General features: G+C 41.5%; 1 protein-coding gene across 1 annotated transcript; it reads right to left on the reverse strand.

Moving 5' to 3' along the window:
• Window positions 1-10391: 10391 nt before the first annotated feature.
• On the reverse strand, window positions 10392-98876 carry LOC119562592. The gene is made up of 5 exons (XM_037875815.1): window positions 98519-98876; window positions 12875-13494; window positions 12693-12807; window positions 12263-12636; window positions 10392-10850 (listed from the first exon to the last, which is right to left on the reverse strand). Exons 1-5 carry the CDS (start codon window positions 98874-98876, stop codon window positions 10392-10394), a joined length of 1926 nt encoding a protein of 641 aa, XP_037731743.1.
• Window positions 98877-144179: the final 45303 nt, after the last annotated feature.

The following is a 144179-nucleotide window of genomic DNA, read 5'->3' on the forward strand; positions in this document are numbered from 1 at the left end:
GCAACAGCTTTGCATCTGTCCTATCTAAACAACAGACCACCAAAACAAAAATAACACCCACACCCCAGCACACAAAACAAAACAATGACACGCAAGCAACAGACGAACATTAACAAAGAAAACTAACATCATACCAAGACCTCTCTACAGACACCCCCACACCAACTCAATTTACAAACACCACACCACCCCCACAAACTTCACCCGCTCACCAAACAACTGATGTTATCAGCATGGATCTCGACCCCCCTTCCACCTCAAAGGACATGGCAAGCGAAAGGACCCAAGATCTGAAACTATGTATTTTCTCTAAGGACAAAAACAAGACACTAACAACCAACTTAAAAGCCACCAAAATTAACCAACCAAAAAATCTTATCAAAAACAAGCACATTAACATAAGCGACTCAGAAAGTATGTGACACTTTTAGCAGCAGTAAGTAAAAAACAGGTACTTAATCAACTAATCCCTTACCAACAACAAACTACTGGCTCTTAAAATGACTATGAAGATTATACAATGGAATATGAATGGATATATCAACAACTACTGCGAACTTCAAACAATCATTAAAAAACACACACCACTTATAATATCTTTACAAGAAACACATATAAAATTTACCAGTCACATTCCCATACCCATTAACTATATACTTATTTCAAAAAACACCTCATCTTCCCAAGGTGGCGTAGGTCTCCTAGCCCACAAATCACTGCAAGCTCGAGAAATAACCCTAAGCGACGATTTTGACGCGGTATGCATGGAACTGAACTCCAAACTTAAATTCAGAATTATCTCAGCCTACATCGCACCTAACAAATCTTTCTCACTGCAAAACCTTCAGGCCGTACTAGACACCTCACACGTACCCATCTTGATCACTGGCGACTTTAACGGTTGGCACATAAACTGGGGCTCAAATCAAAACAACAACAACAAAACAAGGGGAAAAATATTAGAGAAATTTATAACCCAATCAAACTATATTTTATTAAACGACATGTCTCCTACTCACTTTAGCACACACTCACAAACGTTGATCTAACTTTCAGCAGCCCAATGCTACAAATCGACTGCACATGGCAAACAGAAGATAATCTGTTTGGCAGCGACCACTTCCCCATAATTATTACCCTTTTCACCTCCAACACATCGAACCGCCAAGTCACTCCACGTAGGCCTACATTTCTAACCAACAAAGCAAACTGACAAGAATTTTGCAAGCTAACTGAAGAATACTCCGCACAAAGACAACCAAGCACTAACATAAACAAGGAAGCTGCAACAATTCACAAAATCATCCTCTCCAGCGCCCACAAGGCAATACCCCAAACACACCCGATAAGAAAGACCCAAAATGTACCATGGTGGAACAATAACCTTAGCAAATTGAGAATAGACAAAATGAAGAAATGGATCGATCTAAAAAGAAACATAACTACAGAAAACATCCTGAAGTACAAAAAAGCAAATGCACTATTTAGACTAACACTAAAACAAGATAAAAAACAAAGTATAAAGAACTTCACTTCCCAAATCTCACCCGAAACACCCCCAAAAACAATCTGGAGCAACATCCGACGATTTTGCGGACTCAACCCTCAAAAAAACATACACTGCATATTTAACCCAACCACAAACCAAAACACCACCCACAAACTAGAAATCGCAGACTTATTTTGCAAAAATTTTTCAGAAATTTCATCCGATACAAATTTTACCACCACATTCATACACCAAAAGCAAACATCACTTAATAACACACACCCTGTCATACATTCCCAGCAAAAGAGCAATAGAAATAGAAAAGCCCATAACACCAATAGAATTCTCAGCAGCACTAAACACACTAAAAGGAAATACACCCGGACTGGACAGAATTAACTATACAATGATAAACAAGGAAGAACGCTAAAGGGACCAAGGGCAAATGGAGATATGCAAGCAGCAAAGCGAGATTGAAATGCGCCACCTACCGGCGGTAGACAGATCGATAGGTATTGACGAGACAAATACATTTGAGTTAAAATTTTTTATCTAGCATAAAAATTGTGGGCGCCACAGGCTTGGGCGTTAGAGTGGGCGTGTCATATTCGCATAACAAGCTTGCGCTGCGTACAAGGCTACGGAATCTAAATCTGAAGTTCCAATACTCTATCTTTGATAGTTTCCGAGATATCCGCGTTCATACCAACGATTTTTTGAAGTTTCGATTCAATCAATAGGTATTGATGAGAACAATTCATTTCAGTTTAAATTTTTACTCTTGCATCAAAACTGTAGGAGCCACAGTTTTGGGCGGTTTGTGGGCGTTAGAGTGGGCGTGGCACTCTACTGAAACAAACTTGCGCTGCGTAAGAAGCTCAGGAATCTGCACGCCAAATCTCAATAGCCTAGCTCTTATAGTTTCCAAGATCTCAGCGTTCATCCGGACAGACAGACAGACGGAAAGACGGACAGACGGACTGACGGACAGACGGACATGGCTAGATCGACTCGGCTAGTGATCCTGATCAAGAATATATATACTTTATGGGGTCGGAAACGCATGCCTATCAAAAATACTGGATAAAATTATAGCAAAACGACTGTGGTGGTTTGTACTAAACGACAAACTTATCCAAAACAGCCAAACTGGTTTCAGAAAAGGTAAATCAGCTATGGACAGTCTACTGCTATTTGACCATCTATTAGCAAGAGCTATCTCAAGAAGAAACCACGCATCCATCATATCCCTAGATTTCGCAAAAGCTTTCGACAGAATTGGAATCGCCTCCATACTCAATCAACTCGCCAGTTGGAAAACAGGACCAAAAATAACAAACTACATAAAAAACTATATGACAAACAGAAAAATACTGGTTCGTATCCGACCTCTCTTCCTTTCAGCCCATCCAAAACGGCTTACCTCAAGGCTCTCCACTTTCCGTGATCCTTTTTGTGAAAGCATACAACCAACTAGCGGACGACCTTAACTTGATACTAAAACTAAAAACAGAAAAAATATCAACATAAGCCTTAACCCCATCATAACCACCATACTAGACTGGGCCGAATACTCTGACGCCAAGCTCTCGACCACAAAATGTAAACACCTGCACGTCTGCAGAAAGCACAACTGCAACTGCACTTTATCCACGGGTAACATACAAATACAAAACGAAACATCACTAAAAATACTTGGCGTACATTTCAATAACAAATACAGGTGGAAAACGCACACTGAACTACTTTCACACAGCCTCAAACAATCAATTAACATAATAAAATGCCTCTCAAGCCCAAAATTCAACTGCAACACGTCTACACTCATAAACGTCACAAAAGCAACCATCACCGCAAAAGCAGACTACGGCCTTCCAATCAACGGATATTGCCCACAAACAACATTACGAAAAGTAAAATCACTGATAAACACTGCCTTCAGAACTGCTCTTGGCGCATTCAGGATGACACCTATCGACAACATCCTGTACGAAGCACGCGCAGACCCGCTAGAAGATAGACGTGACCTCCTAACAACAAAAATTTTAAAATCTCTGATTAACGCCAAAAACTTCCCAATAATAAAAATTCTTAAATCATACCGACCACCAAAACGACCACAATACAAATCAACAATAGACCGCATAATAGAAAACTAGAAAGCGCACGACCTCCCCCTCAAACAAGTTACTCAGCGTGCACAGATCGCACCACCCTGGAACACTGATATGCTAAAAATCGACACAACGCTATGTACATACAACAAAAAAAACACAACACAAATTTTTTGGAAACTATTCACAGAAATTAAGACAAAAGACAATCACAAATTCACCTACATTTACACAGATGGATAGCACACAAACACAATTACCAGCCTCGCAATCACAAACGAAACAGATAGCATAAAACTAGGCCTTCTACAACACTACTCGTCAGTGTTTTTCGCTGAGCTGCTAGCGATTGTAGAGGGGCTCGAAATATTAAAGAACAAAAGAGGCAAATTTTGCATATGCTCTGACTCTCTCTCTGCCATCGACGCAATAAAATACGCCCATACAAGATTTTCAAACAAATTTTGCTATTACAGAAAATACAAATATCTGTATTATTTGAAAAAAAAATGAAAAAAAGAAAAAGAGAGAGAAAAAACTGTTCCTTTAGCTTTCTATTAAAATGAGTTCAAAATAATGTTTTTTTTTAGTATTAAGGATTATGTATTATAATATATTTTATATGCCATCTTCAACATCAACCGTATCATTCTTTGTATCCTTTTCATAGGCCTCTAATGTGCCTATAAGCTTATTAAATTCTAAGGGGTCTACGCAACATTTTTTGTGCCTTCGCAACTCATATCTGTAATCAGACTAATTATATACACAATATTGAGTTAAGAGTGGTAACGTCCATTCTATTTCTCAGTTTTGATTTTTCAATGTTTATTTGGCTAAACGCACGTTCTACTTCAGCGTGGCATGGCAAGGACAACATCTGAATCGCAAACGAAGATAATTCAGAAAATCGTTCGTTGCCCCCAGAGTCATTAAAAAGTTTTACTTCCGCCCAAAACTTTATTGTATCGTCAATGCTCTAGATATATATATATATAGATGTATATCATTATATTCTGCCGATATCTTCAACAGAAAACTCTTCCAAAATGGGGAACAATGTTGGATTTTTTTGGACATAAAATAAAGATGACACTTTCGAAGACGATTAGGATCGATAATAGAAAATCTGCTGTGATAAAAAAGCTGATTTAAAATTAAAAAAAGAGCCGGAATTCCCGCTTCCCGCTGTTCCTTAAATATGCCCGCTAGTCAGGAAAAAAAAAGCTGAAAATGATGGGAAAAAAGCTGATTTGGCAACACTGCACACACACTACATCGATCCAAACCATACCAATACCTGCCCATTTTGCAACGACATTGTATCAATAACACACTTACTTTCCACTTGCAACGCGCTAAACATCCAAAGACAACAAATATTTAATAACACCAATCCACTAGAAGCACTTTCCAATCCCACACCACCAAACATATCAAAAATTATACAATTTCTAAAAAACACAAATTAATACCACCGCATATAGGATAACTCTACCTAAGCTAAAGAATAGAAATAAATACATATAAGAAACCCTAAAAAATAATATTATATACAATTCGAGCTGAAGGCCCACGTCGCCATTGCTCAACATCATTGCTAGCTCATAATTTGAATTATTTGTTAGCTCTTTATAAATAAAAAAATAAATAAATTATAAAAAGAACTCCATACTCGGTCTGGTCATTTTCTTGAAAAAAAAAACGTATTTTTAGCCAAAAATCGGATCAACTAGCCCAGTGTGCGGTGGATGGATGCTGGCAAAGTATACATACATATGTATATGTTAGGATTTTATTTAATTTTGTTTTGTGTTTTAGTGTTGTTAAATTGCGCTTAATGACGGAAGACGATCGCCTAGCCCATTACAAAGGAACCAGTTGTGCTCCAATTGCATTGCAAGCAACCATCAATTTCGGGATTGCACAAGGGCTCACAACTGTTTCACTTGCCAAGATCGGCATCACACGTTGTTGCATCGAAACAGCAGTCCTACTACTAAGCCGATTTCATCCGACCCTCTAAGGCCAGTACGCGCCGCAATTCCACGCACGACATTGTCATATTCAGAATGTTCACTCAAAAAGAGAACTTAATTTCTGGAGGCAGTGTCGAGCGGCAGTTTTCTCCAGATGTCTAAATCTCGCGCTCTCGCACTGCCCTCTGCTCTCCCTCTCCATATCTCCCCTAAGTCTCCGCTCCGCTCTGGAGGGCTTAAGTTCATTTAGGCTTAAACAGTTATATTTTCTAAGTGTTAACGCACGTCGCGAACAGAACCCTAAAGTACCCCCGTGTCTTTGCGTGTTTTGAGACTTCATCTATTTCAGCGATCAAGCCACCTGCCCCAACACCCCTCGTTATCTTCTAAGAATGAGCAGGAGAAAGTGCACGTGCATACACACGAACCCGACTCTCACCCCCTACCCTCGAGTCCTTACTCATGTGGGATGATACAAATTTAGTTTATTGTGGGAATAGTTACAGAAGGTTTCTTAAAAACTTTAATGAACGAATTGTTTCTTGATATAATGTATATGTATGTCTTTAAAACCGACTTCTTCGCGGAACCACGCACTGGACGACTTCTTCACTTTACGACTTGCTGCTCTCTCCCGGTAGCGTCGCTTTTTTATACTACATGCTTTCTAAGAAAGACTCGATATTCTTTAATGTACTCGATATTCTTTAATGTACTCGATTAATAGTATTGGATAACAAAATAATAAACGGACTGTAGGAGAGCAATTCAAATTCAAAATAAGGTACAGGGCCTAAACCGTTGATGTCGCTGTTACTTTTACGCTGCAAGGGTGATACACTAATACTAAACTCCCCAATCCTACATTCGGCCATCCTACAATTTTATTCGCCTCTGAATAAACTCCATTTCTTCATAAACTCGGCTGCTGTAGTTGTTAAATTCGGCCCCTAATGGTTTCCTACTTTTTGTACTTCGTAGCGCCCATGTTTCATCTTCTTTGTGATCTTATAGGGTCCGAAAAATTTTGGTCTAAGCTTCATGCCTACTCCATATTGAGTGCGTTTTATACCTACAAGATCACCTAAGTTGTAATCTGTTTCAATCTTTCTTTTTTCATTAAACGTTTTCCTATTCTCCTGCTGAACCTTTTCAATATTCTCCTGAGCTGTTCTTCTTATTTCATCTCTTTCATAGTTTAGTTCATCGACTTCGATGTCGTCGAAGAGCTTTCTAATGTCGTCATCTTTTTTACGCATATTTAATCCAGTAAGGATTTTAAAGGGAGAGTATTTGGTCGTTCTGGGAGGTGTGTCATTAATGATTTGTTGATTATTCTGGCAAAGTTTGCTTAGCATGGGTATAACAATTTTATGGATCCTTTCGACCTGTCCATTACCTCTCGGCATGCCTGTTGTTATGTGTAACAATTGGATTCCATGGTCACTGCAATAGTCCCTAAAGGTACTGGACGTGAATGCGGTGCCTCTATCTGTAACGATGCGCCGAGGGTTTCCGAAAATTGCTGATTGCTTTTCCAGCCTGTCCAATACTTCCTCAGAGCCTGTTGATCGCGTTGGATATAACCAAACGAATTTGGAAAATCCGTCTACCACAGCTAAAATGTGGTTGTAATTCTTTTTGGTTTCGGTAAGAGGACCGACATGATCAATGTGGTAAGTACCCAGAGGTTCTTGGACTTTGTCAATTGGCGTCAACAATACTTTCTTTTTCCCTCTCTTTGAGTCTATTATCAAGCACTCAACGCAACTCTTGACGAACCTGTCCACTATGTCTTGAATGTTCTGAATGTAATAGCATTTTTCCACTAGCTCTCGAGTCTTCTTAGTGCCATAGTGGCCTTCGCGATGTACAATTCCAATGATTTCTCCATGCATGGATTCTGGGACGACTAGAAGCTTATTCGCAACATCTTTATAGAGAATGTTGTTTCTAACGAAAAAATCCTCGTAACTCTCTGCGTTGCTTAGAACTGTTTTCACGGCCTTAATCCACTCGTCCTTGTTCTGTGCTTCTCTTAAACGATATTTTGCACTGTGTAGTCTTTCTGCTCATAAATTCTACTGGGTGAAGTAGTGATCTTCTGGGTCCTTTTGCATGAGGATTCCACCGAATCCGAATTTACTCGCGTCCGTATGAACTTCAGTTACTGCACAAGGATCGTATAGTCTAAGAACTGTGGCAGTGGCTAAAAGGCTCTTCAGATTTTCAAAGCTAACTAAGCACTGATCGTCAAGCTGAATGTTTCTCCCGTCACGCGACTTGTCGGTCTTGCGGAGAAGATCACTTAAGGGTTTTGCTTCCAGAGCATAGCCTTTCATGAAACGACGCAAATAAGATGTTAACCCCAAAAATCGCTCAAGTGCCTTTCTGCTTTGCGGGGCTGGGTAGTTAACAACTGCCTTGACCTTGTCGTCTGTTGGAGAAATCGTTCCGTTTTCGATTAGGTATCCAAGAAATGTGATTTTTCGCTTTAAAAACTGACCTTTCTCTTACTTGATGCGCAACCCTGCTTTAGATGCGACTTCTAAGACTTCCTTCAATACCGATAGTCCTCATTCCCCATCTGCTGTTGGTATGATAATGGCGTCCATGTAGACGACGATTTTGTTGGACTGCATCAGGTCTCTTAGCACAGCACCTACATAGCGGCAAAATACTGCGGGGGAGTTGCTTATACCAAATGGGACGTGCGTGACATCATATTGTCCGTTATGTGTTACGAAGGAAGTAAACTTTCTAGACTCAAATTCGATTGGCACGTGAAAAAATCCGTTGGCTAAATCTAGGGTGGTGAAAACTTTGGAACCCTGCAAACGATCTAGCACGTCATCGATTAACGCCATCGGAAAGTTGTCCCTTTTTATCTTCAGATTGAGCCTCCTATAATCGCAACAAAAACGTTTCGATCCATCTTTCTTTGACACTAACACCACAGGTGATGCGTACTCTGAGCAACTTGGAATAACGACCCCCGCATCTAGCCATTCCTGAACTTGTTTATCAATTAGAACCCTATTCTCGTAGGATGTTCGCCTCGGATGTTGAAATATTGGTACATCATCTTACATTATTATTATCATCTCGACTGGAGACCTAATTGTCTGTTTCGGTTCGTATCCTGTGATAAGCTTTTCTACCTCCGATTTTTTGAGACTATCCAAATGACTCAAACCGATTCTGTCAACTACGCTTTGCTCCTCAATCATCTCTGTGACGCACATCGCCTTGAAAGTTTCAGCAAAATCAGCTTCGGTAGTTTTTGCAATGAAGCGAATTCCCTTTGTGCTGAACAAAATGTCGACTTTGTGGAGGATATTGTTTCCAACGATAGCTGTATACTCTAACTCATCCCGTTTGACTACGTGGAAGGTTATTGTAAAGCTAATATTGTCATCGAAAACATCTAGGTCAAAACTTCCTATGGTAATCAATTCACCTTGCCCAATGCCTTTAAGATGTTTGATCTCTTTCGTAAGCTTAAGACCTTCGAATTTACTGAACACATCTTCTCTCATGAGGCTCAGATCGCTTCCAGTATCTACCATGGCTCTAAAAGAAATATTCTGAGCGCTGAAGCTTTTGTAAATAAGGCCTGCTTTTGGGGATATATCCTCAAGGACATTCGTTGCTTCCTTATTGCCTGAAGAGAACTGCTGAGTTTCACCGCACTGTTTAGAAATGTGACCAGTTTTGTGGCATTTGTAGCAAATAGCTTCATCGACGCATTGTTTTGCAAAATGACCCTCCTTTCCGCATTTGTAGCACTTTCTTGACGAACTGTTCTGAACCTTCTTTGCTTGCTTTTGGATATTGTGCTGATATACTTTCTTTTCTTCCTTATGTATTGCATTGCCTCTAACTTTCTCATAGATATTAATCTCAACCTTTAAGTCCTTTACCGTTTTGGCTCTATACAAGCCAGATTTGTTTGATTTGCTGTCAGGGACTCCTTCAATAAAGTAAGATACCAAACTCTCTTCCTCTAGCTTAATAGGCTTGCTCAGTTCCATCAGACTGTACAAATACTCCAAGCATGTCTCTGTTGCTTTCTTCTCTCTATGCCTTAACATTTTGTGAACATCGGCTGAACACAACTGCTTTCCAAACTCCTTTTGTAGCTCAGATTTTAAGATATTCCAACCACGCACTCCTGTCAAACTTCTAATAAAAAGCTTAGCTGCTCCGCTTAAAAGTTGTTTTGCGTTGATGTATTTTTGTAGATTATCCCAACCGACTGTAACACCAACATCCTCAAATTCGATTAACCAATGGTTAATGTCTTGCTGATCTGATCCCGAAAAACTTGAAATGCTATCCTGAACGTCTCTTAAGGTAAACCTGGAACTCGTTGAGTTGACAGCATCTTGGAATACAGTAGTCTGTGAACCAACCTCGCTTGCATTATCTTCTTCATCAACATGAACAGTATCTGGCACCTCGTAATGATCTAAAAGTCTATCTTGCAATGTGCCCTTCCTACCATCCGTACTCAAGCCCAACTCGGTCAGCTTTTCTTTCAGTTAAGGTACTGTCAGCGATAAAATAGATCTTGCGTCCGTGGTTACAATAAGATGTCGTTCACAGGGTTATACTTATTTTCTAGAAAATCAATTTACATTAACAAATTTTTGTCGAAATGTGAAGAAATTAAAATTAATGGAAAGTTTTCGTTGCAGCACTGGGTAGCGCTGAGGTCTTCGTCAGCTGTTTCAACTTCAGCAAGTTGGCACTTCGTCTTGAAAGAACTTTTGTTTCTCTGCGCCCTCGTCGGCACAGCTCTTGGAATCACGTCATCTTGCAGATCTTTACCCAGCTCTTCACGGGCAATGCTTCTCTGGTTCGGTACGATCTCTCCTGGCAGGACCGCTTCTGGTGGAGTCTCTCTGTTAGACCCGATTGGAGCCGCTTCTCTGGTAGCCCTTCATGTATAGGACTGCAGGACTTCATCTGGTTGGTCTTCTCTGGTAGCCCTTCTTGTATAGGACTGCAGGACTTCGTCTGGTGAAGCTCACTCGGTAGTGCTTCTGGTGTAGTCCATCTCTTAGCAGGAGTGGCAAGTTGCAAAATTTCGACTGGCAATGCTTCTCTGGTAGCGCATCTCTGATAGCCAAGTTCCTCTGGTAGCACCTCTACTAGCCGCTTCTCTCTGGTGGCGCAACTTTGCTCGTCTCGTCGAAATTTTTGTGGTTGTCGCTTTACTTTTTGATTGTGGGTAATAGTCGTCTCTTTCTCTCTAGTGTTCATCTGGCATTGAGAATTTAGCGTCCACTAATACACGCAAAGCTTCATCGTCCGCCAATTTTCCGACGAGTGCGACTTCTCGTTGTTCACACAGGTGAAAATTTGGCAAGAATTTATTTTTATTTTTTTTTTATATCAAGTTTTATTGTGTTAGCGCATACAGGTACATTCACTTTTCTGAAACTAATTCCCGGACGAGCCCCCATTATATTTGTGGGATGATACAAATTTAGTTTATTGTGGGAATAGTTACAGAAGGTTTCTTAAAAACTTTAATGAATGAATGTTCCTTGATATAATGTATATGTATGTCTTTAAAACCGACTTCTTCGCGGAACCACGCACTGGACGACTTCTTCACTTTACGACTTGCTGCTCTCTCCCGGTAGCGTCGCTTTTTTATACTACATGCTTTCTAAGAAAGACTCGATATTCTTTAATGTACTCGATATTCTTTAATGTACTCGATTAATAGTATTGGATAACAAAATAATAAACGGACTGTAGGAGAGCAATTCAAATTCAAAATAAGGTACAGGGCCTAAACCGTTGATGTCGCTGTTACTTTTACGCTGCAAGGGTGATACACTAATACTAAACTCCCCAATCCTACACTCATGACTGCTTGTGCGTGTGAAATTTTGTGTGTGAAAAGTGTGAAATTTTGAGAGTTTTGTTAACATAAACCTTAAAGTGATCTTACTATCTAATCTTCCTATACTCACCCGTATAAATTTGTCGTGGACACAAACATTATTGTATGTCCTCAGCCCTGAAAAGTGATCCCATGAGACTTATACAAAATGAGCTTAAAAGTAATTCTTAAGCTCCTCTTTTGCTAGACACATTTCTTAAACGGAATCGTATGACGTATAACATGAACTAGAGTATAAGTCCGCAGCGGCGGTCGCGGCTGTCACGGCAGCGTCGATCTATCGAGGGACCGACAAGTAATATACAAATTTCTGTTCCGAACCCTGAATACGGTGAGCTATTCCGCCTTCCCGAAACAGGGTCGTTACAGACCTTTGTTTATTATTATAGGGTTCGGCCTAGAATATGTTATGGCTGCTTCCAGCCTACTGTCGTATTCGCCCTGTTGCTATCAGTTGTAGTTCTCGCACTACCCAGCAGTATAGATCAGCTGTTTAGCCAGTTGCATTAGTAAGCTAATTAAGCCAGAATCCGAACTATACTCTTAGGTATATATACTATACTATAGTATACTTAGTAATATACTTAGTATTTATAGTATACTTAGTACACCTTACAAAAAACACTGAAATTTGGAAACTTCACAAAATGTTGACGGCAAAGATTCGTTTCTTCCTATCTTCCCATCGTTTCCCCAAACAATTTTAATGTGAATAGAGTTTCTAAATTTTATTTGTGTACAAGTTAAAATATTTTATGACTTCCAGGTTAAAGTATATAAGCTCTAAAGAAAAGAACAACAGAGCAACAATTGATCCTAATATCCACACAAGTATTATTCCAGCAAAGTTAGACATTCCAAGCATGTTCGGACCAATATCTCCTTTATTTTTGGACATAGTTTCTTCGAGTTGTTTTTGTATCTTTAGGTTTAAGTTATTAGCTACTACACGATATTCCCAGTATTTGTCGAGTCCTGACGAATGCCAGCTATAAATCAGTGAATTGAATTGATCTAAGAGAGGCCAAAGTCTGGGAACAAAAGCAACTGTATACTGGAAATATAGATCATCCTTCATAATTATCAACTGGTCAATCGCTTGAGGCACCAAATAGTTACCGATAGCAAAGTGACCTACAATGTGATAATGAAAATTAGAGACAGTTTTCTCTGTGAGTTAAATTTGTTACCAAACGGCAGACGCTCTACTGTAAATCCAATGTGCACCCTCTTCTCCTGAGCTAATCGAAGCAACCGATCATCGCTATATATGTGAAAATTGTATAACAAATCTCGCACTAATGGCTTTTAAGGAAAGGAACATAAGAATTTATGTAAGTCGTTTGTTCGTGTTCTATGTCAAAACACTTACCTCATCCGACCCGCGTATGGCTGAGACCCATGCCTCAGAGTTGGCCGCCCACTGTAATCGGTGCAATCGCAGACGGTGGACTGTGTCGGCTGCCTCGTCCATGCTGGGTACTGTCAATATACTGGCTAAGCCACCACCATATATGCTGGTAATGATTAAATCATTTAGAAAGCAGACGAAGAGCAACAGACGAACTGTAAGTGAATTTGCTTTGCTATTTTCTGATTGCGATATAAAAAGCTTAAAAGTAGTAGAAATCCCGAATTTTGTGCAAGTCCACCATCCATCAGGGTTTTTTTGTGGTACGTACAGTTCCTGCTCACTTTTATATGCTAAAATTAGTCCGATAGCTTCTATACATAGGCATAACAGGATTGCAGCCCATAGAGGTTTTTGGAAAGGTTCTAAAGGTAGTTGCCAACTAGCTATCCGCAATGGAGCTGGAACAAGGCATGTTATTCCAGACCTCACAAGATACACGGAGAGATCTAAATATGTGTAATCTTCAGACCACGAGTACATTGCACCAATGCAGATATCGGCTTTATGTTGCATAACCATACCGAGGGCACCATCCCCAGACATATTTGGATAAACATTGCCCCAATCGTTTGCGTCTGCTATAAATATAATATTTAATAAAATGTTTATAAATTATTTATTCAATATACATTACTTAACATATACCTCACAAGCTCTTTTATAAATAAGGATTAGTACCCACCGAAACGTAGTCTGCTATTTTAAGAAAAAACATTCCTAACAATCTACTTTTTTATAATTCCAGATTCTTACACCACCTTAACCCTTCCAACGCCATCTGAAATACGTGAGAAATTTGAAAAAGAAATTAATAATAAAGTCGGAGTACCGACCGAAACTGCACAAAGAAAATTCTGACGTTCTGAAATAAAGAATAAAATGTCACTGGACATAAAATTACTTTGGTTCCCCATACCGGTAACCACATACTGAAACTTTAAAGGAAAAATTCACCCAAGCCCCAAAACTTAAAAGTTGGCGGAAAATTGTTTTTAATTTGTTTTAAAATAGCATTACTACTTATATTTAAAAGTTCAATTACATTTCCTTCCGTATTAGTTTTTTACACATCATCACGAGCAATACATACTGTACATCTCGCAACAGTTTGTTGAATCTATTTCTTTTCAAAAGTTTGGACAGTATCCCCCTTGTAGAGCATTCGACCAGGACAAGAGCGGCGAAATTACATACGCTGGATCCCGAGTAAACAACGGAGCAGAGGGAGCATCCTGCTAAAGTGCCAACTAGTCGATTTAGCGTCGCTTGTGACCGGTTGTGTTTATCTTGTGCTCTGTGATTTTTGTCAATTTGTCATTAATATCTGTTATACCTGTGCCTTGCTTTGTGACTTAGTCCATCATAACCAGCCGTGCTTGTGTTTTAAATCGTCTGTTTATGTTTAATTGTCTATTTTATTGTAGAAATTGTAACAAAACCTAACTCTGTTTTTAGCCTGTGCATTTTGTTATTGTAACTTCTGTACGCTGTGGTGCATTTGTTTCAATAGCTTTTGTTGTTGCTTCCCATAATTTTCTTGTAATCTCTCTCCCGTTTCTTGTCGTCTAAACTGTTGTCGTGTATATTTTGTTTGTGTTTCGCAAACCACGCTCAGTCGACAGCCACTCTGTTGCGCTCTCTCGCTCTCGCAGTCTCTACGCGCTCTTATACTTTTGAGTTCTTGTGAGTCTACATTTTTAGTTGTTTGATCCCAGTGTCAAATTAAGTGAGGTATTTATAATTCTTTTGATTCTTTGGTTTTATAAATAACTTTTTTTCTTAAATTTAAATACTTAAAAATGGATCTTTTTTGTTGCAAAAAAGATTGTCAGTTTGGATCGTCACCTAATGACGTTTTTATTTACTGTCGTCTCTGCAACATAGTCATACACCCAAAATGTACTGGACTTGTTGGCAGAGTAAAAGATTATATTGATCTGCGTGTTGGTTTTTCGTGGACTTGTGCCTCATGCGTGGAAATAGATCGTGATTTGGATGGCTATGTTGCGCTGACCAATGATCGTTTTATGAAACTGTTCGATAAACTCATGAGCGTAGTTGCTGATTTTAAAGATTTTAAGGCGGACCTTGATAATAAAAAAATGTCAGTAGGGTCACCTAAACGCAAAAAGAGCGCTCCTTCAAAATCTGTTCAAGTAAGAGCATCAGTTCCAAATCCCAACTTAGCTTCAAATATTTTTACCCGATCGGTAACGGCAGCAATGTCGGCATCCACTGGGGCTGGGGGACCTAAAGCTTCACTGACAGCAGTACCCATAGGTACCAAAAGCTCTGGAGGAGTCCCTGTTTCTGCTACTCAGCCTAACGTTTTAAACCCTACGCAGCTTTCTGTGCCTACAGGGGAAGTTAGCTCTATAGGAGTTCCTAGTCTCGATAATCAGACGAACGATGTTCAGATTGCTGGTTGTGGAAGAAAGAGCCTCTCGGTTGTTCCATATAGGAAGCAATTATTTGTGTCTCGTTTAACACCTGAAACCACATCTGCAGATGTTTTGGAATTTATACAACAGGAATTCCCATCTCAAAACATCACAGTGGAGGAGTTTAAATTTCCATATGTTCTTGGATATCTTCATTTAAAATATCTGCTCTTCCGGAAGTATTTAATGTAATAAATTCTAAAAGTTTTTGGCTTAATGATGAATTGGTCATTAAAGAATTTGTTCCGAATAGACGGATAACTAATAATGGGCCTTCCACGACAGTACCTGCGCCAAAAAACTGAGGAGTTTGTTTTTGGCCAATCAAAATGTTAGGGGACTTAATATGAAGCTACCTAAGCTTTATGCTGACTCCTCTGCCTTTTCGGAAGACATTCTGGCCTTTACTGTCCAAAAATTTCAATACGTATAGGGGGGGTGCGGTGCTGGCTGCCGTTACCTCTATTTTAACATCGGAAAGGATATACTTTCTTAATCCCAATGAAATAGAATTCGTTGGTGTTAAAGTTTCTTTGAAATCTTTTTCTATTAATGTAACTTGTTCTTATATTCCACCTGGATCCGATTTAACAATTTATGAGCAACATTTGTCTGCAATAAAAACTGTTTTATCTCATTTTTCCGAAAGGGATCTTTTGATTGTTTTGGGTGATTTCAATCTCCCTGACATTTCTTGGTCCTTTTCCACTGACTCACTTGTCTCTACTCCTTTATCTGACCATGACTTCGTTGACGGTCTGTTAGAATTATCATTACAGCAAGTTAGCTTAATACGGAATTCAATAAACAGACAATTAGATCTTGTATTTGCTTTAGATCCGTCTGAAGTCACGGTATCTAGAATTGACCCACTAGTTGTGCCAGAATACCGGTATCATCCCACATAAGAACTTACAATTTGTCTTCCCTGCGTTGATACCCTCTCTCCTTCTCTTTCACCAACTAAAAGTAGATGCTTTCGTAAATGTGACTTTAGTAAACTCAATAACTTGATTTCACAATATAACTGGACAAATTTATATAATTGCTTGGATATTGAAAGTGCTGCGGTGATTTATTTGCTGAGTTCTTCCAATCTACTTATAGTTCTGTTTCTTGGTCTAATTCTAGCTACCCTAATCACTTAAACAGGGCAAATTGTATTTTTTCTCCTGTAATTACCGAAAGTTCTCTCTTAAGTGATTTAGAAACTATAACGCCAACCTTTTCTCCGGGGCCAGATGGACTCCCTGGGTGTGTTCTTAAGTTTTGTGCCCGAACTATTTGTAAACCATTCTTAAACTTTTTCATTTGTCTATCTCAACATCTGTTTTTCCTACTATCTGGAAAGATTCTTTTATTATTCCACTCCACAAAAAGGGTTCGAAGGTTAATGTTCAGAACTATAGAGGAATCTCCAAATTGTCTGCAATTCCTAAAACATTTGAACGCATTAATACCTCTCAGTTGCAACATTTGTGCTCCTCTTTAATATCGCCGTGTCAACATGGTTTTGTTTGTTTTTGATCGACCACCACTAACCTGCTCGAATTGACATCTTTTGTAATAGATGGACTTAACAAAAAATTGCAGACAGACGTTATATGTATATACAGATTTTAGTAAAGCCTTTGACTCTGTAAATCACTCTCTTCTTTTATTTAAATTAGATCAGCTCGGGTTACCGAATAATCTTGTTGAGGCCAGCGCACTATGGGGAATTTGACCACTTTTCTTGGCCAAAACCCATTTTTTAAAAGTAGTTAAAATTTGGTTTTTATTATCACAATGCATCAGGATAACATCAATATCTAATGTTACTAACAGAAAAGTTTAACAGTGCGCTCCACTGTTAAGTTATCAGCTGTTAAAGCCTGTTTTTATTTCAACGAGGTGGCAGCGCTGGTAAAACGCCTATTATTCTTAATAGTTTAAATTGTCAAAAAGTGTAAAACTAAACATAGCACTGAAGTTTTTGAAATACCATCCAATCAGAGGGACTTATATCTTGTGTTTGTGTTCTTGATATTGTATTTATTGATTGTGGTGCTCGTATATTCGTGTTCTAGTTCTAACCTCAAAAAAAACAAGATCTTTAAGTTAATTTGTATTTTTAAATGGAGCTACAAAGTGATTCCAGCTGTTTCCACCTCTGAAACCTTTTTTATCTTGTAGAGTATTTAATTCTCATTGAGCTCGGTTAGTATAAAAGTGCACTTTTGCGCACTTTCTCTAAAATTTAGCTTAAAAGACCTCTACCTATTATGGTATATTTCTCTCATTTTTGTCTGGTAAATGCCAGTTTCGATGTTATCTTAAGAGAAACAGTGTGCAATTATATTTCTTATTAAAAAACGATTATTTTAAAATTATTTTACAACATCATTTCACTTACTAACCGTTGATATAAAGGCTTTTAGTATTTTTGTTAAGAATTATAGTGATAACAAAACAAAAAATTACAATTTCGTTAAGAAAATGAAAAATAAAAAACGCCAACATTTTTTTTAAATTCAGTTTGGTCTTCTATAAAAAAAAAATTAAGAAAAAAAAATTTTTATTTGATTGACAAAAAGAAAAAGAATTTTTTTTTCTTTTAAAGGCGGGACCACGCCCATATTTCTTAATTTACTTCCTTTGGATTTTATATACTTAATTCAAAAAACAAAACTTTGAAATGTTGCTTCGTTTTTAAGTTATTAATTAATGCCACAAAAAGTGGGCAAATTCCCCATAGTGCAGCGCCACCCTGTCCTCGACTTTACGTAGCACGTCCCGGTTCTAATAAAACTCGCAGGGTAACATATATCCAATTTATTATTCAATATATAACTGCTGGCTGTATGGCGTTACATATAGCCGTGAGAAAAAGAAGTAAGGGAACCGCTTTAAAAATAATCGTAGCAGACGGTGGCTAGTGCTGTACTGAATAAGCGCGGGCGAAGTAAGTGCTCGCGTACCCGACAAGTGCGTTTAAAGCTTGTGTTGAACGGTACAATTCCAGCCACTCACCTGCTGATTGGAACATTATAGCGGGCTCATTAGATCTGTCTATTGTAACAGATTTCGGCGGCGACATTCTCCCCCCGGTAAACATGGCTCTCCTGCGTCTGGGTTACCCTCAATCTTGCCGACGTTCAATACAGCCAGCTTCGTTACGGGTCGTCGTAAGATGCCGTGGGCAGTCTTGATCGTAGCGCTTCTTACTTGCTGGTCCTTAACTAAGACCACATCGGTGACTATTCCTTTCGGCCACGTGTTTCGTGGTAAGTTCTCGTCCACTATGAGGACGACGCTGCCAATCGTTAGAGGTGGCTGCTTGGCGTACCATTTTCCTCGGCGAGCTAAGTCGGGAACATATTTATTTATTTATTTATTTATTTCGCCAACAGTTGGTACCTTTACTGGCTACTTGTCTATTACTAAACTGAATACTAAGGGACGAAAGGTAATTGTAAAGGGTTTTCTTAATTAATTCCCTAGGGGAGCATGGGTCCAGCCGCATGTGAGATGGAAGTTTGTTCCAGTAGAACAAGGCTCTACACAGAGGCTCATTAAAAGCATAGTTAGCTCTATATGACGAAATAAAAAAAGGTTCAAATAACCTTAAAGACCTACCAGGTACGGAAAAGCCTATGCTACTCAGCAATGCAGGGCAGTGTATTTTGGAGGACAGCAGGTCACAAATAAAAACTAGTGCGCTAGTTGTTCTACGACCTTGTAGGGAAGAAAGGTGCACAAGACGACATTTCGCAGAGTAAGAGGGAACCGGGTCATTAAAGTTTAGAGAAAGAAGGGCAAAATATAGGAATTTTTTTTGAACACGCTCAATACGATTGATGTGTGTAGTACCAGTCGGACTCCAGACAAACGAAGCATATTCCAATCTGGACCTAATGAACGAAGAAAATAGGCTTAGTTTCGTGTACGGATCTTTAAATTGCGTGGAATTTCGTTTTACAAAACCATACATAGCGTATGCCTTTGGAATTATGTAATTTATGTGATCCATGAAAGTAAATTTGGTATCAAACATAACTCCTAGGTCCAGTGATTCATTTCTAAAGGAAAGAACATGGGAACTAATGGAATAAGAGCTAAGGACATTAATTAATCGTTTACTGTACCTAACGTAGAAACATTTTGACACGTTCAGAGTCAACTTATTACGAGAACACCAATTTCCCACTTTTACTAGGTCATTTTGAAGAAGTTCACTATCGGAGATTGAATTCACAGACCTAAATATTTTAAGATCGTCCGCAAACAACAAGAATTCAGAATTTGTTATGCAATAGCTTAAATCATTAATGAAGATGATGAATAGAAACGGACCCAATGCACTTCCCTGAGGAAGGCCAGAAGTAGCCACATACGGGTTTGAGAAAAAACCATTGCACTCCACTCTATAAATCCGCCCATCTAAATAAGATTTAAACCAATTTAATATTGATGAATGAAATCCCAATTTCTGCAATTTTGCCAGTAAAGCATTATGGGAGACTTTGTCAAATGCTTTGGCGAAGTCGGTGTAGACTACATCAACTTGATGATGACTGATAAACGAGTGGATGCAAAAAAGATTAAACGTTGCTAAGTTAGTGGTAGTTGACCTTCCAGGCATAAAACCATGTTGGTTAGGACTGATGATCCGACCAGCAAGAAAAGTTAGCTGCTTAGCTACAATTCGTTCAAACATTTTTGAGACATTACTTAGCTTTGCAATTGGCCTAAAATTTGAAACAATATTTTTGTAAGCAGACTTGAATATAGGAGAAACTGTGGCAAGTTTCCATCTATGCGCAAATACCCCAGTAGAAAGAGACTTGTTGAAGATCATTTTTAGGGGCTCACAAAGAACACCTATACACTTTTTCAAAACAAATGGAGAAAGGCCATCGCAGTCTAATTTTCCTGAGTCGTTAAAACTCTCAGCCGCCATATGACAGTCCAAATCAGTAACATCTAAGCACCCAATATTTAGCATCGTGGCAATGGCACCGAGTGAATCATCGTCATTCCACTGCGAGCTCGGTTCAAAGTTAGATGCAAAGTACTTAGCAAATAGATTAGCGACCCCAATATCAGAAGAAGCTGAAAGACTTTCATATGACATATGGGAAGGAAAGTAGGAGGTTGTACGTTTAGAATTGACAAAGTGCCAGAATGATTTAGGATTGGTAATTAGTTTACCCTCTATATCAGCAATATATTGGCTGTATAAGAATTTATTGAGGAACTCAAACTCACGCTTATGTTGTTTGTACCGATCAAAGTCAGCAGCTTCACCGCTTTCTATGTAGCGCTTATAGAATTTATTTCGGAGGTTTTTGTATTTTTTTAATCCTTGTGTGTACCATGGTAGTCTATAAGAACTTTGAACTCTAGTTTTAGCGTATCTGCCTATAATAGTAGAGAGATAAGATATAAAAACTTCATAGGTTGTATTCACATCCGCATGCGAGAGGACTTCCGCCCATATGATATTAGAAATAGCACTACGTATAGAATCTAAACTGCTAGAATTAATATAGGTAAGAGGCAAGCGAGAATTATTTGGTGAGAAAATATAACAAGTAATTAAGATTAATAGGGGCTTGTGATGAGCATCACACGCGGCTAGAGGATTATCGCTGCAGCAAAGAGTAAGGCATACAATGTACAAAAATTATTTCTAGAAGCTTATTTAAGTTATTAAAAACATGGTTAATCTGGACTAATCCCATACTAAGAAGCTCATCGATGACTAAGATTTCGTGGGGAAGATGCAGATTACTGGGAACCATTGCTGAAGACTCAAGATCATGAGCCCACACGAGCGAAGATAGGTTGAAGTCGCCCAAAACACATATATATTGGCCATCTTCCAGCTCCTGGTATAGGTGGGCAATGTTATCCACATGCGCTTTATATAAAACAAAACTTCTGCTTGGGGGTATGTATGATACTGTCAGGAAAATTGTTTTCTTAGGACCAGCGAGAGATACACAGAGTTGGTCGAGCAGAGAATAATCGTTCTGGAGACGAATAGCAATGCAACGCAGCTCACGCCGCACAGCAATTAAAACTCCGCCACCTCTGGAGCATCGTGTTTTAACGGAATCTCGATCCTTACGGAACACATGATAAAGATTTGTATCAAAGAATTCATTATCGAAGAAATCCATGTTGAGCCAGGTTTCAACAAAAATGATGACGTCATGATCACCATGAGACGTTGCCTGGAAAAGGGATTGAGCTTTCGTACGCATACCACCGATATTTTGAAAATAAATATTGAAATTTGTATTGTTAGCGCATATCCGGTCATCCATGGTCATGCTATCAATAACTGGTCCAGCATCATGGCCCGAATCCGTAAGAGGCCTCGCTGGGATTTTATCATAATTAATAAAATTATTTGTAAGAACCTTCAGTAAAGTAGTGGTACGGATACGAATAGGCTGGTGATCGGCGCTCCAAATATTAGGTGGGCAGTCAATATTAGCATTCAAAATATAACTGCACGCAGGTGAATCCACTCCTGGTAATAATGAGCGAGAACGTACTACAGCAGCCTCAGTCCATTGTTGTTGTTGATGGCGAAAGCATCTCCAGAGAGCACCTTCAGAGAGAGCACTCTGAGAGGCTCGCCAGTCAGCCAAATGTGTCGATAAAAGTTGTTGTAGAAAGTCGAACGTCAGAAAGGTAGAGACGGAGAGCGCATAATTATTAGGCGATGCAGAGTAAGAATCCAGCCGACTTTCTAGGTACTTCCGGAGAGAGACGCAAGATGATGAGAGCGCAACTCCGAGGAGCGCGCCGATATTAGAGCCAGGCGGACGGCGAAAGTCGCGCACAGCGGACAACAAAAGCTCCAGCTGATGTTGTTGATGGTGCAACGGGAGAGAGGCGCAAGATGATGAGAGCGCAACTCCGAGGAGCGCGCCGATATTAGAACCAGGTGGACTGCGAACGCCTCGCAAAGCAAACAACAAAAGCTAACTCTGATGTTGTTGATGAAGCATCAGGAGAGCAACGGAAAATGATGTGAGCGCAACTCCGAGGAGCGCGCCGTTATTCAAGCCAGGCGGACGGCGAATGTCGCCCAAAGTGGACAACAAAAGCTCCGGCTGATGTTGTCGATGGTGCGTTAGGGGAGAGTCAGAAGATGAAGAGAGCGCAGTGAGAAAGGCAAGCAGCTGACGATGTTGTTGCGAAAACGACTCCGACAAATGAGGAAAGGCTTGCAGACGATGTCCCGCAAAAGTATCGACGCCAGTGGCGTCGAACACTAGGGGTTTTTTGATGGCTGACTTGATGATGAAGTTTGTCCAGGCTCCGGCAAATTAGATAAAATTCCATCCCCTACCACAATGACCCGTTCTCTATGAATAAATCTTTTGACCTTAACTGAGTTCGGCCAGAAATCGTTTTTGAAGACTGTATCGTAAAGCTGATCGGGGATACCAAGCTTGAAATTTACAAACTTTAAAGTTGTAACGTCAACATCTTTTTTTTACAAGTTTTGCACAAGTGAGAGATCTAGCATCCACCTTAAGCTTGGTGGACACATATTTTAAAACAGCATTCGGCTCTGTATCAGTTGCAAACTTTCCGACATGCAAAAATTTCTTGGTCGGCAAAACATGAAGGTCTTCAGCATTAGGAGCCACTCCAACAACATGTTTATTGGGCTTGTTGTTGTTCCTTCTCCTCTTATTTCGAACTTGTATGAAATTTCCTCTCTCCATATCCAGAGCATGATTAGAAGGGTCAACGACCGCGGAAGCCGTAGCAGCAGCAGCCGCATATGACTGGGGGGCTGCAGCTACGTTGGTAGGCCTCGGTAGACGAGGTGTGGGATTCACATTCTGATTCAATGCATCATCTTAAGGGAGGAACGCCTCCAAGAATTTATTTTGAAGACCCTGATATAAGCGCTCCAGGGCTTTCAATTTATCATCGAATTCATCTGTTTTAGAATGCGAATCATTCGCAACCACACAGCTATCACATTGCCACAGAATATTTGGATTTAATAAGAGTTTGAGCACATCTTCCGGTAGGGCTACGCAAGAAGTATGATAGGCGCGACGGCACAAAGAAGAGCAGCCAACAGCATCCGAAGCGCGAAGCTGGGCCAATGTAACATCGGTTTTGCACTCGGGACAGCGGGGAAGTAACATAGCGAGAATTTTAAGCACGTCTGGACGCAAAGAAAGCTAGATGACGACTGACCCATCGTTTCCAGAAATGGTCGGCGAATAGTTGAGCCGATTGCCACATGCATCGAACCGAGAGATTGTTGTCGAAGATGGGCTTATATCCGCTTACTGACCCCAGTAGCAAATGATTGGGTGTGATGGCTTCGTCGTCGTTGGTGTCCAGCGATACGAATGTGAGCGGCCTTGAGTTTATTATAAATTCGATCTCCCAAAGTGCGCTTTGTAGACTCTCGCTAGTAAACTTCATCGCTGGGCAGATGGCGGACAGGACCCTTTTTATGGAGCCTATAAGGTGCTCCCATGCTCCCCCCATATGAGGCGCTGCTGGTGGGTTAAAGCTCCACTTAATTGTGTCGAACGATCTGTACACTTCGTCGAAGTCAACCCTTGGAAGCTCCTCGCAGATCACCTTCTCGGAAGCTTTAAAATTAGTGCCGTTGTCCGTAAATATTTCTCTAGGTGTCTCGCGTCGATTGAAGAAGTTGCGGATACACATAATGCATGACGAGGCGTCGAGGGAGTGAGCTATTTCTAGATGCACTGCCCTGACCGTGAGACAGGTAAAGATTACTCCCCATCGTTTCTCCTTCCTCCTGCCAACGGTCACGAGAATTGGTCCAAAGTAATCGATTCCAACGTAGGTAAATGGGCGTTGATAAGCGGCGACTCTAGCAATGGGAAGTTGGGCCATTAGCGGTGGTTTTGGGGAGGCATTATCGTTTCTGCAGCGCTGACATGCTCGTCGGGCTGACTTATATAAAACTCTTATGCGTGGTATATAATAAATGCGTGCATGGTGTGGTGCATCTGACGGTGATACCAGTTAACAATTAGGCGTGTTACGTAATGCCCGTAAGGGAGTACTATTTGCTCTTGGGGGCACAAGTTTTCAGCTCTCCCTCGGATCCGTAGCAACTGGTCATCGTCTAGAAACACATTAAGACAAATTAGTTTTAAGTTTGCGTTTAGAGCTTTACCTTTGGAGAGTAAACATATTTCTTTTCGGAACTCTGATACTTGCGCGTAGCGTATCAGTGTTGTTTGAGCGCGGCGTATCATCTCGGCGTTAATGCTCGTAATCGGAGGCGTTTTCCGCGCTGTTGCTTTCAGCTTTTCGATGTATAATATGAACATTGCTACCGCTCGATATAGCCTCCGCCAGTCGGAAAAGTGTTCTACGTTCACGATGGGGTAAAGTGGTGTAGTAGCGACGAAAAACACCTGCTTCACTTCGATGTTGGTTGGGGCTCCTAGGTCGGTACAGGTGGGCCAACGAGAGCGTTCCTGGAGAAGATACTCCGGGCCATCAAACCATATAGGCATGGAAGTGTAACTCGAAGTCTTAGTGGCGATGTCAGCAGGGTTTAAGTCTGATGGCACCCAGTGCCATTGGTCGACATTGGTGAGCTCCAACACTTCTCCTACGCGATGCATTACGTACTGCTGGAACTTGCGCGGGTCCATTCGCAGCCATTTGAGGACTGTTTTGGAGTCCGTCCAGTAGTAATGGGAGTTAACTGATAGCCTAGAATTTGTTTGAATTGACTGGCTAAGCTTGGCACCAGTGACTGCTGCCTGTAATTCCATACGGGGGATGGATAGCGGGCTTAGCGGGGCAACTTTAGTTTTGGCTGCTAGCAGGCTAAGATAAACGGAGTTGCCTTGTTGGATGCGAAGATACGAGACTGCTGCATATGCAAGTTTACTTGCGTCTACGAAGGTATGGAGCTGCACGTCATGGATGTCCTCGTTGGTTCTGAAGAAGCATCGCGGAATCTTAACCGTGGCGATTAGGGTTAATGCCTGCTTCCATCGATTCCATCTTGGGAGCAGGCTTTCTGGTATGCAGTCGTCCCAGTCGGTGGGGGTCCGCCACACTTCTTGTAATAATATTTTCAGCTCTATAGTGTAGCAGGCGATGAGGTCGAGGGGGTCGTACATTGACATAAGTACTTGGAGGAGTTCCCGCTTCGAGGGTGCATCGTTTTCAGTCCATATGTCGCGTTTCAGACGGGAGAATTTGAAGATAAACGTTAGGTCGTCCGTTTCCGGGATCCAGTATAGGCCGAGGACTTTCTCGGCGGTGGTGATTTCGACCTCGGTTGACGATGATTCTCCGCCTAGTTCGCCAAGCACAGTCTTCGAGTTCGATGCCCAGTTGCGAATATAGAACCCTCCTGCGGCGTGAATATGGCGAACTTGTGTGGCGATTTCTATCACCTCCTTATTGTCGTTGCCGCTGTAGATAAAGTCGTCGACGTAGTGGTAATTTTTCGCGGCTTGTGCGGCGGCGGGATATTGCTGTTGGAACCTGTCAGCGTTTCTGTCCCGTATGAAGTTTGCGATACATGGTGCGCAGTTTATGCCGAATGTAAGCGTTTCCATCGTGTAGACGCTTGGATGGTGTAGTTCGTCATCTTGGTCGTACCAAAGGAAGCGCTGAACATGGGCAACATCTCCGCGATGTCACCGATGATCGCCACCTTTCCGGCGCGAAATGAAATCAGCAGATCCACCAATGGTTTTAAGAGGTCGGGACCGGCGTGTATGAAGTCGTTCAGGGATTGTCCCCCTGACTGCGCCGCTGCATCCCAAACTAGACGAACCCTATTAGGTTTGTTCGGGCTTGTAATTATAAAGGTTGGTAGATACCATACCCTCGCGTGTTCTTCCAATATCTCGGCTACACTTAGCTTACGGGCATACTTCTTTTGCACGAGATTGTCGATCTCCTTTTGGGTTTGAATCTTTAGTGCTGGTTCCTTGATGAATTTCCGTTGTAGGCATTTCAGTCGTCTAAGGGCGTTTGGGTAACTATCTGGTAGAGCTGCGCTCTCACTCTTCCACAGCAGTCCAATTTTAAATCCTCAAATTTGGCTGTCGAGTTCATGATGGCTAGGGCACGGGAGTCAGCTTCAGAATGTAGGTGGGCACGTCGAGGAGTCTCTACTGCGAAGGTTTGCTTAATGGCCTCGTGTAAGGCGTTGTCGGCTTCGTAGCATCTACACTCATGGATGTTAACGTGTCCCTCTGCGTTAGATCTTTTGCTTGGAGGGATTTGCAACGTCCATCCCAGTCGAGTTTTGGAAGCAATTGGCTGGCGGCACGCTCCCTCCCGGATTCTAAGAGGTACGGCTAGATTCCAGTTATCCGCTCCAACGATTATAGTTGGTCGCACGTTGGCATATGAGGTAATTGGTAGTCCTTTAAGGTACGGGAACTTCATGGCGAGCTCCTCCATGTTGGCGGACTGTATTGGTAAGTTTAGGCTTCTGACGCTGCGAACGTCTCTCAGTTTAAATTTGGCTCCGTTCTGCGTGTTGATGACACGTAAGGTCGCTGTTTTAGAAGTTTCTTCGACACGGGTTATTTGTCGGTCCATTTCAGGCAGAGTGGGTGTGGTACGCCTGTCACCCCCAGCTGCTGGAAGATAGTTTCTTCGATCAGCGTTACTGATGATCCTTCGTCTAGAAAGGCAAATGTGTTAATTTGTTGAGTCTTATAATCGATTTTGATTGGTACGATACGGAAATTAGTTTGATCCGCATGTCTATGGGCGAGAATGTGACCGCTCTCCAGCTCGGGTGCTGTTGGCTGGCGCGGGAGTTCGGAGCGGTAGAGTGGTTCTGCATGCAGTAGGGGATGGTGACGTTCGCGACAGTTGTTTATGTTGCATGTTTTCCTTGAAAGGCACTGGCTTCGGTGCTTGTTGAGGCAATTGAGGCACAAGTGATGGGTGCGGGACACGTCCCATCTTTCTGCCGTGTTCATAGCGGAGAAGTTAGGGCAGGTTTGGATCTTGTGGTCTCCGGCATCGCATATCACGCATTTTCCTCTAAAACGAAGTGGCTCTTCACTCGCCGAATGGTAATTAAGGCGTTCGCTGCGCCCGAAGTAAAGTGGGGATGATACTTGACTAGCTGCTTCGGCGATTGTGTACATCCATTCGCTGAATACTTTCACCACCGGCACAGCGGTTTCTTTTGGGTGCATGGCCCATTGCAATTTTAGCTGCGAAGGAAGCTTTTCCACTAGTTCCTGCACAAGGAGTGGGTTGCTCATGTGGGCGACTAGCTCGCAGGCTTTCATCGTTGAATATATGTTTCTTACGCAGAGTGCGTACTCGATCAGAGGTTCTAGTTTGTCCTTTGGAGGCGGCATTTTCCGTGCATTATCAAGCATTGTCTGAAGTACATGCTCTGGCCGACCGAAACACATTTGAAGTGTCTGTATGATTTCGGGGACCATCGCTGGTAATAGTAACTTACTTTGTACTAGTTCTCGGGCCCTACCTCTTAGGCTTGACTGTAGGCGCATGAGGTTCTCCGCGTTGGTGTAGCCGGCGATCTCTTTGCTAGATTGAAAACTGCTATAAAATAATGGCCAAGCTTGGGGGTTGCCATCGAATGCTGGCAACTCCCTTGGGATCGCTTGACGAGCGGCAATCTGCGAAGGTGTTGGTATGCCAGAGGTCAGCATTATTTTGTTGGCTGCGTCTGGTCCCACTAATAAGCTCCCTGCGGCTTCGGCTTCCTTTGGTCTGATCAGCTGTTGCTTAACCGGGGACGGACCATGTGAGGTTAGGTTCGATAACCCGCATGGCGTTTGAGCGGGCTTTTCGCCTAAAGCTGAGATACCACCCACTGCCATGCTAGTGGTCGTGACCGTCGTCGACGCGGATTGTGTATTTTTGTTAATGTATTCCAGAGGGAAAGTCTGATATGACGGGTTGTATGGAAGTTTTGCTAATCCGTTTCCTTGCGTCGATGATGAGGAGGCCTGAGGTTTGTGGAATGACATCGGCATCGTTGGCACCACCTCTGTGATGACGTCGCGTATTATATTCTCGCAGTCACATTGCCAGCTGTGATCATTATCAACGCCCACGCACTCGATGTGGTACCAGGAGTGGCATTTGCTGCACTGGACCATTCGACCACAATCCTCATGTGCACATCGCTTGCAATGGTACACTCCACTTGATAAGTTGTTGTTATCCATGTTGGGAATTGATGTAGGTCGGGCAGTTCCCCGAATATTGTTATTTTCACTTGGACAGGGATAATGGACTATTAGGTCGGGCACCACGTGATCCGCGGGATTAGTTACGTAATTTATTACGATTATTTTTAAAGATTGTTGAGGCCAGCGCCACCCTGTCCTCGACTTTACGTAGCACGTCCCGGTTCTAATAAAACTCGCAGGGTAACATATATCCAATTTATTATTCAATATATAACTGCTGGCTGTATGGCGTTACATATAGCCGTGAGAAAAAGAAGTAAGGGAACCGCTTTAAAAATAATCGTAGCAGACGGTGGCTAGTGCTGTACTGAATAAGCGCGGGCGAAGTAAGTGCTCGCGTACCCGACAAGTGCGCTTAAAGCTTGTGTTGAACGGTCCAATTCCAGCCACTCATCTGCTGATTGGAACATTATAGCGGGCTCATTAGATCTGTCTATTGTAACAGATTTCGGCGGCGACAAATCTGTTAACTTGGATTTCAAGTTATTTGAATGGTAGATCTCAGAAGGTTTTATTCAAAAACGCTGTTTCCAAGATGATCAACGTGACATCTTGAGTGCCTCAGGGCAGTCATTTAGGCCCTTTGCTGTTTACTCTGTTTATAAATTATTTTCCCTCTATAGTAACTCACTCTCGTGTACTAATGTATGCTGATAATGTTAAGCTTTGTTTTTCATATAATAATATTGAGTCTGGTTTCTGCTTGCAGTCAGACATTAATAGATTCCAGGAATGGTGTCAGTACAACCTTTTGAATTTAAAATATAGGGGTTCGCCAACGATCATAAGTTACTCTCTTCAGAACATGTCCCTGGACCGAATATACTCAGTAAACGATTTAGTTGTTCTCCTAGATCCTAAACTTAAATTTGACTCCCACATAACCTCTACTGTAAATAAAGCTATGAGTGTTCTTGGTATTCTTTATAAAGCGTTGGTCTAAAGAATTTGATGATCCATACACTACCAAATTATTATTTACCTCCCTTGTCCGTCCTTATTTAGAATACTGTTCTTCCGTTTGGAGTCCTCAGTATTAAGTGCACATTGACCGTATAGAGTCCGTACAGAAACAATTTCTTCTTTTTGCCTTACGTGGTTTGAACTGGGATCAAAACGTCAGGTTGCCTTCTTACTCGAGTAGATTGCTATTAATTAATTTGCCTAGACTAGTAAGCCGTACAACTATGCTTGGTACTATTTTATGAATAATCTTATCAGAGGCGATATTGATTCTGTAGATTTGGTAAGCCGCCTTATTTTCAATGTTCCTGTTAGACTAATGCGAACTACTATCCTATCAACTTGCCACGATGTTCATTTAATTTTGGTCAGCATGAGCCCTTTCGCGTTCTTTGTAATAATTATAACCTATATAATTTAATTTGTTCCTCAACTTCTATCCCTGTATTAAAAACTAAAATCTTAGCTCATTTGCTTTAGTCTTGTTGATCTATGTTTTGTCCTGTCTTTTTTTGTTCTATGTACCTTCCTCGCGAACCGTATTTGCCCGAAATAAAAATGGGCCCGCGCGTAACAAGCACGTGCTTTGTGTCGCTTGGGCCACTTGTTTGTACTGCTCTTCAACAAATAAATTTAAATTTAAGAGATTTCGCAACACCCTACCTTGTACCGTAACTTAGAGTGAAGAACAAAGACAAAGAAACTCACTCTGATATTGAGCAACAACGAAACAAGCTGTCATATTTTACTTAAACCGCTTGGCCCCGACGATAGTTTCGCAACCTGGCAGAGTTGCCAAATCAGCTTTTTTCACGTTTTATCGAACCTAAACGTCTTCGAGAGTGTCATCTTTATTTTATGTCCAAAAGAATCCAACATTGTTCCATATTTTGGAAGAGTTTTCTGTTGAAGATATCGGCAGAATACAGCGCCAATATAATGATATACATCTAGATATATATATAGAGCATTGACGATACAATAAAGTTATGGGTGGAAGTAAAACTTTTTAATGACTCTGGGGCAACGAACGATTTTCTGAATTATCTTCGTTTGCGATTCAGATGTTGTCCTTGCCATGCCACGCTGAAGTAGAACGTGCGTTTAGCCAAGAAAACATTGTTAAATCAAAACTGATAATTTTCCCACCAATTTTCCGATCGTTCCTATGGCAGCTATATGACATAGACGTCCGATTTTGATAGAATTAAATTCGAAATTCAGAACTAATTAAAAAATGTTATTTCCAAGCGTGGGAGGTTATTTGTTAAAAAAACACCGAAGCTATAATTTGTTTCATATTATTTTCCCACCAATTTTCCGATCGTTCCTATGGCAGCTATATGATATAGTCGTCCGATTTTGATAAAATTAAGTTCAAAATTCAGAACTTATTAAAAAATGTTATTTCCAAGCGTAGGAGGTTATATGTTGAAAAACACCGAAGCTATAATTTGTTTCATATTATTTTTCCACCAATTTTCCGATCGTTCCTATGGCAGCTATATGATATAGTCGTCCGATATCGATAAAATTTAATTCGAAATTCAGAACTAATTAAAAAACGTTATTTCCAAGCTTAGGAGGTTATATGCTGAAAAACACCAAAGATATAATTTTTTTAAATTTTTTTTTCCGGTTATTCCTGTGGGAGCTATAAGATATAGTTGTCCGATCCGGCTGATTCCGACTTATATACTACCTGCAAAAGATATAAGACTTTTGGAAAAGTTTCAGCCCGATAGCTTTAGAACTGAGAGACTAGTTTGCGTAGAAACGGACGGACAGACGGTTAGACGGCCAGACGGACAGACGGACATGGCTAGATCGACTCGTCTAGTCATGCTGATCAAGAATATATATACTTTATGGGGTCGGAAACGTCTTCTTCACTGCGTTGCAAACTTCTGACTAAAATCAATATACCCTCTGCAAGGGTATAAAAACTGGTGCTCTTTGATTCCAGTCAGAAGTTTGCAACGCAGTGAAGGAGACGTTTCCGAGTCGATCTAGCCATGTCCGTCTGTCCGTCCGTTTCTACGCAAACTAGTCTCTCAGTTTTAAAGCTATCGGGTTGAAACTTTCCCAAAAGTCGTATATCTTTTGCAGGTAGTATATAAGTCTGAACCAGCTGGATCGGACTAATATATCTTATAGCTCCCATAGGAATAATCGGAAAAAAATTTAAAAAAATTATATCTTTGGTGTCATCTTACAATTACATTTTTGAATTAGTTTTGAATTTCAAATTAAATTTTATGAAAATCGGACGACTATATCATATAGCTACCATAGGAACGATAGGAAAATTGCTGGGAAAATAATATGAATCAAATTATAGCTTTGGTGTTTTTTAACATGTGACCTCCTACGCTTGGAGATAACATTTTAGAATTAGTTCTGAGTTTCGAAATTAATTTAACCAAGATCGGACGACTATATCATATAGCTGCCATAGGAACGATCGGTAAATTGGTGGGAAAATAATATGAAACAAATTATAGCTTCGGTGCTGTTTGACATATTATCTTAACTATTGGGAATATCATCATTTGTATTTTTAAGAATTTCGAATTACATTTAATAATTACAACTGCAAGGGTATACAAACTTCGGCTTGCCGAAGTTAACTTCCTATCTTGTTTTTTTTCAAATAATACAGATATTTGTATTTTCTATAATAGCAAAATTTGTTTGAAAATCTTTGCGCTTTGTTTTAGCTTTATTTGGCAAAAAAAACTTCGTTTTTACCACCCATTTCCCGCCGAAAACAGTTTTTTTTCTCAGCAAATGTTGGCAAACCTGCAACCTGGTGCCATATAAATAAGGAGGAAAAGGATAAAATGAAACGGGAGTATCCGTTTGTTCTTTGTATACACTGGCCGGCATAAGTGTTTTGACGAAACAAAAGTTAAACATACTCATAATTTGAACTTACTTCTTGTAAACTTTGGCATCAATGGAAAGGTAATTTAAATACGGTTTGAATGACTGCCCATTCAATACTTATTGAAAAGGACGAATTTGTGTGAAAATCTACTTTTTAAACTTTTTTCCTCGTCTTGAAAACTTAAATTTTTTGATGCAAAAAGTTTCTCCAAAGAAAAATTATAATAACTGCAAAAGAAATTTTTCAAAAATCATTTTGCTTATATTTTTTTTATGATTTTTTGAAAATATTTAGAAATATGCATTTGAGCCATATTTTTCTCTTTTTCATAAAAATTTTTTCGGACATTGTCACTTTCAAAAAATCATAATAAATATAAGCAAATACATATTTGATCTGATTTGATCCATATTTATATACCTTTTTGAATCCCAAAACCACATGAATTCATCATCGACCCCGGGTCCACCAATTCATATATCGACCTACACCATATTCAACCTCATTACAACAGTCCTGGACAGTTTTACTTTAAAAACAAAAACCCACCATAGCACAGTGGTCCGGCTTGTATGGGGAGGGCGGCCAAAAATACTTCTAGTTGAGGTAGGAACTTGAAACTTTGGACAAAATTTTTTTATATTTATCCTAAAATAATATGTAAAAATCAGCCAGATTGGGCAACTATATCATATAGCTGCCATATGAACAATCGGTCTGATATTCAGTTTTTATATGAAAAACTATTGTTTTTTATTTTGATGCAACAATACTTTGGAAATTTTCGTATATAACCTGGGAAACTTCAGTAAAAATCTGGATACTATAGGTTATAGCTGCCATAGGAACAATCAGTGTAAAACGAATTTTTTTTCCGGGAAATTATTTCGCTTTACAGCTCGGCTGAGGAACTTGTGAGATGGTTCCAAAGTCGCCTAGCTGGGGCAACCGAGCGGGTCGCAGGTTGCGGATAGCGGACGACCTCTCTCGAGGTCAACTGTGAATAAGCTGGTGGGATAAGTCAAACACGGTACCGTGGACGGAAACCCCAGTTAATAAACATTCCCGGACAGCCACCGGGTATTTTGCAACGAAGCAATACCGACGATGCGAGTTGTTCAGCCGCATCTAAATAGTTGCTTTACACAAACCCACTCCCAACACAACACCTACCCAACTCCCCTCCCAAACAACATCTCACTCCGGGCCGGACTACGGTGTAATACGGACCGTGCCAAGAGTCAGCCTGGCTGGGGGCCCGGATCAAAAATAGCCCAGTCTCAAACGGTGTGCTCAGGGACATGGCGACCCCCTGTTCTAACTATCGCCTTACCCGGGCATCGCGGATCTCTGCCCGGGCGGACTTTTCCCCTTCTCCGCAACTCGTGGGACCAAATTATGGAACGTATTAAGAAAACCAATAACTCAACACAAAACACAGAGACGTGTACTCTCAAAAAACCCATGGATAAGCTGAACACTGGTTCCACCATCCATACCAGCACGGTCCAGAAAGGGCTGCGCCGAAAGCAGCGGTAGGCACTGCCAAGGCGCTCGCGCCACCCGCTGGAGCTAACAAATATACATACGCAGAAAGGCGGACTGCCGCCCAGACTCTGCGCTCAAACCTTAGGAGCACCGTTGCCACACCTTCGCCTGAATGGCTAAAAAAGGTATAGTGGGCAAGGAAGGTGCTTCCTAACTACGGGCAGGATAAGCCCACTCAAGAAGGGACTCAGGCGAAAAGGCAGCGATCCCTCGATGTGATGTCCCCAGTAGACCCCGAGCCAGGATCTGGCTTCCAGCAGCGATCAAGGCGCCGGAGGACATCCTCTTCATGTTGCAAGAATGCAACCCGCACCTCCCCACGAAGGACTGGAAAGTCGTCAAGGTGGAGGAGCATGAAGGGGACCACAGACCTCAGCGACACAGAGGAGGCCGACGTCACTGTGGTGGAGGTTGAAGCTGTAGATGTCACTAAGACTTCTACAAATAAACCTTCACCACAGTAAAGCAGCGTCCGCTGCACTTCTGCTTCGCCTGACCGAAGGCGGAGCCGACCTAGTCCTTGTAGTAGGAGGCAAGGTTGCTGGACTAGGAACAAAGGAATACAAGCTTATGCTTGACCCCAATGAAAGTAAAATTCGAACCTGCATATTAGCCAAAAGACATCTTAGTATATTTCTACTTCGCAATTACAGCAACGGAGACAACACCGCAGTAAGCCTGGAGCTGCAGAGTGGCTCTATAAGGGTTCTATCGGCCTATTTGGCCTTTGAGAAGGAAAACCCCTCAGATGCGCTGGTCAGAGGACTAGCAGAGGAATGCGAAAAGCTCAAGAACGGATTGGTAATAGGCTGTGACGCCAACGCCCATCACACCCAGTGGGGTTGCCCAAACAACAACGACAGAGGTGAGTCTCTTTTTGATTTTATTCTAAATTCGAACCTATTCTTATGCAATAGGGGCAATGCCCCTACTTTCATAACTAAAGCTTGCCAAACGATCATAGAAACCGTATTGTCCCTTGATTCGCCCTTGCCGGTCAGCTTCGCCAACCCCAGACGAGCGGACTGGCACAGGTACAAAGAAGTTCTGACAAATATCCTCCCCATGGAACCGTCAGAAAGCATCACAAACCCACATGAGCTGGACGAAACAGTATACAAATTCACAGAGGCATGCAACACTGCCTTCAAAGTGGCATGCCCCACAGAGAAACCAAGAGGAAGGAAAAAACCCCCCAGGTGGACCCAACAACTATCTATCCTCAGAACCAACTGCAGATACCTGTTTAACAGAGCAAAGGCGGGAAATGAGGACACCAACTGGCTGAACTACAAGTTTGAACTAGCCTCCTACAAAAAGGCCATTAGAAGAGCAAAACGAACGGCATGGCAGACCTTCTGCTTTGACATAGAAAAAACAACTGATGCCGCAAGGCTCAGGAAAATACTCTCTAAGACAGCCGCGCCTTTGGGCTATCTTCAAAAAGCAGATGGATCATGGTCAGACTCCAGTAAAGAGTCCTTGGACCTGCTCCTAGACGCTCACTTCCCGGGGAGCCAACAAGCAGGTCATCCACCTGAAAGAGGAGCAGGAGAAGGAATCGAAATAGATCCACTCCTATCAGACCGCAACATGAAATGATCCATTCATATTTTCAAACCATACAAATCACCGGGACCGGACGGAATAACACCGGCTCACATCCAGCAAGCAGGACAAATAGCCATTAACTGGTTGAAAAAAATCTTCCAATCCATCCTGGCGGTAGGAGAACTACCAACAGCATGGCAAGAAACAAAGGTGGTTTTCATTCCCAAGGCAGGGAAGGCCACTCACACCACAGCAAAGGATTTTAGGCCAATAAGCCTAACATCATTCCTGCTTAAGAGCTTTGAAAGAATGATAAGCCTACACATAAGGGCCACCGTAAACCCGACACAAATATCAGAAGTACAACACGCTTACACCAAAGGTAAGTCAACCGAATCGGCGCTACACTTGGTGGTAAACAGCATCGAGAAATCACTCAACATCAAGGAATACACACTGATCGCCTTCCTGGATATAGAGGTAGCCTTCAATAACGTGCTTCCCACCGCTATAACAGAATCTCTCACAGAACTAGGGGTTGAGCCGCCAATGGTGAGGCTAATCCACAAATTGCTGATAAGCAGAATGGTCACCTCAACCCAGACTAGACTAGTGAACAGAGGCACCCCGCAAGGAGGTGTACTATCACCCCTCTTGTGGAATATCGCAGTAAATAAACTACTGCGGATTCTGGAGGGAGGAGGTTGTAAGGTCGTGGCATACGCAGACGACGTCGCCATCATCTTTAATGGAAAATATCCACAAACACTTTCCGATCTTATGACCGCTAAACTTAAAATGCTATCGGAATGGACGATAGCGAACGGACTCGGGGTAAATCCCTCGAAAACAGAACTTATTCTATTTACGAATAGGTACAAAATTCCACAACTTAACCCACCCATTTTAAACAATTGTAATCTCTCCTTTAGCGATCACGCCAGGTACTTGGGGTTAGTACTAGATAAACGCCTCAAATGGGGCTTAAACAACCAAGAGAGAACCAAAAAAGCGACCATTGCACTTTACTCCTGTAAAAAAGCAATCGGGCTAAGATGGGGCATGTCCCCAAGAATAGTTAACTGGATATACACAGCGGTAGTCAAGCCAATCCTACTGTACGGAGTGGCTCTGTGGTGGACCGCCTTACACAAACAATGCATACTGACTCCTCTAAACAAAGTACAGCGAATGGCGGCTTTGTGTATTAGTGGAGCCCTTCGAACCACCCCGAATGAAGCGCTGAATGCGATCTTGAACCTCCCTAGCCTGGACTTAGCAGGCATGGAAAGGGCCAAATCGGCAGCTTTTCGACTGAGGGACACAGGGCAATGGAAAGCCCAATTATATGGCCATGCTAAAATTCTCCAGCATGATAAATCGATTCCGAAAATCACGGATCTATGCAAATCTATTGAATATAGTCACACACCCTTTGAGGCCCTGATTCCTGGTAGAGAGGAATGGGAACAGGGCCGACCGGGCACGACGGACGCAATCTGTTTCTATACAGATGGCTCCAAATTAGAAGGACACGTCGTCGGAGGTGTATACTCCGAACAATTAGATATCAGGAAGTCATTCAGGCTCCCGGACCACTGTAGCGTCTTTCAGGCGGAGGTCCACGCTATTAAAGAAGCACTAACCTGTTTAAGGAACCTTATCCTCCAGAGAGGACACCTAAACATATATAGTGACAGCCAAGCGGCTATAAAGTCGATCTACTCGACAAACACCAACTCTCGTACAATAGCAGACTGTCGCAGATCTCTCCACGAGATGGCAAATCAGTTTACTATCAGCCTAATATGGGTTCCGGGTCACCGGGACATCGTAGGCAACTGCATAGCGGACGAAGTAGCCAGGCAGGGCACCACCAAGCCTCTCCTACCAGGAGAGGAAAATGTCGGTATGCCCATGGCTACTTGCAAGCTAAACATAAAAAACCAGTTCAACACACCAGCCAACACCCATTGGCAAAACGCACCACAGTGTCGCATCTCTCACCAGACATGGCCTGTGATAAACAACAAAAAAACCTCGGAGTTACTCAAGCTCAGCCGCACAGAGTGTGGCATGCTGATCCGAGCTCTTACAGGCCACTGGCTTGTTGGCGCGCATGCCGGCAGGTTAAAAGCCCCGCAAAATGATTTCTGCAGAAGCTGTAGGGATGAGGAAGAAGTGGAAACGGTAGAACACCTTCTCTGCTTCTGCCCAGCCCTATGCAGACTCAGACTGAAACACTTAGGAAGCCCCTTCATCGACGATCTTACCGAAATATCGGAGATTAATCTCAAAAGCATAAGTGCCTTTATTAAACCGGGTGGAAAACATGCTGATCAGCTTAACACAAGCTGAAACTACTAGAAACGGGACCGTAGAGAAGGAAGAAACGAGATCATGCGGTATCACAACGGACCCATTGAGGTCTAAGTGTGTCGGACTATAGTCCGACAGCCGCCCTAACCTAACCTAACCTATTTCGCTTTAAAATAATAATGACAGAAATTATAAATGTAATTAACAAAAATGAACATAAAATAAATCAATTTTTTTAATTTGTATGCTTACCCTTTAATATTTACATATATGTATGTGTAATAACAATTCGACAAATAAATGTTTAAAAAAAATCATATTTTACATAGTTTCGTCCAGTAAATCAATAGCTGATTTAAGAATCTTTGATTTTGGTTTGCATTGAAGTTTTCTTTGGCCCGCAATAAAAGGATCAGAACTTAAAAGTAATCTGTTCAATAAATCGGTATTCGTCAGGACCCTTGACATCAAGCTGATATCCCAAATTACAAGCATGTTTAAATATGGATTCCTTTAAATTAGCCGACTTTTCTTTATTTGATCCTGCTTCCCCACACCAAATCTCAAAAGCATGCAAACGTGAAATTGGCATTTATAAGTGGCTCATAAGGAAATAAAAAGCTTTTATTTTAAAGAAAAGAATATAAACAGAAAACATAACACAAAAATAACAACAAACGACAACACAAACTAACAAACGGCAACAAACAACAACACACAGCAGAAGCACGTGCTTTTTTTCAAATTGAGGTTAGGTTACCTTTTTGTATTTTGCAAGCCGCACGGCACCTTACGGCACTTGAACTAAACTTTCTTATATTCTTAAAATGCTTAAGAATATTATACAAAAAGATTTGTGAATGGCAAAGAGTGCCATCACAACTAAAACTCTAACCAAACACAGAAAAGACAAACTAAGAACGTTCACAATTATTTACTAAATACAACAATGATTTACACAAAACACAAGAACATACATACATATACTTTTTATTGTAAAAAGAAAGTTGATACTTTTCTTTAAAATATTAATCATTTCCATGGCACAAACACTTGTTTTAACTATGTTTAACAATTTTTTTGCGGAGAGCTTCCCTTGCACGTTGCTTACGCTGCAATACACAATGAATATCATGCTATCTCTTTCGATACTATTCTTGAAGCGGACAGACAGAGCAAAACAAAAAGATAAAAAAATTCAAATAGCTAGACCAATTATAAATAAGAATTGGTACATTTAAAGTCAAAATTTGGCCTTTGGTTTTTTTATTTTTGGCCTACGGGCTGGACCACTGTGCATAGCCTTTCCCGCGGAGTTAAGGGATAGAACTTAAAAAGAAAGAGGCTCATTTCACCGTATGAATTTCTTACTTTTAAGTTTCACCCCTATTTTGGTGGTCCCGTCGTTATGGACTTTTTTCCTGCAACTCTTTTCAAATCGACAACAACCTTACTATCTCCGGGGGACTTAATACATCCGATGGCCATAAATTCCCAGAGATATTTAATAGCTCCGAGGTTAAACAAACTCAATGCCAAGACAAATCGATATAGTAGATAAAGAGAAGGTCTGTAAGCAAATAATAAAAATGGGGAACAAGACTTAATGAGGATCAGTCATTCGCCATGGGGTGCACCCGTCTGGGTGGTTCCAAAAAAAGGCTGACTCTGACGGTAAGAAAAAAGGGCGAAAAGATTTCAGAAAAGTTGAACATCGACAGATTTTTCATCTCCAACACTAATAAAATCCTTGATAGCTTAGGTAGAGCAGACTATTACTTTTTTTTTGTACTTGACGAGTGGACTCCACCAAATCCAGATGAGCAACAAGGATAGATCCGTCGAGAACGGCCACTATGAATTCACTAGAATGCCTTTTGGGCTGAGAAACAACCCTGAAACTTTTCAACGAGCTATGGATAATGTTTTGGGTACTCTAATATAAGATAAATGCCTGGTCTATTAAAACGACATAATAAATTATCGATTTGTTCCAGAAGCACTCGCACGAAGATCAAATCTTTCTGGGACTTACAATCTGCTACAGGAAATTTATAAAGGAGTTTGCCCGAATCACTAAACCAATAAACAGACTGCTTAAAGGGTGAAATCAGTCATAATAGATAAAGAATTCCAAAAAGCATTCGAATACTGCAAGACACTTAAAACCAACAACCCTATTCTACAATATCTGGATTTCGAAAATCCATTTACCCAAACCACAGACGAGAGTAATTTAAATTAATATGTGATTAACTGACTGACTGGAATTGCAAAATGTCAATAGACAGAACTCTAAGCTTATTCGTTAGAGGGAGCTAAACACGATAAGGGCCCACATAACGATGTCGCAGACGGACTAAGTAGAGTCTAACCAAACGTTCACGTCAAGAATGCTACACCTGACAATTCAAGCGATATACCGATATCTAAGAGCCCACTCAACACATTCAAAGTACAAGCCATTTTGAAAGCCAGACCAAGCCATTGGCTCGTTGCTAGCACGCTACTTGAGAATAAAATGAGAAGACAAGTATCTAAGCCCCTCATTAACTTAGAGAGAGTCACTGATACTTTAACAAGAAAGGAAGATAGCTTCGGCAAGCCGAAGTTGCTATACCCTTGCATGTCGGTGCCGTGAGAGTCTTGTATGTACTGAGCCATCCAATTTTTAGAAAACTAATAGCCCATTACAGAAATTTTAAAATAATGGTATATTTCAATTTAGTATCGTATCGTCGTGCGATTTCTTAAAAAATGTTTTCGAAATTCTGAAATATAACAAGGAAAATCGTTATAGTCGAGTACCTCGACTATCAGATACCCGTTACTCAGCCAAAGGGACCAAAGAGAAATGGAGATATGCAAGCAGCAAAGCGAGATTGAAATGCGCCACCTACCGGCGGTAGACAGATTAAAGCGTTATGGGCGTTATAGTGGGCGTGGCAAATTTTTTTTGGATCAATCGATAGGTATTGACGAGACCAATACATTTCATTTTTTATCTAGCGTGAAAAGTGTGGGCGCTACAGTCTTGGGCGGCTTGGGCGGCCTGTGGGCGTTAAAGTGGGCGTGGCACATTCGCGTAACAAACTTGGCAATCTTTTTTTTGGGTCAATCGATAGGTATTGATGAGAACATTACATTTCAGTTAAAATTTTTATTCTAGCATCAAAACTGTAGGAGCCACAGTTTTGGGCGGTCTGAAATAAACTTGCGCTGCGCAGGAATCTCAGGAATCTGCATGCCTAATCCCAGTATTGTAGCTCTTATAATTTCCGAGATCTCAGCGTTCATACGGACAGACGGACAGACGGTCAGACGAACAGACGGACGGACAGACGGACATGGCTAGATCGACTCGGCTAGTGATCCTGATTAAGAATATATATACTTTATGGGGTCGGAAACGCTTCCTTCTGCCTGTTACATACTTTCCGACGAATCTAGTATACCCTTTTACTCTACGAGTATAAAAATAGTGATATTCGTAAGAGATAAAACTAATATGTCAAGAAACACTGCAGCTATAATTTAAAAAAAATTGCATTATTTTTCCGATTATTTCAATGGGAGCCATACGATGTAGTTGTCCGATCCGGCTCGTTCCAACTTATATACTACCTACAACAGAAACAAGACTTTAGGGAAGGCTTTATCCTGAAAGCCTTGTAACCGAGACACTAGTTTGCATAGAAACGGCGGACAGAAGGATTGGCGGACTGAGATTGCTAGATCGACTCGTCTAGTGATTCAGATCAAGAATATATATATTCTTTATGTGGTCGGAAACGTCTCCTTCACTGCGTTGCAAACTTCTGACTGAAATCATTATACCCTCTGTAAGGGTAGAAAAACCAATAGTATAAACAATAAAACCTTAACCGTATTTGCAGCCTACAACATTTTACGAGAAATTAGCTTACTCAAAGTATTTTGAGAGTGAAATCTACGCACCCCAACTTAAACACTTTACCTTGCAAGCAATTCAGAGCTGCGAAACCTGCCTTGCCTTAAAATATGATAGACACTAGGAACTACCTGAAATTTCAAGCGGACGTAACATAGATCCATTTGACTGGCATATAGGAAAACCTTATATTTGTGAAGTTAAATATACACGGACATTTACACAATTAATAAGAACACATCCCAAAAACGTACAGATAATGAAATAAATAAGGAAAGAAATCCCATGTCCTACCTACCGGTAGCCTAGTATTCCGGAGGAAAAATTGGAGGAATAAAATAAGCAAACATAAAGTCTTGCAAAAAATCAGTAAGTTCCTTACCACTGTCAATCAATTAACCGAACATCACCAGACTTAAAGGTACCGTCAAAAGTTTTCTTTTGGATAGACCATTGGGGAAGTCCAACGGCTTTTTTTTACAATAAGGAACCTACAAAATTCACCAGAGGTCACAGACCTAGAAGCAGTAGCATTCAAAAAAATGCAGCAGGTTGAGTAAAGGCTAGCTTCGTTATTACCTAAGAAAAGTAATGGCAGGCCAAGAAGAGGCCTAATTAATGAATTAGGCACCATAGTTCAAGCAGTCAGTGGCAACATGAGTGGCACTGACGAAGAGACAACTAACAGAGAGTTAAGGAAACTAGGAAGAAACGTTGATCCACACGCCCGGTTCCAAAACGAGACTCTTGTTAGGTTTAATGAGATATCGAAACACATCAATAAGGAGTGTTGATGAACGCATTACATCCGTTACTTAATTTTTGAATCTTATTCTCTTTTTGGTATATGAGCAGATGTAACAGTTCTGCGCAAGGTGACGGACGGAGCCACCGAAATTGTACGCGGCCTGGATGCAGCAGGGCAACCTAATAGGGACTGCTGGATTATACACTTCATCCTGTCCAAGATCGATGCTGAAACCCGTCGCAAATGGATCGAAGAAAGCCAGGATCTGGAATCTCCGTCTGTGGATGATCTACTCAAGTTTTTAGACCGACGTTGCGAGGAATTCGAGCTCAGCAAAAGTGAGGCAGACATAGACTTCAAGGTTGGCCCACAACATGGCAAGGCAAAGCGATCGTCACACGCTTTAGTATCGATGGAAGCAAACACCTGTGTGAAGTGTGCTCAAAGTTTGATGAATTGACAATCGAGCAGAGACGCACATTTGTTAAGGCAAAATCACTGTGCTTTAACTGCCTTAAGCCTGGGCATTTGTCGCGAGAGTGTGAATCCAAATTCACATGCAAGTTTTGCCATTATCGTCACCACTCTTTGCTACATGCTGATATTCTTAATTCGCAAGCCGCTGTCACTTCGACACACTCACGAGATGATAAAGGGCACATTCCAAGCGCTCCCGAAGATGCTACGGTCACCATCAGCCATATCGCACGGACACAAGTGGCTCCCACAGCTGAATCCTTGTGCCACGGTTCAACAACAGCAACACAACCACAAGGGCTACGAAAAAGTGCATTGCCAACAGCTCTAGTGTTTGTCAAAAACTCAACAGGATCGCACACTACCTGCCGGGTGCTTTTGGACAGTGGTTCGGAACTGTCGTACATCTCCGAGCGGTGCGTACAGGCACTCGGACTGGCACGCTCTCCGTCACGAATTTTGGTGACCGGAATCTCGTCAATCAAGGCTGAGACAACTAGAGGCTGCAGCACACTGGACTTGCAGTCAAGGATCTCAGATCACACAATGAAGGTACCTCCACGTTGGCAAGACACGATATCGCCGCCTCAGTACTCAAGGCATTCGCTGGCTTTAAGCTTGCGGATTCTGACTATCAGTCGTTTGCGCCAGTTGATATACTCCTGGGCAGCGACTACGTTTGGACCGTGTTCACCGGTCAAAAGATGTTCGACAACCAAGGCAACATCATCGCCATTTCGACCATATTTGGATGGGTCATAACATCTATCATTACTACCGGATGTTTATCTACAACAACAATGCATACGGCTATTGACATTGACGCATCGCTAAGGCGCTTTTGGGAGCTGGAGGATGTCAATCAGGAATTCCATGGGAAACCAGAGGACGATGAACTTGAACAGCACTTTGTGAAGACGCACACTCGGGACTCTAAGGGGCGTTACATCGTCGAGCTTCCGTTCAAAAACTCAAAGGAACAGTTTTCGGATACATTACAAGGAGGGCTAACAAGATTCAGGGGTGTAGAACGCCGCCTAAAGAAAGACCCCAATCTGCATTCACAGTACGTGCAATTTATGCGAGATTATCTTCAGTCGGGCCACATGCGAGAACTATCGCCAGAAGACATTGATAAAAAGCCGAGCTTTTACTTGCCACATCATCCTGTAATTACTCAAAAATTACGGGTCGTATTTGACGGTTCATTCAAGGACACGAACGGACGGTCCTTAAACGAAGCTCTGCACATTGGATCCAGCATTCTACAAAACCTTTTCTCGATTTGTATGCGTTTCAGAATGTTTAAGTTCGTCTTCTCGGCAGATATTGTCAAAATGTATCGACAAATCTGGGTGGCTGCCAACCATTGTGGCTATCAGCGAATGGTTTGGAGAGAAGAATAAGCGACTCCTATTAAACACTATGAACTGTCCACGGTAACATACGGCACATCCTGCGCACCATTTTTGGCAGTGAGAGTCCTGGATCAGTTAGCTCACGACCATCAACACGATTTTCCTACCGCTGCATGGATCTTGAAGGAGCAGTTTTATGTGGACGACGTACTGACGGGAGCACATACCGAGGAGGAGCTCATTCGCAATCAAAATGATATGATCCAGTTAATGAAATGTGCAGGCATGGAACTTGGTAAATGGGTTTCCAATTCATCATGTGTCGCAACCGAAGTACAAGGAAAAGGATCCAATTCTACAGCAAAGGTTCTTGGCATTCATTGCGATCCAGAAGAGGACATGTTATCCTACAAAGTTTGCCTTACAACAAATCCGGACAACACCAAACGCCAAGTGCTGTCAGATGTGGCACGCATTTTTGACCCGCTGGGTATTCTGTCGCCAGTGGTAGTGCAGTTTAAGATTCTGTCCCAAGAATTGTGGCTACTCGATCTCGGCTGGGACACGGAGCTTCCTCCGAAAATTGCGGACTGGTGGAATAAATGCCGTAACGACCTACACATCCTTCGAGATCTTCGCCTGCCACGGTTTGTCCAAAACAATGAAGATCACAGCGAACTGCATGGATTTTCAGATGCATCCATCAAGGCATATTCCGCAGTCATTTATAGCAGAGTGGTGCGAGCAGATGGCACCGTATCTTTTTCACTCATAGCAGAAAAAACCAGAGTTGCTCCGCTGAAGCAGCAGTCTCTACCGCGTCTCGAACTGTGTGGCGCTTTGCTACTGAGCCGACTGTTCTTATCAGTCAAGGCTGCACTACAACACAAGGATATTGAAGTAGATGCATGGTGTGACTCAACCATAGTCTTGGCTCGGCTTTCACATCCACCATCTAAGCTTAAAACATTTGTAGCCAATAGAACCTCAGAAATAATCGAAGCCTTACCGCGCAACGCATGGCATCATGTGAACACAAAGGAGAATCCGGTGGACTGCGCCACACGAGGAATGCTTGCTTCGGACCTTCTCCATTTCGACTTATGGTGGATGGGACCTTCATGGCTGCAAGATCCAGAAATGCTAGCGGTAAAGTTGACCTGTAAAAAGTTCTGTTCTTCCCTTTTAGAAAACCATGGAAAGGAAGAAGTGAAGACCACCGCATTAATCGCACAGGAAAGCTGCTCATTGTCACCAATCGAAGCTTTGACACAACGCGTCTCGTCCTGGACAAAGCTGGTACGCGTTGTAGCTTACCCCTTGCGCTTCATCCAAAAGACCAAGGCCATTAAATCTGCAACGCTGGCAAATGGCAAGATGCTCACCTTTGAGGAGATTCAGGCTGCTCGCATTCTTTGCCTGCAAGAGGCTCAGAAATGTTTCATGGAAGACCGCAAACTACTGACGGAAAACAAGCCACTTCACAGCCGCTCCCAATTGCTGAAGCTCTCGCCGATTATCTGCAAGGATGGCCTTCTTCGAGTTGGTGGACGACTGGACAACTCACAATTACCAGCTGATGTAAAACACCCTATACTGCTTCCGAAGTCGAACCGCATCACAAGAATGATTTTGGAACACGAGCATACGACAAATCTTCATCCAGGAGTTTCAGCACTTTTGTAATCGTTCGTCAAAAGTATTGGATCTTTGGTGCGCGTAACCTGATAAGAAATCTGGTTCACAACTGCATCAAATGTTTCCGCCAACGTAAACTCACGGAGCACCAATTCATGGCCGATCCACCAGGCATCCGTGTAACAGAAGCTTTACCCTTCCAGCACTCAGGCTGTGACTACGCTGGTTCATTTATACTAAAGGAAAGGAGAGGGCGCAATCCCCGAAAAACTTAGGGCTACATATGCCTCTTTGTTTGCCTTGTAACATCAGCCATACATTTGGAACTGGCCACCGATCTTAGTACAGACACATTCCTGGCATGTCTTTGGCGTTTCATGTCCCTTCGAGGAAAATGCTCACAGATCTTCAGCGACAACGGGACGAATTTTGTTGGGGCCAAACGGGCATTATATGAGATTCAGCAATTTTTATCTTCGCAGGAGCATCAACGCAATCTAACACAATCGCTGGCCAATGATGGAATTAAGTGGAGTTTTATACCTCCTCATTCGCCACATTGGGGAGGAAAGTGGGAGTCATCAGTACGTTCCGTCAAACTACATCTGCGTCGAGTTGTGGGAAAAACTGTTCAAACCTTTGAACAAATGCAAACTCTGATTGCTCAGTTCAGTGCAGTGGTGAACTCGCGACCGTTATGCTATACACCTGACACTGACCTTACCTACTTGTCTCCGGCCCATTTTTTAATCGGGCGCCCATTCACAACTGTTCTAGAGGGAGATCTGACTCATTTGCCGATCAATCGTCTGGACTATTGGCAGCACTTGCAATCGATGTATCAAGGGTTTTGGAAACGCTGGCACCAAGAGTATTTAACATCCCTGCAGCAACGTCAAAAGTGGAGCAACAAGGAACGCAACATCGCTGAAGACAATGTAGTCCTCGTCAAGGACTCAAATCTCCCTCCAGCAGCTTGGAAGCTCATCCTGGACCAGATGGACTTGTACGCGCTGTGAAACTTAAGACGTCTACTGGAGAGATGACCCGGCCCATCACCAAGTTAGCTGTACTGCCTAATTCTGAAACATTGTTTCAGGGCGGCCCGGGATGTTGATGAACGCATTACATCCGTTACTTCATTTTTGAATCTTATTCTCTTTTTGGTATATGAAATACTAACTTTGCCCTTTTTGTATATTTTGATGCTGCGTCACACTTTAGAGATTTTTTAGGACTTAGTGTTAAGACTACAACGGAAAGCATCGGACACACAAGAAATGTGATAAATTTAATAATTGAAATACAGTCCACTCAAACTGGGAAATAAAACGTTTTTGTTCTACACCAAGGAGCGAGAATTCATTAAAACATCTCTTAATACATACAAACGGAGATAAACTCATAAGAAACTAATTTCAGCTTTTAAACAAGAAAGGAAGTTAACTTCGGCAAGCCGAAGCTTGTGTACCCTTGCAGCTACAATTACTAAATTTAAAAACACAAAAAATGATATTCCCAATAGTATAAGATAATATGTCAAAAAACACCGAAGCTTTTGCATGTTTCATATTATTTTCCTACCAATTTTCCGATCGTTCCTATGTCAGCTATATGATATAGTTGTCCGATTTTGATAAAATTAAATTCGAAATTCAGAACTAATTAAAAAATGTTATTTCCAAGCGTTGAAGGTTATATGTTGAAAAACACAGAAGCTATAATTTGTTTCATATTATTTTTCAACCAATTTTCCGATCGTTCCTATGGCAGCTATATGATGTAGTCGTCCGATTTCGATAAAATTTAATTCAAAACTAATTAAAAAACGTTATTTCCAAGCTTAGGAGGTATATGCTTAAAAACACCAAAGATATAATAAAAAAAAAATTTTTTTTTTCCGATTATTCCTATGGGAGCTATAAGATATAGTTGTCCGATCCGGCTGATTCCGTTTTATATACTCTCTGCAAAAGATATAAGACTTTTAGGAAAGTTTCAGCCCGATAGCTTTAAAACTGAGAGACTAGTTTGCGTAGAAACGGACGGACAGACGGAAAGACGGACAGACGGACAGACGGACATGGCTAGATCGACTCGTCTAGTCATGCTGATCAAGAATATATATACTTTATGGGGTCGGAAACGTCTCATTCACTGCGTTGCAAACTTCTGACTGAAATCAATATACCCTCTGCAAGGGTATAAAAATAGAACTGATTCAATATATTAACAGAATTACCTTTAGCATTGACCTACTTTACATCCATTTGACAGACATAGAGGAAAACCCCGTATTTGCGAAGCTTGATAGCTTTCTTAACAACATACTAGTCAACTTCGAAAAGCTGAAGCACTGAACTAAAGCTTGTTTATTTGACTGTGACTTTGGTATCATTGCCCATGGGATCATGGAATAATCGAGTAACAGCTCCGAGCATGAGCTTATGATTCCAATGATCCCTTTCAAACAATTCAGATCAAGTAGCTCACAAAAACAAAGCATACAAGTCGATCAGCTCATATTACTCGAACTGCTTGAACAGCTCAGATGGTTATATGTAAAATATTTCCGGTAAGCAATAACATTATACACCGATTACTTTGATCCCCTGAAGTGGGATTAATTATTAATTTGTAATAACACTAAGTGTTGGGGCGGGGGTGGCTTGATCGCTGAAACAGTAGTAAGTCCCAAGAACGAAGGTACGAAAAGCTCGGGAGTATTTTCGGGTTGTTGTGCGATGGGCGTGGGTGTTTTTTGTGACGCATGGAAATTATAACTGCATAGGCCTAGCCTAACTTAAGCGCTCCAGAGCGGAGCGGTGACGTAGGGGAAAGTTGGAGTGGGAGAGCGGAGGGCAGTGCGAGCGAACAAGATGTAGACGTCTGGAGAAAACTGCCGCTCGACACTGCCTGCAGAAATTAAACGCCCTTCTGTCGTAAACATTGAGGTGCTTATCTGGATATTTTGTTAACTAGGTCAAATTAATTGTACATTTTTTGCTTGTTGGGAAAGATAATTAATTTCATCTTAATTCTCGTTGATCATATGTCTTTGAAATAATTAAATTATATAGCTCAGTTCGGATACTTGATCTACTCAATTCCATGAGCCCATGATCCCTTGTTTTCAAACAAGTCAAAAAGCTCATCGTAATTATTTTGAAGCTTGTCTATACGAACCGAAAATTTTTGTGAGCTGATCTACTCGAACTGTTTTCCTGAAGGGGGTCAAAGGACTCTTCGAATATACTCGTGCAGGGCTATTTTAAAAACACAAATAATCCAAACTTTACTAACAGAAAAAAAAATCAATATAGAATCAGACCACAAGATCAAATTTTTTAAGTTAAGGTTCCAAATGTATCCCTAACTAAATTGTACCGCCTTGTACGAAACGAAAATCGTAAATTTTCCCGAATTCTTTATCAACAAGGAAGAATGCTATAGTTGAGTACCTCGACTATCAGATACCCGTTACTTAGCTAAAGAGACCAATGGGAGATGGAGATATACAAGCAGCAGAGCGGGATTTTAATGCGCCACCCGTGTCTCAATATGGTTATGTGGGCGGCAGACAGACTTAAGCGTTATGAGCGTTAGAGTGGGTGTGGCAAACTTTTTTGGGTCAATCTATAGGTATTGACGAGACTAATACATTTCAGTATTTTCTCTAGCATACAAAATGTGGTCGCCACAGGCTTGGGTGGTTTGTGGACGTTAGAGTGGGCATGGCAAATTATTAAAATTTAATTATTATTTTTAGGTCAATAGATGGGTATTAACGTGACCAATACAATTTAATTAAAATTTTGTTCTATCTTTAAAACTGTGGGCACCACAGTTTTGGGCGATTTGTGGGCGTTAGAGTGGACGTGGCACCCTGCCAAAACAAAAATGCGCTGCGCAAGAAGCTCGTGAAGAAGATCTTGATTTTAACCGCTCATCTTTGCACATTAAGGCCTAAGTCCGTCGTGAAATTCAAGTTAATGATATTAATGTTGAATAATTAGAATTTACGTATGTAAAACATAGTTCACGGTATCAATAGTAGTCCTCATCCAGGACAGCTGTTGTTGTGTTACGAAGTTGTGGTAAAATTTTCCCGAGATATAAAGTCCAGGGGCCTAAAAAAACGGAACGAGTAGCCAGAGCTACAGAGGAGATCACATCAGAAGATAACAGAAAATAGGAGTTCAAGTCGACGACATGGTATCAAGTCCGAGAATAAGCAAGTGGATCCACCGTCAGAGGATCCACCGGCAGTACCGTAGAATTCAAGTTGTCAGTAGTCAACAAGTTCATAAAGAATCTCCGTTGCTCTTAAGTTCCGTCCTCAAAGTTGCCTGTAACATCAATTATCCTATTCATGTTATTATCCTACAGAAATTGTTACGAGCGCCGTTTATGGCGGACAGAGGGGAAGATAAAGAAGACACGAAAATCGTGGTCTGTTAGGTGGCGAGAGCACCAACAATTTTACAATAAAGCTCCATTCAGCTAAAATAAGAAGTCAAGCACTTAGTTGGAAGTTTTGTCGAGCACTGAAGCGACAAGCGGTGAATTTGAGTCCGCAAGCTGATCCTAGCAGAATCCAGAAGAGGGTAAGTTGCCTAAAACGAGGAGAAATATGAACCTAGATGGGAACACTTGGTACATAAACTGAGAACCCGGAAGCAAAACAAAAGCTCTAGCCAACAGTATAAAAGAAGTGAGCTTCATGAAGAAGGGAGATTATAAACTCAACTACTGTCCGTCTAATATCCACTGTCGGTCGACCCGAGAAGAATCCTCGTTTATCAAAGTCACAGTGAAGAATAATGAATCCTTGATTCGGAAGCGTAAAGTCTCGGTATAAGGATAAAAAAAATGGGATCCAAAGTGTCAAAGTTTCGCCAACGTAATCAACAATGCTTAGGTGGTAGACCACAAAGAGGAAGTAGAGAAAGTCTACAACGTGTTGTTCTTGATCGCTTTCTCCTCGTAGGTCCTGATTATCATTCGAGGACTTCAAATGAACAAGAGATCCGTACAGCGACGCCAGGACCACGGACACGAGCTCGAGAAAATCGTGGCTGTCAGAACCAATTAGCCCGAGAGGAGCCGGGAACAAAACTAAAAGCAATACCCAAAACAATGAACAACTCAAAGCAATAAAGTCTTCAACAAAAAAAGAATACGTTTATATCAACTTAAATGCCAACAACAAAGTGAACGTGCAAGTGCATCCTGAGGCATGCTAAGGCGTCACCACTAAAAAGACTACCGGTATGCCCCATTACGGTGGTCTTTCTTCATTCCCTCCACATTCCTAGCATGGGATTTTTATTTATTTGTTTTTCAGCTGTAAACGAAAAATGAAAATCTAATCTATTCGCCAGTAGTAATAATTGTCCGTCCAATTAATTGTACTAATATTCTTTTAAGTTAAAGTGCATTAATACATACATAATATATATATATATTCATTAAACGTAATTTGTTTACCATCCCCAACATTCAGAGCATCGAGATCTCATCGCCAGTAGTTTAATGAGTAAGTTTATTCGCATATAATTATTTATCTTAATATATAAATATTTGCCCCATAACGACAACATGAGACGTGTCATCAAAAATAAATATTTTTATAACTTCTTCGAAAACTATGTAAGATACATATAGACTTATCTTCTTTTAAATTATTATACCCTTGCCTAAGGTATATTGATTTCAGTCAGAAGTTTGCAACGCAGTGAAGGAGACGTTTCCGACCCCATAAAGTATATTCTTGATCAGCATGACTAGACGAGTCGATCTAGCCATGTCGGTCGGTCCGTCTGTCCGTCCGTTTCAACGCAAACTAGTCTCTCAGTTTTAAAGCTATTGGGCTGAAACTTTCCCAAAAGTCTTATATCTTTCGCAGGTAGTATATAAGTCGGATCCAGCCGGATCGGACAACTATATCTTATAGCTCCCGTAGGAAGGTTCTGTTAAGTTAAATTAGGGCGGCTGTCGGAGTATAGTCCGACACACTTAGACCTCAATGGGTCCATTGTGATACCGCGTGATCTCGTTTTTCCTTCTCTAGGGTACCGTTTCTAGTAGTTTCAGCATGTGTTAAGCTGATCAGCATGTCTTCCACCCGGAAGATTTAATATAGGCACTTATGTTTTCGAGATTAATCTCCGATATTTCGGTAAGATCGTCGATGAAGGGATCGTCCTAAGTGTTTCATTCTGAGTCTGCATAGGGCTGGGCAGAAGCAGAGAAGGTGTTCTACCGTTTCCACTTCTTCCTCATCCCTACAGCTTCTGCAGAAATCATTTTGCGGGGCTTTTAGCCTGCCGGCATGTGCGCCAACAAGCCAGTGGCCTGTAAGAGCTCGAATCAACATGCCACACTCTGTGCGGCTGAGTTTGAGTAACTCCGAGATTTTTTTGTTGTTTATCACAGTCCATGTCTGGTGAGAGATGCGACACTGTGGTGCGTTTTGCCAATGGGTGTTGGATAGTGTGTTGAAGTAGTTTTTTATATTTAGCTTGCAAGTAGCCATGGGCATACCGACATTCTCCTCTCCTGGGAGGAGTGGCTTGGTGGTGCCCTGCCTGGCTAATTCGTCCGCTATGCAGTTGCCTACGATGTCCCGGTGACCCGGAAGCCATATTAGGCTGATAGTAAACTGATTTTCCATCTCTTGGAGAGATCTGCGACAGTCTGCTATTGTACGGGAGTTGGTGTTTGTCGAGTAGATCGATTTAATAGCCGCTTGGCAGTCACTATATATGTTTAGGTGTCCTCTCTGGAGGCTAAAGTTCCCTAAACAGGTTAGTGCTTCTTTTATAGCGTGGACCTCCGCCTGAAAAACGCTACAGTGGTCCGGGATCCTGAATGACTTTTTGATATCTAATTGTTCGGAGTATACACCTCGTGCCCGGTCGGCCCTGTTCCCATTCCTCTCTTTCAGGAATCAGGGCCTCAAAGGCTGTGTGAGACTATATTCAATGGATTTGCATAGATCCGTGATCTTCGGAAACAATTTATCATGCTGGAGAATTTTAGCATGGCCATAAAATTGGGCTTTCCACTGCCCTGTGTCCCTCAGTCGAATAGCTGCCGATTTGGCCCTTTCTATGCCTGCTAAGTCCAGGCTAGGGAGGTTCAAGATCGCATTCAGCGCTTCATTCGGGGTGGTTCGAAGGGCTCCACTAATACACAAAGCCGCCATTCGCTGTACTTTGTTTAGAGGAGTCAGTATGCATTGTTTGAAGTGAGCGTCTAGGAGCAGGTCCAAGGACTCTTTACTGGAGTCTGACCATGATCCATTTGCTTTTTGAAGATATCCCAAAGGCGCGGCTGTCTTAGAGAGTATTTTCCTGAGCCTTGCGGCATCAGTTGTTTTTTCTGTGTCAGAGCAGGAGGTCTGCCATGCCGTTCGTTTTGCTCTTCTAATGGCCTTTTTGTAAGAGGCTAGTTCATACTTGTAGTTCAGCCAATTTGTTTCCTCATTTCGCGCCTTTGCTCTGTTAAACAGGCATCTGCAGTAGGCTCTGAGGATTGATAGTTGTTGGGTCCACCAGGGGGGCTTTTTCCTTCCCCTTGGTTTCTCTGTGGGGCATGCCACTTTAAAGGCAGTGTTGCATGCCTCTGTGAATTTGTATACTGTTTCGTCCAGCTCATGTGGGGTTGTGATGCTTTTTGACGGTTCCATGGGGAGGATATTTGTCAGAACTTCTTTGTACCTGTGCCAATCGGCTCGTCTGGGGTTAGCGAAGCTGACCGGCAAGGGCGAATCAAGGGACAATACAGTTTCTATGAATCAATGGTCCGAAAAGGAGTGCTCGTCAGAGACTGCCCAGTTTTTGACTACGCCTACGAGTGAATCTGATACCAAAGTTAGATCTATGATCGTTTGGCAAGCTTTAGTTATGAATGTAGGGACATTGCCCCTATTGCATAAGAATAGGTTCGAATTTAGAATAAAATCAAAAAGAGACTCACCTCTGTCGTTGTTGTTTGGGCAACCCCACTGGGTGTGATGGGCGTTGGCGTCACAGCCTATTACCAAACCTTTCTTGAGCTTTTCGCATTGCTCTGCCAGTCCTCTGACCAGCGCATCGGGGGGGTTCTGCTTTTCAAAGCCAAGTAGGCCGATAGAACCCTTATAAAGCCACTTTGCAGCTCCAGGCTTACTGCGGTGTTGTCTCCGTTGCTGTAATTGCGAAGTATAAATATACTAAGATGCCTTTTGGCTAATATGCAGGTTCGAATTTTACCTTCTTTGGGGTCAAGCATAAGCTTGTATTCCTTTGTTCCTAGTCCAGCAACCTTGCCTCCTACTACAAGGACTAGGTCGGCTCCGCCTTCGGTCAGGCGAAGCAGAAGTGCAGCGGACGCTGCTTTACTGTGGTGAAGGTTTATTTGTAGAAGTCTTAGTGACATCTACAGCTTCAACCTCCACCACAGTGACGTCGGCCTCCTCTGTGTCGCTGAGGTCTGTGGTCTCAGGTCTGAGGTCACCGCCTGGTTGACGTCCCCTTCATGCTCCTCCACCTTGACGACTTTCCAGTCCTTCGTGGGGAGGTGCGGGTTGCATTCTTGCAACATGAAGAGGATGTCCTCCGGCGCCTTGATCGCTGCTGGAAGCCAGATCCTGGCTCGGGGTCTACTGGGGACATCACATCGAGGGATCGCTGCCTTTTCGCCTGAGTCCCTTCTTGAGTGGGCTTATCCTGCCCGTAGTTAGGAAGCACCTTCCTTGCCCACTATACCTTTTTTAGCCATTCAGGCGAAGGTGTGGCAACGGTGCTCCTAAGGTTTGAGCGCAGAGTCTGGGCGGCAGTCCGCCTTTCTGCGTATGTATATTTGTTAGCTCCAGCGGGTGGCGCGAGCGCCTTGGCAGTGCCTACCGCTGCTTTCGGCGCAGATGCGCACGTGGCGGAGGCGTTTTCGGCTGGCTTTCTGCCACCCATCATCCCCAGTTTGGGATGCGGCCCTTTCTGGACCGTGCTGGTATGGATGGTGGAACCAGTGTTCAGCTTATCCATGGGTTTTTTGAGAGTACACGTCTCTGTGTTTTGTGTTGAGTTATTGGTTTTCTTAATACGTTCCATAATTTGGTCCCACGAGTTGCGGAGAAGGGGAAAAGTCCGCCCGGGCAGAGATCCGCGATGCCCGGGTAAGGCGATAGTTAGAACAGGGGGTCGCCATGTCCCTGAGCACACCGTTTGAGACTGGGCTATTTTTGATCCGGGCCCCCAGCCAGGCTGACTCTTGGCACGGTCCGTATTACACCGTAGTTCGGCCCGGAGTGAGATGTTGTTTGGGAGGGGAGATGGGTAGGTGTTGTGTTGGGAGTGGGCTTGTGTAATGCAACTATTTTGATGCGGCTGAACAGCTCGCATCGTCGGTATTGCTTCGTTGCAAAATACCCGACCCAGCTAGGCGACTTTGGAACCATCTCACAAGTTCCTCAGCCGAGTCCCATAGGAATAATCGGAAAAAAAATTTAAAAAAATTATATCTTTGGTGTTTTTTAGCATATAACCTCCTAAGCTTGGAAATAACATTTTTTAAAAAGTTTTGAATTTCGAATTAAATCTTATCGAAATCGGACGACGACATCATATAGCTGCCATAGGAACGATCGGAAAATTGGTGGAAAAATAATATGAAACAAATTATAGCTTCGGTGTTTTTCAACATATAACCTCCTACGCTTGGAACTAACATTTTTTAATTAGTTCTGAATTTCGAATTTAATTTTATCAAAATCGGACAACTATATCATATTGTTGCCATAGGAACGATCGGAAAATTGGTAGGAAAATAATATGAAACAAATTAAAGCTTCGGTGTTTTTTGACATATTATCCTATACTATTGGGAATATCATTTTTTGTGTTTTTAAATTTAATAATTATAGCTGCAAGGGTATACAAGCTTCGGCTTGCCGAAGTTAACTTCCTTTCTTGTCTCACATATTTTTAATCTGAACACTAGGAATTGCACCTACACATATATATCTTATGTCTTTGTCGGCGTTATGCACCCGTACACGAATTTCAATAACATTAGTTAATGTGAGACGAAATATAATAATGTCTTGGTAGAAGCCCATTAAAAATGGGACCGGTAAAATGGAAGAAGGGGTCAAGAACAATGACTAGGGGATCATATAGCACCGCCCGCGTCGATCTATTTGGCACACGACTTGTGTAGGGTAGGGTATGTGACCGAAACACAGCCCGATCGTGTTACGATCAAGCGACGGCTAGGCTTGTGGGGCAGTGCGGACAGAGACCGACGAACTTAACTAATTCTATCCACTTTTCTGGCACGATCAATTTATTCTCGTTATGTTGGAGAGGAAGTGGTTTCCAAAGAACCCACCCCAAATCCGGCGAGCTTAGCCGGCACCCAGCGTACCTGCTGGTTACTCCCACGGCCCAAGTCCTTCTCAGGACTAGGGCACTAATATGCCGACGTAACAAGATATCCTATATAATACTCAATAAACGAGTAATTGTTCCTTTAATCATAAGTACTCGCCTTGAATGATTCCATAAAGTTGGGAAATTAAGGCGTCACAACGTACAGAAAGTCCTGATCATAAATAAGTGCCGACGAAATCGCTGAAAGAGATCGAAAAAGACGCACAGTTTCTTCTGAAAACTTCGTCGATAAGTATTTGCTTATAATGAATCGATGGATCGACTTGAACAATTTTTAACATGTAGATGGATATTGATAATCAAAACAATATCTTATTTATTGGCGTTTGAATGAGTGTGGCACCCTGCTGAAATAAAGTTGAGCTGAGCAAGAATCTCAAAAATCTACATGCCAAGTCCCATTATTCTATCTTTTATAGTTTCCGAAATCTCATACGGACCGACGTACAGAGGGAAATGGCTAGATCAAGAATAGATATACTTCATAGAGTCGAAATATATTTATATTCCAAGGGAATATTAGATTTGTCGGAAAGTATATTACTGTGTTTATGCTATGCCTATTTCATGAAATCAATTCATGAAATGAGCAAATTCGTGTGTGCATAAACACCGTTTCATGAATTCGATAACACACGAAAGTTGACTATGAATTCAGTCCCAATTTACGAAATGCTGAGGCACAGCCTACTACTCTAAAGAGCTCTATATCAAATTTAAAAAATTTGACAGCTTTACTAATATCATTTCATGAATTTGTCTGTGTTGTATAAACGGGGGCTATTATAATTTCATGTATTGGAGAATGCATGAAATTCATAGCATAAACATAGTATATAACAGGTACAATTAAGGGTTTCCCATTTACTGTACGAGTAAGGGGTATGAAAAGGTAGAATCACAGGGCTCGATTGACGGATAGTCCCTCATTGCGTACACTTTTGATGGTTTGGATATACAGAGTGAATTCAAGTTTAGCTTATACAGCTGAAATAAATTTCAAGAGCTTAAGGAGAAGCTCCAACGCAAGTGCCGGTCGAATAACCAACTCAAGCAGCATTTGTTGCTTTAATTTGGATCATCGGACCACCTAAGGAATAACTGCAGGACGGATACCAAAAAAAAAGGTATGCCGTATTTCGAGGCCTAGGTAACGTTTAAGCGAACGTAAACGTCCATGGACTGAAAGTTGAGCACAATTTTGTTGTTTCCTGGTAACAATATTGAAAGCAATGCTCTGCTCGGCTTTGACTTCGCATCTAAGTTTCGGGATACGTTGAAAGAGAATGGATTCACATTCACTAAGGTGTCAGCGCGGCCGGGCAGCGCTGGAGGAGAGGTGGTATGAACTTGCTGTATAATATTGTTAAAGATAACATTAAAGTCTTAGGCGTCTTGAACAATTAAAGATCGTACCTGATGAGCAGATTAAGCCTTTCCGTCACCAACCAAGATAATATTCGACTGTAGAAGCAGACGCCGAAAGACAACAAGTGGATAAGTGGCTGGAGGGAGTAATAGGGATGTCCACCTCAAACTTTGCAAGTCGAGTGGTTTACGTAAAGAAGATGGATGGCACAAACAGAATATGCATCGATTTTTGTCAGCTAAGCAGGACAGGACAGGTCAGAGACAGCATCCCTGTTCCATTAATTAATGATGTTCTAGAAAAGCTGCAAACAGCAAAAGTGTATACAGTCATGGAGCTGGAAAATAGTTTCTAGCATTTACCAATTGAAGAGTTTAGTCGTCGCTATACTGCCTTCATTACAAAGGAGGGCCAGTTCTACCAATTCTACAAAGCTACATTTGGACTTGCAACTAACTCGCGTTGTTTATTCCCTTTTGCCAACAGTGGCTTTCAAATATAAGCTACGTAATAAATGGAAAAAGTTTTATTTCTTCAAGAAAGGATCAGTTTCTTGGAACACAAAGTCGAAGGCAGCTAAATCTGGCTAGGAAGCTAACCACAAGCGGTGCGGAAGTTGGCTCATCCTATAAATGTCAAGAATTTCCAATAGTTTCTTGGACCAGCAAGATTTTTTCGCAAATCTGTTCGTGCTTATGCATTAATAGCAATCCCGCGGACAAATCTTTTGAGAAAGAATGTCGAACTTAAATTCGAAGCAGAAGAGCCAGTCCATCGAGTGTATTGCAGAGAAGCGCCAACAGAAGTGTATGCTGAACGGGTTCGGTGGCATGCTGATGAAGAGATTTGAAGGTGACCATCATCCAGCCGCATATTGGACGCAAAACGCCACAATTATATTCTTGACGTTAAAGCGGCTCAAGTTTCGCTAATACTTTCTGGGGGTTGAATTCAAATGGATAACTGCAGCGTTTTCTCAGACCGTAAAAAGGAATAATATACCAAGAGAAGTCCGGGATTGGATCCTGTACCTCGAGGACCTCACGTTCCAAATTGAGCATCGCGCCAGACAGTTGATTTTTATACCCTTGCAGAGGGTATTATGATATCAGTCAGAAGTTTGCAACGCAGTGAAGGGCACGTTTCCGACCCCATAAAAGACTTCTGACTGAAATCAATATCAGTTGGTCAGTTGGTCGATATGGTGCAGGACACGTTTCGCATCACCCTGAACGGGACTCCAATAAACCAATCTGAAACAGATAAGTGCCGTGAGCTTACTCTGGACAGGCGGCTTACTTGGAAGCAGCACATTATGGCTACCTATACTTCCACAAGGCAAAAGCGTGGAAAATGGGATGGCTCCTTCGTCCAGGCAGTGGATCGTCGATCACGGCGAAAACTCGACCCTTCAAACCTATTTTAATGCAAAGTCAACATTGGGGTATACACTTCTGGGGCAGCGCCTGTAACTCGTCTATAAAAAAAATTGAGTCCTGCCAACCAAAATTTTAAGACATATGATAAACGCACATACAACACAAGAAACACACGAGATCTCAAAATAATCCTGTTTGTACATCTATCACTTAGACTGACATTTGCTACGGATAAAGACTCGTCTCTCACACAAACTTGCTCTCAAGCTTTTCACGCCTATGAACATCAGACAATAGGATACGCAACTGGTAGACTCAGGTGATGGCCCTTTATTTTTTAAACTACATGTTGATTGAGTTTAACAAAACACTCATAAATAAAAATTGTTTGCTTATCGAAAAAAAGTTTAAAGCAAATTTGAGTTTGAGTAAACCAGAAATTTATCCAAATCTTCTACTAAATACATAATAAATTATTGTCGCGTGGGTTATTTTGAGTTTCTTTGCAAAGAATAACATGCTACCCACACCATCTTGATAGTCAAATTTCGCGATGCTCTTTTTTTACTAAATTATGTTACTATGGTCAAGCTTGCCAGTACCAATTAAGTCCGAAAAATATGAATTTCGAAATTCAAGGTCGTCAATATGGTTTAATTTAATTTTTTTTAACAATATTGTCAATGCCATCTTTATCTTAAGTATTCGCGGTTCGATGCTTTTACTTAAGAACATCAATATGATCCAAGATAAATTAACAAGACATTAAGTATTATAAATGCTGAAAATGCGTATTTTTTAATTCAGAAAAAAAATTATTTTGCTTGGGACTATTTTTTTATTTATGCACGTACAATTTGCGCACCTATTTTTCCAAAAAACATTTTTGTGCGACTTTAAAAAAAAAATATGTATAAGTTATATTTTATTGTATCTATTATATTATATTATTATAATAATATACTTATATTTATTATATTTATTGTCATCGAAAAGGGATTTAATTTTTAGAGATATATTTAATATTCTATTCTATGCTATAATAATCTATACATTATTTAAGTTTTGATGCATTATTCCAAAATATTTTTCATTCAGCAGACGACTATTTGCTACCAAACAAGCCCTCTTTTCTTTTATAAGGTTTCTCGCAGCCGAAAAGCCTTCCCGGAGGACGCACTGCTGGCTGGCGTTCCAAGAATTTGTCTGCTGGCTTTAAACAGCAAGGGAAATCTGCATCTAATTATCTCCAACCATTCTAGGTATTCAAAGTTGTCAGTTAGCATGAAAGAAGAACTAACACATTCTTGGATCTCCTGTCTGATTGGATCTTCTTTAGATTCATTGATACCCTGCGAAATCAAACCAGAAAATATGGCATTCATTAATTGTCAACATTCCGCTGTTGTGGATTTTAATATTTCCTTGTACGTTATGTTAGCGTTATCTCTTGCGTCGTTGCAAAATCCTACAATGGAAAGATCTTCGTCGGCGCTGCCACCTTGCTTTCCCGAGACTTTCTGCAAACCGTTAAAGAGTCAGTGACTGATGCGTATAGTCATTAGCAGCTCTGCTGGCAATTTACTCCTCCTGGGGCACGAGCTATAATCCCATCATGATCGTCATTCTTAATCATCTCCGTTTGTTTACTAGTAGTATGGAAACGCGGATTCTGGGACAATTTGCATATTAATGGCCCCCGCCCCCTTACTAATTAGCATATTAATGACCCCGCCTCTCACTGATTAACATATTAATGACCCCCGCCTCTTCATTAATGTATGCGGGTTCTAGGAAAATTATCATAATCCAATAAATTAAGTGATTTTAATGGACTTTGAACTCATAAAAATGTCACGATCATATTCATAAAGAGTATACTAAATTGCCCCCAACCCCACACCACCATGTGACAATACTAATCACGTGACCTTTTTGCCTCATTATCAACAATTAATATTCAGCAGGTGTTGCTGTACACGGGAGAAAGGTCGCACACTTTCCCCACATCCCCATGTGACAATATTGATCATGTATCCTTTTCCTCATTATTAGCAATTAATATTCAGCAGGTGTTGCTGTGCACGTGAGAAAGGTCGCAAACCCAAAACATCTAAAGATGGTTGCCTTAGAGGAACATGTCCGATCATGTTGGGGAATAACGTTTCCTATGATTGTAAAATTAATTTAGAAATCAAAAGAACCCCAATAAAATGAATCTCACAAGTTAATAATTCTCAGATGTCGAATAAAAAAGTTTCCGCCCGAGAAGGTTTAACTGGTAAATTCTCTGAGATTCCCTCCTTTCCACAAACGGGTCGTAAACATATCAAAAAAGGGATTCAAGCAAGAGCTACCCGAACATGCGCACCTGTCTATTACCTGACCGGAATAAAAGGGACACATGCACAAGTCTGAAGGCGCACGCCCATTGACAACATCATGGGTCTCACGCCAACGACCTCACGGCTGACTGCTAGCTCTAATACGTTTCCATAATAGGGGTTGAAATCACGACCGCGCAACAACTCGCAAGTAGCCGACATATCTTAGTCAAGGAAATATTTTCCATTCTTAATTATATTTTATGTATATTTGTATATAATTAATTTTCTTACTCAATCCCTCTGTAAGAAACATGTCGGTTATTCCAAACGCAGATTTTCGCTTGGTTCCCATAGATAGATGTAAAATAGGTCTCACAATGTAATCTTTCTCAGATGTTGGATTATTTTTAAAGCATTCATTTGTTTTAACCCAAAATAATATTATAACATATTTCGAAAGCATCATTAGCTAGCATAGGAGCGTCTTTCAATTTAATTTCTGATTCAAGTTTATGATAGAGGTGTTGGGACCTGGTAATATCGGTTTTTGTTGTCAACAATTTTCCTAGTTCTAGTTTTCTAGTTCTATTCTAATTGTATACTATTTGTATGAGTAAGGCATCATTGTCTAAGATTCTGAATAAGTTTAATAAACTCTTTTATTACAATACTCATCTGGTTTTCGTGATTCATGATGGCGGATGAGCTGCTTGGACTTTGATTACTAGCTATTATTAGATGGTTACTATCTGCTTGGTAGATGTCTATTAGTTGCTTACTAGTTCTTATTAGCTGGTTACTATATGTTTAGTAGATGTATACAAGTTGTTTAGTATCTGGTTTTTATATGTTTAGTAGATGTATACAAGTTGTTTTCTAGCTGTTTAGTATCTGGTTTCTATATGTTTAGTAGATTTATACAAGTTGTTTAGTAGATGTATAAAAGTTGTTTAGTATCGGGTTTCTATATGTTTAGTATCTGTTTACTTGATGTTTACTAATTATTATTAGCTGGTTACTAGTTGTTATTAACGTCTACGAGCTTTTATAGTCTTTTGTTAAGAATCATCAAAAATTCTTGATCACTAGACGACTTTCGATGTGAAGTAAAAACTTACACTCTGATTTTCAATGTGTTTGCTATGTACATGAGAAAGAACGCAAAGCCAAAATATCTCAAGATTGATATATAAATCTTAGAGGAACATATCCGATTATGTTGGGGAAGATGTATCCTGTGATTGTAAAACTAATTAAGAAATAAATTGTTCACAAGCTGTCTAAAAACTGTTTAGAAGCTCTTTTGATAAACAATTTTGATTCATAATGACAGTTATTAAGAATATATAATAATATCATCCACTTTAACTAGTATATTGTTAAAATAAAACATTTCCATTTTTCATGTTCTTTCATCTTATGTAGGTATAATAAATGTAATCTTAACTACGATAGCTAGCCTTACATCCCATAACTATAGTTATTAGCTACAATAAAATGTCTAGAAAAAAAACGAAAAACGATTTAAAACTAACTATAATTGGGAAAGTAATTGAAATCACTCCGGCGTAATACAGTAAAAAAGAAAAAACACTGTGATTATCCCATTTTCTATCACCATAACAAATGTGTATACCCACACCTAAATGACCAATTGTATCCTTTGTCCAAAAATGTCTGTGACTTTCACTTATAAATTTGTCACCGATAATTTAAATCCCATTAAGCAAACCATCCATTGCTAACCATACCATAACCCCAGAGTCAAGTTGGTTACCTACAATAAACATAGGTGATGGTGTAAAGGATTGCTAAAATGCCTCGACGAAGGCGCAAGGGTCATAAAAAAATGGGCATAAAAAATATAATTAGGAAAGTATTTTTTATTTGCGAACCATTTATAACTGTTACCAACAACACAAACAGTTGTTACAAAGGATTTGCTTAAATGCTTCGACGCAGGTGCAAAGGTCAAGGTATTGGAAAAAATTCATGGAATATTATCCCTTCATAAAAGAGGTCATAAAATATATAATTACGAAAGGATTTTTTATTTGCGAACAAATTATAACTGGTACCAACAAAACAAATAGTTGTTACAAAGGATTGCTAAAATGCCTTGATGCAGGCGCAAAGGTCAAGGTAATGGAAAAATTCCTGGAATATTATCCCTTGACCAAAAACGAAAATTTCTTCTATTTGGATAATAAAAAAATATATTTTTATTCAACACTTTGATTTTTCCATCAAAATGCTTGATAAATCTAGTTGTTTGATATTCTCTAACTAATTGAGTAATACGTTTTCATGTGTCTATTTAATTTACCAAAAACAGTATTAGTCTTCTCTCATAAAATTGATCTTTTGGATCTCTCTAATTCCCCACCGGTGAAATATATGTTCCTCATATTTAAAAATTATGGTTTGCCAACCCCGACCAACCTCCGCAACATAGATGGGTACTTGTAATTCATATTTAAGATATTTCCATCCTTCTCTAACTAATATCCTTTTATCCATCATGTAAACAGGTTTAGAATTGTATTGCATGCTTCAACCCCTAGCCACACCCACCACTGTTACAGATTTGACTTTTCTAATGGCTGCCCCAGCTACCTAAACTGTACATTTCTTTTGATTTTCTCTTTTTCTTTCTAAGCAATGTACACAATTTTTAAACTGGTTCTGACCTCCCTCTTTAATGGCATCCTCTACTTTATTTTCGTTATATTTCTGATCTTTTCCTAACAGTAGGTTGTTAAACTTTTATCATTTTATGGGATTATTGAGCACCCGAAATTGAGCAACGAAATTATTAACTCATAACATGTAACTAGCAGAATATAGTCAAATATATCAGACTCTAAAAAGACAAGATTTACCTACAATTCAATTTACCATCAACAATCCCTGGAGAAGATTTTAGTATTTGCAGTTTAATTTTCTAATTTATTGATTTCACAGATTCCCGCTGGTAAATACCAATTTTTAACAAATGGCTTCCAACTCCATACCATTCAGACACTGGTTTAAAACCTCATAGAACTGACTCTCAAGGTATCTGTAATGCACAATATATTTCCGTCTCTTTTCTTCTAAACAATATTAAAAAATTTCAAAAACTGTTTTTGGAGTTCATTTTATTCTTAGAATTAAATTATTAAAAATCATTAAGCGAACAGAGATAATAATGTTTTTGTGATAATATCCCATGAATAATACATAATTCTTATATGTATATTTTCAAAATTATTTATTTCGGAAAATTATTCATTAATCGCATTCAAATAATATTCATAATATATCTTACAATTTTTCAGATTTATCAATAGAGTTTCCCAATTATAAATATTAAATGATATTGCATCATATCTATTTTTAAGATTAAATATTAAGAATAAAAATTCTGTACCACTCCTCTTACTTAAGGATGACCATTATAAAATTATAATTATCAACAACTAATATATTAAATACAATTAAATGTACGCATACTCATATAACAACAGTTCTCAATATCGATATGTATTGGGCTACAATCTTACTTTGCCTTTGATTTCCGGTTTCTTATGTATTCTTCTTCTCACTTTGACACAGTGTGGAATGGTTTTACTTAAGCCAATCGCATGGGATGGTGGTTTGATTTTTGGGGAGGGGGTTTGATCCTTGGATATAAAGTACCTGCTCGATTTTACGTTCTGTCTTTTCCTGGTTGATGAGATTACAAAACCTAAAACAGTACAAAATTTAAATCGAAAGACAAAAGATGACTGAAATCAATAGCCAAATCAACCACTGTGACTTTAAAATAAATGAAGATTTGTTGATTGAAATAAGAATCTTTAAGGAAATTTTAACGGTTTCCAAGGAGTTGCGACGGGAATTCGGTAGTATCTATTACGATAGAAGAGTTGGACATCCTGAAATGGCGCTTGGTGGATTTGCAGAGCGAAAACAATATCGATTCCCATCTCTTTGATATTGAAAACGTGGAAAATCGAATCACCGAGCTGATGATGGAGACAACCAAGTTACAACACCAAATTGATCTTCACGATGCGGAAATCGAAAATAATCCGCTGTCACGACTGCTACTGGAAGTTAAGGAGATAATTTTTCGTATAAGGGATTCAGTATCAGACTTAGAATGTCTTAAATTTAATGGTGAGGCAGACCAATGTGAGTTGGTCAGCGCTATGTCTCGCGAGGACGACCCTATCTTAATATTTAATCTTAAAAATAGATATGATGCAATATCATTTAATATTAATAATTGGGAAACTCTATTGATAAATCTAAAAAATTGTAAGATATATTATGAATATTATTTGAATGCGATTAATGAATAATTTTCTGAAATAAATAATTTTGAAAATATACAAATAAGAATTATGTATTATTCATGGGTTATTATCACAAAAACATTATTATCTCTGTTGGCTTAATGATTTTTAATAATTTAATTCTAAGAATAAAATGAACGCCAAAAACAGTTTTTGAAATTTTTTAATATTGATTAGAAGAAAAGAGACGGAAATATATTGTGCATTACAGATACCTTGAGAGTCAGTTCTATGAGGTTTTAAACCAGTGACTAAATGGTATGGAGTTGGAAGCCATTTGTTAAAAATTGGTATTTACCAGCGGGAATCTGTGAAATCAATAAATTAGAAAATTAAACTGCAAATACTAAAATCTTCTCCAGGGATTGTTGATGGTAAATTGAATTGTAGGTAAATCTTGTCTTTTTAGAGTTTGATATCTTTGACTATATTCTGCTAGTTACATGTTATGAGTTAATATCTGGGATTTCGGGTGCTCAATAATCCCATAAAATGATAAAAGTTTAACAACCTACTGTTAGGAAAAGATCAGAAATATAACGAAAATAAAGTAGAGGATGCCATTAAAGAGGGAGGTCAGAACCAGTTTAAAAATTGTGTACATTGCTTAGAAAGAAAAAGAGAAAATCAAAAGAAATGTACAGTTTAGGTAGCTGGGGCAGCCATTGGAAAAGTCAAATCTGTAACAGTGGTGGGTGTGGCTAGGGGTTGAAGCATGCAATACAATTCTAAACCTGTTTACATGATGGATAAAATGATATTAGTTAGAGAAGGATGGAAATATCTTAAATATGAATTACAAGTACCCATCTATGTTGCGGAGGTTGGTCGGGGTTGGCAAACCATAATTTTTAAATATGAGGAACATATATTTCACCGGTGGGGAATTAGAGAGATCCAAAAGATAAATTTTATGAGAGAAGACTAATACTGTTTTTGGTAAATTAAATAGACACATGAAAACTTATTACTCAATTAGTTAGAGAATATCAAACAACTAGATTTATCAAGCATTTTGATGGAAAAATCAAAGTATTGAATAAATATATATTTTTTTATTATCCTAATAGAAGAAATTTTCGTTTTTGGTCAAGGGATAATATTCCAGGAATTTTTTCATTACCTTGACCTTTGCGCCTGCATCAAGGCATTTTAGCAATCCTTTGTAACAACTATTTGTGTTGTTGGTACCAGTTATAATTTGTTCGCAAATAAAAAATCCTTTCGTAATTATATATTTTATGACCTCTTTTATGAAGGGATAATATTCCATGAATTTTTTCCAATACCTTGACCTTTGCACCTGCGTCGAAGCATTTAAGCAAATCCTTTGTAACAACTGTTTGTGTTGTTGGTAACAGTTATAAATGGTTCGCAAATAAAAAATACTTTCCTAATTATATTTTTTATGCCCATTTTTTTATGACCCTTGCGCCTTCGTCGAGGCATTTTAGCAATCCTTTACACCATCACCTATGTTTATTGTAGGTAACCAACTTGACTCTGGGGTTATGGTATGGTTAGCAATGGATGGTTTGCTTAATGGGATTTAAATTATCGGTGACAAATTTATAAGTGAAAGTCACAGACATTTTTGGACAAAGGATACAATTGGTCATTTAGGTGTGGGTATACACATTTGTTATGGTGATAGAAAATGGGATAATCACAGTGTTTTTTCTTTTTTACTGTATTACGCCGGAGTGATTTCAATTACTTTCCCAATTATAGTTAGTTTTAAATCGTTTTTCGTTTTTTTTCTAGACATTTTATTGTAGCTAATAACTATAGTTATGGGATGTAAGGCTAGCTATCGTAGTTAAGATTACATTTATTATACCTACATAAGATGAAAGAACATGAAAAATGGAAATGTTTTATTTTAACAATATACTAGTTAAAGTGGATGATATTATTATATATTCTTAATAACTGTCATTATGAATCAAAATTGTTTATCAAAAGAGCTTCTAAACAGTTTTTAGACAGCTTGTGAACAATTTATTTCTTAATTAGTTTTACAATCACAGGATACATCTTCCCCAACATAATCGGATATGTTCCTCTAAGATTTATATATCAATCTTGAGATATTTTGGCTTTGCGTTCTTTCTCATGTACATAGCAAACACATTGAAAATCAGAGTGTAAGTTTTTACTTCACATCGAAAGTCGTCTAGTGATCAAGAATTTTTTATCATTCTTAACAAAAGACTATAAAAGCTCGTAGACGTTAATAACAACCAGCTAATAATAATTAGTAAACATCAAGTAAACAGATACTAAACATATAGAAACCCGATACTAAACAACTTTTATACATCTACTAAACAACTTGTATAAATCTACTAAACATATAGAAACCAGATACTAAACAGCTAGAAAACAACTTGTATACATCTACTAAACATATAAAAACCAGATACTAAACAACTTGAATACATCTACTAAACATATAGTAACCAGCTAATAAAAACTAGTAAGCAACTAATAGACATCTACCAAGCAGATAGAAACCATCTAATAATAGCTAGTAATCAAAGTCCAAGCAGCTCAACCGCCATCATGAATCACGAAAACCAGATGAGTATTGTAATAAAAGAGTTTATTAAACTTATTCAGAATCTTAGACAATGATGCCTTACTCATACAAATAGTATACAAATAGAATAGAACTAGAAAAATAGTTGACAACAAAAACCGATATTACCAGGTCCCAACACCTCTATCATAAACTTGAATCAGAAATTAAATTGAAAGACGCTCCTATGCTAGCTAATGATGCTTTCGAAATATGTTATAATATTATTATGGGTTAGAACAAATGAATGCTTTAAAAATAATCCAACATCTGAGAAAGATTACATTGTGAGACCTATTTTACATCTATCTATGGGAACCAAGCGAAAATCTGCGTTTGGAATAACCGACATGATTCTTACAGAGGGATTGAGTAAAAAAATTAATTATATACAAATATACATTAAATTTAATTAATTATAAATTTTATTGAAATATGTTTACAATAATAAAATATATAAAAAAATATTGAATGATCCTACAAATTTTGTTTCTGACTGTAATTAAAACTACAGGTACAAATGAAGGGGAAGTACTTTATTCAATGTCCTTGGGTCTTGGGCATGTGACTTTGATGACGGTCAGGTAATGATAGTTCACTGCAAGTGTGTTTGGCTAACACATCTTAGAAACTTTAACTTGTGTTCTTTGATAATTCTTAATAAGAGACTATAGCAACTCATAATACTTGTTAACATTTAGTAACCATCTAAAACCAAGTACTTTACAGATACTATACAGATAGAAACCATCCAAAACCAAGTACTGTACAGGTACTATACAAAAAGTAACCATCCAAAAACAAGACTAAACAGAAAGTAACCATCAAAATACTGCTAGGTAACAACTAAATACAACGTGTTCAACGTGTCAAGTCCATGTCAATATGAGTACTACCCTAAACAATTATATATCTCTGGATAATCTTCAAAGTCAATACCTATTAAATTCTGGATAGAGCAGTGGAGATGAAGTTTCTACAGGACCCCACTTCATCTTTTCTGTACCAATCAAATTTTGTTGGGATTGGCTGAGGTTTATAAAAAAGTTTTGTTAAATTGTAAACACGAACTAGTGTTGATGCTAACTAAGAATCGTGGTGAATCTTGAACAAACCAGAAATGACCAAACTTTTAAACTGGAAATTACGAATAAAACCTGGAAAGTTCCCCATGTAACTCTGAGCGATTTTGCAAAAATTAAGATGTACGATATTATTAAAAGTTGTGTAAACCTACCAATCGCATTCCAGAGTTGGGATTTATATGTTAACCCCAAATTGGGGTATGGGAATCAACAGAGCTGAAACGTGAAATTGTCCAAGATTTGCCATAATTGGATTTACACTAAATGGAGAACTTATCACAAATAACTTATCAAACTTGAAAGTTCACATGAATTCTGAGTCATATCCATAATAATCTGAATGTCGATTTTTAGTAAGAATTAGTATGCTCACCTATATGAAATGTATACAAGATTTCAATCTAGTTACTATAATCGTGAATCAAAACCATTTTTGACCCCAAATGAATTTAAATTGAAGACCCCTATTATTGTGGTTGATCTTTCATATCAAAACGAATCAGTAAAAATTTGTCCTGTTGATGTGAGAATCTTAATAGAACTAAAGACACAAAGTCATGAAAATACCCAAGCTTACTGTCTCCTCATACATGACCGTTTAGTTGAATATAACCCACTAAACGGACTAGTACAACGAGTTGTTTAACATTAGAAAAATGTTGAAAGATATTGTATCGATTGATGTTCAAGGTTTCTTTGATAATAATAATAATTTTATTCTAAAGGAAATTGGAATTGTATTCGAAAAAGATCCAAACTTGAATAATAGTTTTTTAATAGAACCACCATATGATTTTACTTTGCTAAATACCAAATCTCGAAAAACTGCAATTTGGTTAACCAATACACACCACAAAATTTTTTGGAACGATGGAGAAAATAGATTTCCACAAACTCGAAAGTATCTAAAGACAATTACAAGCGGAAAACAATTTATTTGTAAAGGTGTGGAAAAGAAACGATTTCTAGAGAAGTTTTTTGGGAGTCGTCAGCTCATTAATATCGAGGAAATGGGCTGTCCGTCATTAAACAGGTTTAAAGCAAACCGGTTTCGCCTATTGTGAAACACACCTTAAGGGCGGGGCTTGTGCGCTAACAATGCATACATTTTTTTGACATTTGACATAAAAGTAGCTTCAAAACAATAAAATAATTTTTATACATCATTTTAAAGTTGAGACTAGATGTGTAAGGAGCTACAAGAAAATAAAATTAACCAAATGAAGTTTCATGAGGAAGTTGACCAATTTATTAAACAATTTAAAAGACAGATAATTGGTCAGCATTTTCAATTCCTTCTAAACACAAAAACTATGTTCATGAATCGAGGTGGACATGATCTCAAAACTAAGAATCATGGTGAACACTTTAAATTTTGTAATCCAGAAATGACGTCGGAAACGTGCGCCTGCTTCTTCTATGCAAATCGCCGGAATCAAAGCAGAAAATTAATTTCAATATATAATCAAACATGTTCGCAATACCAATATAAATGAATAAATGTATTATTATGCTACAAAATAAACTTCTGACTTTTTATTTCGAGTTGAAATTACAGGTACGGATAATGGAAAATATTTCCTTGACTAAGATATGTCGGCTACTTGCGAGTTGTTGCGCGGTCGTGATTTCAACCCCTATTATGGAAACGTATTAGAGCTAGCAGTCAGCCGTGAGGTCGTTGGCGTGAGGCCCTTGATGTTGTCAATGGGCGTGCGCCTTCGGACTTGTGCATGTGTCCCTTTTATTCCGGTCAGGTAATAGACAGGTGCGCATGTTCGGGTAGCTCTTGCTTGAATCCCTTTTTTAATATGTTTACGACCCGTTTGTGGAAAGGAGAGAATCTTAGAGAATTTACCAGTTAAAGCTTCTGGGGCGGAAACTTTTTTATTCGACATCTGAGAATTATTAACTTGTGAGATTCATTTTATTGGGGTTCTTTTGATTTCTAAATTAATTTTACAATCATAGGAAACGTTATTCCCCAACATGATCGGACATGTTCCTCTAAGGCAACCATCTTTAGATGTTTTGGGTTTGCGGCCTTTCTCACGTGCACAGCAACACCTGCTGAATATTAATTGCTAATAATGAGGAAAAGGATACCTGATCAATATTGTCACATGGGGATGTGGGGCAAGTGTGCGACCTTTCTCCCGTGTACAGCAACACCTGCTGAATATTAATTGTCGATAATGAGGCAAAAAGGTCACTTGATCAGTATTGTCACATGGTGGATATGATCGTGACATTTTTATGAGTTCAAAGTCCATTAAAATCACTTTATTTATTGGATTATGCTAATTTTCCCAGAACCCGCATACATTAATGAAGAGGCGGGGGTCATTATTATGTTAATCAGTGAGAGGCGGGGTCATTAATATGCTAATTAGTAAGGGGGCGGGGGCCATTAATATGCAAATTGTCCCAGAAACTGCGTTTCCATACTACTTTTATTTTTTTCATTATCCACAATCTGACCACGTAGCGTTCAAGCACTGGATAGCAGACGTACTCCAGGTATTCAATCCTACCTACGCCGATTCTGCCGTGAAATCCATCCTCATTGGAGGTGTCAGAGGTTCCTTAAGTCAAGCCCAGAGAAACGGCTGCGAGCAGTGCTGAGCAATAAGTACTGCGCGAGAAGTATGAAAACGCGGATCCCGGGGAAAATTTGCATATTTATGGCCCCCGTCCCCTTACTAATTAGCACCACCTTGTTCATGAACATAGTTTTTTGTTGAGAAGGTATTTACTGACCAATAATTTGCCCTTTAAATTGTTTATTAAATTGGTTAATTTCCTCATGAAATTTCATTTAATTAACTTTGTTTTCTTATAGCTCTTTACACATCTGGTCTAAACTTTGATATTATACACATAAAAATATTTTCTTGTTTCGGAGCTACTTTTATATAATGTCGTAATAAATGTATGCTTAGAGGACAAGTGGTTCTATTGAAAAAGTGTTATTCAAGATTGGATCTTTTTTGAATACAATTCCAATTTCCTTTAGAATAAAATTATTATTGTTATCAAAGAAGCCTTGACAACATTTTCCTAATGTTAAACAACTCGTTGTACTAGTCCGTTTAATGGGTTATATTTAACTAATCGATCATATATAAGGAGACAGTATTTTCATGACTTGGTATCCTCAGTTCTATTGAAATTGTCACATCAATAGGACCAGTTTTCACTGATTCGTTTCGATATGAAAAATCAACCACATTAATAGAGGCCTTCAATGTAAATTCATTTGGAGTCAAAAACGGTTGTGATTCACTATTATATATAGATTTAAATCTTGTATACATTTTATATTGGTGAGCATACTAATTCTAAAATCGACATTCAGAATTCAAGTGAACTTTGAAGTTTGAAATATTAAATGTGATAAGTTCTCCATTTAATGTAAATCCAATTATTGCGAATAGTTGTTTTCGCGGTTAGCCGACAATTTCACATACCAGCTGTGTTGGCTGTCATACCCCAGTTTGGGGTTAAAATATAAATTCCAACTACGAAAGGCAAGTAGTAGGTTAAGACTACTTTTAATAATATCGTACATCTTAATTTCTGCAGAATCGCTCGGAGGTACATGGGCAATTTTCTAGGTTATATTCGTCACTTCCAGTTTAAAAGTTTGGTCTTTTCTGTTTTGTTCAAACACATCTCCAAGATTCTTAGTTGGCATCAATTCATGTTTACAATTTAAGAAAACTTTTTTATAATCCTTAGCAAGTCCCAGCTAATTTTTTAATAGTAAATTCTGCTCCATCCAGAATTTAATATATTATGACCTTGAAGATTATCCAGAGATATACAATTTTTTATTGTAGTAGTCAGTAGACAAATCGCGTTCTATCAATCTTACATGCGTATATTTCGTACTTAATTTCATCCAAGGAGTGCGCCATACCATTATTCAAAAAATAAGTGGTAATTTTCGCCGTTCGCCGAATCTTTCCTAATAATTCTTTCGTGAGGAAAATCGTACAAGTCTTTATTTTGGAATTATTTATCGAATTTCGTTGTGTGGTTTAAATGTTTGAATATACGATGAATAGGTATGAAACTCTTTCTTAAAAATACTTTCATCTGAGTAAACTTTTTCTCAAACGATTAAATATTAGATCATTGTTTTATTATACTCGAAGATTCATTCCGAACAACTTAAAAAATAGTTTATTTTTCAAAGTAAGTAAGCTTTTTTTTACAATTGATCCTCTTTCTAAAGCTTTACAATTAGAAATCTTGGCTGAGGACTTAAGCAAGGTTATAAAAAATAATTCTATTAACCGAATGTGCATGCGAATCGAAACGCATTCACCACGTAAATTCACCAAATCACCGTTTTGATCAACTATGCGTATAGATAGTCTGCTTATTTCGTCACAGTTGATTGGTAAATAAATTAGTTTAAGTGGTGTTCAGGCCCACTGTCCGGCGAATCTGGACCCCGGCCCCGCTATCCAACTGCACCACTCTCTCGCTCTCCCGCTCTGTCCCCAGCTCCCCTCCGTGAAGTCTCCGCTGCGCTTTGGAGCGCGGAACTCAGCTTAGACTTAAGTAGTTCGATTTTGGCATTCATCCAAATAAACCGCGGTTGCTCCCCCGCCTACTTTACAAAGTGAACTTCTTGCGTACTACTTTTCGGTCAAGGGGCACTTCGCGTATCGTGTGTTTCTCCCCTTCAGCTCGACGCAGTTCGCCGCACCCAACGCACGCCAGCCGCAGCACCAGCATAATCCGAAGCTCAGCGCGCAACAATTCCCGCCGACGCCGCCAGTTCCCGCCGACACCGACTCCCACGCCACTCTTCCACGCCGACGGTACCCCGCTACCCCCCGGCGTACAGTGGTGTCACTGTCATTTTATACCCAGGCGAAACAATAATTTTAAACCCATGTAACGTATGATGCGGTGTATTATCTACATATGAACCGCTGATTATATTACATTCCAAACGAATTATATTAATTTTTAATATTATATGTTCACAGTCTGATCTGATCGATAGGTTTTTGTAGGATGTGGTTGCTGTACTTTTTGATGGAAACCAAACAGTTGCAAAACCGATCTTCCCTTATTAAAGTGAACTGACTCCCTCATGATACTTATTTCAACTTGAAGTGAATTATTTTAACCCTTATTATACCCGTTACTCGTAGAGTAAAAGGGTATACTAGATTCTTCGGAAAGTATGTAACAGGCAGAAGGTATAAGTAATATAAGGTAAAGTATGTAAATTCTTGATCAGGATCACTAGCCGAGTCGATCTAGCCATGTCCGTCTGTCCGTCTGTCTGTCCGGATGAACGCTGAGATCTCGGAAACTATGAGAGCTAGGAGAGATTGAGATTTGGCGTGCAGATTCCTGAGCTTCTTACGCAGCGCAAGTTTGTTTCAGTAGAGTGCCACGCCCACTCTAACGCCCACAAACCGCCCAAAAGGGTGGCTCCTTCAGTTTTGATGCTAGAATAAAAATTTTAACTGAAATGTATTGTTCTCATCAATACCTATCGATTGATTAAAAAAAAAGTTTGCCACGCCCACTTTTACGCCCACAAACCGCCCACAAAATTCAAAAAATCGTAAATATGAACGTGGATATCTCGAAAACTAAAAGGATAGAGAATTGAGATCTCAGATTAAGATTCCGTAACCTTGTGCACAGCGCAAGTTTGTCACGCAAACATGGCACGCCCACTCTAACACCCAAAAATCGCCCAAGCCTGTGGCGCCCACAATTTTCATGCTAGATACAATATTTTAACTGAACTGTATTGGTCTCGTCAATACCTATCGATTGACCCAAAAAAAATTTGCCACACCCACTCTTACGCCCATAACGCTTAAATCTGTCTTCCGCCGGTAGGTGGCGCATTTAAGTCTCGCTTTGCTGCTTGCATATCTCCATTTCCCTTTGGTCCCTTAAGCTGAGTAACGGGTATTTGATAGTCGAGGTACTCGACTATAGCGATCTCCCTTGTTTTTAAATAGTTTTTTAAACTTATAGTCTTTTAGTTTATTTTAACTGGAATTGGGGATATCATTCGATTCGTATGAGCCAGTAGGAATCCTAATAACATTGTCACCGATGTGAAAGAAATTATTTTTTTCATCAATATTTGGAATCGAATTATACAAACTAAAGTCGATGAGTGCGCACTCATATCGACCATTTGATTCGATAGGTGGAAAAAAATTTGTATTTATAATAAAACTATTTCCATTCAAAGATAATGCTTGATCTAGACATATTGAAATCTCTTTATATACTGTGGGATTGTAAGTATCTCCTTAAATAATAATAAATTGATAAAATTCTTTCCTATACCTTCCGTTATCCATTTTATTATCCTTGCTAAATCATAAGCATCGTGCCTATCCTCCCTACATTTTTGACATATTTTCACAAATGTTACATAATTCTCAACAGTATTAATGTGGGAGTGATCTTACGAGAATCACCCTAACAATTCCGATCTAGACAACGAGAACAACGAGCAGTAACACACATTCCAGAAGAAGACGACCCAAAAGAAGTAAAGGACGAGGACAACGACGATAAGACGATAACGACGAGTAGAGGCAGTATTTGACGAGATCTGATCCAAAGAAGACGTGCTTGTGTGAAAAGCAAAACGACGCGACGACGGTCTTAATTATACTCACATTGTGACATACCATTTTTAATCATTTAAATAAATACTTAAACTTCTATACTCTAATAATAATAAAAACCCCACATTTGGGGGCTCGTCCGGGAAGTATCCGAGAAAGGTGAAAGTGATTAGTGAAAACTTTGTACGGCGTGAAAGAGTGGACACATAAACTCATCGTGAAACATTCATTTTTTTAATTATGGCGTGTCTAAACGATTTAATTTCTAACAAGTTGAAAAATGCGTGAAAGGGAAGCATTTGTGCTTTGCACAAATTTGTCTTTGAAAAAGAGGGAAACAGGAATAATCGCAAACGACTTCGCGAATTTTCTGGTTTTCAATTCGACGAAAATGACGCAGTTTATAAAGCCAAAAGTGTATACGTGCAGGCAAAACTGACTGAAAGAGATTTAATTTCAATATGCCTAATTTTGAATATAAGCCACGACGTCGAAAACATGCAATTGCATATTTTACAAAATCTTCGATTTGACCAACTTCTCGGTGGCAACGAAGAGGAAGATCCAGAGGAATCTGATAAAGACAGAGATGACGACAAAGAGAATCAAAGCGACGACGAGATCGAGAGTATGGTGGCAAATTCCGCAGGAACAAATCCAACGAGTGAAAGAGAACAAAAGAATAATTCGCAACCAGTACCAATTCAATACAATGAAATGCCGCGTTTCGCTTTAAGTTTTCGCGATATAGAGGAATCTTTAAACAATTCGAAGGCACAGACGAAATCTGGACAAGTGATTTTGAAGACCAAGCTGTACTTATGGGTTGGAACAATATGCAAAAGCTAATCCTTACCAAAAAATCGCTCAAAGGTGTCGCGAAATTGTTTGTGTTGAGCGAGAAATCGTGGAGTGCTTTGAAATCGTGTTTGTTGAGCGAGTTTAGATCGAGAGTGAGCAGCAAACAAATACACAAGCAACTTGGAGAGAGAAAACGACGCGCAAACGAAAGTGTACAGCAATATTTTTATCGTATGAAAGATATTGCCTCACGGGGAAATGTTGAAGAAGACGCTCTCATCCAATACGTGATCGACGGTATTGATGAACTCTCAATTAACAAGTCTATGCTTTATGGAGCTAGAAACATGACCGAATTCAAATATAAATTGAAGGACTACCAAACGATCAGTGCAAAATCCCATTTTGGCGAAAACAGTGCTTACTAAAAGAAAGCTCAAGCAGTGCACTGTGGTTGGAAAACTGGAAAGAAAGAAATTGTTTGCTACAATTGTGGCGAGAAGGGACATCTGTCTAGTGGCTGCAACAACAAAGAGAAAGGCAGAAAGTGTTTTAAATGCAACAAATTCGGTCACATCTCCAAAAACTGCCCCCAAGGCGACAAATCAGCGAAGAGTGCAAGCCAAACGCGCGTGTTTTAAGTGAGCACAACAAAATGACGAGCAAAGTTGTTTCAATCAAAAACCAAAGTTGTATTTCTTTGTTCGACACAGGCAGTAAATATAATATTTTTCGCGAAGACATTTACGATGAGCTAGCTTTACCGAAGCTGAAGGAGTGCAGTGTATACCTTATTGGATTTGGAAAAAATCGCAATGCCAATAAGATCAAGCCTATTGGACAGTGCAAGCAAGCAGTGTAGATCGACAGCAGTGCCTACGATTTGAATTTCTTCATAGTTCCGCTTGATTGTATGGACACTCGTATGATCATCGGCGAGGAATTGTGTTTGCAAGCAGAAATATCATTCGGTCCAAGTGGTTTGCGTGTGCGAAATTTAAAAAACCTTTGCGAAGAGAACATCCCATCTAACTTGCTGAAAATTGACACGGTTATTAACAACGATGAACTTGATATAAACGAATCAGCTGGTGAGTGTGCGAAGCAAGAAGTGAGTGAACTAATAATGAATTACAAGCCGCTTAAATCGAATTCGACAAACATTGAAATGAAAATCTTTCTAAACGACAAATCGCCCATTTAATCGCGTCCGCGCAGATTCGCTTTTGCTGAAACGAACGTTATCGACGAACAGATCGAGCAATGGTTGGATAACGGTATAATCGAGGAGTCCGACTCCGAATTCACAAGCCCGGTAGTGCTTGCGAAGAAAAACGACGGATCGCAACGACTCTGCGTAGATTTCAGGCGTATAAACAAGATCATTTTCCGTTGCCCCTGATTGACGACCAGCTCTACCGCTTGCAAAAAGCGTTGGTATTCAGCACAATCGATTTGCAGAATGGCTTTTTCCATGTGCCAGTCGACGAATCTAGCAGGAAGTACACCTCATTCGTGACGCAGAGTGGGCAATACCGATTCCTAAAGATGCCTTTTGGTTTGTCAAACTCACCAGGTGTGTATCAGAGACACATAAATGCGATTTTCCGAACTCTGTCCCGTAGAGGAATCGCTCTGCCTTATATAGACGACATCGAATCTCACCGAAGTTATATCAACTTGCAGCGAATATGGTCTCGAGCTTAACCTAAAGAAATGCCATTTCCTGAAGACCCGTATCCAGTTCTTAGGTCACATTATAGAAAACAAAACTATTTCTCCGACTCCTCAGAAGATCGACGCAGTTTCGAAATTTAAGACGCCAAAGAACCTTAAGCAGCTAGAAAGTTTTCTAGGTCTCACAGGATACTTTAGAAAGTTTATCCAAAATTATGCTCTGATTTCGAAACCCTTGACTGACCTTACCAAAAATAAAGCTGAATTTGTTATTGGCCCTGATGAAGAGAACGCTATTGAATCCCTAAAGAAATACCTGACTTCCACACCTGCTTTAGCTATTTACAACCCGAAGTACGAAACCGAGGTACACACTGACGCCTCCATAGACGGGTTTGGCGCCGTGCTTTTGCAGAAATCAGCTGACGATGGCCAATTTCACCCAGTCTACTTTATGAGTAGGAAAACCACGGATGCGCAGCGTAAATATTCCAGCTACGAGTTAGAGGTGCTATCGATCATCTAGCTATAACCAAATTCAGAGTTTATCTCCTTGGCATCCCATTCAAGATTGTAACCGATTGCAATGCACTAGAGTGGCACGTTGGGTATTATTGCTTCAAGAGTACGACTACAAAGTCGAACAACGTTCAGGTACACGTATGAAGCACGTTGACGCTCTCTCCAGATACCCAATAATGACCATCGTTGACGACTCCGTAGCCCTTGCCTTTTAACAAGCTCAAGAAAAGGATGAACACTTGAAGGCTATTAGCAAAATAATCGAGGACTGACTCACCCTACGACGACTATTTTCTTAAGTCCGGAATCTTATACAAGATAGTCAACGACGCAGAACTTCTTGTTGTTCCCAGAGATATGGAAAGACAGATCATAGCCAGAGCACACGAACGAGGACATTTCGCCGTCAAAAAGACGAAGGAGATGATTTGCAATGAATATTTCATCCAAAACATTGACGACAAAATAAAGAAATTCATCGACTGCTGTATTACGTGCATTTTAAGCAACCGCAGGCGTGGCAAGCTGGAGGGCTGGCTGCATCCATTGCACAAAGAAGACTTTCCATTGCACACCTACCACATCGACATTTTAGGTCCACTAGATTCTACAAGCAAGAATTACAAACACATACTCGCCGTCATCGATTCTTTTACGAAGTTCTGCTGGCTTTATCCTACAAAGTCAACGACCGCAAGCAAAGTCATTACAAAGCTACGAGGACAAAGTACTGTGTTTGGTAACCCAGCTTGTATCATTTCGGATCGAGGTTCAGCTTTCTTAGCCCAAGATTTTTTCCAGTATTGCGACCATGAAAATATAAAGGTAGTCAAGTCTACGACAGGCCTACCACGGGTTAACGGACAAGTGGAGCGACTCAATGCCATAATTATCCCAGTTTTGTCAAAACTAATTGTGGATGATCCTACAAAATGGTACAGATACGTTGATCAAGTTCAACAAGCCATCAACTCTACTTTCTCGAGAAGCAACGCCACACCTTTTGAGCTTTTAATCGGTGTCAAAATGAGAAACAGAGATGACCAACAGCTCCGTGAGCTTATCAACAACGAAACCATAGCGCTGTTTTAGGACTCTCGAAACGATCTAAGGCTGAAAGCAAAATCACAAATTTTAAAGCTTCAAACGGAAATCAAAAAGACGGAGGTCTCAAATTAAAGCCGAAGTTTTTGGGTCCTTTACCAAATCACGAATGTCAAGCACAACAACGCCTACGATGTTCAGAAAGTCGGCAACTCAGACGGTACAAAAATTTCTTCAACCTGTGCCGAATATCTCAAGCCATGGCCCACCCACGATGACAACGACGAAACATTCGAGGCGAGTGTTTGATCAGAATGGCCGAATGTGGGAGTTATATTACGAGAATCACCCTAACAATCCTGATTTAGACAACGAGAATGACGAGCAGTAAGAAGAAGACGACCCAAAAGAAGTAAAGGACGAGGACAACGACGATAAGACGATAACGACGAGTAGAGGCAGTATTTGACGAGATCTGATCCAAAGACGACTTGCTTGTGTGAAAAGCAAAACGACGCGACGACGGTCTTAATTATACTCACATTGTGACATACCATATTTAATCATTTAAATAAATAATTAAACTTCTATACTCTAATAATAATAAAAACCCCACATTAATATGGTCCCGATATATATGCCGCATTTTTAAATCATCAAGTTAGAACTTAATAATAACAATGTTGGCATTGTCACGTAACAAATGTTTCGGGATATAACTATAGGTTTGACATAAAAAAAATCGACATTTTTATGTCGACGCATACAAAAATAAGATATTATGTTATCTTGTTTTTCACAAGCTACGTAATCGAAAATCATAATACAAATTTTTTTGGCTTCACTCGGGTCTAATACATTATCATTATGGGAGATTGTATAATATCCCATTCCTTTAATCGGCTTCATTAATTTCTCCAAGTATTCATATTTAGGTTGATGTAAACTTTTTGAAAATGTACTTAAACATTTTCGAAATTTAGTCCCTTACGACCCTCTATTAAACTTAGCGCAATATTAGTTTTACCACAATTAAAAAACCTATCAACTAGAGCCCTTATTGTATTCGGTAAGAGAGCACTATGTCGTGGCCGGAGATTTTTCTCGTTTTCATCATTAACATTTCTTACTACAATTTTAGTGCAGACTCCATATTGATTGACAAAGCCTAGTTGCGTGTCAAGGCACCAGATAGCAGTCTCGGTGAAAAAGCAGCAGCAAATTTGGAGCATCAAGGGGATACCATATGCTTGTTGTGTTGATCCCTTTGGGTTTGCAGCTGGAGTTTTGTTCAGCTTAAATGGCTGCCAGGGCATATTGGAACTGCTCGTGCGCTAGATCCAACGTGGTTTGTTTTATATTGCACAGCATTGGTCCTTTTGACATCTTCGTGCACTGGTTCAGATCCTCCGCAGTTTGTGCGAAATGTCAATCTCGATGATCACTAATCGCTAGATACTTGGTTTCTGTCTCCATTGCGATTATATGATTCTGTGTAGCTACTGGAATTGGTGTAAATTGATATACGTCGTATTCCTCTTCATCCACTAATGGTATTTTAGTATGTAATATAAGGATATCGTCCAATTCCTGGACTTCATACCTGTTAGATATCATACATAGTCTCATGTGTAACAGGTGGCCCATCTCCCCTTGGGGAGATGGGCCTGTATGTTTATTAGCTCCTTTCGTAGCTGACTTACGGAGATTAATGCTGGGCTGACTATGCCCCTTTTTAATCCGGTTATAATGTTGATGACTGCTGTCTGTGTCCTCTTAATATGCCCTGCTATTATTGTTAGCTCTGATAACACCTGTGCCATGTTCCCAGTTCGTATGGTATTTTCGAGGTCTGTGACGTGTGTTTCCATGTGTCTTACCCTGCGTTCCATTTCATCATTACTGGTTCTTATCACGTTTATTGTACTATCTAAGATCGACGTCTGATTTTTGAGCAGATGCGTGTTGTACAATTCCTTAGCCTGGATTCTGCGGATGACATCCTCCATATTCTGCGCATACTGAGAGTCTAACACTCCAAATAGTCCGTTGGCGAGATTTCCTACCAGATTCAGGGCTCCTCTCCGTTGTCGACGATTACTGAATAGCTGTTGATCATCATGTAGCTCGCTGGCCTCTTGTTCGAGCTGTATTATTGTCGGACAAGACCCGCCTCGAAGGCGCCAAGTTGATAATTCTTCGATATTTTTTTAAATGCAGAGATTTCCTGCGCTAACAACCGTAGGTCAAAATATGATATTATTGTCTATTCTGCTGACATCAGAGTTATTCTATTCTTTAATTCTATTATTAATTAGGTAATGAACCCACCTTTACGGGAGGTTCGGCCGTGATTGGGACGTCTTGGGTGGCGTTGGCAACGACCAGCAACACTATGAATTGGTACATAATCTTGGGGACCGTCTCACATTTTCCATTACTTCTTCGGATGCCCTTTGAGTGTCTAGTGGTGAAATCGCCAGCCGATGAATTGCTCTCGTGCATTCTCCTGCTGAAGTCTGGATGTTTACGACTCGGATTGCACCGTCCTTTCCTGCGTGTACTGTCACTACTCTCCCTAGTGGCCACTGCAACGGTGGTATATTGTCCTCCTTTATCACCACAAGGTCTCCTACGGGAACCGTCTTTTATTTTCTTGTCCATTTTGATCGGTTTTGTAATTCCTGCAGGTACTCGTGGCTCCATCTTTTCCAAAAATCTTGTCTGACCTTGTCTACTTGCTTCCATCTAGTCACTTGCCCCGATCGTACCTCCTTGTTATGAATGTCGGGAGATGCGGTTATTGGTCCTCCGATCAAGAAGTGGCATGGAGTCAATGTAGACAGATCGCGTGGGCTGGAAGAAATAGGAGTAAGAGGCCGTGAATTTAATATTGCCTCTATGTCGATAGCAATTGTATCTTATTCTTTATATGTCAAATCTGCCGTTGACACCGTGCGGATCAACAAATGTTTTGCTGATTTCCCTGCCGCCTCCCACAGTCCTCCAAAATGAGGTGCCCGTGGTGGAATAAAATGGAACTCCGTCCCTAGTTGCGAGCATGTTTTCGTAATTATTTCCAGCGCTTTATCCGAATATATCGTAGTTTTTAGCTCTCGTAACTTGTTTTTCGCACCGACAAAATTCGTGGCGTTGACACAATAGATACTCCTTGCGATTCCTCTCCGTCCATTGAATATTTTAAGTGCTGCCAAGAACGCTTGAGTGGTTAGATCCGATACCACTTCTAAGTGTACTGCCTTGGTGGTGAAACAACAAAAAATCGAATTTTGTAATGCACCAAGAATGGTCCACAGTAATCAACCCCACTAATATTAAACGGTCTTGCAATTCGTACCCGATCTGTTGGTAGCGGACTCATGATCTGATTTAACAACTTTGGCCGAGCTCGGCAGCAGGTGATGCAGCGTCGTACTGTCGTCAATGCGAGTTGTTTTCCCTTGATCGTCCAGAATTGTTGTCGCGTGTTTGCCAACAGTGCCTGAGGGCCAAAATGCTTAAGCTGCCGATGCTTGTTCTCAAATATGAGCCGCGTTACTTCATGATCTGCTGGCAGCAACATAGGATGTTTTTCATCGAATGCTAGACTTGAATTTTGGAGTCGACCTCCCACTCGCAGCACATTGGTATTGTCCAGAAACGGGTCTAACGACCGGTAAGGATCTGATACTGCCACACAACCGGTCTTCTGCAACTGAGTTATAGTATGCTGGAATGCTATTCCTTGTGTCTGTCGCACTATTCGTTGTAACGCCTTTGCACGTTGTTCCGGCGTTATTGGTCCTGATTCTCTCTGAGTGTCTGGTCGAAAATTGTTTCCAAAACGTAACATCCAGGCTGTTATTCCTACCAGTGTGTCAAATGACCCCTGATGACTGATTTCAGTGGTCCAATCATCGATTTTGATGAGACTCAGGACGTGATTTGTTATATTCCGTTGTTCTGGGTCCTTCGTGCTCAGCACATGCTTAGTTAGTTGTTTCCAGACTTGTTGGTTCGTTGTCAGAAATGGCGGACCATTAAACCACAACTTCTTTCGTTTAAGCTGTGTTGCTGAACAGCCTCTTGGCGCAAGTACGAAACCGAGGTACACACTGACGCCTCCATAGACGGGTTTGGCGCCGTGCTTTTGCAGAAATCAGCTGACGATGGCCAATTTCACCCAGTCTACTTTATGAGTAGGAAATCCACGGATGCGCAGCGTAAATATTCCAGCTACGAGTTAGAGGTGCTATCGATCATCTAGCTATAACCAAATTCAGAGTTTATCTCCTTGGCATCCCATTCAAGATTGTAACCGATTGCAATGCACTAGAGTGGCACGTTGGGTATTATTGCTTCAAGAGTACGACTACAAAGTCGAACAACGTTCAGGTACACGTATGAAGCACGTTGACGCTCTCTCCAGATACCCAATAATGACCATCGTTGACGACTCCGTAGCCCTTGCCTTTTAACAAGCTCAAGAAAAGGATGAACACTTGAAGGCTATTAGCAAAATAATCGAAGACTGACTCACCCTACGACGACTATTTTCTTAAGTCCGGAATCTTATACAAGATAGTCAACGACGCAGAACTTCTTGTTGTTCCCAGAGATATGGAAAGACAGATCATAGCCAGAGCACACGAACGAGGACATTTCGCCGTCAAAAAGACGAAGGAGATGATTTGCAATGAATATTTCATCCAAAGCATTGACGACAAAATAAAGAAATTCATCGACTGCTGTATTACGTGCATTTTAAGCAACCGCAGGCGTGGCAAGCTGGAGGGCTGGCTGCATCCATTGCACAAAGAAGACTTTCCATTGCACACCTACCACATCGACATTTTAGGTCCACTAGATTCTACAAGCAAGAATTACAAACACATACTCGCCGTCATCGATTCTTTTACGAAGTTCTGCTGGCTTTATCCTACAAAGTCAACGACCGCAAGCAAAGTCATTACAAAGCTACGAGGACAAAGTACTGTGTTTGGTAACCCAGCTTGTATCATTTCGGATCGAGGTTCAGCTTTCTTAGCCCAAGATTTTTTCCAGTATTGCGACCATGAAAATATAAAGGTAGTCAAGTCTACGACAGGCCTACCACGGGTTAACGGACAAGTGGAGCGACTCAATGCCATAATTATCCCAGTTTTGTCAAAACTAATTGTGGATGATCCTACAAAATGGTACAGATACGTTGATCAAGTTCAACAAGCCATCAACTCTACTTTCTCGAGAAGCAACGCCACACCTTTTGAGCTTTTAATCGGTGTCAAAATGAGAAACAGAGATGACCAACAGCTCCGTGAGCTTATCAACAACGAAACCATAGCGCTGTTTTAGGACTCTCGAAACGATCTAAGGCTGAAAGCAAAATCACAAATTTTAAAGCTTCAAACGGAAATCAAAAAGACGGAGGTCTCAAATTAAAGCCGAAGTTTTTGGGTCCTTTACCAAATCACGAATGTCAAGCACAACAACGCCTACGATGTTCAGAAAGTCGGCAACTCAGACGGTACAAAAATTTCTTCAACCTGTGCCGAATATCTCAAGCCATGGCCCACCCACGATGACAACGACGAAACATTCGAGGCGAGTGTTTGATCAGAATGGCCGAATGTGGGAGTGATATTACGAGAATCACCCTAACAATCCCGATTTAGACAACGAGAATGACGAGCAGTAAGAAGAAGACGACCCAAAAGAAGTAAAGGACGAGGACAACGACGATAAGACGATAACGACGAGTAGAGGCAGTATTTGACGAGATCTGATCCAAAGACGACTTGCTTGTGTGAAAAGCAAAACGACGCGACGACGGTCTTAATTATACTCACAATGTGACATACCATATTTAATCATTTAAATAAATAATTAAACTTCTATACTCTAATAATAATAAAAACCCCACATTAATATGGTCCCGATATATATGCCGCATTTTTAAATCATCAAGTTAGAACTTAATAATAACAATGTTGGCATTGTCACGTAACAAATGTTTCGGGATATGACTATAGGTTTGACATAAAAAAAATCGACATTTTTATGTCGACGCATACAAAAATAAGATATTATGTTATCTTGTTTTTCACAAGCTACGTAATCGAAAATCATAATACAAATTTTTTTGGCTTCACTCGGGTCTAATACATTATCATTATGGGAGATTGTATAATATCCCATTCCTTTAATCGGCTTCATTAATTTCTCCAAGTATTCATATTTAGGTTGATGTAAACTTTTTGAAAATGTACTTAAACATTTTCGAAATTTAGTCCCTTACGACTCTCTATTAAACTTAGCGCAATATTAGTTTTACCACAATTAAAAAACCTATCAACTAGAGCCCTTATTGTATTCGGTAAGAGAGCACTATATCGTGGCCGGAGATTTTTCTCGTTTTCATCATTAACATTTCTTACTACAATTTTAGTGCAGACTCCATATTGATTGACAAAGCCTAGTTGCGTGTCAAGGCACCAGATAGCAGTCTCGGTGAAAAAGCAGCAGCAAATTTGGAGCATCAAGGGGATACCATATGCTTGTTGTGTTGATCCCTTTGGGTTTGCAGCTGGAGTTTTGTTCAGCTTAAATGGCTGCCAGGGCATATTGGAACTGCTCGTGCGCTAGATCCAACGTGGTTTGTTTTATATTGCACAGCATTGGTCCTTTTGACATCTTCGTGCACTGGTTCAGATCCTCCGCAGTTTGTGCGAAATGTCAATCTCGATGATCACTAATCGCTAGATACTTGGTTTCTGTCTCCATTGCGATTATATGATTCTGTGTAGCTACTGGAATTGGTGTAAATTGATATACGTCGTATTCCTCTTCATCCACTAATGGTATTTTAGTATGTAATATAAGGATATCGTCCAATTCCTGGACTTCATACCTGTTAGATATCATACATAGTCTCATGTGTAACAGGTAGCCGCCTCCCCTTGGGGAGATGGGCCTGTATGTTTATTAGCTCCTTTCGTAGCTGACTTACGGAGATTAATGCTGGGCTGACTATGCCCCTTTTTAATCCGGTTATAATGTTGATGACTGCTGTCTGTGTCCTCTTAATATGCCCTGCTATTATTGTTAGCTCTGATAACACCTGTGCCATGTTCCCAGTTCGTATGGTATTTTCGAGGTCTGTGACGTGTGTTTCCATGTGTCTTACCCTGCGTTCCATTTCATCATTACTGGTTCTTATCACGTTTATTGTACTATCTAAGATCGACGTCTGATTTTTGAGCAGATGCGTGTTGTACAATTCCTTAGCCTGGATTCTGCGGATGACATCCTCCATATTCTGCGCATACTGAGAGTCTAACACTCCAAATAGTCCGTTGGCGAGATTTCCTACCAGATTCAGGGCTCCTCTCCGTTGTCGACGATTACTGAATAGCTGTTGATCATCATGTAGCTCGCTGGCCTCTTGTTCGAGCTGTATTATTGTCGGACAAGACCCGCCTCGAAGGCGCCAAGTTGATAATTCTTCGATATTTTTTTAAATGCAGAGATTTCCTGCGCTAACAACCGTAGGTCAAAATATGATATTATTGTCTATTCTGCTGACATCAGAGTTATTCTATTCTTTAATTCTATTATTAATTAGGTAATGAACCCACCTTTACGGGAGGTTCGGCCGTGATTGGGACGTCTTGGGTGGCGTTGGCAACGACCAGCAACACTATGAATTGGTACATAATCTTGGGAACCGTCTCACATTTTCCATTACTTCTTCGGATGCCCTTTGAGTGTCTAGTGGTGAAATCGCCAGCCGATGAATTGCTCTCGTGCATTCTCCTGCTGAAGTCTGGATGTTTACGACTCGGATTGCACCGTCCTTTCCTGCGTGTACTGTCACTACTCTCCCTAGTGGCCACTGCAACGGTGGTATATTGTCCTCCTTTATCACCACAAGGTCTCCTACGGGAACCGTCTTTTATTTTCTTGTCCATTTTGATCGGTTTTGTAATTCCTGCAGGTACTCGTGGCTCCATCTTTTCCAAAAATCTTGTCTGACCTTGTCTACTTGCTTCCATCTAGTCACTTGCCCCGATCGTACCTCCTTGTTATGAATGTCGGGAGATGCGGTTATTGGTCCTCCGATCAAGAAGTGGCATGGAGTCAATGTAGACAGATCGCGTGGGCTGGAAGAAATAGGAGTAAGAGGCCGTGAATTTAATATTGCCTCTATGTCGATAGCAATTGTATCTTATTCTTTATATGTCAAATCTGCCGTTGACACCGTGCGGATCAACAAATGTTTTGCTGATTTCCCTGCCGCCTCCCACAGTCCTCCAAAATGAGGTGCCCGTGGTGGAATAAAATGGAACTCCGTCCCTAGTTGCGAGCATGTTTTCGTAATTATTTCCAGCGCTTTATCCGAATATATCGTAGTTTTTAGCTCTCGTAACTTGTTTTTCGCACCGACAAAATTCGTGGCGTTGACACAATAGATACTCCTTGCGATTCCTCTCCGTCCATTGAATATTTTAAGTGCTGCCAAGAACGCTTGAGTGGTTAGATCCGATACCACTTCTAAGTGTACTGCCTTGGTGGTGAAACAACAAAAAATCGAATTTTGTAATGCACCAAGAATGGTCCACAGTAATCAACCCCACTAATATTAAACGGTCTTGCAATTCGTACCCGATCTGTTGGTAGCGGACTCATGATCTGATTTAACAACTTTGGCCGAGCTCGGCAGCAGGTGATGCAGCGTCGTACTGTCGTCAATGCGAGTTGTTTTCCCTTGATCGTCCAGAATTGTTGTCGCGTGTTTGCCAACAGTGCCTGAGGGCCAAAATGCTTAAGCTGCCGATGCTTGTTCTCAAATATGAGCCGCGTTACTTCATGATCTGCTGGCAGCAACATAGGATGTTTTTCATCGAATGCTAGACTTGAATTTTGGAGTCGACCTCCCACTCGCAGCACATTGGTATTGTCCAGAAACGGGTCTAACGACCGGTAAGGATCTGATACTGCCACACAACCGGTCTTCTGCAACTGAGTTATAGTATGCTGGAATGCTATTCCTTGTGTCTGTCGCACTATTCGTTGTAACGCCTTTGCACGTTGTTCCGGCGTTATTGGTCCTGATTCTCTCTGAGTGTCTGGTCGAAAATTGTTTCCAAAACGTAACATCCAGGCTGTTATTCCTACCAGTGTGTCAAATGACCCCTGATGACTGATTTCAGTGGTCCAATCATCGATTTTGATGAGACTCAGGACGTGATTTGTTATATTCCGTTGTTCTGGGTCCTTCGTGCTCAGCACATGCTTAGTTAGTTGTTTCCAGACTTGTTGGTTCGTTGTCAGAAATGGCGGACCATTAAACCACAACTTCTTTCGTTTAAGCTGTGTTGCTGAACAGCCTCTTGGCGCAAGGTCTGCTGGGTTGTCTTCTGATGCTGCATGCACCCATTGCTCCGGATTTTTTAGTTCATGAATCCGAGCAATTCGGCTTGCCACGAACGTGTGAAACGACGATGCTGTTGCGTTTATCCATGCTAAAACTATTGTCGAGTCCGTCCAATATTGTTTGTTATCGATCCTTATCCTCAGATCGCCTTGGATTCTTTCTGCCAGCTCAGCTCCTAGCACAGCTGCAAATAATTCTAGTCAAGGCAATGTTTGTTTTGCCAAGGGTGCCACTCGTGATTTCGCGCATAGCAACCTACTTACTATTATACCGGTGGCTGTGATCGTACGAAGATAAGCAGCCGTTCCATAAGCGACTTCTGATGCATCAGATAAAATGTGCAGTTGAATGGCTGTTGGTTCTGCCGGTGGAAGCGGATACCTGGCGAGCTCAATGGTAGCCAAACCCTGACAATCATTTCGAAACGCCTGCCAATGGGTTGTATCTTCCTTGTCCAATTCAGTATCCCAGCCTAACGATTTTTGCCATAGTTGCTGCATAAATATTTTTGCTGCTGTCGTTATAGGACATAGTAACCCTAGTGGATCAAATATTTTGGCTAATTCAGAGCACACAAATCTGATCTTGTTGTCGTATCGCTTCCTCCCGCGTGTCGGCTGCAGATAAGCAATCGTGGACATCGAAGTCTGGTTGAATGGAGTCTGCGCCTAGCTGCTGGCTTGTCGGCGCTCCCTGTGCCAAGTGTTGTAAACATTTTGTTGCTAAGTACGGCGCACCAGCAGTCCCGCATGTCACCGTGTTTAACTGGAAATAACGAATTTTTTTTAGTGGGTTTCGTCGCCATACTATGAGATTTGTCGATACATTTTTTTCATGTCTGCTGTGAACACGAACCGGTGAGTTCGGAACCGTAACAAAATTGATAGCAAATCACTCTGAACTGTCGGCCCGATCCTTAGGATGTTGTTGAGACTCTTTCCTGTTGAACTAGGCGCCGAAGCGTCAAAGACCACTCTTAATTTTGAGGTTGAGCTGTCTGGTTTTAGGAGGCAATGGTGGGAAATGAAGTAATGATTTCTTGGTATCCTGGAGAGTGGTATTTATTCATTCATTAAACTCACGTTGTTGATGAACGCATTACATCCGTTATTTAATTTTTGAATCTTATTCTCTTTTTGGTATATGAAATACTAACTTTTCCCTTTTAATATATTTTGGTGCTGCGTCACACTTTAGAGATTTTTTAGGACTTCGTGTTAAGACTACAACGAAAAGCATCGGACACACAAACAATGTGATAAATTTAATACATGAAATACAGTCCACTCAAAAAGGGAAATAAAACGTTTTTATTCTACACCATATCTTTGGTCCTTCTAGCCAAATAGTTACTGATAAACATGGATCAGTTTAAACTTTTGAAGGCAGCTAGAAGTCGTGCGAAGGCAAGCATTACGCGTTTGCTAACGGCGTCTCAAGATCCACGTGCGGGATCAAAATGGGAGCTTGATGAAATACAAGTTTCATTGGAAAGGCTCAACATCGTATGGAAAGAATTTGAGTCCATTAGCGACCAAATGGCCCTTTTTGACGAAGAGGAAGGGTACGTCGATCCAGCCATCGACAACGAAAGGTACGAGGACAAATACTTACAAGCAAGCTCATTATTTCGCAACCTCATACGCACCTGTGAAGAATCTCAGGAGAATGAAAGAGAAGGCAACAACTTCAGACAACCTGGCAACCCTGATGAGGCCGCATCAATGGCATCAGGAGTGGGAAACGAAAACCTAGTTCGTTTTCTGGAACAACAACAGCAGCTCAATGAGCGTTTGGCTGAGCAACAAGCAGCGCTTTTAAGGGCAAACTCGGCAGCAAATGTATTGCATAATGAACTGCCAAAAATCCACATCAAGCTATTCACTGGCGACTACAAGGAGTGGCCCGCCTTTAAAAACATCTTCGAGAGTACGATCCATAGCAAGCAGCATTTGACAGCAATACAAAAGTTGCACTACTTGAAAACATACATCACTGGAGAAGCAGCCGACTTGATACGACATATGCCAATAACGGATGCAGCTTACGAGGCTGCTTGGACTTGCCTAACTGATCGGTACAATAGACCACGTCACATTGTTAACACTCTGCTGGAGACATTTGTTAACTTACCTTCGACCACCAAAGCAGATGTAACAGTTCTGCGCAAGGTGACGGACGGAGCCACCGAAATTGTACGCGGCCTGGATGCAGCAGGGCAAACTAATAGGGACTGCTGGATTATACACTTCATCCTAGCCAAGATCGATGCTGAAACCCGTCGCAAATGGATCGAAGGAAGCCGGGATCTGGAATCTCCGTCTGTGGATGATCTACTCAAGTTTTTAGACCGACGTTGCGAGGAATTCGAGCTCAGCAAAAGTGAGACAGACATAGACTTCAAGGTTGGCCCACAACATGGCAAGGCCAAGCGATCATCACACGCTTTAGTCTCAATGGAAGCAAACACTTGTGTGAAGTGTAACTCCAAGGAGCACAAGATCTACGCCTGCTCAAAGTTTGGTGAATTGTCAATCGAGCAGAGACGCACATTTGTTAAGGAAAAATCACTGTGCTTTAACTGCCTTAAGCCTGGGCATGTGTCGCGAAAGTGTGAATCCAAATTCACATGCAAGTTTTGCCATAATCGTCACCACTCTCTGTTACATGCTAATATTCTTAATTCGCAAGCCGCTGTCACCTCGACACACTCACGAGATGATGAAAGGCACATTCCAAGCGCTCCCGAAGATGCTACGGTCACCATCAGCCATATCGCACGGACACAAGTGGCTCCCACAGCTGAATCCTTGTGCCACGGTTCAACAACAGCAACACAGCCACAAGGGCTACGAAAAAGTGCATTGCCAACAGCTCTAGTGTTTGTCAAAAACGCAACAGGATCGCACACTACCTGCCGGGTGCTTTTGGACAGTGGTTCGGAACTGTCGTACATCTCCGAGCGGTGCGTACAGGCTCTCGGACTGGCACGCTCTCCGTCACGAATTTTGGTAACCGGAATCTCGTCAATCAAGGCTGAGACAACTAGAGGCTGCAGCACACTGGACTTGCAGTCAAGGATCTCAGATCACACAATGAAGGTACGTGCTCACGTACTCAGCAAAATTACCTCCACGTTGGCAAGACACGATATCGCCGCCTCAGCACTCAAGGCATTCGCTGGCTTTGAGCTTGCGGATTCTGACTATCAGTCGTTGGCGCCAGTTGATATACTCCTGGGCAGCGACTACGTTTGGACCGTGTTCACCGGTTAAAAGATGTTCGACAACCAAGGCAACATCATCGCCATTTCGACCATATTTGGATGGGTCATAACATCTATTGTTACTACCGGATGTTCATCTACAACAACAATGCACACGGCTATTGACATTGACGCATCGCTAAGGCGCTTTTGGGAGCTGGAGGATGTCAATCAGGAATTCCATGGGAAACCAGAGGACGATGAAGTTGAACAGCACTTTGTGAAGACGCACACTCGGGACTCTAAGGGGCGTTACATCGTCGAGCTTCCGTTCAAAAACTCAAAGGAACAGTTTTCGGACACATTACAAGGAGCGCTAACAAGATTGAGGGGTGTAGAACGCCGCCTAAAGAAAGACCCCAATCTGCATTCACAGTACGTGCAATTTATGCGAGATTATCTTCAGTTGGGCCACATGCGAGAACTATCGCCAGAAGACATTGACAAAAAGCCGAGCTTTTACTTGCCACATCATCCTGTAATTACTCAAAAATTACGGGTCGTGTTTGACGGTTCATTCAAGGACACGAACGGACGGTCCTTAAACGAAGCTCTGCACATTGGACCCAGCATTCTACGAAACCTTTTCTCGATTTGTATGCGATTCAGAATGTTCAAGTTCGTCTTCTCAGCAGATATTGTCAAAATGTATCGACAAATCTGGGTGGCTGCCAACCATTGTGGCTATCAGCGAATTGTTTGGAGACAAGAATAAGCGACTCCTATTAAACACTATGAACTGTCCACGGTAACATACGGCACATCCTGCGCACCATTTTTGGCAGTGAGGGTCCTGGATCAGTTAGCTTACGACCATCAACACGACTTTCCTACCGCTGCAAAGATCTTGAAAGAGCAGTTTTATGTGGACGACGTACTGACCGGAGCACACACCGAGGAGGAGCTCATTCGCAATCAAAATGAGTTGATCCAGTTGATGAAATGTGCAGGGATGGAACTTGGTAAATGGGTTTCCAATTCATCTCGTGTCGCTGACACATCTCTCGCTACAACCGAAGTACAAGGCAAAGGATCCAATTCTACAGCAAAGGTTCTTGGCATTCATTGGGATCCAGGAGAGGACATGTTATCCTACAAAGTTTGCCTTACAACAAATCCGGACAACACCAAACGCCAAGTGCTGTCAGATGTGGCACGCATTTTTGACCCGCTGGGTATTCTGTCGCCAGTGGTAGTGCAGTTTAAGATTCTGTTCCAAGAATTGTGGCTACTCGATCTCGGCTGGGACACAGAGCTTCCTCCGAAAATTGCGGACTGGTGGAATAAATGCCGTAACGACCTACACATCCTTCGAGATCTTCGCCTGCCACGGTTTGTCCAAAACAATGAAGATCACATCGAACTGCATGGATTTTCAGATGCATCCATCAAGGCATATTCCGCAGTCATCTATAGCAGAGTGGTGCGAGCAGATGGCACCGTATCTGTTTCACTCATAGCAGGAAAAACCAGAGTTGCTCCGCTCAAGCAGCAGTCTCTACCGCGTCTCGAACTGTGTGGCGCTTTGCTACTGAGCCGACTGTTCTTATCAGTCAAAGCTGCACTACAACACAAGGACATTGAAGTACATGCATGGTGTGACTCAACCATAGTCTTGGCTTGGCTATCACATCCACCATCTAAGCTTAAAACATTTGTAGCCAATAGAACCTCAGAAATACTCGAAGCCTTACCGCGCAACGCATGGCATCATGTGAACACAAAGGAGAATCCGGCAGACTGCGCCACACGAGGAATGCTTGCTTCGGACCTTCTCCATTTCGACTTATGGTGGATGGGACCTTCATGGCTGCAAGATCCAGAAATGCTAGCGGTAAAGTTGACCTGTAAAAAGTTCTGTTCTTCCCTTTTAGAAAACCATGGAAAGGAAGAAGTGAAGACCACCGCATTAGCCGCACAGGAAAGCTGCTCATTGTCACCAATCGAAGCTTTGACACAACGCGTCTCGTCCTGGACAAAGCTGGTACGCGTTGTAGCTTACGCCTTGCGCTTCATCCAAAAGACCAAGGCCATTAAATCTGCAACGCTGGCAAATGGCAAGATGCTCACCTTTGAGGAGATTCAGGCTGCTCGCATTCTTTGCCTGCAAGAGGCTCAGAAATGTTTCATGGAAGACCGCAAACTACTGACGGAAAACAAGCCACTTCACAGCCGCTCCCAATTGCTGAAGCTCTCGCCGATTATCTGCAAGGATGGCCTTCTTCGAGTTGGTGGACGACTGGACAACTCACAATTACCAGCTGATGTAAAACACCCTATACTGCTTCCGAAGTCGAACCGCATCACAAGAATGATTTTGGAGCACGAGCATACGACAAATCTTCATCCAGGAGTTTCTGCACTTTTTGTAATCGCTCGTCAAAGGTATTGGATCTTTGGTGCGCGTAACCTGATAAGAAATCTGGTTCACAACTGCATCAAATGTTTCCGCCAACGTAAACTCACGGAGCACCAATTCATGGCCGATCTACCAGGCATCCGTATAACAGAAGCTTTACCCTTCCAGCACTCAGGCTGTGACTACGCTGGTCCATTTATACTAAAGGAAAGGAGAGGGCGCAATCCCCGAAAAACTAAGGGCTACATATGCCTCTTTGTTTGCCTTGTAACATCAGCCATACATTTGGAACTGGCCACCGATCTTAGCACTGACACATTCCTGGCATGTCTTCGGCGTTTCATGTCCCTTCGAGGAAAATGCTCACAGATCTTCAGCGACAACGGGACGAATTTTGTTGGCGCCAAACGGGCATTAGATGAGATGCAGCAATTTTTATCTTCGCAGGAGCATCAACGCAATCTAACACAATCGCTGGCCAATGATGGAATTAAGTGGAGTTTTATTCCTCCTCATTCGCCACATTGGGGAGGAAAGTGGGAGTCATCAGTACGTTCCGTCAAACTACATCTGCGTCGAGTTGTGGGAAAAACTGTTCTAACCTTTGAACAAATGCAAACTCTGATTGCTCAGATCAGTGCAGTGGTGAACTCGCGACCGTTATGCTATACACCTGACACTGACCTTACCTACTTGTCTCCGGCCCATTTTTTAATTGGGCGCCCATTCACAACTGTTCCAGAGGGAGATCTGACTCATTTGCCGATCAATCGTCTGGACTATTGGCAGCACTTGCAATCGATGTATCAAGGGTTTTGGAAACGCTGGCACCAAGAGTATTTAACATCCCTGCAGCAACGTCAAAAGTGGAGCAACAAGGAACGCAACATCGCTGTAGACAATGTAGTCCCCGTCAAGGACTCAAATCTCCCTCCAGCAGCTTGGATACTAGCCCGTGTAGTGGAAGCTCATCCTGGACCAGATGGACTTGTACGCGCTGTAAAACTTAAGACGTCTACTGGAGAGATGATCCGACCCATCACCAAGTTAGCTGTACTGCCTAATTCTGAAACATTGTTTCAGGGCGGCCCGGGATGTTGATGAACGCATTACATCCGTTATTTAATTTTTGAATCTTATTCTCTTTTTGGTATATGAAATACTAACTTTTCCCTTTTAATATATTTTGGTGCTGCGTCACACTTTAGAGATTTTTTAGGACTTCGTGTTAAGACTACAACGAAAAGCATCGGACACACAAACAATGTGATAAATTTAATACATGAAATACAGTCCACTCAAAAAGGGAAATAAAACGTTTTTATTCTACACCACACGTATCCCACTAGCATTGCTGGATCCCGTTTTAACCGACGTTCTAGAATGTAAAATCTCCGTTGGGCCAAAGCTAATGTGTTTCCTAGTATCCTTGGATTTTCTGCGAATGGCAATCTTACCATTAGTCGTTGATCCGGGCAGAATTTTATATTTGATAGAAAGTGTTCTTCACAAAGTCTCTTTTGGACTGTCATTGCAGGTACTTCTAGCTTCCAAAATTTTTCCAGGGCTGGTAACGGATCCTCCCGTGTTATTGTCGTGACATTTCCTGCTATGGCTGCTGGCAATCGTCGCCTTACTGCGCCGAACACAATCCACCTAAGAGAGGTTTCTTGTAGAGTTGGCTTATCCGTCCCCAAATAGATAAGTCAGGGCCTTATCAATTGTGAGTATACTTCAGCTCCCAGAAGTAAATCTATACTTCCGGGTTGGCCGAACTCTGGGTCCGCCAACACTACTGTGCTCGGAATACAAAGTTCTTCATCTATGCATTCCGACGGTTGGTTTTTTGTCAGTTGTGGTAAGATAAGCACCTCGATCTCCTTCTGAAAGTTTGACTTTAACAATGACAGCCGCACACGTGCCCATGACGAAGATCCCTGCGTATATTGTCCAATTCCTTGAATACCTTGCGATGTGCTGAAGGTGGGGAGAGCAAGTCGATCTGCCATCCTTCTGGACATGAGATTTAGCTGAGAGCCATGGTTGATGATTGCGCGACAATTTTCTCGACTTTCGGTTTGTCCTTGAACTACCACCATGGCTGTGGCGAGTAATACGTACGTATTCGGCTGTTGTAACGCAGACACCTTGTTGACCAATAGGGTTTGCCGATTTGGACCTGAAGCATCCATTGCTTGCAATGGTTGATCTCGGGTAGTGATGGCAACAACCGGCGCCGTGGATTCTGGATGTTTGTGCAGCATGGAATGATGCCATTGACGGCAAAAACGACAGGTCATTAGCGACGGGCAACTGCTTGTATTATAGTAGTTTGACAGACAGTTGGCACAGCCTGCAATCTTTGTTATTGCCTGCCGAGGGTTGTCCGGAACCATTCTTCGAAACATGTTGCAGGATAACGGCCGGTGTGTGCCCATGTTGCAAATTTTACAACAGTTATCTCGTGAGACCAATGTTTTTGTATGTCCCGTGGAGCGACGTTTTTAAAAGGCTTAAACACTTTCCAGTTGGCTGAATCTTCGAGGGCTGCTACCGTATACTGATCTAATTTTCGGCGCACTAAAAACCCTATAATTGGATCCCAGCTCTTTGTGCAGATTTCCAGGTTTCTTAAAGTACTCATTGAATTTTTGATCGTGTCATGTAAGGCCCTGAGTTGGCGTGAAGAGCCATCTATAGGCTTATAGTCAACGATTTGTGCTATGGTGGCGAATACTAGTATCTTCCCGTTCTGGTACCTGGCCTTCAATCGCAACCAGGTGTCGTCATAGCCACCCTGTGAGAAGGCTGTGTCTGTCAAGACGTTCCTCGCTTCACCACGAAGCGAGCTTTGTAGAATATGTAGTTTTTGACTGGCCGAATATGGTTTATTGTGTACTAACTCTACAAAGGGGTCATGGAACCGTGGCCAGTCTATATACTCGCCATTGAATTCCGGAATGCTAATTGGAGGAAGTGCCAAATTCAGGCTCATTGGCGCGTCGTTTTCTCGAAGCAGGATCATTTCGTATTCCTCATACAAGTATAAGGCTTGGAATTGGGCTAGCTCTGCCTTTGCCAGGACTTCGGCCCCATGTGTGCTATCTTATTCGTCGTGTGCTTGCCTTAGTAACGCTCAATGGAGATCCAGGTGCCTTTGTAGGGCTGGGGTGACGGTTGGTGCGTTCGAGGCTAGTGTTAATAATGATTCTAATTCGTTGCATCTTCTCTGCAACTGTCGGATCACCGTGTCAATTGTGGAGTCTCCCTTTACTTGATCTCCTGTTGTGATTCGGTGGACCGCTTCCAGTCGGTATGTTGTCCAGGAAGATTTTCTGATATTTCTCGACCAGCTCCTTAAGAGCTGTTAGTCGTGAAGAGTATTCACTTCCCGTGGGTAATGCCGCTTGCTGGACCTCTTCATCCAGATCACAAAATTGTTGCCAGAGCTCCCTCAGTTGTTCTAATCTACCGGCATAGTAGCCTTCTCGGAGGCGTCGGTCGGCAGAATCCTTGCCATAACTCTTAATGAGCTGTTGTATTTTTCCTTGCAGCTCGATTTTGTCGTCTAACAGTCGATTGTGTAAATCGATTCTGTTTTGCTTTGTCTGCTCGATGAATGAAGTTGACATAGTGCAGATATTCGGTAATTCGTAGCCGACTGCGGTTCTTAAGCTAGGCTTGACATGCGATTGTGTTAGGACGTCTTACCTGTGCAAACCGGCGTGTATGTTGCCTACGTATACGCTCGTCGCGGGCACGGGGGACGCTGTGTATTGCAGTAGGATCGCGTCGCGACACGGATGACTACGGGGAAGCACGGTGCCAGACCACAGGCGATATAGGACTGTGTGGGGTGAGTTTCACGAGTGTTCGTGTAACCTTGGATCAACAGAGAGTTGTGGTCACGCCGCGGGGCAAGGGGGGTACTGAAACACTTGTCGCTGGCACGGGGACGCTAGGTAGAACAGGACGATCGCGTCGCGACACAGGCGATCGAATAACTGTACTAGGGTATTATTATTACTAGATGACAGTAATAAGTCTGGTGGATGTTTAGATTCGTAACTGACTTTATTGAGCTGTTGATCAGAGCTTAAATACTATTATGACCCGGAAGATTGGGTGCATACATTATCTGTTATGTTACACCTCGCGTTGGAGCTTGACCTAGTTTAGTTTCTGGCTTGTTGACTGGTCGTATACGCTGCAATGTCAGCAGTGTGCTGCTTGATGAGCTGTCCCACTGAGTCTTGACCGACTGTCTCATACTTGCAGCGTCGGCACTAGTATTGTGCTGCTACTGTGCGCCTGGTCGCTGTCCCGTATAAGTTGCATTGGTTGTATGTTCTGCTCGCTGACAACTTACAACTTACAACTTTGACCCGTGCTGCGCAACCTTGCTGGACCGAGCCGAAAAACTTGTTATGGGATTGAATAAAAAGGAAAAGAAAGTGAGGAAAAAGATAACGAAGGATTAAATGCTGAAGACAAACCTTTCTACTGTTGTTAATGTTGCTTCTAAGACCTTTAAATATCAAAAGCCATTTAATATTAAGAGTACAATTAAAGTTGCACGTAAATCAACTCATCAATCAATGGGTTCTAAGAAAAATGTTAAAATACCTCGAGTAATTAATGTACCCAGAACTGGAGATTTTCTACCAATCGTGCCGATCTTGATAGCCCTCAGTGCTCTTAGTAGTTTAGAAAGTGGTAGTGCAGCAATTGTAAAAACAATTAATATCGCAAGGAAGGCTAAAGAAGATATGAAGGAGAAGAAACGTCAGAACAGGAAAATTGAAAGTGTTGCTGCAGAAGAAAGGTTTATATCTCAAGCCGTACATAAAGGGTTATGGTTTCTGTCTTAAGTCTTACAGTAAGAAACGAAAGAACTAATTTCTCTGCTACCCAATAGAACACTATCAAACAGTCCAAACAGCTTTACCACCACCATGAATCAGGAAAACCGGATTAGCATTGTAATTAAAGAGTTTAATAAATTTATCAAAAAGACACTGGTATCGAAGACAAGGATGCCTTCAAATATAAGAATCCAGATCCTCAAGGCGGAGCGCAAAACAACAAAGGTTGGAGAATCTATTGCTCTCGAGTTGGAGGAGCACATCTTGTACATGCCGGAAAAGTACACCTCTCTTCAGGATGAAATCATCAATAATATGGTTGATGGAAAATGTAATACTCGTAAAAGTAATAACCATTTTTTTTTTTAGAAACAAGTCTATAATCATTAAAAAATTTAGTTTTTAAGAATGTATTATTAAATAAACTTTGTAAATCTTATTAAGAAAATATTCCGAATCTCTTTTATTATAAATAAAAATATATATAAATATATAATATATATAAATATTACCCTATACAGTATTAGTTTAGTATCTGAGGAGTGAGTACCTGAATTTCTGAAATTTAAAATCTTTCACCTATAAAGTTTATACTACAATGAATATTTTGTCAAAAAAAACTTTGACATTTTTCTGTTGATCAGAAAATTTGAAAGTCGTTTTAAGTTTACTGAGGGGTTATTCATCGATGAGGATGGTAATCTAAATGCTCAAGACAAACGTATCAAAAACGGAACTTAGCCTTTAGATAACAATGATCTAGCAACGAAACAATATACTTATGAGAACATCGGAAAGTAGGGAGACGGTTTAAGAAAAATTATAACTCAAAGTATTAATCGTCGACCCACAAAAATTTCTAGCTTAGAAAATAATATTGAGTTGCATAATAAGAGGGCAGACAGCGCCGACCAAATATTTGCCAAAATTCTGGAAAAGATTAAAAGTATTGATGACTAATGTTTAAATATGTAACAAAGCCGATATCATTACGGAAAAAAAACATTTGAATTAGAAGGTGTCGCTTGTCAGCTTATAAAAAGAATATGATTAAGCGAGAAATCGTAAATGAGTTGCCATCTCAAAAAAACTTACAACGAAGGCGAGTGATTACAAAAGATAAAAATGATCTGTGGCAAGCAAATTTGGTTGAAATGGGAGCCTACTTAAAATCTAATAAGGGGTAGCGATACACTTGTTCACTGTTATAGACACATTTCATAAATTTACTTGGGGTAAGGCAATAAAATCGAAAAATGCAAGTGATGTTTCTCAAGCCATGAAAAGAATTTTTAAATCGGATCGTGAAACACCAAAAAATTTGCAAGCTGATGATGGTACTGAATTCTTTAATTCAAAATTTAAGTTATTAATGAAAAGTCATAGGAAAAATCATTGTTAAACCTTCGGTACTATAAAAGCATCTACATATAGAGAACCGTTATAATATATATCTTAAAGTGTATACAATCACTTACTTGAAGACTTAGATGGTAACCCGATTCAGGGAGACTTCTATAAAGAAGAACTCAAAAAAAATCGATTCCCCACACATATCTACTTAAAAAGGTTTTAAGACGAAAAAAAAAAAGTTTTGGTTAAGTGCCTGCCACTTTCCACCACTTTCAAGGACCAGCTTATTTAATTAAATTTTATTTATATGTTTATCTTATCTTATAATAAGTTTATTTTTTTATATTTTTGTACAATGTATATTTAAATAAAATAAAAAGTAATAAATATACTTTTTACAAACTCAAAATATTTTTATTTTTATTTTCCAAAGTCTCGGTCATAATAAAACATCTCCAATTCAACTGGTTTATAAAAAAGTTTTTTTTCTATATGTTCTTTTTGAAATTTGTTTATTTTGTTTGTTTTATCATCTTACCTAAGCAATTTGAATGATATTTAAATATATTTTTCGATTAATATCTGAATTTTTATTGATGTCGTACCATGGCCTTCAATACTTAACTCTAAAATTTGTGTTTCGTTAATATTACTTTTTCTTTTGTTATCTTTGCCACAAAAAATTTTTATACCCGTTACTCGTAGAGTAAAAGGGTATACTAGATTCGTCGGAAAATGTGTAACAGGCAGAAGGAAGCGTTTCCGACCCAATAATGTATATATATTCTTGATCAGGATCACTAGCCGAGTCGATCTAGCCATGTCCGTCTGTCCGTCTGACCGTCTGTCCGTATGAACGCTGATATCTCGGAAACTATAAGAGCTACAATACTGGGATTTGGCCTGCAGATTCCTACGCAGCGCAAGTTTGTTTCAGCAGAGTGCCACGCCAACTTCAACGCCCACAAACTTCAAAAAATCGTAAATTTTAACGCGGATATCTCGGAAATTATCAAAGATAGAGAATTGGGATCTCAAATTTAGATTCCGTGGCCGTGTACGCAGCTCAAGCTTGTTACGCGAATATGCCACGCCCACTCTAACGCCCACAAACCTGTGGCGGCCACAATTTTCATGCAAAATAAAAAATTTTAACTGAAATGTATTAGTCTTGTCAATACCTACCGAATGATCCAAAAAATATTTCCACGTCCACTCTAACGCCCACAAACCGACCAAACCTGTGGCGCCCACAATTTTTATGCTAGATACAAAATTTTAGCTGCAATGTAACGCGCATAACGCTTAAATCTGTCTACCGCCCATATAACCATATATTGAGATCACGGGTAAGTGGCGCATTTCAATCTCGCTTAGCTGCTTGAATATCTCCATTTCCCTTTGGTCCCATTAGCTGAGTAACGGGTATCTGATAGTCGAAGTACTCGACTATAGCGTTCTTCCTTGTTTGTTTCTATATTCACCCCAGATATTTTGGAATTTATACGTGAAAAATTCCCATCCGAGAATATTTCAGTTGAACAATTTCAATTTCCATAAGCTCGTAGTATATAGCTTTGTAACGAACTGATTTTTGTGGTCTGCTCGCTACGAGATTTGTGCGGCTAGCTCAGTAGATTGTGTGTTTGTCCTACCAAATTTATATAAACGTAACCGCCTAGTAGCTCAGTGAGAAAGCACAGAATTAACGGGTTCATTGTGGGTTTATTACGGGTATATTATTACAAATGACTTGGTAGCTTGGTTGACCTTGATATCGCCACTTGTGGCCCTCGGTATTTCCGGGGGTCCTCGCCGGTCTCCAAGACCTCTCGCATCTTTGACTCGGTGCTCCAGTCCTGTAGCTCCCTGAAGATCCTTGAAGCTCCCTGAAGATACTCGCTCGCTGCTCGTCCCTGACGCGTTGACTCGGTGACTGCTTGTGACGACTTGGACTCGCGAAGGGGGTCAGCTGTGCGGGCGTTTCGCTCAAACTGTATATATTAAAGATCAGGATTACTAGCCGAGTCGATCTAGCCATGTCCGTCTGTCTGCCCGTCCGGATAAACGCTGAGATCTCGGGCACATCGTGCCACGCCCACTCTAACGCCCACAAACCGCCCAAAACTGGGGCTACTACTACTAAACTGGGGCTACTACTACTAAACTGGGGCTACTAATACTAATTTTATCTGAAATGTATTAGTCTCGTCAATACCTATCGACTGATCCAAAAAAAAAGTGGCCACGCCCACTCTTACGCCCACAAACCGCCTAAGCCTGTGGCGCCTACAATTTCCATGCTAGAAAAAAAAATTAAAATTAAATGTATTAGTCGCGTCAACACCTATTGATTAACCCAAAAAAAAAGTTTGTCACGACCACTCTAACGCCCATAACGCTTAAATTTTTCTACCGCCCACATAACCATATATTGAGATCGCGGGTAGGTGGCGCATTTCAATGTCGCTTTGCTGCTTGCATATCTCCATTTCCCTTTTGTCCCTTTAGCTGAGTAACGGGTATCTGATAGTCGAGGTACTCGACTATAGCGTTATTTCTTGTTTTTATATAGTTTTTCATATTTATTGGTGTTACGAAAATTTCACCGGGAATGTTTCCAAAGGCTTGAATAAATAGATGATAGTCGAATTTCGAAAAATTGTGAAAAAATTGTGGTTTGTTTACTCTATAATCCAAGTTACATTAACAGTGGGCTGCATCTCTAAAGCGACCTGTAGTTTGCACATATATTGAATATCTACTGTACCAAGAGTACTTGAAGCAAAGACACTGTAACACTTTGTTGCAGTGTTTAAATAAACAAAGGCCCGGTCAAAAACCTAAGTGGCCGAAACATGAGTCGATCGGCGCGCTCACAGAAAGTGCAAGTGTCAGTACTCTGTTACACACGCCGGCCGCTCAGCCAAACTCAAGTACATACATATACCCTCGCGCTCCAGCTAAAGAGAGCATAATTAAATGCTCTAATATATAATTATAATTAGAACGTAAGGAAAATTGTTAAATCAGAAACAACTTGACGTTGGAAGCGGCATTATTGCTGTTCCTGAATACAAATAAAGAATATTAAAACTACCAAAAGATGCGTTCTTGCTACAATACAAATAAAAAATATTAAAACTACAAAAAGATGCGTTCTCACTACATGGCGACCGTGACTTTGGTCCGAAAGAATCTGGACCTGGATATGGACCTCACAGAATAAGAAGACAACAGCAACAAACGGCAACAACAGAATCAACGGCAACAACGACAGCATACACTACAATAACAAGAACAAAAAGAAGAAACACAGTGAGTAGAGTGGGATGTGTGCCAAACGAAGTGGCGTGGTAAAAAGATTAAAAGCCAGAATGGCTGAACACTGAAGCTGCTCAACAGCGGCAGTGCAATAAGTTGGAACAACTCGGTAAAAATACATGCCGAAGTTGAACACTTAAGAAATTTGCTAACAGTACGTAAAAATCAGACCACAGCCACACACACATCCACCTACCCTGTAATCTGGAGGCCCTAAATCCCATTCCCAACAACAAACCTGGCGAGACGGTGGCGAACTTGGCCGTCTCGACAGTGAATGCACCAAGTTTAAGCAGGAGGAACGAAAACAAAGGTACGGAAGCAGCCAGAGCGTTCAAGAGCAGCTCGAAGCTTCTTAGGTCACCAGTCCTGGAAAAGCCCGCGGTCCAGCCGTCCACGCGGGAAGATGATAAGTTGCAGGACGCGGCCAAGCGCCAAAGAGACCCAGGCAGCCCAACCGGTGGGCAAAGAACTGCCTCTGCTAAGAGGCCCAAAGCGGACCAGGAGCTCACTGGACCAGAACAGCTCGCGGAGATTGGAGCGCAGGTGCGTCACATCAATGTGACCATGAAAGCGATGTTCTCGAGGATGAAGTCCCTCCAATAAGGTGCAGTGATCTCCTTCAACCAAGTTGGAGACTCCCACCAGCAAAAAGAGCCCACGGAGTGCAACAAATGCAAAGGCCCTCTCCGAAACAGCGAGAGCAAGGGGCAATAAACTCCGGTTTGTCTTCCGCTCAAACGGAGTTCTGGCGAAACGCGACACAAGGCCCTATGGTCACCAGCGCGGCGCAAACAGATCCGTGGCGAAGGCTAAGTCAACCCGGCACGGTTCTAGACGGGGGAGAGCCCCCGACTCCACCAGCGCAATCGTCTGCGCGAAGAGCGCCAGCGGGATCCCAGCAGAAAAAGAGGAGAAATCCACATGAGGAGCATGCCATAAAACGGGGCCCCCGAGAAAAAACAGCCGCGGGAGGCAGCGCTGGAAAGGACGATGGAAAGAACGCGACCACCGCCTGGAGAAAGGCTGCTCCAAAAAAGCGGGCGCGAAAGCCTCTCCGCCCGGACGCCCTTACAGTGGAGGCAAATGGCAAGACCTACAGCGAAGTCCTAGCGATGGTAACCCGTAGGGACGACGGCAAGCTGCAAAGCCTCAGCACCCGTGTAAACAAGGTCAGGCGCACAGCGAACGGGAACCTTCTTCTGGAGCTCAACAGAAGCGAGGACACCAGCACGGAGGAAATAAAAGAGAGCCTTGAGGCGGTTCTAGGAGAAGCGACTGCGGTGCGAGCGCTATCCGAAAGCGCGAGGACAAGGACGGTGGTGATTAGCGACCTTGACCCGCTAGTTGAGGCCGTAGATGTCACCAAAGCTCTGGTGGACCAATTCGCCGTGAACGCCGAATCGGTTAAATTGAGGAGTCTACATCCAACACACAGAGACACCCAGACGGCAGTGGTTGGACTGCCCAGCAGAGACGCAGAAGCCGTTCTCTGCAAGGGTAAAATCAAGTTAGGATGGTCTATCTGCAAGGTGAAGGAGAGGGACTCGCAGCCCAGGTGCTACAAGTGCCTAGAAGTTGAGGAACCACCAAGCAGGAAGCAGGCGGTGTCCTTACGCCGCAAAAAGAGCCGTAGCCAAACCCCGCGAATGGAAGTGATCCAGATAAACCTGAATTACTGCCGGGCTGCGCAGGACTTACTCCTGCAGTCAGCGAGGGAATGTAAGGCGGACCTGTGTGTCATCAGTGAGCCCTACAAAGTCAAAGACGACGGCGACTGGATAACGGACACATCGGGCAAGGCCGCGATATGGCTGTGCAAAAGAAACAGTAAATCTTTTCTGGACGTGCACAAGGGCTCGGGTTTCGTCCGAGCTCGTATAGGCGAAATGTGGGTATACAGCTGCTATCTAGCACCTAGCCTCTCCACGACGGACTTTAGCCATGCTTTGGACACGATTGCCTTTGACGCAAGGGGCCGTTACCCCGCTATCATCGCAGGCGACTTCAACGCGTGGGCCGAAGAATGGGGATGCCCCAGCAGCAACATAAGGGGGCAAACCCTACTCAATGCCTTTGCAACGCTAGACGTCACGCTGCTAAACGAAGGGACCCATGAGACGTTCAATCGGGCTGGAGCTGGGTCTATCATAGACCTCACATTTGTGAGCTCCGCGTTAGCCCGGCGCTCTCACTGGAGAATCGGCGACTTCTTCACAGCCAGCGACCACGAGGCAATCCGATGCACAGTGGGCACACGGCCAGGACCAGGAACCCGTAACAGAGCAGTCAAGGGCTACCGCCAGGAGACGCTAAACGCCGAGGCGATGAGCAAGTGCCTCGCCGACATGCACTGCTCCACGGAAGCAGACGAAAACACCAACGCGGACGCGATAGCAGCCGGCTTGGAGGATGCGTGCAGGACAGGGATGCTGATGCGCAAACCATACTGTAGAGACCACGAGCCGGTACCTTGGTGGAACTCGCAGATAGCGACCCTCAGAAGGACCTGCCTCAGAGCCAGAAGGGCTCTTCAACGGTCAAGAAGGACCGACAGGGCCGAGGCCGCACACGCCGCCTTCAAGCAAGTCAGGAGGACCCTGAAGCACGCCATCCAGGACAGCAAACGGGAATGTTTCCTGAAGCTGTGCGACGCAGCCGAACAGGATCCGTGGGGTGGGGCCTACAGACTCGTGGTAAAGCGAGTAAGCGCAGGCAGCCGCTCTCCAACGGACCCTAAAATACTTACCGAGATTGTTCGCACACTGTTTCCTTCGGGTAGCGCCAAGGAAAGCATACAGCATGAATCGGCCCCTACGTGGGAGATCGAAGAAGTTACGGAGGCCGAGGTCGCTGAAGCAGGACGCAGCCTGCAGAACAACAAAGCCCCAGGTCCCGACGCAGTGCCCAACAGAGCAATCAAGCTGGCGCTTGTTCTTCGGCCGGGCACTTTCGCGGACCTCTACAATGCCTGCCTGCGCGAGGGAACATTTCCCCGGAGATGGAAAGTACAGAAGATGCTTCTACTCAACAAACCTGGGAAGCCGCCTGGTGAAGCTTCCTCCTACAGGCCAATTTGTCTGCTTGACACTGTTGGCAAAGTGTTCGAGAAGCTCATCTCGAAACGGCTAAACCTGGCCGTAGATGCGGCTGGTGGCCTATCTACCACCCAGTTTGGTTTCCGGAAAGGAAAGTCCACGCTGGACGCGATCCGAATGGTCACCGGGACAGCTGCGGAAGCCATACGCGGAAAGCGTTGGAAAGGCGGTACGAAGAAGTACTGCCTTCTGGTCACGCGCGACATCAAAAACGCGTTCAACACGGCGAACTGGACGAGGATCATGCAGGCACTAAGGCGGCTACGGATTCCGGAGTACCTCACCAGGATAGTCGAAAGAGTACTTCGTTACTGCTGGGGTTCCACAAGGATCGGTCCTGGGCCCCCTGTTGTGGAACACTATGTACGACGGAGTGCTGAGGCTTCCCATGCCTGCAAACGTCCACGTGACTGGCTTCGCGGACGACGTCGCCATCACGATCGTGGCCAAGACGATAGCCGAAGTGGAGGACATGGCCAACACTGCGGTGAGGAAGGTGGAGTCATGGCTGTCACTTGTCGGGCTCCAACTCGCGGCAAATAAAACAGAGGCCGTTCTTATAAGCAGCCGGCAACTCGTCGAGACGGCCAAGTTGACGGTCGGAGGGGTTGACATAGTCTCTCAAAGAGCCATAAAATACCTAGGCGTCATGATAGACACCCGGCTGTCCTACAAAGAGCACCTAGAGTACGCCAACAAGAAGGCCGCAGCGACTGCCAGATCGCTCGCGCGGATTCTCCTGAACACAAGGGGCCCAAAGCAGGAACGGAGGAAACTCATAGCGAGCGTCGTCACGTCCCAAGTACTTTATGCCGCCCCGGTATGGGCTAAAGCCGCCACGACACCCTCGTACATGAGTGGCGTGGCTCGCAAGCACAGACTATGTGCAACAAGGATATCGTGTGCCTTCCGGACAATCTCCGAGGAAGCGGCGCTGGTCATAGCTGGTCCAGTTCCGGTGCAAGAACTGGTAAGAGAGGCAGTAGAAGTGGAGGAAACGGTCACGACCACGGACGACCAAACTAGGCGCGAGGCAAGACGGCCCGCGAGAGAGAGATCCATCTCTCGGTGGCAAAAGAGTTGGGATTCCGCAACCTCTGGACGCTGGACCCACGATCTCATTCCCGTCTTGAGTCCGTGGCTGGAAAGGAGGCACGGGCAGGTGGACTTCTACCTGACCCAGATCTTGAGTGGGCACGGACGCTTCCGGTCGTACCTGAAGAATTACGGACGCGACACGAGTGACGGATGCCCATCCTGCGGCTCTGGAATCGAGGAGAACGCACGCCACGTCCTGTTCGAGTGCGTGCGGCTCGTAGAGGACAGGACCGCCCTGGAAATAGCGACCGGTGTCAGCACTAGCCCCAGCACGCTAGTGTCAACCATGCTAAGAGGCCAAATGGAGTGGGACGCGACGACCAAATTCGCCGCGTCTGTAATGCGAAAACTCAGGATAGCTGAGAGAGAGAGGAGAGGCCTGGACACGTAAGCTGCCGCGGTTGTGCGAAGCATTGCTTTGCGGCCGTACCGCACAACATCTGCAGTTTACGCCCATTTATTTTCTAAATGTATATTTATTAGTTGTAGTAATAAAGTTAAAAAAAAGGAATACAAAAAAAAAACCCTGTAACTCATATACTTGGGGAGACGTGAGGCAAGGCGGTTGTATAGTCGAGTGCGCTCTGAAGTTATCTCGATTTAAAGTCAGGGTAGCGACGGTCGTTACCTAAAAAGTGTACTGTGTATAGTGCGAGACACTCCGGGACTAGAGGTACGTACCAGGAACTGTTCCGGCGGGGCCTCCGAACGTATCCCCAAGTCTTGGACTGGTGAGGCTGCTGTCGGTTCGTGGGCCAGGGGGGATCCTCTCCCGCGCCCATCGAGTGAGAGTCTTTCACCTCGAAAATCTCTCTCACGCGCACAGCATCCACAAGCTGCCACCCGCGCGGTTTCTTCCTCATCACTGCAAACAACAAAATCAGCTGTTTACAGTGTTGAACAACGTGGGGGTTGGAGCTTAACAGCGTGGATCCCCGCGCTTAACAGCACATAGTGTTGGAAAGCGCCATAAACGCGGGCCCTGTCTAAGTTTTTGAATTTTGAATATTCGAAATTCTTCAAATTCTTGCACCGGGATTCAGGGACGGCAAAAGGCAGAAGGCCAAGGATCGGGCTAAAATCCAACCCTTCCGCCGCGGCGGTGCGTATCAAAAGGGGCACTGGGGACCGAAAAGGGGCGGTATATCCCGCATCGTAAGCCTAGGGGAAATCTGTGGCCAGCGCGGGAGCCTCCCTCGAACAAACCGGGTAGCCCGAGATGGAGGAGACTGAAAACCCTTTCGCGGGCAGACCAGTGGTGGCAAGATCTCCCCGCCAGCCGAGAGAAGATGGGACCGATGGAGTTGCAGCAGCATTCAAGAAGGGCAGCAAGCTCTCCCGCTCGCCGGCACCTTCGACAACTCAAGTCGATGAGCTGATCGTAGTCACCGAGGAAGCTAAGGAAACCCCTAAGAGGACGCGTGATCCTGCAAGCCCAGCTAACTCGCAGAGGACAACGCCGGCCAAAAGGAGCAAGGCCTCCCACGAGGCAACCTGCCTTGAGGATCTCTTGGAGCTGGGGAAGCTTCTGCAGGAGATATCCACCAAGATGATGGACAAGACGGCGCGCCACATAACTGTCGCCACGAACATCCTAGAGGCGAACAGAGAGGGCGGGAAGGACGACTGTATCAGGGTGAATGGGCAAGATGCTGCAATTATGTGCGCGAAATGCTCTCGAAGCCTGCAGAGCGCCGACAAAGATCAGCAGACAACGCCTGTCTGGAGGAGAGATTCTGCAGCGCAAACGGAGCCTTGGCGAAGGATAAGCCAGCCGACTGTGGCTGGAGGATCCACGGCTCAAATGGCCCCACCATCCACGCGCCCAACGCAGCAGAAAAGTGCCAAAGCTCCCAGGAGCACCCGAAAGAACCGCCAAAAGGGCCACAAGGAAGGGATGCGACGCACGCTGGCGCCAGTATGACTGTGAGCCCCGCAATTCCGGTCGCCGAGTGGGAGGTGGTCAAGAAGAAGCCGAGGGCCACGCGTCGCGCCAGACCCGACGCCGTCGCTGTCCAGGCGAGCGGGAAATCGTACAGCGAGGTGTTAGCCATGGTGACTCGAAGGAAAGATAAACAGCTGTCGGACTTGGGAAGCTGTGTATCCAAGGTACGCCGCACCATTAACGGCAATCTACTGCTCGAGGTGGCCAAAGGCAGCGCAGAAAGTGTAAAAGCCATGAAGGAGAGCATTGCGAGGGTGTTAGGCGACGCAGCGTCAGTGCGAGCCATGTCGGACGAGACGAAACTGCTCGTTCTGGAGATAAGAGACATCGACTCCATCGCGACGGAGCAGGAAATCTGCGCTGCGATTGCGAGCCAGTATGGTATCGACGCGGAGCGCATCACAGTTGGGAGTCTGCGTCGAGGCTACGCGGAGTCGCAGTTAGCTGTGATCAGTTTGCCCTACTCCCTGGGGAAAGCCGTCCTCCATCGCGGCGAGGTGCGGATTGGATGGACCATCTGCAGGATCCGGGAACGAACAGGCCCCCCAAGATGTTTCAAATGCTTGGAGTCCGGGCATATTGCAGTTTACTGCAAGAGCCTAGTGGACAGGAGTGATTGCTGCATAAGATGTGGTGAAAAAGGGCACACGGCAGCCAAGTGCAGCAAGGAGCCTTCATTCTTAATCTGCTCTGCGGCAGGAAGAAAGGAGACCAGGCACCAGGCATGAAGCAGACTCTGCTCAGCCACAACCAGCGGGACAGGGAGACCTCGACCGTCATGCAATTGATTCAGCTAAGCCTGAACCGTTGTAGGGCCGCGCAGGACCTCCTGAAACAGACGGTGCGCGAGCTGGGTTCTGAGGTGGCGATACTCAGTGAGCCCTACAGAGTGGAAAGCAGCAGCGATTGGGTCACGGATCGCATAGGCAAAGCGGCACTGTGGCTCTGCGGAGTGAGTGTTCCACCAATGCGGGACATGAGGGCAGTAGAGGGGTTCGTCCGAGCGAACGTAGGCGGCACATGGCTCTACAGCTGCTACCTGGCCCCCAGTCTATCACTGACGTCCTTTACCAGGATCCTGGACCAGCTGAGTAGCGACCTGAGAGGACGGAGCAACGTGGTGATCGGAGGCGACTTTAACGCCTGGGCCGAGGAATGGGGCTCCCTCTATACCAACGCCAGGGGGCGCACTATCCTCGAAGCCATTGAGTCGCTGGACATCGTCCTGTTGAACGAGGGCTCCCAGCACACCTTCAACAGAGCTGGGGCCGGGTCAATCATAGACCTATCGTTCGCGAGCAGCTCCTTATCCCGTAGCACACGCTGGAGGATAGGCGAGGTGTTCACGGCCAGCGACCATGAGGCCATCCTGCTGACAGTTGGCGGTTCACCGTGCCAAAGTCAGCCGACGACAGGGTCAAGAAAAGCCTACCGCCAAGACACCTTTAGGCCACAGACCTTTGCCAGTGCACTGGAAGGATTGGCTGTCTCTGAGTTGGAATCGGCAGACGAAGCAGCCTGTGATCTAAGCATGCAGCAGCGGAAGACCTTTCGGAAGCACCACGCGCCAGTGTACTGGTGGAGCGAAGAAATCGCTAGCTTGCGCAGGACCTGCCTTAGAGCCAGGAGGTTAGTCCAAAGGGCGAGAGGTACCGCAAACCTCCCAGCCTGCAACTCGAGCTTTAGGAGTACAAAGAAGGCGCTCAAACTGGCGATTCGGGACAGCAAGAGGGAAAGATACCTCAAGCTCTGCGACGAGCTGGAAAATGACCCATGGGGAAGAGCCTACAAGACAGTGGTCAAGCGTGTGAATGCCGGCATTAGGTCGCCTACTGACCCAGCGGTATTGGAAGGTATTATCCAGGTGCTGTCCCCAGTAGGCCGCCTCTACTGCATCCCCCGATGGACGCGACAAACTGGGAGCCCGATATGTCCGGTCACGGAGACGGAAATATTATCTGTGGCAAGAATTTTGAAGAACAGGTTGGCACCTGGGCTGGATCTGATCTTGAACAGTGCAGTGAAGACCCTGCTATCCCTCCATCCGGACGCGGTAGCAACGCTCTACAACACGTGCCTGCTGGAAGGGACCTTCCCCGACAGGTGGAAGCGCCAAAAACTCCTGCTCCTGCCAAGGCCAGGGAAACCGACGGGTGAAGCCTCTTCCTACAGGCCCATCTGCCTGCTGGACACCATAGGCAAGGTCTTCGAAAGGGTAATTGCAACAAGGCTTAACGCTGCTATTGAGGATGCCGGTGGACTCTCTTCCAACCAATACGGTTTCCGGAAAGAGAAATCGACACTGGACGCGATAGAGAGGGTCACCAACATTGCTTCTAAATCCATCGCTGGTACCAGATGGAAGGGTGGGGCGAAGAAATATTGTCTAGTGGTCACGCTGGACATACGGAACGCGTTCAACTCAGCCGACTGGGGGAGGACACTGGAGGCACTGCGGTCCTTCAACATCCCGGAGTACCTGCTGAATGTAGTGCACAGCTACCTCAGCAAAAGGGAGCTGGTCCTAGAAACCTCTGTGGGCCCCAGGACTTACGAGGTGACTGCCGGTGTTCCTTAGGGTTCGGTACTGGACCCTCTGCTTTGGAACACGATGTATGACGGCGTTCTGAAGCTCCCACTGCCGAGCAGCACCAATATAGTTGGCTTCGCTGATGATGTCGCGTTGGTCGTGGTGGCCAAGGAAGTTGCTGCCGTGGAAGCAGCTGCAAACTGCGCAATTCGAGCAGTGGAGGATTGGCTCTCAGTGGCGGGCCTAGAGCTGGCATCACACACCACTGCGCTTCGGACACGATACGGAGGACGGCTGCCCAGAGTGCTGCAGAGGGATTGTTGAGGACGCTCAGCATGTCCTGTTTGAATGTCGCCGCTTTGGCTTCGACCGCCAAACACTGATGGAGACCACCGGGGCAAGAGTTAGGCTAGAAACTTTTGTGCCCCTCATGCTGCTGAACAAGGTGAATTGGGAAGCGACGGCAGCCTACGTAGCGAGTGTACTGCGAACGCTGCGTCGCACCGACAACGAGAGGAGAGGAGCTACAGCCTAGGCGGCTACCATTGCGCGAAGCAATACCTTGCGGTGATACCGCGCAACCACAGCCCCTGTACTGTTGCCTGTACTGATACTTATATTTACCCTGTATATACGTAGTAGGTAATAAATGAATATAAAAAAAAAAAACCCTGTAGTCCCAAATATTGCCAAAATTATAAACACATTGCCTTCTCCAGAAATGTCGCCAATTCCAAAGCTGAAGAAGACGTGCCCGGATGACTGCGAGGAACCACTGTACTCCCCCCATTGCGAGTACACCTGTGTAGCCAGCACCGGTGCCCCACCATAGAGGTACAGCCTGTGCAGCCAGCACCGGTTCCGTCGGGCGCATCAAGCCAGACCAAGGAAGAGTGAACCGACAGCGCTACCAAGAGCGCATAATTTTTTTTTCTCTGCACTGCGTTGCAAACTTTTTTTAATTGCACTGCGATGCATATTTTTTCATTTATTTCATAAAAACAAATGTTAAAATTGAGCGACATAAAAGTTGCCCGATTAGAGTGTGGCCTGAAAACCATACACAAAAATAGGTAGAAAACTTGTAAAAATAGATGCAAAGTAATGCAATAAGTAAATTTTCTACAGAAACAGATTATTATAATTTAAAAGTATATACGCCAAAAATGGCTATAGTAGATGTTTAGTCAGTGGACTCCACTGCAAATGTTATCAATAAAGTCGAGTCGGATAACATTGACATAGAATTAATTCATACATTGTTAATAATAATTGTTGTTATAATGAGCGCAAATGGTTTCTATAAACTTTATAAATTGCATAATAAATGTCTTAAGAAAAAATATATGAGCCAGGCAAATGATCTGGACAAAATGAAAAAAAAAATTTTTTGGCACAAACAACATTAATAGAAAAATAATGCTGCAATCAAATTTTAAAAGTAAAGAAAATGGAATAAAATAAAAATAAATAAATAAAAATAAATTAACTAAAAATGGCTACTCTAAAAGCAATTAGAGACACATATGATAGGGACATTCATTTTAAAGAAAGAATTCTGCAATTAGTTGCACCAACTTCAGTAAGCATTTATGAAGTAGAAAATTTATATATTGAAACATTTAATTTAGATGCCTCTCCACTAATTCATTGCACAAGGCCAAAAAGGAAATTGTCCTATCCACCGTTCCAGGGGTACAAGTTAGATCAGTAGTAGACGAACACCCAATACTAGGTAGAGCAATAGTAATGATGGTCTTTAAGAAAAAATTAGTCTCCACAATATAATGGAATGGAATGAATTATATAAGCAGATAAATAACATAAAAGTTGACTTTTAAAAATCATATAAGTCACTTACTTAAAGCAGGCCAATTCAAAAAAATACCATTAAAAAACATGTGGAAATTCTAGTAAAATGCTTTAATTAAGCACGAATACTAATATATGGCCAGAGGGAAAAATTAAATCAAGATCATTGGTCCCAAGTATCAAAATTTTTGATCAGACTACGATCTAATTTAATATCAACTAAACAAAAGTTTAAGTTGGACATATCAGTACCGACTATACTTAACACTTCCCTAGCAGTTGAAACTGGTGATGAACCGGAATCAACAAAACAAACTGACATTGACCAAATAGAATCGGACGACCTTACAGAAACAAATCCTAAAATAGAAGAGCAAGATTTAAATAATCTTACTATTCCAGCTGTTTTAATGTCAGATCTTTATTATTCTACAAATTCTGATGATAGTTCAAGCATAATAGAAAATAAAATAGGAAACAATATCACAATGGCACAATCTAATATTGATTTTATTAATACAGCATCCAAGCTTATACCAGTTTTCGATGGTAAAGCTGAAAACTTAACAAGCTTTATTGATGCATTACAAATAATAGAATCAATAAAAGGCGAGCACGAACAATTAGCAGTTTCCATAATAAAAAAAAAGGTAAAAGGTGTCGCCAGAAATTTAATCGGAAATGAAACAACAGTAACAGAAGTAATTTCAAGATTAAAAAGCAACGTCAAAGGCGAAACTGTAGAAGTGTTGTCAGCAAAACTGATGAACCTACAGCAACGCAATAAAACTGCCAACCAGTACACACAAGATGACGAAATCTTTAGAAGGTGCGTATATAACAGATGGCTTACCCCTAGAGTTAGCCAGAAGTTATTCCACTCAGCATGCAGTCAAAGCAATGACTAAAAATTGTACAATCGATAAGGTTAAACTTATCATGCAAGCTGGTACCTTCAATACTATGAATGATGCCATATCAAAATTTGTAAACAGTTGCACAGAATCAACCGGACAGCCAAACACCGTCCTATATTACAAAAATTACCCGCAGCGCGGCGGAAACCGCGGACGAGGAAATTGCAGAGGTAACTTATGTAGTCGTTATAATAATTACAACAACAATAGTACACAAAACAACTCTGGACGAAACCAATATATAGGAAACTATAGAGGCCGTGGCAACTCGAGTCGAGGCCACAACAATAATAATCAAAATAATATCCGAGTAACCAATAGTACATCGGGAAACTCACAAAACCCTTTAGATATTCAACAGTAGAAAATGCAAAGGTTTATACAGTTAATCTCAGTCAAAACATTTTTGTTTCATTCAATCATGTGGCTACAGGAAAAGAACTTGTCTTTTTAGTAGACACAGGTGCAGACATTTCAGTAGTTAAAGAAAATTCTGATGTCTTTCATGACATACAAGATAATTATATTATAGACATAAGAGGAATAAGTCAAGAGGTAACCAAATCCAAGGGGTTAACTTCTATTGAGATACAGACCACCAAGTACATAATCCAACACGATTTTCATATCGTGGACTTACATTTCGCTATCCCTTGTGATGGCATTTTAGGAATCGATTTTATAAGAAAATACAACTGTCAATTAGACTTCAAGTCATCTGAAGATTGGCTTATAATCAGACCTAATAACTTAAAATTTCCAATTTATATTCCAATAACATACAGTTCTGGCAACAACTCAATACTTCTGCCTGCAAGATCCCAAGTTACTAGAAAAATTCAACTAAATTCAAAAGAAAACAGTGTATTGATTCCAAATCAAGAAATTAAGCATGGTTTTTATATAGCAAGTACCATAGCAACATCTAAAAACGCTTTTATAAGACTACTCAATACCACAAATAAAGATAAAGTAGTCAGTACAAATAATTTAGCTTTTGAATCCCTTTCGAACTACGTTGTGGTCAAAACTAATCTCGAAAATAGAGAAAAGTCTGTATTATCTCAACTTTCAAAAAACTTTCCTCCACAATTCAAATCACAGCTTTCAAGTCTATGCACCCAATAAAATGATATATTCGGATTGGAAACCGAACCAATAAGCACAAATAATTTTTATAAACAAAAACTGAGATTAAAGGATGATGAACCAGTGTATATAAAAAATTACTGAAGCCCACACAGTCAGGTGAACGAAATACAGAAACAAGTCGGAAAATTGATCACCGACGGGATTGTTGAACCATCTGTATCTGAATGTAATAGCCCATTGTTACTTGTTCCTAAAAAACCATCCCCAGGTTCAGAACAAAAGAAATGGCGATTATTGATTGACTATCGTCAAATTAATAAAAAATTACTGTCCGATAAATTCCCACTCCCAAGAATTGATGATATTTTGGATCAACTGGGACGAGCAAAATATTTTTCATGCCTTGACTTAATGTCAGGATTTCATCAAATTGAACTCGAAAAAAGTTCAAGGGATATAACGTCATTTTCAACGAGCAATGACTCGTCTCGCTTCACGCGATTACCTTTCGGATTAAAAATAGCGCCAAATTCATTTCAAAGAATGATGACTATTGCATTCTCTGGATTAGAACCTTCACAAGCATTCCTTTATATGGATGAATTTATAGTTATAAGTTGTTCCGAGAAACATATGCTTAAAAACTTATCAGACGTTTTTGAGAAATGCAGGAAATACAATCTAAAGTTACATCCAGAAAAATGTTAATTTTTTATGCATGAAGTGACTTTTCTCGGTAATAAATGCACAGATTAAGGAATTCTGCCAGACGACAAGAAATATGACGTCATTATGAATTACCCTGCGCCGCACAATGCGGACAGCGCTAGACGATTTGTAGCATTTTGCAATTATTATAGAAGTTTCATAAAAAATTTCGCCGAATATTCACGGCACATAACAAGATTATGTAAAAAAATAATGTTCCTTTTGAATGGACAGATGAATGCCAAAACGCATTCCAATATTTAAAAACAAAACTCATAGAACCTACTTTGCTACAATTACCCGATTTCAGCAAAGAATTTTGTATAATTACTGATGCAAGTAAACAAGCGTGTGGAGCGGTTTTAACATAAAACCATAACGGACTCCAACTCCCCATTGCATATGCATCATGAGCTTTCACTAAGGGAGAAAGTAATAAGTTTACAACAGAGCAGGAATTAGCTGCAATTCACTGGGGAATATTACATTTTCGACCATATATTTATGGAAATCACTTTACAATCAAAACAGATCACAGACCATTAATATATCTATTTTCAATGATAAATCCGAGTTCCAAACTGACACGTATGAGGCTAGAGTTAGAAGAGTATGGTTTCACAGTTGAATACCTAAAGGGAAAAGAAAATTATGTAGCTGATGCGTTATCAAGAATAACCATTAAAGATCTACAAAACATTACTGGAAATATAAAATAAGTCACTACTAGATATCAAAATAGACAGAAATTCCGCGCGGAAAACAAACAAATAGAATTGTCTATGCAATCTATAGAGAAAGCTTCTAAGCCCAACGTATATGAAGTCATAAAAAATGACGAAGTACGTAAAGTAGTGACCTTGTATGTAAAAGATATGCTATGTTTATTTAAACATGGTAGGAAAATTACTGCAAGATATGATGCTAGCGATTTATATACCAATGGAATCCTAGACTTAGGTCAATTTTTCCAAAGGCTTGAAATGCAAGACGGTATAAACCAAATCAGCCAACTCAAAATGGCACCGTGGGAAAATGTCTTTAAACATGTATCAATAGATAATTTTAAACAAATGGGCAACAAGATATTGAATACGTTAAGAGTAGCGCTACTCAACCCGGTGACCCTTATAGAAAAACAAAACGAGATAGAAGCAATACTGTCTAAATTACATGATGATCCAATACAAGGAGGTAATACTGGCATTACAAAAACCTTGGCCAAGGTCAAAAGACATTATTTTTGGAAAGGTATGATCTGAGATATTACTGAATACATACGAAAATGTTAGAAATGACAAAAAGCTAAAATAACTAAGCACAATAAGACTCCATTGATAATAACTGATACGCCTATAAATGCTTTCGACAGAGTGATAGTGGACACTATTGGTCCACTACCAAAATCAGAAAATGGCAATGAGTATGCAGTCACTCTAATATGTGACCTGACTAAATATTTAGTTGCCATACCAGTTCCAAATAAAAACGCGAACACTGTCGCTAAAGCAATTTTTGAATCTTTTATTCTGAAGTACGGTCCAATGAAGACGTTCATTACGGACATGGGTACAAAACATAAGAATTCAATTATAAATGACTTGTGCAAGTACCTAAAAATTGAAAATATAACATCTACGGCACACCACCACCAGACAGTAGGAACAATAGAACGAAGTCATAGAACTTTCAATGAATACATACGCTCATATATATCGGTTGATAAAAATGATTTGGACGTATGGCTTCAATATTTCGTTTTTTGTATCAACACGACCCCTTCTATGGCACATAATTATTGTCCAGAATTAGGAGAAAGAAATAACATTGTAATAACGAATAATAAGAACAAAAAACAAACAGTTCATAGAGATAGATTAAAAACGTTTATTTCATAATTGCATTTAGCATGGCCATGCTTTGGAAATACTTCTTCTTTAAATACGAATATTATTCCCAATTTCATTCTCTGAGTACCAAGAGTACTTGAAGGAAACACACTGTAACACTTTGTTGAATTGTTTACATAAACAAAGGCCCGGTCAAAAACCTAAGTGGCCGAAACATGAGTCGATCGGCGCGCTCACAGAAAGTGCAAGTGTCAGCATTCTGTTACACACGCCGGCCGCTCAGCCAAACTCAAGTACATACATATACCCTCGCGCTCCAGCTAAAGAGAGCATAATGAAATACACTTATATATATATGTAGATATACATAGCCGTCTATCTGACTTAGGCTTACTTAGAACCTAAGGAAAATTGTTATATCAGAAACAACTTGACGTTGGAAGCGGCATTAATGCTGCTCCTGCATACAAATAAAGAATACAAATAAATAATATTAAAACTACCAAAAGATGCGTTCTCACTACAATACAAATAAAGGATATTAAAACTACCAAAAGATGCGTTCTTACTACAGACCTGTGAAATGACAATAATTTTTAGCCATATCAGTGCCTAAAACTTTCTGACAAATAGAACAATTCAATGAATAATCAAATATTTGTTGGTCATCTTAAGTCATTCTAATAAGAACTATTTTTAGTAAGTAATTAGACTCAATTTAGTTAAATTTGTTATCAATGAATTTACAAAACTTGTTCCTTAACTGTTTCTAAAACAAATTTATTTAGCTCACTATAAGAAGATTTGGTACCAGAATGCCTTCAAAATCCGCGTAAAAACGAATGGAACTTAAATCTGATGTTGAACTTTAGTAAATTCCAGTGTATTGTTCTGAGGGTGCGACATCTTTGAGACCTTCCTGTTACGGAGCGTCTTGTGTTTTAATGCAGCTTTCTCAGTTCCGGTAAAATTAACACATACATTGCAGAAAAATGGCGCCCTCTCTTGATTTCCTCTTTGGTCTTTTAAACGAAATATGTACATATTGAATTATTTAATTGTTTAAAAGAGATAAGCATGAATAGAGGAACTTACCTTGAAATATTTTTAATGTACATATAATATCCATTTCCACCGTCTTCCAAAAACAACATATTAATATGAAGAAACTTTTCCAATTATATCCTTCGTGTCTTCATTATGTCCAAAAACGTTTGTAACTCATATGACTATTTTTTAGGAAATGTTTTAAAAATTTTATTTCTAGGAGGAAAGTCAACCCAATCTAATTTTATTCCATTACTTAAAGAAATAATCTCCACCGATATGTCAATACTATATGCCGAACATCTCTGCGGTCTATTTACAATTTTTAAGGCAGAAGTCAAGACCTATTTAAATCAATATTGAGCATTTTCGTTACATACGTTATCTATTGTTTTTTTTCGTTAAAAGGAAACAAGGAAATGGTATGAAGGATGACCATCGGTGTATAATGATTCAAATTAATTTCTAAGCGTATCAATTTTGTAAGAGACAATCCACTGTCTCCCTCTTGAAATTCTTGAGTTTCTGAAACTATTTTCATGGTATTTTCATAAAAGATACATTCTATATCGGAGTTTTAATTCAAGATCGTCATTTTGCTTATTTTGGTAGTTCATTTTAGATTTTATATAGTTCTTTTTATTTATTTTCCGCGATCACCCTTTCACTTTTACTTAACTTGTGTTTGACGTAGCAGAGTATCCTACTTCAATACTGTTTTTGGTAGACTAACTATTGTCCTCGATCATATATAGTGTTTGAAGTTGGCGTTTACAATAATATTAAAGATGAGAGGTGTATAGATGTAGCGTATTACAAATTTAATAGTTTATTTCGGGTATAGTTAAGAAAATTAAAGAAACAAAGGTTTTTTATTTAAACCAACCAGCTCACCTACAGCATATTCAGTTTCTACCTCCCTTTTTTTTGTTAAAGCTCCTTCTGTTTTCTTGCTGGAGTTTCTCTATATTTTGCTGAGCTTTCTTTTGTATCTCTTTACGTTCGTAATATAGTTATTCTATTTCTAAGTTTTCAAAAAGTTTCGAGAATTCGCCGCCACTCGTTCTCATATTTAATCCGGTCAAGATTTGGAACGTGACGATACCAATTCAGAGCGTTTTTCTGGCACATTTTGCTGAGCATCGGGATGAAAATTTTGTGAATTCTTGCCACTTGGCCGTTACCTCTTAATACGCCTGTGTTGATGTGTAGGAGCTGGATTCCCTCACGGTTGCAGTACTCATTAAAGAGCCCTGAAGTAAAAGCGGTGCTCCTGTCAGTAACTATGCGGCGGGGATTACCGAAAACTGCTGCTTACTTTTCCAGTTTTTCTAAGACTTCTTCGGTTCCAGTCGACTTTGTTGGATAAAGCCAAACAAGCTTGGAAAATCCATCTACGAAAGCCAAAATGTGGTTATAGCGTTTCTTTGTGTCGGTGAGGGGTCCAACGTGGTCGATGTGATTGGTTCCGAGAGGTTCCTGAGCCTTGTCAATGGAACTGAGTAACTCTTCCTTTTTTCAACGCTTGTTGGATTCCATGGAAATAATACGACTTTTCCAGAATATCGCGAGAGTTCTTTATACCGAAGTGGACCTCCTTGTGTGCTACGCTGATAATTTCCTCTTTCATAGAATATGGAACAAATAACAGCTCAAGAACTGCGTCCTTGTACAGGATATTATTTTTTAGGAAATAGTCTTCGTAGTCATCGTTGTTGGTCAATATGGATTTAAGAGCTTTTATCCAGCTTTCGTTGTGCTGAGCCTCCACTTAACGTGACTTTGTGGAATCTGGATTAGATAACATGACAATCGGCTTAATGCATCCACGTGTCTCATTTTGGTTCCAGCCCTGTGCTCTACCTTAAATTCAAACTCTTGCAGAGCCATGGCCCATCTGGCAACTCTTGGTGGTAGGTCATCCTTCTTGATCATCATTGCGAAAGCGTTGCAATCGGTAACCACGGTAAAAGGCTTACCAAGGAGGTAAACTCGTCATTTTTTCAACGCAATTACGATTGCTAAAACCTTAAGATCGTACTGGAGTAGCTGTTTCAAAAGGTTAAACGAAAGTAATTCTTGCTCTGTCAACGTGATGTCATCCTTGTTGTTGCTTTTCATCCGAAGAATCTCGCTTAAGGCTTTTGCTGTGAGGGCGTAGTCTTTAATGAAGCGGCGCATATATGACGTCAGACCCAAGTACCGCTGCAAAACTTCTCTGCTTTGAGGAATTGGAAAATTGACGACTGCAGTTCCGTTCTCAATAGTGTAGCCTAAGAAATTGATCTTGCTCTTGAGAAATTGTGATTTTTCACACTTGATTCGTAATCCAGCCCTCGAAGCTACGCTTAATATTTTCTCCAACGCCTTCAGTCCTTCATATTCGTTCTTACTTGGCACGATTATATCGTCCATATAGACAATGATCGCTTTCGCTTGAATAAGATCACTCAAAGTTGCCGTGACATATCGGCAGAAAACCGGAGAAGAATTTGAGATACCAAACGGTTCTTGAGTAATTCGTACTGCCCGTTATGCGTCACGTACGCTGTGAACTTGCTGAATTCTTCGTCAATCGGCACATGAAAGAATCCGTTCATCATGTCCAGGGTTGTGAATATCTTTCAGCCCTGCAACCTGTCGAGAACATCGTCAATTAGACTCATCGAAAAATTGTCTTCTTAATTTTTTGATTGAGTCGACGATAGTCGCAACAAAATCGTCTGGATCCGTCATTTTGAGCTACCAGGACCACTTGCGAAGCATACTCTGAGGAGCTGGGTACAATAGTTCCCTCTGCCAACCATTCCTGCACTTGCTTCTCTATGAAACACTTGTTCTCGTATGACGTGCGTCTTGGGCGTTGATATACAGGAATGTCGTCTTCCAAAATGATTCTCATGCTTACTGGAGACTCTATCGATTTTATTGGCTTGTACTCTGTAACAAGCTGCTGTACTTTTAGCTTTTGGCTGTCGTCTAGGTGAGATAAATTAACTTTATCAAGGACAGAACTTTCCTCGACTATCTCCGTGACACACATTCCATTAAAAGTCGTTGCAAAGTCTCTCTCTTTTGCCCTGAACTCGAAGTCGTTGGAACTAAAAATAACGTCGACTGATTGTAGCACATCGATTCCCACAATCGCAGCGTACTCGAGCTCATTCTGTTTGGCGACATGGAAAGTTACTGAGGAGCCATCTGCTTCAAGATCGATGCAGCGACGGTCACAAGTTCGCCCTTGCCGATACCTCTCAGGTGCTTAACTTTTGGACTTAGCTTCGAACCGTAAAAACTTTTGAAAATGTCCTCTCTCAACAAACACAAGTCACATCCCGAATAAATCATTGCTATGAATGTCACTCCCTCAGCTTTCATCTTTTTGTAAATAAGTCCCTTCGCAGCGTTCACTTCCAGCACGTTTCCAAGCTCTTTCTTAATGGAAATAGATGCTTTATTCTCATTGCAATTTTTAGAAATGTGTCCTTTCTTGTTGCACTTGTAACATATTACTTCGCCCTTGCAATCCTTAGCAACATGGCCTTCGCTGTTACACTTGAAGCATTAAAAAATTGCTCTGAATCTGTTTACCTGTCGATCCCCTGTTAAAATTGTCTTTAGAATTTTCCTTACACTTCATCATTTCGTAAATGAATACTTCGTCTTTAAGTTCCCTCATGGATTTCGCTCGATACAAGCCTGCCTTGTTGGCCTTGCTCTCTGGAATGCCATCTACGAAGTATGATACTAGACTTTCCTCATCAAGATTTATCGGTTTATCCCTGCCGAACATAGTTTTTCACCGAATTCTTCCTTCAATGCGTTATTCAGCGCAATCCAACCCCTAACTCCAATTGTACTTTTGGTATAAAGCTTGGCTGCTACAATCAGAAGTTGCTTGGCATAAATGAATTTCTGCAAATTATCCCAACCCACGGTAACTGCAACGTCATCGAATTCAGACAGCAAGTGATTGACTTCTTCTTGTTCGGAGCCTGAAAATGATGAAACACTGTCCTGAATATCGCGTAGGGTATATCTCGAGCTACTCGGTTGAACTGCTTTTTGGTAATTGGAAGAACCACTTACACTCGCAGCATCCTCATCAGCATCGCCGTCCTCATCGTCAGCCACAACTAATCCATAATGATCTAACAACCGATACTGCAAAGCTCCTATCCTGACAGTTGTATTCAAGCCTAGTTCGGAAACTTTGCCCTTAGAAGAGGCACTGTCATAGCGAGTATCGTTCTAGCATGCATGGTAATGCGTTTAAGCCGTTTACAAACAGTGATACAATTAAATATTTAATTATTTTGATACAACGTAATAATTTAATTAACGTGAAATAATTCGTGTGTTAAAAAAAAAGTTCACTCACCACGCCCAATTGGATTTTTGTGTCTTCTACAACTGCTTGAATTTTGCCAATTCCATTTCACTAAGCTCGTACTCTTCTACAATGTCGACACACCGCACTGCTTGATCGTCTCGGCCACATTTTTGCAAATTGCCTCGTTTGCAAGTTCTTGCATCTTCTCTATTCGCCACAGGGAAACTTTTGTTGTCGCAAAAGTAGCAAGTGGCCACTCCGTTGCTGTATGCCGTCCTTCTCTTCTCTCGTCAATAACACCCCGCCTTCGTCGCAAGGATCCCCTCTCGTTGTCCTTCTCTCACAAGTAATTGCTACCTTCGCTTTCACCAGCGACCGTGTCGTCAAAATTCAAATTGTCGTCGAAATTTTTTTCGTCGTGTTTCATCTGTATTACTTTTCTTATACTGCGTACATTATTTCGTTGAGAATCTTAGCGTGTTAGTTTTGTGGGCACGCACGCAATCAAGTTTTTCCACAATTTTTGGCACTCTTTTGTGTTCTTAGAAATCGTTAAAACTCCTCTAACACACAAATCTGCTAGTCGATTTGTTTAACTGTTTAGATTTTTCTCGGCTTTAATTGTTTCTATGACAGGTACTTCCCCCGCTTTTAACTGTTTCTTCTTAGCTTTTACTTCGTTCTTCGTCGCGGCAGTTTTTCGATGTATTAACGCACAGGTTTCTCTTTGTTCTTTTACTTGTTCCCGGAAGAGCCCCCCAAATAATTTGTAGGATATTACAAACTAAAATGTTTATTTCGGGTATAGTTAAGTAAATTAAAGAAACAAAGGTTTTTTATTTAAATTCCACTACTTTCGCACTCTATGGATGACACGACTTCCTCTGACAAATATCCACATCAACTGACTTGCTTCAATTTATAAGGCGTAATTTTTAATGAAAGGGGGTGATGGATATAGATCACTTTGATGAAAGGGGATAGGAACTGTTTTGCGTTTTTGGCTGATGAAATATGCTATGTGGTTGTGGAAATCTGAACAGTGTAACCCCATCTGAAATTAAATAGGCTGCTGTATATCCCTCAAAATATCCATATCCCACACATATTAGATTTTTGTAAAATCGAAAACAATATATATAATTCTACAGTTAGATCGAGTATTCGTTGAGTAGTATGAAAAAATGGGTTCTGACAATTAGCATATTAATGGCCCCCGGCCCCCTCCCCCCTCATTAACGTATGCGGGTTCTAGGACAAATAGCATAATTCAATAAATTAACTGTCTTTGATGGGCTTTGAAGTCATAAAAATGTCAAGATCATGCCCATAAAGAAAGGTACACGTGAGAAAGGTCGCACACCCATAGTATCCAAAAGTTGTTATCTCAGAGGAGATCACCCCCAAATCCCCATGTGACAATATTGATCATGTATCCTTCCCCTCAATATGTGCAATTAATAGTCACGTGAGAAAGGTGCACGTGAGCAAGGTCGCACAACCACAGTATCCAAAGGTTGCTATATTAGAGGAACATATCCGATCATGTTGGGGAAAGGTGTGCCTCATTATCGCTGGTGTTGCTGTGCACGTGAGAAAGGTCGCATAACCAAAGTATTCAAATATGGTTATCTTAGAGGAACATGTCCGACCATCTTGGGGAATAATGTTTTCTGTGATATAAGGCGTAATTTTTAGTGAAAGGGGGTGATGGATATAGATCACTTTGATGAAAGGGGATAGGAACTGTTTTGCGTTTTTGGCTGATGAAATATGCTATGTGGTTGTGGAAATCTGAACAGTGTAACCCCATCTGAAATTAAATAGGCTGCTGTATATCCCTCAAAATATCCATATCCCACACATATTAGATTTTTGTAAAATCGAAAACAATATATATAATTCTACATAGTTAGATCGAGTATTCGTTGAGTAGTATGAAAAAATGGGTTCTGACAATTAGCATATTAATGGCCCCCGGCCCCCTCCCCCCTCATTAACGTATGCGGGTTCTAGGACAAATAGCATAATTCAATAAATTAACTGACTTTGATGGGCTTTGAAGTCATAAAAATGTCAAAATCATGCCCATAAAGAAAGGTACACGTGAGAGAGGTCGCACACCCATAGTATCCAAAAGTTGTTATCTCAGAGGAGATCACCCCCACATCCCCATGTGACAATATTGATCATGTATCCTTCCCCTCAATATGTGCAATTAATAGTCACGTGAGAAAGGTGCACGTGAGAAAGGTCGCACAACCATAGTATCCAAAGGTTGCTATGTTAGAGGAACATATCCGATCATGTTGGGGAAAGGTGTGCCTCATTATCGCTGGTGTTGCTGTGCACGTGAGAAAGGTCGCATACCCAAAGTATTCAAATATGGTTATCTTAGAGGAACATGTCCGATCATGTTGGGGAATAATGTTTTCTGTGATTGTAAAACTAATTTAGAAATCAAAAGAACCATAATAAAATAAAACTCACAAATTAATGATTTTCAGATGTGGAATATTTGTAAACAAACACTTTTGTTTCCGCCCCAGAACGTTTAAATTGTCTAAGATTCTCTCCATTCCACAAATGGGTCATAAACATGTCATAAGAGGGATTCAAGCAAGAGCTCCCCGAACATGCGCACCTGTCCATTACCTGACCGCAATATAAGGGTCACATGCACAAGCCTGAAGGCGCACGGTCATTGACAAGATCATGGGCCTCACGCCAACGACCTCACGGCTGACTGCTAGCTCTAATACGTCTCATAATATGGGTTGAAATCACGGCCGCGAAGAAACTCACAAGTAGCCGACATATCTCAGTCAAGGAAATATTTTCCATTCTCCGTACATGTAATTTTAACTCGAAATAAAATGTCAGAAGTTTGATTTGAGGCATAATAATACATTTATTCATTTATTTTGGTATTGCGAACATTCCCCAGCATTATCGGACATGTTCCACTAAGAAACCAATCTAAGAATATTTTGGATATGCGACCTTTCTCACGTACCCAAGAAACACGTTAAAGTTCACAGGCTAAGTATTTACTTCACATAGAAAGTCGTCTAGAGGACAAGAGTTTTAGATAATTCTTAACAAAAGACTATTACAGCTCATAACATGTAATATCAGCTGGTAACCAGCTAATAACAACTAGTAAGCAACTAGTTAAAATCTACTAAAGAGATAGTATCCATCTAATAACAGCTTGTAAGCAACTAGTAAACAGCTACTTAACAAATAGTAACCATCTTAAAACAGCTCATAACAGTTAATAACAGCTATTAACCAGAAAACAACTAGTAAACATCTACTAAAAAGATGGTTACCATCTAAAAAAAGATACTGACCAGCTAATAAAAACTAGTAAGTAACTAGTAAACAAGTACTGAACAACTGCTAAGCAGATAGTAAGCATTATCCTACAGCTAAACACAACGTGTAACAACTGTACCAAGTCCAAACAGTTTTACCACCATCATGAATAAGGAAAACCAGTTGAGCTTTGTAATTAAAGAGTTTAACAAATTTAACGAAAAGACAAGGATGCCTGAAAATGTGGGACTCCCGATCCTCAAGGCGAAGCGCAAAACAACAAAGGTTGGAGAATCTTGTCGGAGCACAATTCATTAATAATAATTTTTTTGGCACCCATCGAACGCGTCTTTTTCTAACAATAAAACCGCAACGAAATTCAACCGTCTAATCTTTATTCTTGTACTGCGCTCAGTGAACAAAAACAAGTTCGGCAGCGAATCCGCAGCGGCAGCGATCGATCACTTTGGCTTCCGTGACAGGACGCAGTGAAAATGGGATAAGATTAAGAAATTGGTAGATTTCGGTTAAGTGTCCTTCGCATCACACCGGGAACCAACGGGTGACTTCAGCGGCAATCAAACATCGAGTAAGTACATCATTAACGGAATCGACGGAGAGACATCAGCAGTATTGAAGGCCTGTTTGAACACAGGTCAACCACGCGCCTAGGATTACATAACTCCTCACCCCTCTCCCAATCAGCGATTTGCAACCAAGTGCCGTGGCCAACATACATACAGCTAAGCGGACGAAGAACTCCGTTGCAGCGCACACACACACGCACACGTGTGCCGTGAGTATACACACACACTGCTTACTCTTTATCTATCTCTGTCGCCTAAATCGCATTCCGCTGAAACTAAATCAGTGCATGCAAAATCTTTACCGTTGATCAGGGAGCTTTTGTTGAAATTTTTGTCTTCGCATTTGCCAATTTTCTAAAGTCGAGCTGAACTTTAGAGCCCTCTAGCAGAACTGTTGTTTTTCGAACTGTAGGCCTCTTTTTGCGAGTTATCGCATAAGGACTCAACGCCATGAGTCCAACCAACTAAGCTGACACGAGCCCCAGCGATAAGCTGCTTTCTTTGCGGCAGCAACGATCAAAAATTGAGAGCAACATCAAGCGACTAGCGGCCAAGATCACTTATCAACAAGCAACGGCGCTCTAGCTTCCACTCTTGTTTTCTCAACACAACTATAAGCGCACACCACTCCCTACTGTCGATTTTAATATTGCCACACTTCGACGGTACCTACAGCAGTTATAAACGTTTCGAGGGCGCATTCATAAATCTTGTACATAGTGATCCACTTATTCCTCAGATCGACAAATTCAATTATTTGTTAAATTGTTTGTCAGGACCAGCACTTGAAGTAGTAAGGGCTTATCAAGTAACAGAAGATAACTACCCCAAGGCATTCGATCGGCTGAGCGATATGATAATATCGTTGTTCGTAACCAAAGTACTCAGCTCAGTCTAGCAAGGTTGCGCAGCATGGGTCAAACGCACGCAACCCCCAACACGACGGAGTTGTAAGTTGTCAGCAAGCAGTACAGACGACCAATGCAACTTATACGGAACAGCGACCAGGAGCACAGTAGCAGCACAATATAGTGCCGACGCTGCAGTATGGGTCAAGCAGCAAGCAGCATACTGCTGACTTTGAAGCGTAGACAACCAGCTACAATAGGTCAACACGCTTACAGCTCCAACCCGATGCTACCCTAGCCCAACTCTTCCGAGTCATGATAGTATTTAAGCGCTAACCAACAGTTCAATAAAGTCAGTTACAAATCTAAACACTCACAAGTCTTATTACTTCTCTCACGTAAAGACTCTTGTCAACTCACCCTAACACAGCTCATCGATCGCCTGTGGTCCGGCACCATACTACCCTAGCTATCTGTGTCGCGACGCGAATCGTCCTGTGTTCTCTCTAGTGTCCCCGTGCTAGCGACAGGTGTGTCAGTATCCTCCTTGTCCCGCGGCGTGTCCTCAACACACTGTTGAACCCCGGTTGCACGAGTATCCGGTACCTCTACTCACACGGTCCATATCGCCCGTGGTCCGGCACCGTGATACCCATAATCACCCGTGTCGCGACGCGATCCAACTGCAATAAAACAGCGTCCCCGTGCCAGCGACGAGCGTCTATACCCCTCCTCGTCCCGCGGAGTGACCCGACCTTGTCCATCGAACTTAGGTAAGAACATTGGTGACCCCGACGTGATCCTTTACCAACAAGGGATCACACTTTAGCATTCGCCTTCCGCATAGGCAAGGCACACCGGTTTGCACAGGTAAGACTTGCTTACACAATCACCTGTCAAGCCTATCTTAAGAACCGCAGTAGCCGACCTACTGAAGATCTGCACTATGTCGACTTCATTCATCGAGCAGACAAACCAAACCAGAATCGATTTACACAATCGGTTGTTAGACGATCAAAAACGAGCTGCAAGGAAAAATACAACAGCTTATTAAGAACTATGGAAAAGATTCTGCCGACCGGCGCCTCCGAGAAGGCTATTATGCCGGCAGGTTAGAACAACTAACGGAGCTCTGGCAACAATTTTGTGATCTGGATGAAGAGGTCCAGCAAGCGGCACTATCCACGGGAAGTGAATACTCCTCACGACTAACCGCACTTAAAGAGCTGGTCGAGAAGTATCAAAAGGTTTCCATGACAATATACCGACTGGAAGCGATCCACCAAAGGCCCCCAGACGGACGTCAGCCAACATCAAGATCACAACAGGAGAGCAAGTAAAGGGAAGCTCCACAATTGACACTGTAATTCGACAGTTGCAGAGAAGATGCAACGAATTGGAATCATCATTAACATTAGCCTCAAACGCTCCAACCGTCACCCCAGCTCTACAAAGACACTTGGATCTCCATTGGGCATTACTGAGGCAAGCCCACGATGAATTGGATAGCACACCTGGAGCCGCAGCTCGGGCAGAAGCAGAGCTAGCCCAATTCCACACGTTATATGAGGAATACGAAATGAATTTACTTCGAGAAAACGATGCGCCAATGAGCCTAAACTTGGCACTACCGCCGATTAGCATTCCGGAATTCAATGGCGAGTATGTAGACTGGCCACGGTTCTATGATCTCTTTGTGGAATTGGTACATAACAAACCATATTCGGCCAGTCAAAGACTACATATTCTACAGAGTTCGCTTCGTGGTGAAGCGAGGAGCGTCTTGACAGACACAGCCTTCTCCCAGGGTGGCTATGACGACACCTGGTTGCGTTTAAAGGCCAGGTATCAGAACGGAAAAATACTAGTATTCGCCGCCATAGCAAAAATCATTGACTACAAGCCTATAGATGGCTCCTCACGCCAACTCAGAGCCTTACATGACACGATCAAGAATTCAATGAGCACTCTTAAAAACCTGGAAATCTGCACAAAGAGCTGGGATCCAATTATAGGGTTCTTAGTGCGGCGGAAACTAGATCAGTATACGTTAGCCGCTCTCGAAGACTCAGCCAACTCACCGAAGGAAGTCCCGTTGCTGGAAAGTGTTTTAGCCTTTTTAGAACGGCGATCCGGCATGTTGGAAACATTGGACGCTCAACCCAAAACTTTGGTATCACGAGATAACATTTGTAAAATTTGCAACATAGCCATACATCGGCCATTATCCTGCAATATGTTTCGAAGAATGAATCCGGAAGAACGTCGGCAGGCAATGACGAAGATTGCAGGCTGTGCTAATTGTCTATCAAACTACCTTAAGACAAACAGCTGCCCGTCGCCAATGACCTGTCGTTTTTGCAGTCAACGGCATCATTCCATGTTACACAAACATCCAGATTACACGGCGCCGGTTGTTGCCATTGCTACCCGAGATCAACCGTTGCAATCAATGGATGTTTCAGGTCCAAATCAGCAAAAACCAAGGATTAACGAGGTGTCTGCGTTGGCCCGCGGCCAACAGCCAAACACGTACGTATTACTCGCTACAGCCATTGTGGCACTACAAGGACAAACCGCAAAGCGAGAACAATGTCGCGCAGTCATCGACCTTGGCTCTCAGCTAAATCTCATGTCCAGAAGGATGGCAGATCAACTTGGTCTCCCCACCTTCAGCACTTCACAAGGTATCCTAGAAATTGGACACACGGCGCAGGGATCTTCGTCATCGGCACGTGTACGGCTGTCATCGTTGAGGTCGAATTTTCAGAAGGAGATTGAAGTGTTTATCCTACCACAACTGACGAAAAACCTACCGTCGGAATCCATACATGAAGGACTCAGTATTCCGAGCACGGTAGTATTGGCAGACCCGGAATTCGGTCAACCCGGAAGCATAGACTTGCTTCTGGTGTATTCTCGATTAATAAGACCCGGACTTATCGAGTTGGGGGATGACAAGCCAACGCTACAAGAAACCGCTCTTGGGTGGATTGTGTTCGGCGGAGTGAGACGACGAGTGCCAGCAGCCATGGCAGGAAATGTCATGACAATAACCCGGGAAGACCCACTACCAGCCCTAGAAAAATTTTGGAAGCGAGACACGTTTAACACCGAAGTACCAGCAATGACAGTCCAAGAGAGGCTTTGTGAAAAACACTTTGTATCCAACGTCCAATTCTGCCCGGATCAACGACTAATGGTAAGATTGCCGTTCGCAGAAAATCCAAGGGAACTAGGAAAAACATTAGCCTTGGCTCAACGGCGATTTTCCAGCATAGAACGTCGTTTGGAACGAGATCCAGCAATGCTAGAAGGATACGTGAGTTTTATGGATGAATATGAACGTTTAAATCACATGACGGAGGTACACCTTCCCAGTGTACCAAGGAATCATTACTTCATTCCCCACCATTGCGTCCTGAAACCAGACAGCTCTACCACAAAATTAAGAGTGGTTTTTGACGCTTCGGCGCCTAGCTCAACAGGAAAGAGCCTTAACAACATTCTTAAAGTCGGGCCGACAGTTCAGAGTGATTTACTATAAATTTTGTTACGGTTCCGGACTCATCGGTTCGTGTTCACAGCAGACGTAGAGAAAATGTATCGACAAATCTGGGTTCATCCTCAGGACAGGAGCTATCAACTTATAGTATGGCGACGAAACCCACTAGAAAAAATACGTTACTTCCATTTAAATACGGTGACCTACGGGACTGCATGTGCACCTTACTTAGCAACAAAATGTTCACAACATCTGGCACAGAGAGCGCCGACAAGCCAGCAGCTAGGCGCGATCGCCATTCAGCAAAACTTCTATGTCGACGACTGCTTATCGGGAGCCGACACACTGGAGGAGGCGATCCGGCAACGAGATCAGATTTGTACAATTCTACGGTCGGCGAAACTAAGGTTGAGGAAGTGGTGCGCAAATCACCCGGACTTTCTTAAGGATATTCCAAAGGACGACCAGGCGTTGGACCTCGACTTTAGCAAGTTCTCGGATGCAACAATAAAAACACTAGGGATAGTGTGGAACCCTAAGAAGGATAAACTCCAAGGACGCGCGACGCCATACGAACGAGGGACGGTCACAAAACGAGTTGTGTGCTCTGAATTAGCCAAAATATTTGATCCATTAGGTTTACTATGCCCCATAACGACAGCAGCAAAAATATTTATGCAGCAACTATGGCAAAAATCGTTAGGCTGGGATACTGAATTGGACAAGGAAGATACAACCCATTGGCAAGCATTTCGAAGGGATAGTCAGGTATTAGCTACCATTGAGCTCGCCAGGCACCCGCTTCCACAGGCAGACCCAGCAGCCATTCAACTGCATATATTTTCTGATGCGTCAGAAGTCGCTTATGGCACGGCTGCTTATCTTCGTACAAGCACATCGTCCGGTCCAGAAGACCTTGCGTCAAGAGGATGTTCAGCAGCACAGCTTAAACAAAAGGAGTTGTGGTTTAATGGTCCACCATTTCTGGCAACAAACAAAGAAGTCTGGAAGCAACACACTTAGCATATGCTACACACGAAGGACCCAGAACAACGGACCACGACCAATCACGTCCTGAGTCTAATCAAAATCGAGGATTGGACCACGGAAATCAGTCACCACGGGTCATTTGACACGCTGATAGGAATAGCAGCCTGGATGTTGCGTTTTGGAAACAACTGTCGACCAGGCAAGCAAAGAGAAACAGGATCAATAACTCCGGAACAACGAGCAAGGGCATTACAAATAATAGTGCGACAGATACAAGGAATATCTTTTCAGCCCACTATAACTCAGTTACAGAAAACCGGGTGTGTGCACAGAAAAAAAAATTGATATGATATGATGGTCAATTTGATGAAATCCAGTATCAATTCGGCCTAGATACGGCACATATCAATTTGATATGTTCGAAATTGTAAAAACGATATTTCGGTAATATCATTTTTACATTATAGCGTATCAATTTTTTTAAATGTTTTTGTTGTAAATTTGATATTATTGTAAATTTGATATTGTAATTTCAAATGTACATTGTAGTTGAATGGATATAAAAAATATCAAATTGATATTATTGTAAATTTGATACTATAATTTCAAATGAACATTTTAGTAGAATGGATATTAAAAATATCAAATTGATATTATTGTAAATTTGATACTATAATTTCAAATGAACATTGTAGTAGAATGGATATTAAAAATATCAAATTGATATTATTGTAAATTTGATATTATAATGTCAAACACAAATTTAAATAAATAATAATATACCAAATCTTTTTGATTATACGTTTATTTTATTTTTGTACTTAAATATATATTTCATATTTACACTTTTTTTTATATTTACATTGAATCTTTATTTTTGTACTTATATATACTTATTAACTAAAATTTCTTTATTCTTATTAGCTTATAACTAGAGTTTATGTACAAATGAATCGGCGGGCCCTCAAAGTTTTCTATATTATCAATCTTATAATTTTCCAATTCAGCACCCACCACATAAGCTTGATAATGCTCGCTAAAATTGGAAACTTCAATTAACTGGGTAATAACAAAAATTGTTTTTGAAAAACTTTCCAGAATATGCAAAATTTTATGCAATTCGCAAACATTTTCGATATTTTTTGTAATGTAATAACCGGGCTTGTATACTAAACCCTTAAACTCTAAATGTGTAACAAAAGCATCTATAAATATTTCATTGGCGCAATTATTTCGAATTAAATAATTAAATCTACATTTCTTATGAACGTTAATATTTTTTTTTTTAATACTGTAAGCATTTGGAAATCCATTTTCAAAGCTCTTTAAAAACTGGGAGAATTTAAGCGAGGCCTTAATACTTAATGAATGAGAGATGTCTTTTCTTGAAGTAGTATTTCTGCAGTAATTCTTTGCCTCCTTATGCTTTGCTTCATATCTCAAGCTCCAAAAATGCTTTGGTGGCCCGTTTTTCCAAATTACATCAGGATAGTGTACAAGGAAATGAAATTTTGGCTTCAGTGGAATATTAAAAAGTCTCACAAAGTTTTCGTTGTGACTTTGAATAAGACTTGACAACTGAGATATTCCTATGGCATCGAACTCACTTTGCATTAATTTATCAACTATTTTGACAATTGTGGTTGCAAACATCCAAATTTCGTTATCTTGAGGAATCAAGTCTCCAATAAACAGAGTAAAGAAGTGTATTAAATTCAGCATTTGCCTTGCAGACGCCTTAATAGAATTATTTTTTAAATGAGTAAGCTGAAATGGAATGGTTTTGTTTGCAATTTCAGTTTCTCCATAATTAAACATACCCTTTCTATAATTAAAGTTTTCTAATGAAAAGAATTTATCTGTTGTAATAAAACGCAAAAGAATTTGACATAAGTCGTATTTACATATGCCCTCGAACAAATCGTGCATCATATCAACAATATCGTTTTCAACTGCATGAAAGTACTGAAGATCATTAAACAGACAATTTTGCTTAACACCTGTGGCTGTTACGTCATTTTTAAGGACATCAATTTGATAATTTGGCACATTTCGAAAATATTCCGGAAATGGTCTAGAATCCTTTGCCATCTGTTCTTTCGACCTCTTGCAAAACCGACAAAAGTAATTGGACCTAAACGATGTGGTGAAACCAAGAAAGGAATTTAAGCCAAGATTGTCACCTAAAACTTTACATAATGGAAAGTATACTTTTTTGGTACCTGATGGTGTTTTAACATCTAAACCAAATTCTTCGAGTTCTTTAAATGTATTTAGCAGTGGATATAGAAGAGATTCTGCGCCAAACTTCTTTTCAAATGATGTTTTAAAGTAAGCAGCTATAAATATAAAGTCAAGTTTTGACAAAATGTGCTGAGGTAAAGTAGGGAACGTGTAATAAGCGCCACAAATATTATCAATGCTAGCATGGCTGCCCAAAGGATTATTGATTTCAAATCCATCCATATAAAAAAAAACGGGAATTACAAGCTTGTTCTGAAAATTCAGTTTTAGAGCTTGAAAACTACTAGAATTGACAAAGTTCTTAATGTTGGTGGATTTGCTTAGCCTTTCCATATTTTCTAAAGTTTGGTCAAGCACGCGAGGAAGTTCAAAGAAAGTCTTGATTTGGAATTTTATAGGCATAATGCATCCTTTTACCTTAGCCTCATCTAACGTAGGTCTATTGTTCTTAATAACTTCTGTTATTTCGTTGTTGACGTTAAAAGTAATGGGCTTCGCAAAAGTACTGTCCCTTATAAGGTTTTTGAACAATCTATACTCTGTGCCAATATTTTGAAAGGGGTTGGAACAAAAGGAAAGAAAATTTTCAACTGGTTGCTTAACTGTGTCTGGAACACTTTTTAAAAATACATTTCTTAGAGCACATTCTTACGACAATGAAAAGCACGTGCATCTGTCCATACATACATATGTATGTACATGCGTAACTATGTGTGTATGACAATGTGTGTCTTGATTTAGCGAAAATTTAGTTAGTTTCACTTGCGCATTTTTAGTTTCTCACACGCACATTCATTCTTACGGCAATGAAAAGTACGTGCATCTGTCCATACATACATAAGTGTGTATGAGAAGCGACTTTGCAGGACGGCGTAGATATAAAAATTAATTTTTAAATGCAATTATGTTATGTTACTTATTAAATTTGTTTTCACGCCGGCGCAGCCTCTACAGCAGTGGTCGGCACACACATACCATCACAGTTTGCCTTGCATTAGTGTAAGTGTAAAAAACACGAAGTTGGCGCGCAGCGCTCTGACGCCTGACGTTTCTCTGTTTTGCACTGAAATTCTCTGCCGCAGAAGCAAAAAAACACGCCGAAGCTGAGAAAAAAAAGACCCGAAGACTCATGCCGAAGTCATACGAACATCTACGTTATACGTGAGCGAGCAGAGGATGGGCAGAACACTATCCTATGCTCACTAGATAGGCCGCTGCCGACCACTGCTCTACAGATACGCACGCTTACATACGTACGTATGTATGTATGTACACACATAGTTGCACGTGTTTTTCTTGTCGTAGGGCAGTCGTATAAAAAAAGCCACTCAGAAAACCGCACACGATTTAACTTTTTTCCACTTATGTATTATGTTCTTATAAATCTTATAACACTTTATACGTAAACACATTATATATGAAGTTTACTCACCTGTTTTTTTCAACTTGGGGAAACACTACAATGACCATGCACGTCCGACCGGCATCAAAATAAAGTTCAAGTGGCAAAAAATCCACTAAAACGCATCCTAGTGCAAGCGAGACAACATGTTCGAATAAGCCCAATTCGAATTTCGAATATATCCTTCTCGCTTCCACTGACGGGATTTATGTCCTTATATTGCTACATCCTCTCTTTTTCGATGTCAAGAAATTTCCGAAAAGAGAGAAATCGACAATTTGACATTTTTTGGTATCAATTTGACATTATTTGATGGTAAAAATGATATGTGTCTAAAAAACACAAATTTACCATGCGCATATCAAATTGATCCTGGCTCGGTTTTTTTTCTGTGTGGCAGTATCAGATCCTTATCGGTCATTAGACCCCTTTCTGGACAATACCAAGATACTACGAGTAGGAGGACGACTCCAGAATTCAAGTCTAGCATTCGAAGAAAAACATCCTATGTTGCTGCCAGCAGGTCATGAAGTAACACGGCTCATATTTGATAACAGGCATCGGCAGCTTAAGCATTGTGGCCCTCAGGCACTGCTGGCAAACACGCGACAACAATTTTGGACGATCAAGGGAAAACAACTCGCATTGACGACAGTACGACGCACATGCTGTCGAGCTCGGCCAAGGTTGCTAAATCAGATCATGAGTTCACTACCGACCGATCAGGTACAAATGGCAAGACCGTTTAATATTAGTGGAGTGGATTACTGCGGACCATTTTCTGTGCATTACAAAATCCGATGAAAGAAACCCCATAAGGTCTATTTAGCCATTTTTTGTTGTTTCACCACCAAGGCAGTACATTTAGAAGTGGTGTCGGATCTAACCACTCAAGCGTTCTTGGCTGCACTAAAAAGGTTTAATGGAAGGAGAGGAGTAGCAAGGAGCATTTATTGTGACAACGCCACGAATTTTGTCGGAGCGAGGAACGAGTTGCGAGAGTTAAAAACCACGATATACTCGGAAGAAGCTCGAGAGACGATTACTAAGGCATGCTCAAGGTTAGGAACAGAGTTCCATTTTATTCCACCACGGGCACCTCATTTCGGAGGACTGTGGGAGGCGGCAGTAAAATCAGCAAAACATTTGTTGGTCCGCACAGTGTCAACGGCAGACTTGACATATGAAGAATTAGAAACAGTGATCATCGACATAGAGGCAATATTAAACTCACGGCCCCTTACTCCTATTTCTTCCAGCCCACGCGATCTGTCTGCATTGACTCCCGGACACTTCTTGATCGGAGGACCAATAACCGCATCTCCCGACATTCATAACAAGGAGGTACGGTCGGGTCTAGTGTGAAGATGGAAACAAGTAGACAAGGTCAGACAGGATTTCTGGAAAAGATGGAGCCACGAGTACCTGCAGGAACTACAAAACCGGTCAAAATGGACAAGAAAACAAAAGACAGTTGCCGTAGGAAACCTAGTGGTAATAAAAGAAGACAATATGCCACCATTACAGTGGCCGCTTGGGAGAATACTGAATGTACGCAGGCGAACTACGTTAAACCAATCTCCATTACAGCAGGGCTCGTAGTATTGCTGTTGCTAGCTGTAATTTTTTTACTCATCAGAAAGGGTAAACAAAGAAGAATATGCCAACAAGAGAACGTCGCGGAACAAAGCGTCACTTCCCCAATACCCATGAGTCGGGTGAAAACGCTGACGACCACAGAATAATAAAAAACACAATTCATTACGATGTAAGAATATATTTAGTCATCAAGTAAATCTAAAAAAAAAGGAGGTCACTACTCATGACCCGAGTCACTAGTGGAGTCATAATACATCTCCAAAGGATCGGCGTCCGGCACTGGAGGACCACGCAAAGTAACGGCAAGCACAGCCAATCGAACAACAGCAAAACGATTGTTAGGAAGAAGAATGAAGGAGCCGTCGTGGACCGTCACAGACCGATTGGGAGGACAACGTAGACCATCTATAATAGGGCCACATGAGATACGGATCGAGACCGTACGGCGTTTACGACGTACATAGAAGTCTGGGATATTATCCAGTAAGGACCAACAGGTTGGAATACGAGTATAACGCGTCGAACCATCAAGGTCCAAGACGACTTCGCAATGATCGTTAAGCAGCATTGCAACAAACTGAGACCCAACACACGGAACCCCGAGTTTTATAGATGATTAACGAGACCTCAGCAAAAAATATATAGACGTATTTAATGGTAGAGTAAGCAATTTATTAAGTATTAAAAGCTTACAAATGCAGATCCAATATCGCATTCAACACCGGAATCTGGGTCATCATACCAGGATGACACGTCAGCACGCAGAACAGGACTATCGCTACGGTGCAAAGCCAGGACAGCACGCCGGAAAATCAGGATGGACCCGTCGTCCAACAAGAGAAAGGATTCAGGATGAATTTGAACAGCACGATCAGCTGGGTACCGTAGGTCACGCCAAACAAAACCAATCGGACTACGTATCCACAGTTGGTTCACTCGACGAAAAGTTCTAGGACCATTTGGATAAAGAAGGTGCAGTCCTTGTGGAAGACGAGTAGATTCTTCCTCACTTGCTAACTGAAACACCAGATCCGTATACGGAACGAGCAACATGTCGACAACTGACAAACATTGGCTACTCTCCGCTTTTATTGACGTACCCGTCAATGGGGGGGAGAATGTTCGTAACCAAAGTACTCAGCTCAGTCTAGCAAGGTTGCGCAGCACGGGTCAAACGCACGCAACCCCCAACACGACGGAGTTGTAAGTTGTCAGCAAGCAGTACAGACGACCAATGCAACTTGTACGGAACAGCGACCAGGCGCACAGTAGCAGCACAATATAGTGCCGACGCTGCAGTATGGGTCAAGCAGCAAGCAGCATACTGCTGACTTTGCAGCGTAGACAACCAGCTACAATAGGTCAACACGCTTACAGCTCCAACCCGATGCTTACCTAGCCCAACTCTTCCGGGTCATGATACTATTTAAGCGCTAACCAATAGTTCAATAAAGTCAGTTACAAATCTAAGCACTCACAAGTCTTATTACTTCTCTCACGTAAAGACTCTTGTCAACTCACCCTAACACAGCTCATCGATCGCCTGTGGTCCGGCACCATACTACCCTAGCTATCTGTGTCGCGACGCGAATCGTCCTGTGTTCTCTCTAGTGTCCCCGTGCTAGCGACAGGTGTGTCAGTATCCTCCTTGTTCCGCGGCGTGACCTCAACACACTGTTGAACCCCGGTTACACGAGTATCCGGTACTTCTACTCACACAGTCCATATCGCCCGTGGTCCGGCACCGTGATACCCATAATCACCCGGTTCGCGACGCGATCCGACTGCAATAAAACAGCGCCCCCATTCCAGCGACGAGCGTCTATACCCCTCCTCATCCCGCGGAGTGACCCGACCTTGTCCATCTAACTTAGGCAAGAACAATCGTACTTATCTTTCTTGACTCCATTACCATTTTGTTTAACTTACCAGCTATCGTCAAGACAGATGCGGCACGACTTCAGCGTTTAATCGATAAATCGTCAGCTATTCGAGGGCTTCTCTTATCTTTGGGCGGTGCGAATGATATTATGAATGCGATAATGATCACCCTGGTTCTCTCAAAGGTGGACGCAGACACGCGACTAAGCTACGATGAAAAACAATCTTTCGATCAGCTCCCTAATTGGGGGAAAGGTGTGCCTCATTATCGCTGGTGTTGCTGTGCACGTGAGAAAGGTCGCATACCCAAAGTATTCAAATATGGTTATCTTAGAGGAACATGTCCGATCATGTTGGGGAATAATGTTTTCTATGATTGTAAAACTAATTTAGAAATCAAAAGAACCATAATAAAATAAATCTCACAAATTAATGATTCTCAGATGTGGAATATTTGTAAACAAACATTTTTGTTTCCGCCCCAGAACGTTTAAATGGGTCATAAACATGTCATAAGAGGGATTCAAGCAAGAGCTCCCCGAACATGCGCACCTGTCCATTACCTGACCGCAATATAAGGGTCACATGCACAAGCCTGAAGGCGCACGGTCATTGACAAGATCATGGGCCTCACGCCAACGACCTCACGGCTGACTGCTAGCTCTAATACGTCCCATAATATGGGTTGAAATCACGGCCGCGAAAAAACTCACAAGTAGCCGACATATCTCAGCCAAGGAAATATTTTCCTTTCTCCGTACATTTAATTTTAACTCGAAATAAAATGTCAGAAGATTATTTTGAGGCATAATAATACATTTATTCATTTATTTTGGTATTGCGAACATTCCCCAGCATTATCGGACATGTTCCACTAAGACACCAATCTAAGGATATTTTGGATATGCGACCTTTCTCACGTACCCAAGAAACACGTTAAAGTTCACAGGCTAAGTGTTTACTTCACATAGAAAGTCGTCTAGAGGACAAGAGTTTTAGATAATTCTTAACAAAAGACTATTACAGCTCATAACAGTTAATATCAGCTAGTAACCAGCTAATAACAACTAGTAAGCAACTAGTTAAAATCTACTAAAGAGATAGTATCCATCTAATAACAGCTTGTAAGCAACTAGTAAACAGCTACTTAACAAATATTAACCATCTTAAAACAGCTCATAACAGTTAATAACAGCTATTAACCAGAAAACAACTAGTAAACATCTACTAAAAAGATGGTTACCATCTAAAAAAAGATACTGACCAGCTAATAAAAACTAGTAAGTAACTAGTAAACAAGTACTGAACAACTGCTAAGCAGATAGTAAGCATTATCCTACAGCTAAACACAACGTGTAACAACTGTACCAAGTCCAAACAGTTTTACCACCATCATGAATAAGGAAAACCAGTTGAGCTTTGTAATTAAAGAGTTTAACAAATTTAACGAAAAGACAAGGATGCCTGAAAATGTGGGACTCCCGATCCTCAAGGCGAAGCGCAAAACAACAAAGGTTGGAGAATCTTGTCGGAGCACAATTCATTAATAATAATTTTTTTGGCACCCATCGAACGCGTCTTTTTCTAACAATAAAACCGCAACGAAATTCAACCGTCTAATCTTTATTCTTGTACTGCGCTCAGTGAACAAAAACAAGTTCGGCAGCGAATCCGCAGCGGCAGCGATCGATCACTTTGGCTTCCGTGACAGGACGCAGTGAAAATGGGATAAGATTAAGAAATTGGTAGATTTCGGTTAAGTGTCCTTCGCATCACACCGGGAACCAACGGGTGACTTCAGCGGCAATCAAACATCGAGTAAGTACATCATTAACGGAATCGACGGAGAGACATCAGCAGTATTGAAGGCCTGTTTGAACACAGGTCAACCACGCGCCTAGGATTACATAACTCCTCACCCCTCTCCCAATCAGCGATTTGCAACCAAGTGCCGTGGCCAACATACATACAGCTAAGCGGACGAAGAACTCCGTTGCAGCGCACACACACACGCACACGTGTGCCGTGAGTATACACACACACACTGCTTACTCTTTATCTATCTCTGTCGCCTAAATCGCATTCCGCTGAAACTAAATCAGTGCATGCAAAAGCTTTACCGTTGATCAGGGAGCTTTTGCTGAAATTTGTGTCTTCGCATTTGCCAATTTTCTAAAGCCGAGCTGAACTTTAGAGCCCTCTAGCAGAACTGTTGTTTTTCGAACTGTAGGCCTCTTTTCGCGAGTTATCGCATAAGGTATCCTCACGCTCAACGCCATGAGTCCAACCAACAAAGCTGACACGAGCCCCAGCGATAAGCTGCTTTCTTTGCGGCAGCAACGATCAAAAATTGAGAGCAACATCAAGCGACTAGTGGCCAAGATCACTTATCAACAAGCAACGGCGCTCTAGCTTCCACTCTTGTTTTCTCAACACAACTATAAGCGCACACCACTCCCTACTGCCGATTTTAATATTGCCACACTTCGACGGTACCTACAGCAATTATAAACGTTTCGAGGGCGCATTCATAAATCTTGTACATAGTGATCCACTTATTCCTCAGATCGACAAATTCAATTATTT

This window comes from Drosophila subpulchrella, unplaced genomic scaffold (genome assembly GCF_014743375.2).
Source record: "Drosophila subpulchrella strain 33 F10 #4 breed RU33 unplaced genomic scaffold, RU_Dsub_v1.1 Primary Assembly Seq67, whole genome shotgun sequence".
Lineage (NCBI taxonomy): Eukaryota > Metazoa > Arthropoda > Insecta > Diptera > Drosophilidae > Drosophila > Drosophila subpulchrella.

Bases quoted from the DNA above. Each gene is read 5' to 3' on its own strand.
- LOC119562592 (XM_037875815.1), bottom strand. From the start codon at position 98,876: ATGTCAACTTCATTCATCGAGCAGACAAAGCAAAACAGAATCGATTTA. The intron at 12,808-12,874 runs GTAAGTGTTTTG...TTTCCTTAAAAG, and splicing joins CCATACGCGGGTCGGATGAG to CCATTAGTGCGAGATTTGTT. The intron at 12,637-12,692 runs GTAACAAATTTA...ATCACATTGTAG, and splicing joins AGTAGAGCGTCTGCCGTTTG to GTCACTTTGCTATCGGTAAC.